This window comes from Garra rufa, chromosome 11, assembly GCF_049309525.1.
Source record: "Garra rufa chromosome 11, GarRuf1.0, whole genome shotgun sequence".
NCBI classification, from domain to species: Eukaryota; Metazoa; Chordata; class Actinopteri; order Cypriniformes; family Cyprinidae; genus Garra; species Garra rufa.
The window spans coordinates 34,820,356-34,964,534 of record NC_133371.1 but is presented as its reverse complement, the minus strand read 5'-3'; the positions used below and the strand labels follow the sequence as shown (position 1 = coordinate 34,964,534).

Sequence of the window (144,179 nt, the reverse complement as noted above, 5' to 3'; positions counted from 1 at the left end):
CCCCTGGAGGAGGGGGTAATGTCAGAGTTCTACCCCTACAAGATGCACCAGCCACGCCCCCTGAAGACACACACACACGTTCACTATCACCTGACTACTAATTACTCACCTGATTCCCATCAGCTCCCTATTTATACCCGGACTGTTTCATTCCTCGTTGTCTGATCTACCGATCACACCCCGGCTTTCTCTCCCGTTGGACTCTATGTTTTCCTGGTTCCAGATTGGGAATTACTTCCGTGCTCAGTGGACATTCCAGATAAGATATACATATCCTCTCTACCTGTTAATAAACTTACCTTTTTATCTTATACTCTCACCTCCGTCTCTGTCTCCCTCTGTGCTGTGACAATATGAGTCCCTCAGCTGTCATCAGTGTGAAAAGATGGATCTCAAAATCTTACAGTCATTGTTGGGAAGGGTTCAAATACACAGAAATGCTGAAAAACCAAATAATTTGTCAGACCTGAAGGATTTTTCTGTTTGTACAGTTTGTACTTGCAACTTTTTTTATTCAATAAATAATTTTTATTGTACAACAGTATAAACACATATGTAAGATATTTCATTGTCCTATTATATATATATTCCTCCTTTTTTGGCTGGTAAATATTATGCTTAAAGGGATAGTTCACCCAAAAAAGAAAATTCTGTCATTAATTACTCAACCTCATGTCGTTCCAAACCTGTAAGACCTTCATTCATCTTCAGAACAAAAATTAAGATATTTTTGATAAAATACAAAAGCTTTCTGACCCTGCATAGACAGCAACACAGCTGAAACATTCAAGGCCCAGAAAGGTATTAAGGACATCATTAAAATAGTCCATGTGACATCAGTAATGTAATGAAGCTATAAGAATACTTGCGCAAAAAAAGACAACAATAATGACTTTATGCAATCATTTTTTCTCTTTCGTGTCTCTGAAATTAAACTTTCAAGTTTGGAACGACGTGAGGGTGAGTAATTAATGACAGGATTTCATTTTTGAGTGAACCGTCCCTTCAGGTTCTGGAAAAGTGTCAATATCAATAAAAAAATAGTCAAACTAAGTAATGTTCTCTACTAAAACAATGTCTTGAGGTAAATACATTATGTATTGTGCTACACACAAAGTCCATCATCAATTATTCCTTACATTTGTTCTCTGAGGCTGTTTCATAGATCTTCTACTGTTCTAAATATTTCCTGAGATGTAATCTTTTTTCTTTGACTGTTCACATTTGTGTTAATAAATTATACATACCTGCTTCATTGTGAACAGTTAGCTGACCTTAAAGTACCTGTGAGAAAGCATGTACAGAAACAATACCATCACATTTTACCAGCATATGTGCATAACAACATCAAAACAATTACATCTGCAAGGGTCTCCAAGTAACTGCATATTGAACAGCTAATTTGCTAACATGGCATGACTGTGATACATTCCCTCGAGCTTTGCTTGAACGAATGCATCTCACCAAATATTAATTAAATCTGCTATCTCAGCATCTTTCCGCTGATTCTGCTTGCTCCTTCTTCGGTTTTTAAGATGTTAGCAAGGAGCTTACTAGAACTGAATGATAACAACATGACAAAATGGTGTGATGATACTGTATGCACATGTTAAAGGGATAGTTTGCCCCAAAATAAAAATTATAGCAGTAATTACTCACCCTCATGTCGTTCCAAACCTGTAAGAACTTTGTTCATCTTCGGAAAACAAATTACGATATTTTTGATGAAATCCGAGAGCTTTCTGATCCTGCATGGACAGCAATGCAACTGACACATTCAAGGCCCTGAAAGGTAGTAAGGACATAATTAATCCTCTAGTATTGTTTGGTCATTTTAGACCAAAAAAAAATATATATATATATATAATTTTTAAAAATCGCTACTTCATGGGAATGTACGAAACTCTTTTATGGCATACACTATGTGATCACAAAAAAAAAATGTGGAGTTGATTAGAAAAAACTAAATTGTCGTAAAAAATAGTCACACTTGTCTTATTCGTGGTCAAAAATGACTGCCATTGGAAATTAATGGGAAATACGCAAAAATAATAAAATATAGAGAATTTTTTGTTTACAATCTACAAATTATTGACAATGCAGAAAAAAGGTGCACAGCAATGATGGGAAAACACTCTACAATATCGAGAGTGCTCCGCTCCAAAATTCAGTAATAACACAGACACCAAGGAAGAGGTTACACACTAAAACATCAAGAGTACAAAACCGACACACACACTCAAACACACAACACACTATTATACACACATACATGAACTGGAGTGGCTGTAACATTATGGCAAAATTGAGCCAGAAGACTCAATTAAGAGGCTGAAATCAGATTGATTAACCTCTGATAAATTCCTGTTCATTTTGTTATATTTTTGTTGAATTTTGATGTTATGCGTAACAAAATGTCTTTCTTAGTGTTCAGGTTTGACTGTAGTAGCATTGATGAAAAACCAAAAAATCTAAACTTCTACAAAAAAAATTCTTTGAGAATGTCTAAATATATATCCAAATCCACAACCCAATAAAAATAAGTCTGTATGTCTTTACATAAGGTGTTACAAGTACAAGGTGATACAAGTCTTTACATTTCAGGTGTTTTGTCACTTTTGACCATGAACAACACAAGTGTGACTCCCAAATTAACAATACCAGAGGGTTAATAGTCCATCTCTGGTTCATCTATTCAAAAAAAATGATCGTATTTTTGTTTTCTTTGCACACAAAATGTATTTTTGTAGCTTCATAAAATTATGGTTGAACCACTGACTATTTAATTGATGTCTATAGAGGGTTCATCAATTACTACCTTTCTGAGCCTTGAAAGTTGCATTGCTGTCTATGCAGGGTTAGAAAGCACTTTAGATTTAAACAAAAATAGCTTAATTTGTGTTTCGAAGATGAACAAAGGTTTTACAGGTTTGGAACAACATGTAATGAGGGTGAGTAATTAAAACCAAAATGTTCATTTTTGGGTGACCTATGCTATTAACAGAATGTGTTATTTCAGACCCAGCTGCATCAGATATGTGTCGTTTCAAGGATCACATCTAGAGTCATGTCACATGAAGGGAAAATCAAATGTGGGTCACTTCCAGCATGTTGCCTGAATAGAAATGGTTTAATTCAGACATTTCAAGGTCAAAGTGGTCTGGTTTGTCTTCTCTGTAAGCCTTCCTTCTCCCACCGCCTCAATTTGACCTCTGACTCTGGCTAATTAACTGATACAGCTTGACTTATCGGTAGTGTGACTTGAATACTAAAAGTAAACATTGAGTTTTTTTCTATAAATTGTAGCGGCTGTCTGCGCTCTCCTTATCTTATTTATATCCCTTCCCCCCTTTTTTGTATTACTGACCAGCCTTTACTCTCTATTTTAAACCTCCCTCCCACAAACATTTTTCTACTCTAACTTCTAATATGTTAAGCCTATTCATTGATTTTAAATTTAGATGCAAAGCATTTTACTGAAAATAACTGAATTGAGAATTAAATTAGTTTTCACTCTCTCTTTCTCTCTCTCTCTCCGCAGGGTGTGTGCTCCCAGAAATGCCAGCACATGTTCATCGTCGAGACGGTTTGTGTGGCCTGGTTCTCCTTGGAGTTTCTGCTCCGGTTCGTGCAAGCACGCAGCAAGCTGGTGTTCCTCCGCGGACCCTTGAACATCATCGATGCCATGGCCATCCTGCCCTACTACGTGTCTCTGATAGTGGACGAGAACCCCACCAGCGAACATGAGCGACCTTCTGGAGGTAAGGGCTACCTGGACAAGCTTGGGTTGGTACTGCGGATCCTACGTGCCCTTCGGATCCTGTACGTGATGCGGCTGGCCCGCCATTCTCTGGGCTTGCAGACGCTGGGGTTGACGGTGCGGCGAAGCACACGCGAATTCGGCCTGCTGCTGCTCTTTCTCTGCGTAGCCGTGACGCTCTTTTCGCCTCTGGTGCACCTGGCGGAAAGCGAGCTGACCGGAGTGCAGGATTTCAGTAGCATTCCTGCCTCTTATTGGTGGGCGATCATCTCTATGACTACTGTGGGTTATGGAGATATGGTACCTAGGAGCATACCTGGTCAGGTGGTGGCACTCAGCAGCATCCTGAGTGGGATCCTAATCATGGCCTTCCCGGCCACTTCCATCTTCCACATGTTTTCCCGCTCCTACCAGGAGTTGAAACAGGAGCACGACAGGCTGTTTAAAGAAGAGTGTGCGGCAGCCGCAGCTGCAACCACAGGACCCGAGGACGAGCAGGATGTAGGATGGGTGGCCTTTCCTCCTCCCAGACTAGTTCTTACTCCAGACACAGAGGCGCCGGGTTCTTTTGAAGACGTTTCTCTTCTCGGGAATGGCGGAGAGACTTCTGGGAATAACAAGCACCTGTTACCAGCGGGAGCCTTTTAAGTGATGCACATGCATTGTACTCTTCTTGTTCTTCCAAGCCCTCAAACTGAACCCTCTTGGGCGAATTTTCATAGACGGCTCTGTCTAAAGAGTTAAAGGGCCTTGAATCTATTTTGTCTTCCATCAGCTAAGCTGATCATGTCTCATTAAAGTACTGTTTCCTTCATATTCACACTGTGGACTTAGCACTCCATGAAAATCCATGCAATAGAAGTAAAAAATTAAGCTAGATAGTTTAACTTTAAAGCCTTGTTAGACACAAAGCAGAGAAATTTAGGTTCCTCAAATGTGACCCTGGACCACAAAACCAGTCATAAGGGTCAATTTTTTGAAATTGAGATTTATACATCTTCGGAAAGCTGAATAAATAGGGCAATAGGACAATATTTGGCTGAGATACAACTATTTGAAAATCTGAAATCTGAGGGTGCAAAAAAATCAAAATACTGAGAAAATCACCTTTAAAGTCGTCCAAATGAAGTTCTTAGCAATGCATATTACTAATCAAAAGTTTTGATTTATTTACAGTAGGAAATTTACAAAAAATCTTCATGGAACATGATCTTAATATCCTTATGATTTTTGGCATAAAAGAAAAATTGATCATTTTGACCCACACAATGTATTTTTGACTATTGCTACAAATATACCCATGCTACTTAAGAAAGGTTTTGTGGTCCAGGGTCACAAATTGACTAGTTTTTTAAATAAATCCAAAGATGTGCTTTTTTGTTGACTGTTTCAGGTTCAAGAATTGCTCTTCCAGAAAACGTGCACATAAAATTTCCCATCGCCGGTTTGGGCCAGACGTGCTCTTGTACAGCTCCAAATAAAACAGCAGTAATCTCAATGTCCTGTCCTTTTTTTAGGGTTCACAGAAGGATTTTCTAATCCTCTTCTTTGAAACGCTCAATCATTAGACAGTCACCCTGTTCTCTAGATTTTACGAAACAGCACATATGTGCCCCTACCATCTGCCAGCTCTGGCATGCAGCAGTTACAGAGTGATGAGTCTATGATTGTTTTAGTGCTTATTGCTAGAGTTGAGATTCAGCCATGTTGTGACCTCAACAAGGTCAACCTAGTTTTCATCATCTTCATTTTTTCTTGCTGATTTCCCCTTAGGAGAGTCTGTTGCCCCCAGGTGAAGGTCAAAAAATTGTCCCACTGCCCAATGCTTGCAGCTGGTTGAGGGGAAGAATCTCGATGAGGCTGAGGATTAAACATGCAATAAATTCATAGAGATAAAAAAAGTCCTTCCAGAGTCAGACTCTGTGACGGACTTTGCTTAGTCAACAAATCACAAATTTGCACCTCTAATCCAATTATTCAGTCATGTTGCATCAGATATTCCATGAACGGCCTTGCTGCCGCGCCAAAAGTCTCAGAAGAGTCATGGATTGAAAAAGGTACAGAGAAAACCGAGAGGCTTTGCTGGACCAATCAAATTACATGTGTAGCCTTTCGCAGGATTAACCAGCTGGTTGAATCATTAAATGGACATCAGTTTGTTCTTGATGTAAAGGTTAAACCTGTTTATCACTTGTTTTTCTTTCATGATAGATACAAGCAAAGGCAGGTTCAGGTCTCAGATGATCCAGAGGTGTTTCAGTCCACTAGTAAGTACTAAGGTAGTCAACAATTTCTGTCAGAATCAATGTTAAACTGGAAATGTCATCTTCATTCTCATAAAAAACTGCTACAGTGCAGCTAAACAAATGTCAACAAATGATAAATTGTAAACCTAGACCACAAAACCTGTCATAAGGGTCAATTTTTTTAAACAGAGATCTATACATCATCTTGAAATTGTACAATAAATACGCTTTCCATTGGTGTATGATTTGTTAGGATAGGACAACATTTGACCTGAGATACAACTATTTGAAAATCTGGATTCTGAGGGTGCAAAAATTTTAAATATTGTGAAAATTGCCTTTAAAGTTGTCCAAATGAAGTTCTTAGCAATGCATATTACTAATCAAAAAATAAATGTTGATATATTTACAGTTGGAAATTTACAAAATATCTTCATGAAACATGATCTTCACTTAATATCCTAATGATTTCTGGCATAAAAGAAAAATCAATTATTTTGACCTATACAGTGTATTTTTGGCTATTGTTACAAATATACCTGGGCTACTTAAGACTGGTTTTGTGGTTCCAATTGTGTTGCAAGTCATTGGCGTCCCAGTGTTTAATGCTTAAATTCAAGTTCACATTACACTGATCCTAAACTGTTATGTAACATAACCAGGAAGAGAAAAACTTATTTTTAACCATTTTGATCGAACGTTTTCTATTGCGGTGACAATTCATATAAACTTAATAACCATCTGCACCATTTAACAGCATTAAACGGGGGGAAGCTTGGTGAGATATGCCATCAGCTCGGCTGTAAAGATGCTTTTAGCCACAGCACTTATTGAGAAGTCTTGTTGAAGGATGGCTTGAATGATGTATCATATGCCATTATTTATCAAGGAAGGCCATATCTAGATGGCAAGTGTCTTCTACTGGCATCAGTGATTGATGTAGAAAGCATCGAGAAGGGTTTAAGAGGCAATCTATCAGATCTTCTTGATGGTAAGATTAATTCTCATTCAGTGGGTAAGCTGCTTTTTAGATTTCAAAGTGTAGTAAACCTAAGATTTAGTTTTGCGCTTCAAGTCAAGCCATTTATGGTGCATTCCAAGCAATAGGTCAATGATACATGTGTATGTCTGTGTTTTAACGTTTCAGAGTGTATAGTAGTGGTTGAATCTCATGGTTGTGTGTTTGTATAAAGTATAAAGCAGTCCATGGATGGATGTATGGATAGACGTTCAAGCTCTCATTCTCCCATGACTTTTGATGCTGGTCATGGTCTTCAATTCATCATCCAGGACTCAGAAGGCAAACAATATCTATTTTATTTATTTATTTATGCATGCATGCACCAAAAAGAGTCATAATTTCGTTTTTATTACCATTTCCCAGGCTTTTTTTTTTTTTTTGCTACTGTTCCTAAGAAATATATTTTACCAAAATAAGTGGGATCGTAAAAAATACATGGTATTTTTTATTTAGTACTGACTTGAATAAGATATTTCACATAAAAGATGTTTACAAATAGTCCAGAGAAAATAATAGTTAAATTTATAAAAATGACCCCGTTCAAAAGTTTACATACACTTGATTCTTAATACTGTGTTGTTACCTGAATGATCCACAGCTGTGTGTGTTTTTTTTTTTTTGGTCCTGAACAGTTAAACTGTCTGCTGTTCTTCAGAAAAATCCTTCAGGTCCCACAAAATGTTTGATTATCAGCATTTTTGTGAATTTGAACCCTTTCCAACAACGACTGTATGATTTTGGGATCCATTTTTTCACACTGAGGAGAACTGAGGGACTCATATGCAACTATCACAGAAGGTTCAAATGCTCACTGATGCTTCAGATGAAAACACGATGCATTAAGAGCCAGGGGTGATTACTTTTGGAATTTGAAGATCAGGGTAAATTTAACTTGTTTTGTCTTCTAGGAAACATAGAATTATCTTCTGTAACTTCTGAAGAGCGGTACTAAATGAGAAAATATGACATTTAGGCAAAATAAGAGAAATGTACACATCTTCATTCTGTTCAAAAGTTTTCACCCCTGGCTCTTAATGCATCGTTTTTCTTTCTAGAGCATCAGTGAGCATTTGAACCTTCTGTAATAGTTGCATATGAGTCCCTCAGTTGTCCTCAGTGTGAAAAAATGAATCTCAAAATCATACAGTCATTGTTGGAAAGGGTTCGAAATACGCAAAAATGCTGAAAATCCGAAGAATTTGTGGGACCTGAAGGATTTTTCTGAAGAACAGCAGACAGTTTAACTGTTTTTAAAATTTCAACTATTATTTTCTCTTGTGGACTATGTATAAACATCTTTTATGTGAAATATCTAATTCAGGTCAGTGCTAAATAAAAAAATAACATGCATTTTGTATGATCCCTCTTTTTGGTAAAGTACTTCACATTTTGCAGATTCTGCAAGGTGTATGTAAACTTTTGACCTCAACTGTATATGCCCTTTTCACATGTGAAATCCGTAACAGCAGTTTTTTATGTGCTTACACTCATCTTTCAATAACAGCCACTTGGCAAAGTCTGCTTTACATTCTGACATTTCAAAAAATGTTCACCCACGCGGAAATATAGCGCATAAACTGTGAAGGTCATGCTAGAATGATCAAAAACTGTTCTTGTTTCTAAGTCTGGAATGGCACAATATGTGTCTAACTTTTATTTTTACTGATATCATTAGTTCTAATGGTGTTTAGAAAGTTATTTTGTGTTTCTTACTTTCTCCTCAATACTTGACTGTGACTGAGCATCCCAGTTTCTGAATGCTGAATAGACGTTATTGATGTGTAAATGTGTGTTCTGTCAGACATCAAGATGGTTTCGCAGCATAGTTTCTTTAAATGGCACTTTTTGCTAAAAGATCAAGTAAACTGTATTTCCTATTACTGTACATGAATCCTTCAGCTGTTCATGATTGGCATGAGTTCTGCAAAACTGACTGGATGCTTCTATTAGCATACTTATGATGTTGTCCGACTCAAATGTGACTTTTTATCACAGCATTAAACTGAATCACTGTGTTTAGCTTGCTCTTGGCAGAGATGCTAGAAGTGAACAGATGTTTGAGTTCTCCATATTCAGATCTGATAAAGTCAGTTTGTCAGTCGGTCTGTCCGGCTTGTTTGTTTATAAATGGATTTGAAATTGTGAACTTTGGCTGACATTGTAGTGATCTAGATATGCAGCATACATTGAATTACCCAGAATGCACTGCCTAATCTCATTTGAAGGAGTTTTTAGCATGAGCTTTGCTTTTTTAGTCATTTAACTCCTAGACAGGCATGACGAGATTATGTGAAATCAAAAAAAATCCTGCTGTATATCAAGTATCAAATATGTTTTATTTGACTTGTCACATCCTGCAGCTTTTTTGCTTTCACTGTGGACAGACAAATAGCGTGATGTTGTAACTGTATTGCATTGCTCCTAGCTACACACAGTGTCATTCTTTCTTTCCTCTGTCTGTCATGATGGTAAGAGCCTCAGTGGGCAGCTAGCTTCCCATTAATCTTAGCTGACAGCTCGACCATAGATGTGCCGCAGCGTGGCGAAGAAATTCTGGAAAAGGTCTCGCTTGGAAAGTTAAAGTATTCCTCTACTGCAGTAGTTCTAGTCTAGGTGGAGGTTTTATCGAACATTAGAGACCTCTGTGTCTTTGACAGACAGTTGTGATTGCAGCCATTCCTAGTACTTCTTTAAAGGCAAAGTTTTAAAAATGAATCAAAGGCTCTAGGAGTAGGCGTTTTTAGCATTTTTTCCAGGCTTACTTCACAGTGAGAATCCATGTATTATTTATACACCACACAAAACTGTGCAAAAGAGTAGGAGGGACCGTTCGAGCACTCATTCATATGCAGAATTAGTCCAGTTCATTTAGGAAGTGCCATATGATGTGCTATGGGCTAATAAACTCGCTGGATTTGATGATGTGATGTCATTTCGTCCGTTCATTTGCAACATCTGGCTCATAAACATACCTCTTTCCTAGCATAAGTCTCATTCTCGCTTCAAAAAGAGATAAGTACTTTTTGTTGGAACATCGTTCGTAATTCTAATAACCTACAACAAGGTGAAGTGAAGCTATGAATATTTAAGTATTAGATCACTCTTGAATTAAAATTTCCTGATAGTTAACTCACCCCTATGTCGTTCAAGATGTTCATGTCTTTCTTTCTTCAGTCGTAAAGAATTAAGGTTTTTGAGGAAAACATTCCAAGATAGTGGACTTCAATGCGGGTTAAAGGTCCAAATTGCAGTTTCAAAGGGCTCTACACAATCCCTGCCAAGGAATAAGGGTCTTATGTACAGTGCCTTGCAAAAGTATTCATACCCCTTCATTTTTTTCGTTTTGTTGTGTTGCAGCATTATGTTAAACTGCTTTAAATTAGTTTGTCCCCACATCAATTTACACTCCATACACCATAATAATGACAAAGCAAAAACCAGATTTGCAAATTTTACAAATTTATTAAAAATAAAACACTGAAATAAGTACATTGCATAAGTATTCATACCCTTAACTCAGTACATAGTTGAAGCACCTTTACAGCCTCAAGTCTTTTTGGGTATGATGCGACAAGCTTTGCACATCTGCATTTGGCAATTATCTGCCATTCTTTGCCTCACCTTTTCACCTCTCAAGCTCTGTCAGCTTGGATGGGGGCTGGCAGACATTTTCTAGAGTCCTGGTTGTTCCAATCATCTTCCATTATGGATAATGGAGGCTACATGCTTCTGTGAACCTTCAATGCAGCAGATTTTTTTCTGAACTCTTCCCTAGATCATTGCCTTAACGCAAGTCTGTCACTGAGCTCTACAGGCAGTTATCTTGACCTCAGGACTTGGTTTTTGCTCTGATATGCATTTTCAGCTGTTAGACCTTTTCTGAGAGGTGTGTGCCTTTCTAAATCACAGTTTAACTCCACTCGACGTGTAGTAACATCTAGAAGCAATATGAATGCTCCTGAGCTAAATTTCGAGTGTCCCAGAAAAGGGTATGAATACTTATGCAACGGGATCTTTTCAGTTTTTTTATTTCTAATAAATTTGCAAAGTTGTTACAAACTTGTTTTGTGCTTTGAGATGTAGATTGATGTGGGAAAAAAGTAATTTAAAGCAGTTTAACATAATGCTGCAACAAAACAAAGGGGTATGAATACTTTTGCAAGGCACTGTAGGAAAACGAGCTGTCATTTTCTTTAAAAAATAAAAATGTATCTACTTACCTTAAAGGAGAAGTTTACTTCCAGAACAGAAATTTACAGATAATTTATTCACCCCCTTGTCATCCAACTTGTTCATGTCTTTCTTTCTTCAGTCGTAAAGAAATTATGTTTTTGAGGAAAGAAATGCAAGAATGTTCTCTATATAGTGGACTTCTATGGTGCCCACCAGTTTGAACTTCCAAAATACAGTTTAAATGCAGCTTCAAAGGGCTCTAAACGATCCCAGCTGAGGAAAAAGGGTCTTATCTAGCAAAACAATCTGTTTTTTTTTCTAAAAAAAAAAAAAAATTACAGTGTATATACTTTTTAACCTCAAATGCTCATCTTGTCTAGCTCTGCGTCAGCTCTGTGCATTCCAGTTCAAAACAGTTAGGGTATGTTGAAAAAATCCCATCTCATTTTCCTCTCCAACTTCAAAATCGCCGTTTTACCTCATTTACATCACTGTTTTACCTTTTTTTGTAAAGGGTTTTTGACCCTCCTTGTGTGTTACTTTGTAAACACTGGGTCAGTACTTCTGCAGTGATGTAGGACGATCTTGAAGTTGGAAACGACACTGAGTTTTTTCGACATACCCTAACTTTATTGAACTGGAATGCACAGAGCTCACTCAGAGCTAGACAAGATGAGCATTTGAGGTTAAAAAGTATAGAAATTGTAATTTTATTTACAGATCGTTTTACTAGATAAGACCTTTCCTCTTCAGCTGGGATCAATTAGAGCCCTTTGAGGCTGCATTCAAACTGCATTTTGGAAGGCACCATAGAAGTCCACTATATGGAGAAAAATCCTGAAATGTTTGCCTCAAAAAACATAATTTCTTTACGACTGAAGAATGAAAGACATGAACATCTTGAATGAGGGTGAGTAAATTATAAGGAAATTTCACTTCTGGAGTGATCTAATCTTTTAAATGATGATTTGATTACTATAGAATATAAATTCTACTCATCCATGTTTACAGTAATGCACTTTTTTAAATGGAAGTCAATAGGCCTTCTACTTTTCACTGTATACAAATAAAGGGCCTATACCTGCAATGCACTGTTTATATATTTACTATTTATATAGAGGCTGATGATGCTATTTACATTTTTGTTCTTATTCAGGATTCTCAGACTCTTAAGCAGGTGTTTGTGCATGATGGCTCTTATTCCTGCTGTCAAATGAGCCATTTGTGTAGCGGGTGTTCTGCTGATGTCTACGTGATGTTCTTCTCAGGTACAAAGTGTCTTTTTGTGTCCCTCTAAAACCAACAACAAACTATGTCAAAGTCCAAACTGTAACAAGCCTTAAATCTCATAGACACACTTGACGTTTTTAGTATTTTGTGGTGCGTTGTCTCCTAAACTGTAATGAAAATGATTGCTTATACAGATGATATGTCTGCAGTTAGGTAATAGCAACCAACGTCTGCTCTTCTGAATTACTTTTTTACAGGAAAGTGGTTTAGTTTGACATTTGAGACTGAAGTAGATTAAGAGAGGCAATGAATAATGCTAGTAAATGAAACTAAGAGTGAATAGTGACTTCATAAGTACTGCAAAGTCATAATTTCACTGCATTGCAACATCATTAGCAAGCTTTGTATTTCATCTCTGGTGCTTGAAAAGCCTAAACTGGGTTTTTTATGAGATTGAATTTCTGTAAATCATTCCAGGCTAAGTTCAGAGTGAAATAATACTTGCTGCATACTGTGCAATACATACTCAAACCTTTTTATATATATTCAGCACTGAATTAAATTGTGACAACAATTTTCAGGTTTAATTCAGGTACTGGACTTCTCAAAATCAAACATGGTTATTTTGCAGTTTTTAATCAAAAATGTAAATGTAACTTTGTCACATCCAATCAAGTAATAAGAAAGACATGTTAAATATCATATTTAGTAGCTACATAGTCAAACGTTTTTGAACAGTACGATTATTTATGTTTTTAAAGAAGTCTCTTCTGCTCACCAAGCCTGCATTTATTTGATCCAAAGTACAGCAATAAACAATTACATTTTGAAATATTTTTACTATTTAAAATAACTGTTTCCTATTTGAATATATTTTAAAATGTAATTTATTCCTGTGATTTCAAAGCTGAATTTTATCATCATTACTCCAGTCACATGATCTTTTACAAACCATTCTAATATTCTAATTTGCTGCTTAATAATATTTGTTATTACTATTATTATTATTATGTTGTTGAAAACAGCTGAGCAGAATTTCTTTAGGTTTTTTTAATGAATAGAAAGCTCAGAAGAACTAAAAATGTAATAAATTGCATTTTAAAATATTTCAAATATTTCAAAATTTTAGCGTTTTAGCTGTACTTCAAATAAATGCATTCTTGGTGAGCAGAAGAGACTTCTTTAAAAAAAACTTTTTCAAAAGTCAAAAACCTTTGACTGGTAGTGTATATTTCTTGCAGTGTGTTCCTTCTGTTGTAAACTGCACATTTCAGCAAAAGTATACATACATACGTACATTTATTCATTTATTCACTTCCTACAGATTTGTTCTATATGCAAACTGCAGAAATGTTAAGTGTCATAAATTATGCCATTAGTAGCTGTTCTGGTAGTTGGAAGTGCTGTAATTGCTGTAATGATACAAACTTGTTCTGATGTTCTACAGAAGCTGATAAAGCTGAAATCATACATGACAAGAGAGATCAGAGAGACAGGTGGAGGGCCGAGATGAAGCAGGTATCTAGAGATAAGAAGGTAGATACAAGACAGTGACGATTACTGTATTAAAGGGCAGCGTTAATCATCTCATCACCGTGGGTAATTAGTTCCAACTTCTAACATCCTAGAACCAATTGATCAAAGCCCACTCTAAATAGCCCACAGACAGGATGGAGCTATTCTAGAGGCCATGGTGACCAGAGTGATGTAATGTCAAGGAAAGTAGAAATGTCCCTGAATCAGTTATGCGACTATAGCTGTAATGTATTAATGAGCTTCATCAGACCTCACGGTGGATGGTGGTGAATCCATAAAATGTCCACAGACAAATGGACTGATGATTTCATTTATGATTTATCATCACCTTTCCCCAGGTCTGGGTTCTTACACTCTGCACAAATTCTCAGACTACCTTTTTATTTTCAGCAGGTACAGTGAAACAGAAGAAAAGTCAACCACACGTAGAAAAATTATGGGGAAAAACCCTAATATGCTAGATGGCTGCTATAACTACATATGTCTGTGTGTGTGTGTGTGTGTGTGTGTGTGTGTGTGTGTGTGTGTATATATATATATATATATATATTAGTGGTGGGCCGTTATCGGCGTTAACGTGCTGCGTTAACGTGAGACTTTTATCGGGCGATAAAAAAAATATCGCCGTTAATCTATTCTCAAAATTGGGTTGGGAGCTGGGACTAAACTACGCAAGCTATGATGACTTTCACCTTGATAGTTTAACGCGGATGTATACTAAAGACTAATAGAATATGGTCGCGCGTTTATGTCTCCTCCGCCAAAACACAGACGGGATCACGTTGTCCTCCATTCATAAAAACCGAATCTACTATAGCGAAATGGCACGTAAATTCGTCGTTTTTGGATTCATAAATCAAATATGGTCTGTCACTTAATTCAAATCGCGATATGGACTAGTGTCTGTGAAAACTGAAATGCAAAAAGACCGTTTTAATATGAATTCGGTATGTTCCGTTTGCCTAGCTGTATGTATGAAATTCATACTATGAATGGTGGAGACGCGCTTTTACTACACGCATACTGAAACACACGTGACGCTCCCGGTAATTTTTGGCATTTGCATCTCACATGAACAGATAAACTCAATCTCCAAAACTGCTGTGAGTGTCACTTATACCGTTTCATTTGAGAAAACTAGCATCATGTCATACTGTATACACAGAAACTTCACGGCAACCTGTCAAAATAAAAGTACGGTGTAACATGTTTAGTCATTATTTGGGTAGCACACATATTCTGAATGCCTTCAGCAGAATTCAAATTAGCCATTTTAATCTAGATTAATCTAGATTAATTCCAAAATTTAATCTAGATTAATCTAGATTAAAAAAATTAATCTATGCCCACCCCTAATATATATATATATATAGGAGATATATATTGGAGATCACATAAAATCTCTTGATGAAAACATGCTCAGGACAGATTTCACCCATATATATATATATATATATACGTGTACATACACCTTGCAGAATCTGCAAAATGTTAATTATTTTTTCTAAAATAGGAGGGATCATACAACATGCATGTTATGTTTTATTTAGTACATATAGTCCACAAGAGAAAATTATAGTTGAATTTATAAAAATGTCCCAATTCAAAAGTTTACATACGCTTGATTCTTAATACTCTGTTGTTACCTGAATGAGCCGCAGCTGTTTTTTTTTTTTTTGTTTTTTTTGTGATAGTTGTTCATGAGTCCATTGTTTGTCCTAAACAGTTAAATTGTCTGCTGTTTTTTAGAAAAATCCTTCAGATTCCACAAATTCTTTGGTTTTTCTGCATTTTTGTATATTTGAACCCTTTGCAGCAAAGACTTTATGATTTTGAGATCCATATTTTCACACTGAGGACAACTGAGGGACTCGTATGCAACTATTACAGAAGATTCAAACACTTAGTGATGCTCCAGAAGGAAACACGATGCCTTAAGAGCCGGGGGTGAAAACTTTTGAACAGAATGAAAATGTATACATTTTTCTTATTTTGCTTAAAAATCATATTTTTTTTTTTTTTCATTTATTACTGCCCTTCAGAAGCTATAGATGATACTTACATGTTTCCCAGAAGACAAAATAAGTTAAATGTCAAATGTTTTCACCCCCTCCCCATCAGTTGTCCTCAGTGTGAAAAGATGGATCTCAAAATCATACATTGTTGGAAAGGGTTCAAATACACAAAAATGCTGAAAAACCAAAGAATTTGTTAGACCTGAAGGATTTTTCTGAAGAACAGCAGGCAGTTTACGTGTTCAGGACAAAAAGGGACTTGTGAACTACTATCACAAAGCAATAGCTGTGGATCACTGTTAACATGTTAACATTTTAGCAATTTTTGGTCTTTCTATATTCAAAATTTCTATGCTGTATGTCAGACATTTTTGAGTTATATCTTCATAACGTCTCTGAACTGTCTGTACGACACTTGAACAAACTACAATACATAATAGGACAAAAATGTCTTACGGTTATCTTGTCATTCCATTCCATTTTATTCACTAGTCTGATATCATACTTGTATAACTGGGTTTCATTTCCTTTCTCTCATCTCTCCTGCACAGCTCCAGCAGAGATATCATCACTATATCATCAACCTCACTCTGGACCACTGCCAGATGTTCGCTTGCCTAAAATCCAGAAATCGAACGCCACAAAAACATTCAAAAAAACTTGTCCACAGGGATATCCATATGCCACAGAATCAATCGAGCAACCAATTTGACTGCCCCATTTATCTTCAAACATAACGATGGTTGGAGAAAAGAAAGTAGTCCAGCTGGATTGAAATTGCACCCCCCTCCTCCCTCTTTCCTATATTAGATATACACTGTAATTTGTGATCAATCCAGAGCTAGGGAAAAGCGTTAGTAGAAGACTTTGCGTCCTCTCAACTGTGGCAGGGCTGGATTGAGTCTTAATCATCCAACTATCAGCACAGACTGTGAATAAGCCCCTGATGGGCCCTTCATTTCGCTCGGTTGGAAATGCGGAGAAAACCATCATCTTGCGTTAGTTTCCCACTGCATGCATATATGCATGTGTGTGCGCACACGTCAACGCTCTGACATTTTGATTGGCTGTATAGTACATTTTTTGTTGACTAAATCTCTCTGTGGTCGTGTAAATTAGAACGCCTTGGGCTTTGAATGCTATCCGTGACGCTCGGCAGATGGTGAGGTTGAACTCCAGAGTGATGAATCAAGCGTTCAAAATATAGATCAGTGCAACACACTGCGGGAGCTGTGGTGAAAAGAGCACCCTTAAAATAACCTCTAGACTGGTGCTCCAACAAATATAAAATTCACATTTAAAATATCAACCATTTATGACCTATTTACACTACTTTTTAGTGTTTTTTAAAGAAGTCTCTTCTGCTCACCAAGCCTGCATTTATTTGATCCAAAGTACAGCAAAAACAGTTAATTTTTAAAATATTTTTACTATTTAAAATAACTGTTTTCTATTTGAATATATTTTAAAATGTAATTTATTCCTCTGATTTCAAAGCTGAATTATCAGCATCATTACTCCAGTCTTCAGTGTCACATGCTACACATTGCTGCTAAAAAACAACAACATTATTATTATGTAGCAAACAGCTGAGTAGAATTTTTTCAGGTTTCTTTGATGAATAGGAAGTTCAGAAGAACAGCATTTATCTGAAATAGAAATCATTTGTAACATTATAAATGTCTTGCTCATCACGTTTGATCGATTTAAAGCATCATTGCTAAGTAAAAGTATTAATGTCTATCATTTCTTTCCAAAAAAAAGATAAACAGTACCATGAAAATGCTCAATTACACTACTTAAATTGGATGAAACATAAGCAACACACATGCAAAACAAATTTACATCACTCAGTATTCTGTATATACAGCTGTAGTAACCCTCATATACAGTAACCCTTCTGTTTTGTCTCTCATTTACATAAGTCCCACCTTTTCCTCATCATCTCGCTTAACCTGTGGGGTTTTGACATCATCACAGCAGACCAGAGGCTTAGTGCTACAACACACCTGATGGCTACAGGTAAGACTTTTTGCTTCCTCTACTGCACATATCACATTAGCACAGATATTTGCTGTCTTTAAGTCTATTATTGTTCCATCAGTGTGTGATGCTAAGCTGCAGTGTAAAGATAAGGGGGGAAGGGATGTTTTTGGTGCTGTGACACCAAATCCTCTTGAGGAGCACAGATGGTCACCATAGACACCAAAACATAACCATGATGATAACAGGGGGCACCTGTGGTGTCACACCTTATATAGATGAAAACAACACAATGGAATCGGTGTTAGAGGCAATATGCAGCAATTATTAGCAAATACTCAACAGTCTTCAGATCGCTTTTCAATTTAATCAATTTGTACCTTAAATGAAAAGTTCACTTCCAGAACAAAAAATTACAGATAATTTACTCACCCCTGGGTCATCCAAGATGTTCATGTCTTTCTTTCTTCAGTCATAAAGAAATGATGTTTTTCGAGAAGAACATTTCAGGATTTCTCTCCATATAGTGGACTTCTATGGTGCCCCCGAGTTTGAACTTCCAAAATGCAGTTTAAAAGCAGTTTCAAAGGGATCTAAATGATCTCAGCCAAGGAAGAACGATCTTATCTAGTGAAACGATTGGTTAAAAAAATGTATAATTTATATACTTTTTAACCACGAATGCTCGTCTTGTCTAGCTCTGAGTGTACTCTTTGTATTCCGGTTCATGACAGTTGGGGTATGTTAAAAAACTCCTATCTCATTTTCTCCTCTGCCTTCAAAATCGTCCTACATTGCTGTTTTACCTTTTTTTGTAAAGGGCGTTTGACCTATTTTGTACGTTCACTTGGTAAACACTGGGTCGGTACTTCTGCAGCAATGTAGGATGATTTTGATGTTGGAGGAGTAAATGAGATGGAAGTTTTTTGACATACCGTCACTGTCTTGAACCAGAACACACAGAGTTGACACAGAGCTAGACAAGATGAGCATTTGAGGCATTTGATTTTTTTTAGAAAATAACCGATCGTTTCACTAGATAAGACCCCTCTTCCTCAGCTGGGATCATTTAGAGCCCTTTAAAGCTGCTTTTAAACTGCATTTTGGAAGTTCAAACTCGAGCACCATAGAAGTCCACTATATGGACAGAAATCCTGAAATGTTTTCCTCAAAAAACATAATTTCATTATGACTGACAAAAGAAAGACGTGAACATTTAGGATGACAAGGGGGTGAGTACATTATTTGTAAAAAAAAAATTCTGGAAGTGAACCTCTTTAAAGGCACAGTTCACTCACAAATGAAAGTTTGTGTCATTAATGTCATTAATTACTCACTCTCATGTCATTCCAAACCCGTAAGACCTTCGTTCATCTTCAAAACACAAATTAAGATATTTTTGTTGAAATCTGAGGGCTTTCTGACACTGCATAGACAGCAATGCAACTGACACATTCAAGGCCCAGAAAGGTAGTAAGGGCATCATTAAAATAGTCCATGTAACATCAGTGATTCAAAAAAAAATATATATATCATTTTCATAAAATTATGGTTGAACCACTGATATCACATGGACTTTTTTAAGGATGTCCTTACTACCTTTCTGGGCCTTGAACATGTCAGTTGCATTGCTGGCTATGCAGGGTCAGAAATATCTTGAATTTGTGTTCTGAAGATGAACGAAGTTCTTACGGGTTTGGAACGACATGAGGGTAAGTAATTAATGACAGAATTGTCATTTTTGGGTGAACTACCCCTTTAAATTTAAGAACTACCTCCTTTATAATTCATGTGAATTGAACTGGCAACATGCTCTTCAGAGAGACGAATGACGAGAAAGTCGTTTACTATACTGCTTTCGGTTTGTTACTTCTGTTTACATTCAGTTTGAATTAGGAACTGAATTAAAGGGATAGTTCACCCAAAAATGAAAATGTGATGTTTATCTACTTACCCTCAGGGCATCCAAGATGTAGGTGACTTTTTGTTTCTTCAGCGGAACACAAACGAAGATTTTTAACGAAAACCAGTGCAGTCTGTCAGTCAAATAATGGGAGTGGATTGGCACCAGATCTTTAAAAGTAAAAAAAAAAACATGCACAGACAAATCCAAATTACAGTATACTACGCCAGAGCGCGTTCACGTGTAACGAGCTGGATGAAAAGCTCGTGCTCATGACAGATGGACGTGGCTGTGTATCAAAGGTAAAAATGATATAAATACTGTTCAGTTTCTCACAAAAAACAATCGTTTCGTGTCTTAGGACATCAGTGTATCGTCACGAGCCGCAGGGTGTAATTTGGATTTGTCTGTGCATGTTTTTTTTTTACTTTTAAAGATCTGGTGCCCATCCACTTCCATTATTTGGCTGGCAGACTGTACCGGTTTTCGTTAAAAATCTTTGTTTGTTTTCTGCTGAAGAAACAAAGTCACCTACATCTTGGATGCCCTGTGGGTAAGCAGATAAACATCACATTTTCATTTTTGGGTGACCTATTCCTTTAAAGTCATTCTCAATTCATTTTGAAAGCACACAAACCTGACTTCAGTGTTCATATAAAATTGCTTTAAAAGATGCCAAAATATGATTTAAATTCAGAATAAAGAGAGTCCATGTCTAATAAACCAGTTTACCTCTATTATAAATCAGCATTTTTATACTGGCCCAAGTCTTTCAAGCCTCAAATCTTATTTTATAATAAGCTCGTCCCTCTCTAGTAGGACAACTAATCCAAAAACAAAAAGAAATGTATTCCTTGAAAGAACAACACCTCATTTTCATTACATTGATTTATCTCAAAAATTGCCCAGCAGCTTTGTATCCGTGAAAAAATGAATGTACATTCTGTCTTTGATCTGGAAGAATATGCTTTGTAACAGAAGCTAACAGAGCAATTTCGGTGGAATTGTGATTTACATGATCTTTATGTTCCAAAGAGATCTTGTCTGGCTAGCTTCTCATCTTTTTGTGATACCCAGGTTTTGTAATCAACAGCAAAGCCATCTGGGTAAGTGCAGAGACACCTGTGCTTTTTGGGTGAAAGCCACTGAAGTGGATGCACTGCCAGAAGTGAATGCCCTTCTAGCAATGACAATGTAAAAACATACAGTTGAACGTCACAACATGTTATTCCACCACCACACTATGCATCTTATATTGCTCTGAACCATTTGGAGGATTAATACTTAACCTGTCCATGTCATCTAATTAGATTCATGTTGTGCGTCTTTTTACATTTTCATCCTATCTGAGAGATTGTTTAAGAATGTAAAACCTTAATATGATGAATGATGCTCACCTCAGCTAAAGCTAACCTTCTGTTTAACATTTGCGGGTCACAGCACCCAAACAGAGATTAATCTCAAAGTTATATCATCCCAGCAGTGATATAGTAACTTGAAAATCATACTGTTTAAGCTACTGTCAATTTTTACTTTATGAGACGTGTCGAAATTCATGCCTGGAAGATGAAATCATTAAACAAGACGTCAAGGTCTGTTGACCAAGGGTGCTCTGATGCATGTCCAGGGAGTAAAAGATCACAGATAATCAGGCACTGCACAATATTCGATAACTAACTAGCTGACAGCTGGTTGGTTATTAAAGTTCTTTTTAATTGGATTTCATCCAAGGCTGGACCAGCAATTAGTCAGAAAACATCCAACCTATGAAGCTTTAAACAGGACATGCTACATTTAGCTTTACAGCTGATCATGTGAGCATAATGTAAGCTATTTTAACCTTTCAGCGCTGTTTAAACAAAATGACCAGTTTCTCTAGTAACAGTTATCCTTCAGTACGGAGCCCCTTACGTCACCTGTAGAAGAAAAATAATTAATCCGTGGGGACGGTTTTGCAATTCGTTCCCTCAGTTTATAAACCGTTCTCACGAATTCTTAAACTGTTCCCTCAGTTTAACAATTCGTGCCCACGAATTTCCAATCCGTGCGCTCAGATTTTGTAAACCGTACCCTCGGATTTTGAATCCGTACCCACAAATTCATAATCCGTGCGCACGCTTTCGCAATCCGTTCCCACAGTTTGTAAACTGCTCTCACGGATTTGTGGCCCCGCCCCCAAATTCAACCAGGACACCTGTTTATATGCTGGATGCATTGTTTAGCATTTATTTTTTAGCTTTATTTTATATTAATCACCAATAGATTAGCTGCCAAAACATCATGGCCCGGTTTCCCAGACAGGGCTTAGACTAAGCCAGGATTAGGCCATAGTTCAATTAGGACATTTAATTAATTTTTATAAACATGCTAAGAAAAAAACATTACTGGTGTGCATCTTGAGACAAAATAAAGGCACTGATATATTTTAAAATCAATCAGTGCAATTTTATTTCAGTTAAAACAACTCAGACTTACATTTTAGTCTAGGACTAGGCTTAAGCCTTGTCTGCGAAACCGGGCCCATGTGTTTTAACCTATTGGTTATTAATGTAAAATAAACGATAAAAAGAAGCCTGTTTTGTAAGTGCGGTCATGGTACCAAAATAAAATAATAAGTGAAGAGCGCTGTTCAAACGGCTTTGTTTTATATAATATTTTTCAAAATATAAAATTACCTGAATTAAAAAAAAAAAAAAAAGAGTTTTGGAGAGGAGAAGGTAAAAAGCAATACAAAACAAATAATGTACAGGTTATGTTGCCATTCCTTTGCTCTCAAACTAAATGCAATGTAATAATAAGCCTTATTTAATAATAACATTAATAGTGCAGCATGTATCTAACTCTGGGTGAAAATCTTATCATAATCACAAATCCGTGAGAGCAGTTTACAAACTGTGGGAACGGATTGCGAAAGCGTGCGCACGGATTATGATTTTGTGGGTACGGATTCAAAATCCGAGGGTACGGTTTACAAAATCTGAGCGCACGGATTGGAAATTCGTGGGCACGGTTTGTTAATCCGTGGGCATGAATTGTTAAACCGAGGGAACAGTTTAAGAATTCGTGAGTACGGTTTATAAACTGAGGGAACGAATTGCAAAACCGTCCCCACGGATTAATTATTTTTCTTCTACAGGTGACGTAAGGGGCTCCGTACTTCTGCAATTATATTCAAGAAATGTCATATAAAAGTTTGGGGTCAGTAAGATTTTTTAATTACATTAAATTGATCAAAAGTGAGAGATTTCTGCTTTAAATGCTGTTTTATGAACTTTCTATGTATAAAATGGCCCTAAAACATGTGGTTTCCATTGAAATATTAAGCTGTTTTTAACATTAAAAATAATAATGAATGTTTCTTAAGCATAAAATCAACATATTTGATTTATATCTGAAGAATCATGTGACACTGAAGACTGAAGTAATCATGCTGAAATTCAGCTTTGCCTATAGGAATAAATGTTTTTATATATTTTTTTAAAAAAAAAGAAAATTATTTTAAATTGTAAAAATATTTCATTTTTAATCAAGTAATTGCAGATTTGGTGAGCATAAAATGCTATTTAAAAAAAAAAAAGCATAAAATACGACTGAAAATTAAACGGTAGTGTATATTTTTTGCACTTATAGGATTTTTTATTTAGAGAAAGTGACTGCTTACAGTTAAGATTAAATGTTAGCATATCTCTTGCAGAACTGCCTGCTGTTCTTCAGAAAAAACCTTCAGGTCCCACAAATTATTTGGTTTTTCAGCATTTTTGTGTATTTTAACCCTTTCCAACAATGACTGTATGATTTTGAGGTCCATATTTTCACACTGAGGACAACTGAGAGACTCATATGCAACTATTACAGAAGATTCAAAACACTCACTGATGCTTCAGAAGGAAACACAATGCATTAAGAGCCAGGGGGTGAAACGTTCTGAATTTGAAGATCAGGGTAAATTTAACTTATTTTGTTTTCTGGGAAACATGTCAGTATCCTCTGTAGCTTCTGAAGAGCAGTACTAAATGAAAAAAATATGATATCAAGGCAAAAAAAGAAAAATGTACACATCTTCATTCTGTTCAAAAGTTTTCACCCCTGGCTCTTAATGCATGGTTTTTCCTTCTGGAGCATCAGTGAGTGTTTGAACCTTCTGTAATTGTTGCATATGAGTCCCACCACAAAACCAGTCACTGACTTCTCATCTTTTCATCCAATGTGCTGCCACAGTAAACCAGGATCTTATATACGTGTATTATCATAAACAGTACGTGTCACGTATTTAACATGCATGTCGAGTAGCCAGTGTTCCTCTCTTTGGAGGCTGAACGTGCCTGCTCTAGTTTTTACTATCCACTTCTCTTTTTTGTGCAAACTTTATTTTAGTGTCTCTGTAATATAACTCACCATCTATTTCATAATGAATAGAGTTTAAGTGCCTGTCCAAAAGCCAAAAATTACTGCTGAATGAATCTGAAGCTGGCATTTTTTATGCACATTTGACAGTTTAACCTTCCTTTTAGGAAACACTTCCCACTTTACATGCATAAAGAGGGAGAGCGAGAACATCAATGAAACAAGTTTTTTATTGGCCCCCAAGCTTATTTAATTTTCCTTCCTTTTAATTTGTTTTTCAAACTCTTTGGTTTTTCGCTCTGAGCAGCGAAGATCAAACATCAGAGGAGGCTTAAATGACCTCCACTAATCAATAAACTCAGAGCAGTGGCTGAGAAAGGATCACTGTAAAAAAAAATAAAAATCGTAAAAAAACGGTCAAATGACTGGCAGCTTCGGCTGCCAAACAAAAACGGTAATATTACAGTAAAATATCTTAATTGAAATAAAGTGCAAAAACAATTTTTATTAAAGGTTTTATAGAAACAACTTTATTTTACAGATTTTGTCTTGTTGAATATGAAAAAAATGCATATGAAAATTTCGGACTTAAATTCCGCGTTAAGGAAAAAGATGAATACGATGACCTTGGATGATGTGATTTGAAACACAATTAAGCAGGACAACATTACTGAGTATGGAACTTACTAACAGCCTATCAAATTCTTTGGAGGTCAAAGGTTTACCCAAAAACCCTTCATCTCATCTTCAAAATGTTATTTTTATATACTAGGCACTTTGTGAGCTACTGGCTGAGAATAAAAAAAACGAAAAGGAATTATGTACCATATTGGAGTCTATCATAAAAGCTGATGTCTGTAGATTCTTGGTCAGTTACTGTGCCGTTTTTGCATAAACCAGATATAATTTCGATTATATCTGATCTTTAGAAAGTATTTTCATTGGTGTTGGCTAATGTATTCAGCTTTATTCAGTTATAAATTACATGTTTGACTTGAATGAAAGCAGTTAATTTAGATGCTATCACATGATGCACAGCTTATCTAACAAAACATGTTTTAAAGTGCTGAATGCACCAGAAAGCTCATCAGTTTTATCATAAGGAAAGTTTTAAATTATATAGAAAGCTGTTCATAGTGTTTGCTTTCATTGGTGATATGTTTTATAAGATAGGCTACGTTCAACACAGCAGGGTAAGAGATAAAGGTGATTTAGCTTATAATTAATTGTTCATTTCAACACATCTTGTTATTATGCTCTGCTATGCACATTACTGTGAACAGTAATTCATTTACAAAACAGCTTATATATGGTCAGGTCCAGAGATCATTCAAGCATTGGATCAGTGAGGTTTGGTCAGATTAGTTGTGCAACTCCTGCAGCATAACCAGATAAACACTCTTCATGTGCTCTAATACAGAGGACTATCAGGAAACAATAATGGACTGCCGTTATTTTGTAAGTATGAAAATCAATGATGCAACGAGCCAATCCAGCCATGAAATGATATTGTATTATTTTTAAAATAGAAGCAAAGTGAAGTTTATTATGCTATTTTTAATAATTCATGTACCGGAGTCAATTATTCCACTTATACTACTGTTACCACAGATATATATATGTATCGAAACATTCCTCAAGATTTTGTCTATAAAAAGCTCTTGTGAGTAGAATTAATTTCTTACACATATCATCCAACGCCATTTTAGACCTAGTAATGAAAACGCCTTTAAAGTTGTCCGAATGAAGTTCTTAGCAATGCATATTAATAAGCAAAAATGAAGTTTTGATACATTTACAGTAGGAAATTTACAAAATATCTTCATGGAACTTGATCCTTACTTAATATCCTAATGATTTTTGGCATGAAAAAAAAAATCAATAATTTTGACCTATACAGTGTATTTTTGGCTATTGCTACAAATATACCTGGGCTACTTAAGACTGCTTTTGTGCAAATTATTATTATTATTATTATTATTATTATACACTTTCTTCTTTCTTTTCCCAAATCTCTCCCTCTTAATTGAAATAGTTTGCAGCCAAGCAGGTTACATCCCACTACCTACTTGTTCGCAGTTTTGACCTTTGTATTTCTGTGTACAGTAGTATGGATATGCAGTGTCACTGAAGATGAGCCAGGCAGAGCATGGAAATGGGAATGAGGAGTCTTTTCAGCCGTCAGTCATCATGAAAGGTAAGATAATGTTTGTAATGCAAATATAAAGACCCTGCAATCCCTTCAGCTGTGATTAAATTCAGAATATAGAGGCTTTTGTATTTTAAATGGTTTCTACTAGATACAAAGTATTATGTGTTCCAATGGGTCAATGGCCAAATACTAAAGTATTGTGAATCTATACCAGTTATCACCCTGATGAAATAATCATACATATGATGTTATGTGTGAGGGGTGATATGGTCATCATGTGTTCAGCTGTCATAACTGATAACTACCATCCTGCATGACATGCTAATAGCTGTTCACACCTATACATAAACACATGAGCTATAAAACACACACACAGGAAACACCCCTATGTGCAAAATAAAGGAGACCACCATGTTTAACTGACTGACTGTTAACAATTGCTTCTGGCTGTGAAAAAAGGAACTAGTTTTCTCGCTGCTTAGGGGATAGGTTATGCATTCATTTCCTCATAGAAAAACACATGTGCACACAGCATAAGTTCAGTGTTATACAATATGTGATTACAGCTTGTAGTAGTTAATCATTCTACAGCTGTTTTGACACTTAGAGATAATAATTGATGAACTGTATCACTTTCGTCTCATGTGTTACTTGCTTCGGAGAACATGTGCTGACTAGGCAGTGTTTATTTATGCATTCCATTGATATAAAAATGGTCTGATGTATGCTGGATCTCTTTTTTAGATTGCAGATGATGCTTTGAATTTCTCTCCTGAGCTTCCAATGGAGCTACAAAGGAAGAGCCGGATAGTTCAGCCGGACGTTCCCTTGGATGGAGGCTATGGCTGGTTCATTGTGCTCTCCACCTTCCTTGTCTTCGGGCTGACGTTCGGTGTGATCAAGTCCTTTGGTGTGTTCTTTGTAGAAATTCACAACTACTTCGCAAGTACAGCAACTGCAAGCTCATGGATCACATCTATCGCTTTGGCAACTATACATTTTGGGGGTATGTGTGAATTTAAAGTTTTTAGCCAGCAGGGGGCTCCCTCTACTTACAATGTCAATACACACATTTGACTCACCTCAGTCATGGTATTGAGGGTGGAGAGTGCTGGTTATTCACTCCCCCCACCGGCAATCCCTGCCGGACCTGAGACTCGAACCCGCAACCTTTGGGTTACAACTCTCTAACCATTAGGCCATGGCTGCCCCACAATGTGGGGCATTCATTAATGTCATAAATGGACATTCATTGACTGAAATTTATTTGTTCGTAAATGTAAAAATGAAAATGTGACTTGGTATACTTATAAAATGTTTTTTAGTAAGAGAAAAAAATTAACATACGTGACCCTGGACCACAAAACCAGTCATAAGGTTAAATTTGACAAAACTGAGATGTATACATCATATGAAAGCTCAATAGATAAGCTTTCTATTGATGTATGGTTTGTTAGAATAGGACGATATTTGGCCGAGATACATCTATTAGAAAATCTGGAATCTGAGGGTGCAAAAAAATCAAAATATTGAGAAAATCACCTATAAAGTTGTTCAAATGAAGTTCTTAACAATGCATATTACAAATCAAAAATTACATTTTGATATATTTACAGTAGGAATTTGACAAAAAATCTTCATGGAACATGATCTTTACTTAATTTCCTAATGATTTTTGGCATAAAAGAAAATAATTTTGACCCATACAATGTATTTTTGGCTATTGCTACAAACATACCCCAGCGACTTAAGACTGGTTTTGTGGTCCAGGGCCACATATATTTGTTATAATTAAAAATTTATTTACATTTAAATAAATACGTAAATAATACTTAATACATATTTAAATTATTAAATAATATTAAATATAATATATTATAATAATTAAAATCAATATAATCAATATGTTAATATTATAATTTTATTTAACATTTTTTTAAATTAACAATAACAAGTTTTAAGTATTATGTAAGTTTTTATATTATAAATGTAAGTATTATTTGCACTATAAGAACTCTTATTTATTATTAAGATGCATATTGATACAAAGCAAATTATACATAACATATTATTATTATATTTGTTTATATACAGTTTTTAAAAATAATTATAGTATTTTATATTTTATATATATATATATATATATATATATATATATATATATATATGTTTTATTATTATTTGTCACCGTTGCCAGATCTTATTTATTAATACACATACTAACACACAATTATTGTCATCTTTTAATATTTGTTAGAGGCATACTCATATTGTAGTATATTTATTTTTGTTTAATCACTTTTTCTAAAATATTGAAGTATTATTTGTTAATATCCCCTTTTAATACATTAATAAATTTAAAATATTATAATTTAAACAATTTATAAATTATATTTATATACATTTATTATTATTTGTTGTTATTGCCTGATATTATTTATTAATAAGACGCATATTGACATGATCATTGTAATCTTTTCATATTTGTCAATATGCATAAATTTATTTTCTTGTTTATTAATAATTTTTGAAATATTTAAATATTACTTGTTAATATCTTTTTTAATCTACAATAAAATATAATAAAATTCATAAATATAATATGTTTAAAATAATAAATATAATACATTTTATACATTTAAAAGATTACATTTTATAAATTATAACATTTATGTGATATATTTTTTTCTCTCTCCATATATAAATGTATTATTATTCGCCTTCATTGCCTGATATTATTTATTTATTACATCTGTTCTTGTATAATTATTTTCTTATTTATTAATCATTTTCTTTTTTTAATCTATTTGCACTAATGTTATTTTGCACAATTTTAATACAAAATCTAAGCTGTAAACACTTTAGCTATAAATGAAGGTCTGGTAAAAATGATTATCACATTTGATGTGAGGAATATTTCTTAGTTTATATTAATCGTTTAACCTAATATTATTTTCCACAATTTTCACACAAAATCTAAGCTGCAAACAAGATGTGATTTGCGAAAAACTTGTTGTTGCACTTGAAAACTCTATGTCACACTTGATCTTCTGTTGTCTGATCTTATTTGTGATTAAGATGCATGCCAACACACAATCTCGCCTTAATCTTGTAATATTTGTTAGAGACACGCTCATGTTCTCTGGCACCATCAGACTTTTAAACATTATGCGGCTAAAATAAATCTAACAGAGCAGGGGACTGAGAGTTTTGTTCTACCATTTCTCTGTTTCTCAGTACGATAGCATTACTGGGTCTGACAGAGCACTTGGTTCCTGGGGGTACAGTATGTCATGACTATGTGCTTTGTGTTTGTCTGTGATTCAGCCCCCATAGGCTCTGTATTAAGCGCGTACTTCGGCCATCGGCCAGTGGTCATGGCAGGAGGTCTGCTGAGCAGCATTGGGATGGTGGCTGGGTCATATGCCCAGGATCTGCTACAGCTGTACATCACTGTGGGGTTTCTTACAGGTAAGAGCGCAGCCAGCAGAGGTGCATATGGCTGTGCTTGCGTGCTCATGCACACACATTCACGCTTACAGTGTTTCAATGTGGATTCACAACTTGAAAAGGTCATTAGCCATTTATAGAAATCTTATTCATGAACCACTCAAATTTAGGAACACAGCAGCGAATATGATGAAACAGGAAAATGGTAGGGAGAAAAAGAAAGAAAGACATTTTACCCAATTTATTTAGTTCATTATAACTATTGGTGCATTTAGTCAAACTATTCATTTTTTACTATATTACTTGTTAGTTACTTAAAGGATTAGTTCACTTATTGAACAAAAATTGACAGATAATGTACTCACTCCCTTGTCATCCAAAATGTTCATGTCTTTCTTTCTTCAGTCGTAATGAAATTATGTTTTTTGAGGAAAACATTCCAGGAATGTTCTCCATATAGTGGACTTCTATGGTGCCTGCGAGTTTGACCTTCCAAAATGCAGTTTAAATGCAGCTTTAAAGGGCTCTAAACTAGATATGAATGGTCTTATCTAGCAAAACCATCTGTTATTTTCTGGAAAAAAAAGTATTATTAACTATTATCTGTTAGTTTTACTTTTTGAATCTTTTTGCACTGATGTTATTTTCCATCAAATCTAAGCAAACACTAAACACTAAAAATGTACTGATTTTGTCTGACCAATAAAGAATACTAATGAAAATAAAGAAAGAAAAAAGGAGGAAAGAAAGAAAGGGAAAATTTACCTAATTTATTTTGTTCATTATAACTATTGGCACATTTAATTAAATTATTCATTTTTACTATATCCTTCTTAATTACTTGTTATTTAGCAAGTAATTCATGTAGTTTCATGTAGTCTTAGTATTTATAATACTTAGTATTATTTTAAATTATTTTACTAATTAGTTATTTTTCTTTATTTTTGTTTTGCAATTTTATTTTATATTTCTATTATATTTTTTATTTTTAAAAAGCATTTTATTTGTATTATTTATTTTCATATTTTTATATCTATATATTATTTTATCTGTTCATTTTACCTCTTAATCTTAGTCTTGACTTATTTTTTAATTTATTTTACTATTTCGTTATTTTGCTTAATTTTTGTTTTGCAATTTTATTTTATATTCAAGAATTTTTATTTTATTTGTAATATTTATTTTTGTATTTATTTATCTATATACTATTGTTTTACTATTATCTGTTACTTCTTTAATCTTTTTGCGCTGATGTTATTTTGCACGAGATCTAAGCCACAAATCTTAAAAATTCACAGATTTTGTCAGACCAATAAAGCACACTAAAGAAAGAAAGAAAGAAGGAAAGAAAGATATTACACAGCACAACTTTAAACATCTTTTTCAACATTGAAAATGTTTTTTGAGCGCCAAATCAGCATATCAGAATGATTTCTGAAGGATCATGTGACACTGAAGACTAGAGTAATGCCTTCTGAAAATTCAGCTTTGCATCACAGGAATAAATTACATTTTAAAATATAATCAAATATATAACAGTTATTTTAGATTGTAATAATATTTCACAATATTGCTGTTTTTACCATATTTTTGATCAAATAAATGCAGCCTTGGTGAGAATAAGAGACGTCTTTTAAAAACAAAAAATCATACCAACCTGAAACTTTTGAATCATGGTTACAGCAGCAGCACAAGTTACAGGTTAAGTTCAATGACAGCAGTTTTGCATGGCTTGAGCATTGCTAATGAGGGGAAAGGGGGACTAAATACAAGAGGCCCAGAGGCATTGCGGGACCCTTAACGATCTGGCCTACAAGGGCCCACTCGATTTCTACATAAGGGAAAACCTTGTGAAGCTACTGGCAATCCAGTGTTTTGCAATTAAAGTGTATTCGGACATTCAGCGTTACTAGACGGTCTACTAGCAATACTGTTGTCCATTTAACCAGTGGCATTTTTACCCTTGAAAGATTAATGACTTGTCAGAGGAACAAATGCTTGCTCAGTGTATATCCACCTGCTTTGCTCTCTGAATGTCCTTTTTGTTTCGTCCTCTGCAGGATTTGGCTACGCCCTGACCTGGACCCCTACTGTCACCATGCTGGGCTGCTACTTTGACAAGCGAAGGCCAGTGGCCAACGCTCTGTCCAGCACAGGAGAGTGCATCCTCACCTTCATCCTCACCCCATCCTTCCAGTTCATGGTGAATCAGTATTCCTGGAGGGGAGCCATGCTGATCTTGGGAGCACTGCAGCTCAACTTATGTTTGTGCGGAGCTCTTCTGAGACCCCTCAATACACAAGTACCTCCTAAAGCACTTGTAGAGGAGAAAGAGCACGAGCTGGAGCTGTTATCTCAACCTCACATAGAGTCTAGAAGTTCAGAAAGGTCAGACTTGAAAAAACTAGATCCACTGAAAGTCAAAATCATTCGTTATGTAGACTACACGCTTATCACTAATGCTCGCTTCATGGTCTACTCGATGTTTGGTATCTTCACTTCTCTCGGTTTCTTCGCTCCAGCTCTCTTTCTGGTACCGTACGCCCGCAGTCAAGGAGTGGAGGAGTACCAGGCGGCTGCTCTTATGTCCATCTCTGCAGTGCTGGATTTGTTAAGCCGGGTGTTTTTCGGATGGGTTGCTAATTTGCGGCTGGTAAAGACTGTCCATCAGCTGATTGTCTCAGTGCTTTTGCTGGGCGTTGTTCTGCTGTTCTGCCCACTAGCGACCACATTCACCCAGCTAGCCCTGTTCAGTGCGGCTTTTGGACTGGTGTACGGAGCGACCGTGGCCATTCATATCACGGTGCTTGCGGAAGTGGTGGGCGTGGAGAGGCTGGGGAGTGCTTTGGGCTTCTTCATGCTCATCCGCTGCAGCAGTGGCCTCCTTGGACCACCTTTGGCAGGTGAGATGTTTAAAAGAAATTTGGTCAATAGACTGTCCTAAGCAGCGGCATCAAAATTATTATATTTGTGATTTATTTATTTTTCTGTGTATTTGTATATTAATTTATTGTGTGTAATTTAATTACAAATATAATATAGTATTCAATTAGAATTCATTTAATATATTATATCTGTGCATAATTACACACTCAACAAATAAATGTGTTTTTGATCCAGTATAAAAAAAAAACAAGTTAGTTATTTTATATATACAGCTGCAATCAAAATTATTCAACCCCTTTGACCTGCAAGACATTTTCCTGCAAAGAACAACATTTTGCGAAAACAATTCAACAAAGGCATCAGTAAACTATTAAAGAAAGTCTATTAATACACATTTGAGTAGTTCTGAGAACGTAAGTGAATGAATAATGAAAAAAAATTGAATTGGCTCTAAACATTTATGTTCAAAATTATTCAACCCCTGAAAGTAAATTAGGTGTAGAATCTTTTATTCTTTAAAACCACCAATAAACACTGCCTGGAAGTGCTTAGATGCTTCTGTCACCTTTCTGCTGCAATCTTGGGCCATTCCTCCCCTGAAAAAGCTTTCAGATCACTGATAATCTTTGGTTTTTACTTTGCCACTGCTTGCTTCAAATTCAACCATGTATTTTCAATGAGAATTACATCTGGAAACTAAACAGGCCACTTAAAAACATTCTATGACTGATTCCTGAACCAAGCGTAAGTAGATTTGAATGTTATACTTTGGGATGATTGTCCTGCAGGAAAGTCCATTGATTATTAGCTTCAGACTTTGCACAAAAGGCATCACAATGTTTGCCAAAATGATCTGATACTTTAATAAATTAGTTGATCTGATCAAACATTTTATGATATTGTGCTTTTTTGTTCAACAGCCTCAAAGATTTTCTGGTTCAACACACTTTAATCTAAGGAATACGACTGCCAGCTGTGTCTTTAGGAACATGTAATGTCTTAGAAATCTTCATGTAGTTTTAGACTTTCTAATATAGCAAACTATTTCTTCTCTATTGATTTTGCGTGAGCTCTGTTGACCATATTTGCTACTCATCTTCAGCACATGCATGGGCTAAGAGTATACTATGTGTAACACCCCAAGCTAATTCCATTTTTAATAAGTTTGTAAAGGCTTAAGACAATTTCCTTACCATAAAAATAACTGTCTTAAAACAGCAATGTTGAATAGGGGTTGAATAATTCTGACATAGCTGTGTTATTAAAAAATCCTATAACTCAAAAACATTACATTATTGACATTATTACTTTTAATTTGCCAGAAAACTGTTCAGAAAGAACAAAAATCATTTGTAAAGTACTGCAGTCTCTGGGGGGGTTGAATAATTTTGATTGCTACTGTATATATATATATATATATATATATATATATATATAATTATTATATTTTTTACGCATAATTGCGCACTCAACAAATAAATATGTTTTTGATTCAGTGTAAAAATTTATATTATTTTATATTTGTGATTTATTTATTTTGTATATTTGTTGAGTGTGTAATTTAAATAAATCACTAATATATCATATAACTTTTATAATGAAATTTATAAATGTAAAAGATTACAATTTATAAATTCTTACATATATATACACATAAAATACTTTTTAATTAAATAATTTGTCTATTTTAATTATAATATACATTTCTAATTTATTATATTATATTAATTATTATTTGTGTGTAATTACACTCAATAAATACATTTTGCTCCAGTATAAAAACAAGAAATATTTAATATTAGTTATATTATTTTATATTTGTTATTTATTTGTTGAGTATGCCGTTTAAATAAATCACTATTATAATATAATGTAATAATTTTTAAAAACTTATTTGCATATTATATTATATTTGTTATATATATCTATATATATATATATATATATGTGTGTGTGTGTGTGTGTGTGTGTGTGTGTGTGTGTGTGTGTGTGTGTGTGTGTGTGTAAAATATTTAATTATTTATTTACTTGTGTGTAATTTAATCACAAATGTAATTTATAAATTAAGATTTATATAAATTAAAATGTATTATATTTAATAATATTATATAATATTTATTGCTCCATTCTATAAAACAGTAAATAATTTATATTAGTTATATCATAGTATTTTACATTCGTGAGTTATTTGTTCATTTATTTTTTGTTTGTGTGTAATTATGAAGTTTACCACCAGGGCCTGCATAGTTCAATATGCAATATTATTACAAATAGCTTGCTGAAGCTACTTTATAGTCTGACATTGTACAGAAACAAGATGTCCTGTTTCATTGCTCTTTATCAGTCATCCTAATGCATACCCTTTCCTCGTCATATTTCTTTGATGAGGTTTCTCATTAATGTCCGACAGGACTTAATTTACAGTAATACTATGTTATCTTCCCATAACGCATTGCCTATCAGAGAAATGCACCCGGCTATTGTGTTAATTTCATGGATTATTGGTCACTGCATAAATGGCTTTTCCTGTTTCGATAGCAGGCCACGCTTTAACTGCCCTCGCCAAATTTAAACCATTTATTTGAGTTCAATGGCTGTAATTTTTCTGTGGCCGCTGCTCAGTACAAAGAACACATCACAAACGGTAGTGTGATAATACATCAGCGGAGCTCTACAAAACTAGCCAATAAATCAACAAACAAACAACCGGCCAAGAACAATAATGTATATAATAGCTGTAATTGATTGCTAAACAATAAGCTCTGAAAGGAAACTTCAAATAGATAGTTCTATAATGTTAAAATAATGCCATTTTGCTCTTACCTGAAAGTTTTTATCCCAAGAACATCTGCCAAAACATGGCACAAGTTGGAAGAGTTCTCACCCCAAGCAGCCAAAAACCTCTTCCACGCCAGCAACACTAAATCATCCAGAAAAACGTCATCTGTCCATTTAAAGGCATTGACTGCCAAAACTATGTTCATATCTGTATTAGCAAGACTGATGTCCTTAATATGAATCTCCTGGGTTTTTAGGCCATTAAATAGAGCACAGATTGATGTTTGGGAGGAGAGCAGAGCCTTTATTTTAGGCACTGCAGGTTAAGAGTGTAGTCTGCTGGGCTCCATAAGTGCCGGTGTAATTACACCATAAATTAGCTCTGCAGCAGTTTTTCTCACTGAGTTTTAATCGGGTTGGAAAACTCCTTCACTGTGGCATTATAAAAAACGACTCAAATAATCACTGCGTCACTGACTTCACAGGCGCTCTGTTCCTTGGTGCTTTAATTGATTGATCATTTAAAATAAATGTACGGAGAAATGTGCATTCAGAAAGCAGCTTGGACAGAAAACGTGAGGTGGGAAGATGCACGAACAACTGCGGGCTAATTAGTGGTGCTTGGGCAAGCGTCACTGTTATGCACAAGCAAGCATCCAGAACATCCCATTGCATCCGCATACAAATGCCCTTGCAACCACCAACAAAACACTCTACATAGAAACTCTACATAGTCCACAAGATAAAATAATAGTTGCATTTATAAAAATGACCCTGTTCAAAAGATTCTTAATACTGTGTTGTTACCTGAATGATCCACAGCTGTTTTTTTTTTTATTAGTAATAGTTGTTCATGAGTCCTTTGTTTGTCCTGAACAGTTAAACTGCCTGCTGTCACTGTTAAAAAAATAATTTAAGTCCCACAAATCCTTTTGTTTTTCAGCATTTTTGCGTATTTGAACCTTTTCCAACAATGACTGTATGATTTTGAGATCAATCTTTTCACACTCAGGACAACTGAGGGACTCATGCAACTATTACAAAAGGTTCAAACAGAAGGAAACTCAATGCATTAAGAGACAGGGGTGAAAACTTTTTGAATTTGAAGATCAGGGTAAATTGAACTTATTTTGTCTTCTGGGAAACATAAGTATCTTCTGTAGCTTCTGAAGGGCAGTACTAAATTAAAAAACTACGGCAATTTAGGCAAAAGAAGAAAAATGTACACATTTTAATTCTGTTCAAAAGTTTTCACCCCCAGTCTCTTAATGCATGTTTTTCCTTCTGGAGCATTAGTGAGCATTTGAACCTTCAGTAATAGTTGTATATGAGTCCCTCAGTTGTCCTCAGTGTGAAAAGATGGATCTCAAAATCATACAGTCATTGTTGGAAAGGGTTCAAATCCACAAAAATGCTGAAAAACCAAAGAATTTGTGGGACCTTAAGGATTTTTCTGAAGAACAGCAGGCAGTTTAACTGTTCAGGACAAACAAGGGGACTCATGAACAACTATCACTAAATAAACAACAACAAAAAAGCTGTGGATCATTCAGGTAACAACACAGTATTAAGAATCAAGTGTATGTAAACTTTTGAACGGGGTCATTTTTATAAATTCAACTATTATTTTCTCTTGTGGACTCTTTTTTATGTGAAATATCTTATTCAGTAGGGATGGGACGATAAATCGATTCGTGGATCGATTCTGAGATCTTCTGAATGCATCGCGTTTCTCTTTGGAATCGATTCTGAGTTTGATTTTAACAGCAGATGGAGTTCTAATCTATTTTTTGTCCACACTTTAAAACGCTCACGAAGAGGAGTGCTGAAGAGCACAAAGTCCCTTTAAGGTATTCTATAGTCTTTGAGAGCACTTGACAGTGCCATCTGCTGTTCAAAACCAAGATCAGAATCAATTTAAGATAGAATCGCGATGTGTTCGGAAATCTCAGAATCGAAGCTGGATCATTTCCTGATTCGCGTTGCAATGATTTATCATCCGATATCCGATATCATCCGAATTATTCAGGTCAGAACTAAATAAAAAATAACATGCATTTGGTATGATCCCTCTTATTTTGCTAAAATAATTAACACACCTTGCAGAATCTGCAAAATATGTAAACTTATGACCTCAGCTGTACATCTTGGATGGCCTGACGGGAAGTAAATATTCAGGAAAAAGGTAAAAATTTAACTTGAAGCTTAACTGACAAGTAATATTTTCTACTCTTTCTACAGGAATCTTCATAGACAAAATGAGTGACTACGGCGCTGGTTTTCTGATGGCAGGCGTGGCTTTTCTCATCTCCGCCCTGTTTTTGCTTGTGTTACAGCAGATGGACAAAAATGGGACAGAAAAGGAAAAAGACTTGGAGAATGGGAAAGGATGTGAAGATCTGAATCACAGAAATTCCAGTGACAGAAAAAGTTAGTAAGAGGAGGCTATAGCATAAAGTGTCATTTTTCACCGCATAATTAGACATGATATAGGTGTTGACAACATGGCCTCATGCTGCTGACATGCACTGCCTGTCCATTCCTGAAGGAAACACTCTGTCTTAATGACGCTGAGTGAACAGACATTTCCCACCTAAATGAAGCATTTGATGGATTCTGGGAAGTCTTCTTAGCCTTGTAATGATGGCACTGCAAGCAATATTTCATTAGATCTATTGCTCTGGAAAATGGGCACTGCCTTAATGGACTAATGGAAGCTGACTCAGTTTAGCTACAGCCAAAGATGATCACATGCAGTCAAGAACAATACTGCCATATCTTGTGTTTGAGAATAAGTAGTCTAATGTGTAATCTAAAATTACACAAATTGAAATTTGGGTTCAAAACATGATTTTATTCAAAGCTCAAAGGTCTGGATGTCAAATAAGTCTCACGGTTTTAGAAAACATTTAATTTATCGCCCTCTAACGGTGAGAAAATGCAAATGCAGGACGGATGGCAACAGTGAAACCATTCTATTTTACATGGAGCAACTGTCACATCAATCAGTGCAACAAAAAAAGTTACTGAGTGCGCATTTAAGCATGAAAAAGTCATCAAAGTGCATTTTGTTTTGCAAAAAAACATCTTTATCTTGGATCTGTGGGAGATGAATGTCTTTCCGAAGGCACAGACTAAAAACACAGGCACATCCTGCTCAAGAAAACCACACGATAGATAGTAGTGTCTATTTCTTTCCTGTTTATGCTGTGTGATGAAACGGTAACCGTTCAAAGCCAAACTGTCTTTATAAGATATCAAAGCATATTTCTCATCACTCGTCTCTTCACAATAATCTGTTCCCAACATCTGCACTTTGATGTGTTTTATGCATGCTGGTCTGTGTGGATCACAGATAAATGGCTTTCCGAACAGATAACAGAAATAAAATTCAATATGCTTGTTACTTCCCATGAATCTGAGAAAGCAAACATTGTGCTAGACAATAAGATACTGTAATAATAAAGCTTTCAATGGCATACAACTGGAAAATTCTTCACATTTTAGCCTATTCACATGCATAGTTTTGACTTTGCCTTATATTATATTAGTTTGTCATCTTTTAACTTGTTTTCCTTTACTTAAATAAGTACTGAGTCTGACAGAAACTAAGCACAAATGCTTACAAATACAAGGAAACAGGCCATCACTGTATTGAGATTTATAAACTACTATTTTAAATGAGCTTTTATTTGTATATTTAGTCATTTTATAATATCTTAATATCATTAAGATATTAAGTAAAGATCAAGTTTCATGAAGACATTTAGTAAATTTCCTACCATAAATATATCAAAACGTAACTTTTGATTAGTAATAAAGCATTGCTAAGAACTTCATTTGGACATCTTTAAAGGTAATTTTCTCAATATTTAGATTTTTTTTGCACCCTCAGATTCCAGATTTTCAAATAGTTGTATCTCAGCCAAACCATACATCAATGGAAAGCTTATTTATTCAGCTTTGAGATGATGTATAAATCTAAAAAAAAAAAAAAGACCCTTATGACTGGTTTTGTGGTCCAGGGTCACATTTTACTGTAAAAAGGAGTTATCACTTTAAGCAGAAACTCAACATAGGCCATTATATATTGTTTTTGACGCTTGAACCCATCAGTAAATCCCAAAGAGAAGAAGAAATAATGCTGTAATGAGAGAAAATAGGACTCACGCTGTCTTCCTGTGACCTGAGCCATCCTTTCTTTTAAACACGGTTGAGGCGATGAGTCCTTTGAAGTCTGTAATTGGAAACAGTTGATGGAGTTAAGTGGAATAACGGATCCCAGATCCGTTTCTCCAGCCGTATCTCCCTCCACCCGTAAAACCGGGCCTCTTAACTTTGACCTTGGTGTAGTCCAGGTTAGGCAGTAAGCCCAGAAACAGACAGCTGGGATGATGCATGATGGTAACATTCAGTGAAGCCTCAGGATGAGATAAAAACTGATTTAGACTCAATCTAATAATAAAGACAAAAGGAAAACTACCTAAGAAATTGGACAGCAATGACAACAAATTGGAAATCTGCTTGTCCCTGAAGAGAAAATTCAAAGTGGCAGAACACCTGATTAATGTGGCAGCTCTTTGAAAAGTAAGAGACGATAATAGGCACAGACTCAGCAAACATAACCTTTCAATAGAGACAAGCAAACACAGACAGGCTTGTATTTCTTCAGAAAAATGTTTCCCAAAAGCACCATATACCAATCTACTTAGTCTTACAATACTTTAAGAAAATGCACCCCTTGGTAGGCTAATACATACTGCACCAAAAAGTACAGACTGTGCTCTTTCTACACAAACAATGAGATAAAATTAGAATAACGTTGTAACAAAAGTGGCATCTACAAACAAATTAAGCCAAGGTTCCAAGATTTTTAGCAGATTTTGGGCTGGGTTAAAAAATATATATATTGATTTTTCGATTTTAATCGATTCTCATTTTTATGAAACGATATCGATTTTTAAATCCCCAGAAGAATCGATTAGTTTAGCCTGTTCTCAGTTAAGGAGGAACATTTTATCGCACCTCCATTCAATAAATCGCGATTAGGTTTGTGTTTGTTACTTTTGATATGAAACAAAGTCTTAGATTTCAAATTCTGTTTATTTTATTACATTATTCGAAGAATAAATACGTTACCGTTTTGGCGCCGTTTCTAACGTGGAGTGACCGATCGCTGTAGCGCCTCAAGAGAAGCGGCAGACGACAATTGATAATGTCATCCACCGTATTACCAGTTTCTGCACAAAGTAAACATGGATAAACATCCGAAGGTATGTTAAAAGAAGTAGTAAAACTTACCGAAATCTGTATTCTGGCTCGTGTAATTTCTTATTCAGTTTTTTAACCGCAGAAAGACGTAAATAGTTTGTAAACAATGTCACGTAACGTCACATTTACCTCAGAGAAAACATATTCTGTGATCATAAACGTTAACCACCTAGAAAAATCAACATTTTCCTAAATATATGCACCATATAACATATTCATTATAAATTTTACTGTGCTTGAATATTAAATTTGAATAAATCTCTTAAGTTTTTATGACAGCCACCATTTATGACAAAACCAGCCATAAGGGTCACTTTTTTTCTTGAAATTAAGATTTATACATTACATGAAAGCTGCATAAATAAACTTTCCATTGACGTTCGTCTTAGAATAGGACAATATTTGGTCGAGACACAGCTATTTAACAATCTGAGGGTGCAAAAAAAATCTAAATACTGAGAAAATCACCTTTAAAGCTGTCCAAATGGAGTTTTTAGCAATGCATATTACTAATCAAAACTAAAAAAATTATATATTTACAGTAGGACATTTACAAAATATCTTTATGGAACACAGTCTTTACTTAATATCCTAATGATTTTTGGCATAAAAGAAAAATCTGTAATTTTGACCCATACAATGTATTGTTGGCTATTGCTACAAATATACATGTGCTACTAACGACTGGTTTTGTGGTCCAGGGTCACAAATATCTAATTTAAAGTTAAAGTAAACTTGTAGTTTAGTGTAGTATTATAATTATATATTATAGTAATGTTTTAACAACTGACTCTCATATATATTTTACAGCATTAGTTGAGAGATAGAGAGAAAATTTGCCATGTGCATGATATATCCAAAATAATCTATATTAAGTCAAACCAAAATCAGAATTGATTTGAATCGTGAGATTTGTGTCAAAATCCAGCACTTATATTCTCACTAAGTGGGTTACTTTTTTCTGTGAAACACAAAAGATATTTTGTGAAAGGTTTTGGTGACCATTGGATTCCATTACAGAGATAAAAGAAACATACATTTTATGTTCGACAGAAGAAATAAATTCATGTTAATAAATTCAAGTTTTCATTTTTGGGTGAACTGTCTCTTTAAGTGTGGCTTTTGAGGCCATGTACATGGATTATCATGCCATTTAACCTTCTCCGTTTGAAGTTTCATAAAAAGTTCTGTCAGTGGGATATGTATTATGAATGAAAAAGATGCAGTATGCAGTGAGGCCAGACAAAGGAGACATACTGCTTACAGAGAGAGTGAACTTCAAAGCAGCGAGGAATCAAAGTTGGAGAAGAAAAATCTGGAAAGCTGGAGGGATTATACTGGATAATACCCAAGAGGTGTAGTTCTTCTCCTTTACCTCTCTTTTACTCTCTCTTTCTCTCATTTTCTCCCCTGTTTTGGGTGGGCCTAATGGGGTCAAAAGAGAGGGGCTGTCCTAAACAGGAGTGAAAGGAACAGCTGTGGAAAAGTTGGAATGAACCTATGTGAACCGATACAGCTTTAATATGGAGTTATCCAAAGGAAATTCATTTTTTTGCAGGTAAATATTTAAAGGAGGATAATTCTGCTAGCACTGGTTGAAAGTTTCATACAATTGTGTAACATTCAAGTGCCTGACAACACACACACACAAGCCTGCATCACCTACATGCACCTACATGCAAGAATCAAAGGTATTTGTTTCAAAGGAAGAGACATAAAACGGGAGAACAGAACTTGCACACATCATAGCATTTTTTCTTGCAGATTTATTGTCTTTCTTTCTGGAGCACGGTGAGGTCAGGCCCCTATTTTCTTTTATCCACATATAAATCATGAAAGCTTATTTCCACAATACACCAATCATGCTGTACAGAAAATAAAAGGACAAGCAACATTACAGCACAGAAACATGCTCAGGTTTTTCTCACACATCAGATTGAATTTTATGGTCATGTGGTTCATGTTTACTCAACAGATGCTGAGATCTGTATGATCACTATAAAAGTTTTCATTTCATTGTGAGGCTGTGTTCATGGTCTGATCTTTGCAGATTATAGCTTGAGCAGGTATGAGACTGACAGAGCTTCACAAAAATTGCAGATCAAAGGAATCAGAGCAGCTGTACGTCAGATGACACATGTGCATTGACTTCATTTATTGCAGTCCTGCCATACAGGTGTTTTTATGCAGATTTTTTCATTAGACATTCTTTCTTACATTTGTTATTAATTTATTCTTTAAGTTTTATGCATTTGAGTGAAAAAAAAAACAGAACTGTGTACTTTTGTGTGTAATTGCGATTTAAATATTTCTGACACGGAATAGAAGAAATAGCTGAATAAAGTCTTTGGGAACAAAAAGTACTCTTGTAGCTTCATAACATTACCGTTGCACCACTGATGTCACATGGACTATTTTAATGATGTCCTTAATGCCTTTCTAGCCTTGAACATGTCAGTTGAGTTGCTGTCTATGAAGGGTCAGAAAGCTTTCAGATTTCATCAAAAATATCTTAAATTGTGTTTTGAAGATGAACGAAGGTCTTACGGGTTTGGAACGACATGAGGGTGAGTAATAATGACAGAATTTACATTTTTGGGTTACCTATCACTTTAACTAAATTCATTTGAAAGAATTAGTAAATAGGGCCAAAAACACGTTATAAACCATGGGTTAAAGAAAATCTGGACTATCTTGTTTCAAAGTTTCAGGCTGCACATTCCTATTTGCATATTTGCTGTGTTGCAGGTTGGTCTGGTTTTATTTTCGTAGTAGACAAGCGTGATATATTTTTTTTTTAAACTACTCAAAGAAAACATTCCAGGTTGGTATTTTTACAACTTTTCTAAAACGTTTTATTTTGGTTACATTATGTTTTTTTTTTTTTAAGAAACGTTTTAAAAACGTTTTTAAAACGTTGTACTACAACCTAATTGCAACCAAAATACAATGTTGTAAAAACGTTTTGTGTTTGCTGGGTCAATGATTGGACGAATGGTGCAGGTGTTTACATAACGGCTCTACCGTTGCACATCCAAACTGTAGCCTAACTTACTATCAAGTTTTTCCCTGAATGCAATTTTCGGTGGACTATTAAGGTAAGAATAACAATCCATTCTTTACGCCAGGGGCCCGTTTCAGAAAGGAGGTTAAGTGAAAACTCTGAGTATGTTAACCCTGAAATGAGGGAAACTCTGGGTTTTCGGTTTCAGAATGGGAGGTATGTTAAACCTGAGAAAGCAGAGTAAGTCAAGCCCGTTTCTGAAAGAGAGGTAACTTATACTCAGAGTCAATTACCATGGCAACTTACTCTGTGAACCTAACCTGGTCGGGAGCAGGTTTTCTTCGGTAAACCCAGAGTTTCTTTCGGTCTCCTCCCCCTTTTTAAAGCGCAAGTGATGTTTAAATACATCATTCATTCATTTATGCTTCAAAAATGCTTTTCTTAATGAGTGTTTTGGAATGTAAATTTAGTGCATTTTACTTAAAACATGAAAAATAATCTTAATGCAACTGGAAACAAGATTATTTTTCTTACCCAATTGACAGATAATATTCAAAATAAGAAAAATACACTTAAAAGATTAAATAAACACCTTACACTGTACACTGTAAAAAAAAATATATAAAAAATGAAATAAAGTGCAAAAACAATAATTTTACAGAGAGAAGTTTTTACAGAAAAAAGTTATTTTACAGATTTTTCGTTGTTTCAATTATGATATTTAACTTTAATTTTAAATTTTTTGTTTGGCAGACACAGCTTCCAGTCATTTGACCGTTTTTTTACGGGACCTTTTTTACAGTATAAAACCTTTATTTTACAAAATTTCCCTTGTTTCAGTTACAATATTTCACTTAACTTTGTGGTTTTTGTTTGGCAGCTGTATCTGCCAGTGGTTTGACTGTTTTTTTACAGTGTAAAACCCTTATTTGACAGATTTTACCTAGATTACTACAATAAAAGCACTAAATGTTCTACAGAGAAACACTGTTATTTTACAAATCATTAAAATAAAAAAAACCTTCAATAAAGTTTCAAAGCATGCTCAAGGTGGAAAATGGACAGTTTTATTTAAAAGACAAAATACAAAGTCTTTACAAATGCCATATAAAATGTACATTTTAAATTTTTAGCTTTTTTTTTTAAAGAAATACAGCACAATTACATTTAAAATACTGTGCTGATGAAGAACATGGAACAGTTTCATCAGAATGTTTAATTAAATATATATTCAACTTAAGACAACTTCACTTGCAGAGAAAATATGTCCTGATAATTTACTCACCCCCATGTAATCCAAGATGTTCATGTCTTTCTTTCTTCAAATAAAAAAAAAAAGTAAAGTTTTTGAGGAAAATATTCCAGGATTTTTGCATATAGTGGACTACAATGGGTTGAAGTTGAAGTTTCCAGTGACCCTTATTCCTTGGCTGGGATCATGTAGAGCCCTCTGAAGGTGCATTGAAACTGAAATTTGGACCTTCAACCTGTTGGCTCCCATCGAAAATTGGAGAAAAATCCTGGAATGTTTTTTTCAAAAACCTTTTTGACAGAAAAAAGAAAGACATTTTGATTTAAGAATCTTTAGATTTTTTTTTTTTTTAATTGGAAACAACAAGACAATACTAAGTAAGAAAAGCATTTTTAGGTGCATTAATTTATTGCACATATTTTCATCATGCAGACACTGTCAAAGTGACAAAAATGGCATGTCCTTTCATAAATACGATTATTATTTATCATATAGTATAGGATTATTTTGATTAGACATGTGTATTTATTTGACCTGTGTCATTTTTAAATGGTAGTCAGAGCACATTAGTACAGACACTGTATGCAGAGCGGTAAAGAAAGTGTGCCTTGCTCTAATGCTCTTTCTGAGAATTTTAGTGTCATTGCCTACTGAGCACAAAGCCATCAAATATGAAGCTGATTGCTGTATGGAATGGAAGAATGGCAGATGAAAATGTATAATATATATATATATATATATATATATATATATATATATATATATATATATATAACCACCACCACAGCTGTTAAATTTACTAGGTCATCTTTTTTTCCTATGAATGCACAAATGCAACTTTTATTCTTTTTTTTTCATGTTGGATTTTAATATTCTTCCAATACTTCCATCTCCTCTTCATCTGTTCTTCATCATTTTGCGAGCCTTCATGCTGTTGGCTTCATTTCATTACTCTAATTAAGAAATGCAACCGTTTGGATTAGAGAACATTTCATTTTGTGAAAGAGCATTAGACTATGTGGAAAAAGCTGCTGCAAAGTGAAATTAGACACATAATTGTTTTTTTATATGACATATTTTAATGTCAAATATTTGTAAAATCATGTAGCCTACACTCATGAACCCTTTATGCTTAAAGCTTTACCTGGTTGAATTATGTTTACTTCCATGTTTAGCTGTTTTCTTCTTCTAATTATTATTTTTTATTTTATTTTATTTTATTTTTTTTGCCTGTTTGATACCATGAAAATTAATAGTTCAGTAACTTACCGTTCTGCCAGTTTTTACCTTTGATATTCTAATTATTAATAATTAAATAATTATATTCTTAATAATTATTAAGAATTAAAGTTAAGCATTGGCTCGAAATATGCAGAGGTCTTTTTGGCGGGAGCTGTTGCCATGGTGAATCATAATTTCAGAGCTCCATTGATCAGGGCTTTTCATAGTCAAGCTGCAAGCACTAAACTCAGAGTCAACCTACTCAGAGTGGATTGAACTAACTCATTTCAGCTGTTCTGTAACCGAAAACTCAGAGTTTCCCATCTCAGGGTAAGTCAACTCAGAGTTCAAGTTTTAACTCAGAGTTGGTTGAACCTCCTTATTGAAACAGGCCCCAGTTCACACGTTTTCTGTTTATGGAAGGCCAAATGGTTCAAAAACACGTGAATTTTAACGCGTCAAAAACATGTAAAATATGCGTATTTAACGTGTATTTAAGTGTTATTTAATGCCACTATTTTTTACGTGTAAACAACACATGAAATACGCATATAATACACGTTAAATACACATATTTTACCTGTTGCTGACTTGTTAAAATTAATGTGTTGTTCCATATCCGTCTCCATTTGACATTTTCACCTCAAACACTGGAAGGACTGCTTGAACAATGTGCGGTGTTTCCGTGATTTTCCAAAGGACCTAAATGAGACCCTGGAATACAAACCAGTCATAAGGGTCTTTTTTTTTAGATTTATACATCATCTGAAAGCTGAATAAATAAGTTTTCCATTGATTTATTTATGTAATATATGTATATGTAAATTTTGAAAAGTTTGTCAGGATAGGAGAATATTTGGCCGAGATAAACTATTGGAATCTGAAGGTGCAAAAAAATAAAAATGCTGAGAAATCATCTTTAAAGTTGTCCAAATGAAGTTCTTAGCAATGTATGTTATTTATCAAAAATTAAGCTTTGATATATTTGTGGTAGGAATTGCACAAAATATCTTCATGGAACATGATCTTTACCTAATATCCTAATGATTTGTGGCATAAAAGAAAAATCTATAATTTTGACCCATACAATGTTTTGTTGGCTATTGCTACAAATATACCAGTGCTACTTAAGTCCAGGGTCACAAATATGAGGCTTGTGATTGGTTGTCTGTTGCTAAGCATTTAGCAGCAAGGTTCTAAGACTGCAAACTTCAACATTGCAAAAATAGTCTGAATTGTGAGATAAAAGGCTGGACTTACCTCTTTTAACAAGCTTCCAGTAACTTACCTTTACCCGGGGTTAAATTTAAAATGACTATAACCCAGGCTTAAGTACTAAAACACCCTAAAGGCCCTAAACACTTTACATTTCTGTTGTTAAACCTTCCAGAACACATTGCCTTCCAACTTCCAATGCAAATGTGTACACACCAATTTTTGTTTGTTTTACAAGTCAAAATGACTGCTTTGTAACCAAAAGTACAGTCGTGGCCAAAAGTTTTGAGAATTACATAAATATTGGAAATTGGAAAAGTTGCTGCTTAAGTTTTTATAATAGCAATTTGCATATAGGCTACTCCAGAATGTTATGAAGAGTGATCAGATGAATTGCATAGTCCTTCTTTGCCATGATAATTAACTTAATCCCGAAAAAAACTTTCCACTGCATTTCATTGCTGTCATTAAAGGACCTGCTGAGATCATTTCAGTAATCGTCTTGTTAACTCAGGTGAGAATGTTGACGAGCACAAGGCTGGAGATCATTATGTCAGGCTGATTGGGTTAGAATGGTAGACTTGACATGTTAAAAGGAGGGTGATGCTTGAAATCATTGTTCTTCCATTGTTAACCATGGTGACCTGCAAAGAAATGTGTGCAGCCATCATTGCGTTGCATAAAAATGGCTTCACAGGCAAGGATATTGTGGCTACTAAGATTGCACCTAAATCAACAATTTATAGGATCATCAAGAACTTCAAGGAAAGAGATTCAATTCTTGTTAAGAAGGCTTCAGAGCATCCAAGAAAGTCCAGCAAGTGCCAGGATCGTCTCCTAAAGAGGATTCAGCTGCGGGATCAGAGTGCCACCAGTGCAGAGCTTGCTCAGGAATAGACCTTTTTCACAGAAACCGGAAATATGCAATCGCAGGGTATGCAGACTTCCTGTGTAATGTCAACACAGCAGAAAGCCGGGTAATTTAAAATGGAGAGAGTCTACACAACTTCCCTCGCTGGTTTGTCAAAAATAACTTTTGCAGACCCCATAAGAGTCGTGTAGAAAAACTCCGTCACAAAGAGGAACAAATTGGATAAAGGATATACGTTTTTCCACTAAGAGTTTATCCGCGTTTATACACGCTTAACGTACGTAAAAAATGACCAGAAAACCCCAAATTTCTGTCATACCTTACTTGGAACAAACACTAACTACTATCAAAAGAACGAGCCCTTATTCCACAGATAAAGTGCATAATATCACGTTAAGCGTTTTCTCCCCCATAGAAGCCCATTATAAGGAAACAGCTTGGTTTATTAACTTACCTTAACAGCGACCAGGGAAGACCAAACTTCTGTTAAATTTCACTTAAAATAAACACTTGCTGCTCTCAAAAGAACGAGCTCTCATTCAGCATATAAAGTGATCGCGCCCCATAGAAGTCCATTATACAAAAAAAAAAGCTTAACGTGGCTTAAAATTTTACTTATAATAAACACTTTCTGCTGTCAAAATAATTAGCTCTTATTGAGCATATAAAGTGAATAATATAAAGTGAATAATATCACGCTTTTCTCCCTATAGAACTCCATTAAGGAAAAAGCTTAACATTGTTTGTTATGGACTTCTATGGGGCGCGCACTTTATATGCTGAATAAGAGCTCATTCTTTTGACAGCAGCAAGTATTTATTATAAGTCAAATTTAACATACGTTTGGTTTTCCCTGGTCGCTGTTGAGGTACGTAAACCACGTTAAGCTGTTTCCTTATAATGGGCTTCTATGGGGGAGAAAACGCTTAACGTGATATTATTCACTTTATATGTGGAATAAGGGCTCGTTCTTTTGATAGTAGTTAATGTTTGTTCCACGTAAGGTCTGACAGAAACTTGCGGTTTCCTGGTCGTTTTTTACATACATTAAGCCACGTTAAGCGTTTTTCACGTTGTTTAACTGGTTACCGGCATACCGGGGCGGAAATGGGTTTACACAGCAATTACGTATTTCCGGCGCAAAATACAGAAGTTGTGAGAAAGGTCTATGGCAGCAGGCAGGTGTGAGCGCATCTGCACGCACAATGAGGCCAAGAATTTTGGAAGATGGACTGGTGTCAAGAAGGGCAGCAAAGAAGCCACTTCTCTCCAAAAAAAAAACATCAGGGACAGATTGATCTTCTGCAAAAAGTATGGCGAATGGACTGCTGAGGACTGGGGCAAAGTCATATTCTCTGAAGAAGCCTCTTTCTAATTGTTTGGGGCATCTGGAAAACGGCTTGTCTGGAGAAGAAAAGGTGAGCGCTACCATCAGTCCTGTGTCATGCCAACAGTAAAGCATCCTGAGACCATTCATGTGTGGGGTTGCTTCTCATCCAAGGGAGTGGGCTCACTCACAATTTAACCCAAAAACACTAGCCATGAATAAAGAATGGTACCAAAACACCCTCCAACAGCAACTTCTTCCAACAATCCATCAATCCAACAGTTTGGTGAAGAACAATGCATTTTCCAGCCCGATGGAGCACCGTGCCATAAGGCAAAAGTGATAACTAGGTGGCTCGGGGACCAAAACATTGAAATTTTTGGTCCATGGCCTGGAAACTCCCCAGATCTTAATCCCATTGAGAACTTGTGGTCAATCCTCAAGAGGCGGGTGGACAAACAAAAACCCACTAATTCTTACAAACTCCAAGAAGTGATTATGAAAGAATGGGTTGCTATCAGTCAGGATTTGGCCCAGAAGTTGATTGAGAGCATGCCCAGTCGAATTGCAGAGGTCCCGAAAAAGAAGGGCCAACACTGCAAATACTGACTCTTTTGATAAATGTCATGTAATTGCCAATAAAAGCCTTTGAAACGTATGAAGTGCTTGTAATTATATTTCAGTACATCACAGAAACAACTGAAACAAAGATCTAAAAGCAGTTTAGCAGCAAACTTTGTGAAAACTAATATCTGTGTCATTCTCAAAACTTTTGGCCACGACTGTACATTTTGTAAATTGCATAAATACCTAGCTACATTAATATCACTTCACATACAACTGTTGCATTCCTTTTAATTCAAAACAGAAATCTGAAATATGGGATAAACAGACTTGTGTTGTAATGCTAATCCTTTTTTTTAATCGACAGATATATTTACCTATTACCTGGGATATAATGAAATTTCTTGAATATTTTTTCCAGTAGGCTAAACATGTAGCCTATTTTTTTCTAAACCTTGAAATATTCACAGGTGTCTTTGTCCAGTAAAAGCAGAGTGGTGTTAAAGGTTAAAATGGACTTGGCATTCCTTCTGGGTTTTTTTCCCCAGCCCCTGCTGCAGGGGTACAGAAGGGTAAAGAGAGAGTGTGGGGCTGGAGGCGGGATGTCCTACTTTAGGAGGGAACGTGAATTTTCAAAGACTATTGGCCCCTTCCTCAGAATTCACCACATGCTTTCATTCTTTCTGCTTGCTCACCCAGTCTTATCCCATGAAAATGAGCATGCACACTCACAGATTGCAAGGAAACCTCAGTATAATGGTGCTAGGAATAACTTATTTCCTAAGACAACAGCAAATATGTGAAATATGAGATTTTAAACAGTTCTTTTTTTTTTTTTTTTTTTTTTGCTTTTACTTCACAGATGTATTTTCCAGTTTGTCATAAAATGACTTGATAAAGATGCCCAGCCAAAGAAAGAAAGAAATGTAAGAAAATTTCATTCCACAAACTTTGTCTTTTCGTCCTCCTCTTTCCCTCCCTCTTTTCTCATTCCCTCCCTCCCTCTCTCTCTCTCTCTCTCTCTCAGAGTAACCATGTGCTTTTCGTGTCAGTAGACACATTTAACCCTCTCCTCAGAATAACCGATGCATAGACAGCTGTCTCCTTTTCTTTTTCTCTTTCTTTTTCTTTAACTTCTCCTCCTCTCACTTCTTCTTTTGTACTGTTCTTAATGTGTTTTTCCCACAGCTTTTGTCTTTTTTATGGCTTTAGAAACTCTCCTGTAGAGGAATTTATGTAACTGCAACAGGACAGAGACACCTTAAGCATACGTATACATGCTGGAGGAAGCCACAACATAAGCACCTCCAACAGGACCAACTTCGGACGTCTGAGGATTACTAGGAGAGACGAAGAAGGACCATGCCAGGCTGTCAGATCCGGACTGGGTTTGTGCCAGTAATTCTGGCCTGTTACTTTCTGCTGTTGGCATCTGGTTCAAGGAATGCACGCATGATCAGAAAGAGAGGACTCAACCAGAAGGTAAGGATTCAGTGTGTGCGTGTGTGTGTGTGTGTGTGTGTGTGTGTGTGTGTGTGTGTGTGTGTGTGCGTGCGTGCGTGCGTGCGTGCGTGCGTGCGTGTGTGTGTGTGTGTGTGTGTGTGTGTGTTGGACACTAGAGGCCTCAGGCTCAGCAAGGCTTTTATTTGCAATGCTTATTGCATTTATGTGATCAAAAATACTTGAGTATCAAGAAACTTAGAAATTTGATGAAACCATGATATGCTTTTCTTTAGGATTCATCAATGAATAGAAAGTTCAAAATAACAGCTTTTATTTAAAACAGAAATCTTTTGTAACATCATAAATGCCTTTGCTGTCACTTTTGATCAGTTTAATGCATGTTTATTGAATAAAAGTATTAATTTTAGGGCTGTCACTAACGATTATTTTGGTAAAAGAATAATCTGACGATTATTTTTGACGATTAATTGAGTAATCGGATAATTATAAATATATTGTATGTAAAATATGTAATAACTGTTTGTGTGGAGCAGCATTTACTATGAACAGAGCTGCTCTGAGATGCACAAAACCTACACCCATATAGAGGGTTTGCACTAACGACACGATTTGGTCAGTTACCCGGATGTGTGGCCATATTGGCGATACTCGGATGTAAACAACAGCATGGATTGCAAGGTTAATGTACTACTGAATCCGTTGTTCTGCTAATTTATGCTGTCTAAACCGTGGAAAAACATGTGGAAGCTGATGAGCAAGCAGGAAAGGGTGCAATATTTTAACAAACTAAAGTTAATAGGTGGTAAAGATGCGTAGGAGCAGTATTAATTAAGATATTATCCTAATATTTCACCCTACCTGAATGGAAATGATAAGAACAAACACTAGTGTCGTCAAGATTCTTGCTCTGGAAATCCTGGTTCAGTTTGGCCAACCACAAACATGTCTTGTTCCTCAGTTTTTTGCACTCTTCGCCTTGATTTGTTATAACTTTTGGCCGTCTATAGTACTCCAAATGTTTTTCCCGGTCTGACCGATTAGTACAGCCCAAAACATGACAATAATTGACCATTTTCAGGAGCAATAATCATCAAAATATGCGCGTTTTGTTCCGTTCAGTGCCATTGTTTACTTTCAGTGCCTCCAATATGGCCGATTGATGACGTGCCGTGAAAACTCTATATTTTGATCATGGTACTTTTTTTGTTTGTTTTGTAACTAGATTTAAAAGATATCTCATGTACACTTGAGCAGGAAAATGAAAATACCAAGGCACTCTTTGGCCCTTTGTTGTTAGTGAATGCAGTGTTGGCAGAGACTGGCATCTGTGAGCCTTTAAGAGGGTTTTAGGTCCATTATACAGTGAAAAAAACGTAATGAATACACTGTGTCTCTGTGACTCCAATGGAGTTGCTGTGGTTACGGTTAAATACTCAGATGTATGTAGTGTGTAGTGTGTGTAGTGTGTGTGTGTGTGTGTGTGTGTGTGTGTGTGTGTGTGTGTGTGTGTGTGTGTGTGTGTGTGTGTGTGTGTGTGTGTGTGTGTGTGTGTGTGTCTGGTATTCATCACGTTGTGGGGACCAAATGTCCCCACAAGGATAGGAATACCAGTAGATTTTGACCTTGTGGGGACATTTCTCAGGTCCCCATGAGGAAACAGGCTTATAAATCATGCACAATGAGTTTTTTTGAGGAAGTAAAAGTGTGCACAATCTCCTGTGAGGGCTAGGTTTAGGTGTAGGGCGATAGAAAGTACGGTTTGTACAGTATAAAAACCATTACACCTATGGAATGTCCCCATAAAACATGTAAACCTGTGTGTGTGTGTGTGTGTGTGTGTGTGTGTGTGTGTGTGTGTAAGTAAGTAAGTAAAACAGAAGCTGAGGGATTTCAGGCGGGAAGTTTCTGGGCCTCTTCTCTTTAATCCTGATAAGCCTAGGTTTGATTGATAACAATTAACAAGGGATGGCGAGATGGAATTTGCACCGGATGAGTATCCCTTCCCAACTGACTGAATTCCAGCGTCATTCTGGATTGACAAGATTTACAAACGGATCCATTCGCATACCGCAGGAAATGAACTGTGCCCAAAGTAACCTCCCTTGATACATCATACATCTGATTTTGTCCTTAAAAGTCCTTTTTATACTCATTTTCGTTTGATTAATTTATCTTCCATTTGACATTTTGACAAGTAGCATCTGCTTCCTTCCCTAAAGCTGTCCTCTCGTTCTCACTCTCTCTTTTTTGCAGAGTCATTGGTGTGAACTGATGAAGCACGGACAGACACACAGTACAGTGCTGTTATAGCAATAAATCATAATTAGGTTCACATTGAGGGTAATTGAGATCATTTCACTGATGTGACCTCTCTCTAAGAAAAACAGCAATAACAGGGCTCAGAGAAGTAGCTCAGCCTCACTTTCAAGTTTCCAAACCTAGTATTGTTAAGGGAGAGAGAAAGTGAATTTGAGCCAGCATTCTGCTGAGCTGGATTTACTGGGTGGGCCTAAAGAGGTCCAAAAGCCATCCAAGTCCAACTGGCTCCCAGCTCACTCGTGACTGCGAACCATGAACTGTTTATTCTCGTGGCTGAGCATTTCAGGCTTTCCTGAATAACTCTAAATCTGATGTAATCAGTCCATGATTTTTTTTTTCAGGGTTTGCATTGCTAAAGGAAAACAGTATGGTATGAAGCTAAATATTTTGTATTGATCTAAAGATAGAATGTGGATAAAAAGTTGTAGTCTGGGTCTCTGCAGAACATGTAAAGGCATGTGAGGGGTCATCTCAGCTCAGCTCTACCGTCACAGCTCCATCAATCTCTGAGCACAGTGATGATTAACAGGCCAAGGGAGAACGCTTTAAAAGCTGACAGAGATGATGACAGATGTTTTAGAGCTACTTGTCAACAACCTCCTGAGGTGATGTGAAGTGTCTGTCATCCTCATTCAGGCTCTATTTGCTCGTGGTAGACTTTAAATCAAGAATGCAGTATCTGCTTTCATGGTTGTTTCAGTCTGGATGGAGCGTGTTACTGTTTTGAACCCTAAATAACTTTGTAAGATATTAAACATTAATTTTCAGCTTAAATGATTCCATTAACACCCTGGAACTTATGAGAAACTTCTCATCATCCAGTGTTAAAGAAGCCAGTTTGAAACTGTAGTTTACCAGGCTACAAGCTACTAACAAAAAAGCCATTTAGAGAGTCGATAACTTGTCGATAATCACACAATATGTTGCTAAGCATGTTATTGTGCTGGTATTTTGGCAGGTTTGGCAGACTCCCAAAGCTTTTAATATTCTTCATGTTCTGAATTTAACAGAAATGAACTTTTCCAATAAGTTGATTTTTACCTTTTATGGCCATTTTTACCTTTAAATGGCCAATTTATTCTATCCTAATTAAATGTATGCATCTTTTGTGTCAAATTTTTAAATTAGTAACCCTGAACCACAAAACCAGTCTTAAGTAGCACGTGTATATTTGTATTTGTAAAGATCATGTTCCATGAAGATATTTTGTAATTTTCTTACCGTAAATATATCCAAACTTAATTTTTGATTAGTAATATGCATTCCTAAGAACTTAATTTGGACAGCTTTAAAGGTGATTTTCTCAATATTTAGATTTTTTTGCACCCTCAGATTCCAGATTTTCGAATAGTTGTCGGACAAATATTTTCCTATACCAACAAACCATACATCAATGGAAGTCTCATTTATTCAGCTTTCATATGATGTATATGATGACCCTTATGACTGGTTTTGTAGTCCAGGGTCACATTTTATCAATAATATAAATAGCAAGACACTATAGTTAACAATCAAATGAAATCAGTATCTAGAATATTTGTGTTTGCAATGCAGAATCTGCATCTGAAGTGGCATTTTGATGCATTTACACAGTGTTTAATGTAGGACATGAATACAGTTAACCTGCAGTTACAAATGCATAAATATTGTTTTGATGTTTTGAAAACGTTTAATATTGATATTTGAAATGATATCTGGAAAAAAGGGACAATCTAATTTAAATATAAGCCTAAAAATCGCCAGTAGGTGTCGGCAAAACACTGAATGAGTGAGTCATTGAGTAATTCATTCAAACGATTTGTTCAAATGGCTGATTGATTCAGTAACAAAACACATTTGTTGCTCTTGATACGATTTCCATTGACGAAATAGAGCAAAAACAGGAACTTAAAATGTAAGTGAATTAATATTAACTTCTCGTTTATAGGACTGTTTTATAAAATAAATGTCACATTTGCAGATCTACATATGTGACCCTGGAACACAAAGACAACGCATATTACTAATCAAAAATTAAGTTTTGGTATATTTTCAGTAGGAAATTTACAAAATAACATTATGGAACATGATCTTTACTTAATATCCTACTGATTTTATGGCATAAAAGAAAAATCAATAATTTTAACACATACAATGTATTTTTAGCTATATTGCTACAAATATACCCGACAGGTTTTGTGGTCAAGGGTCACATATGGGCAGATGGGGAGAGTTCAGCTCAGCTGTAAAGCTTTGAGGACAATAAAATATGACCAAAATATAAATTCTTAGCAAAATTTAAAGTATACGCTCTTAAAGAAGCATTTGACTGTTGTGGTGTTTCAACTCATCTCAGCTAATATCCAGCATGAGTTCAGGCTAAAGCAGTTGAACAGCAGTCATGTGTTCTGTTGCAGACAGAGTAATCTCAGTCAGCTGAGGAGACCTTGTTTAACTCCACATAAACACTAGAAAAAGTTTCCTGTTGTGCTCATATTTGAAGGAAGGTATGTTTAGCTGTTATATATGTATGTATGCATGTTCAAAACCCATTGGCTTATCTGATCTCATACTCAGATGTAAACAGCAGCATGTATTGAATGGTTAATGTACTACTGAATACATTGTTCTGATCATTTATGCTGTCAAAAAAAAAACATGGAAAAAAAACAAAACCATGGAAAAAAACTTTGGAAGCTGCTATATTATATAGAGAAGACTTAGTAAGCAGAAAAGGGAACAATATTTTGTATTAAAATATTAGCCTGGTATTTCACCTACCTGACCGGAAATGATAAGAACAAACATGAATGTTGTCAAGATTCTTGCCCTGGAAATCCTGGTTCAGTTTGTCCAACCACAACCTTCTTTTGTTCCACAGTTTTTTCCACTCTTCCTCTTGATTTGTTATAACTTTTGGCAGTCTATAGTACTCCAAATGTTTTTCCCAGTCTGACCGATTAGTACAGCCTGAAACATGACAATAAGTGACCATTTTCAGCAGCAAAACTCAGCAAAATATGCAAGTTTCATTCGGTTCAGTGGCATTGTTTATGTTCAGTGCCGCCAATATGGCCGATTGATAACGCGTCGTGAAAACACTCTATTGGATTGACACTATAACGTGTTTTTGGCTTGCATTTCTAACAAGTATGGCAACTAATCTCATGGCATGTCAGTATTGGGGTAGTCCAAAACAGAGGGGCTGCTACATATCCTCAAAGAGTTTAGGGATTACCAGGGTTTATCAGAAAAAGAGGTGAAACACTGAAAAAAGTGACCTTCACCCTTCCCCTCATCAAGCTTTCTGTTCCCATCTTCAGATCTGCCAATCATCTACAGGTCCTGTCCTACTCACTCCACTCAGTTCAGACTGAGCCAAGTCACCGAAGCACCTAAGAAGCTGTAAAATACCCAGAACTCGGCAGGAAATGAACGTGCAGACGTCTAGACTTAAATCACAGCTCGCTGGTGGAACTTGGAGAGAGAGAGAGAGAGAGGAAAGGGGGCTATTTAGTTTTCCTCTGGTAATTATCTTAATGATTGCTTGGAAGACCACACTACAGAGTGCTAAGTATGTCAACATGTATTTAGTTCAAATCTTATTGTCCATACTAATAGGGGCCTCAAGTCAGTGAACCTGAAGGATGTAGAGCAGCAACAGGGTGGAGCATTTAAATGGCAAATGAAGGATATTTTGTGGCTCCTTGGAGGGTGAGGGAGTGTAATTTTGCTGTGCTTAACCCGGCATTGGTGATGGTAAAATAATAGGCTGCTCTTAGTTAACTGTGCAGACAACATGAAAGAAAAAATAGCAAAATCTAGTATATTTTGAGTCCACGCTCAATGACTGTCACTGTATAGATCTCTTTTACAATATGTTGTTTAAATTTGTGTTAAAACACTTTAAAAGCTATGCTGTTAACAGAAGTATCAGTATTGTTGTCTGATCGAATCAGAGGACTGGTACAAACTGTTATATAAGCTACTGATATCTTCTAAGCAGGAACTGAGGATCTGGAAGAGATAAGCAAAAAGACATATACAGCACATCATCAGGGGACATATTCCAGACAGGAAGAGCACACTACCGCTTCCTCTTTGCCCCATCCAGAGACACTTGGGAAAATATAATCTGTACGTTAAATAAGCAAAGGCAGACTGATCTTAACAGTCACTGATATTTTTATGGTCAGGGCTGGTAAAACAGCATGCTGAATTATTGTCATATTGATGCCAGTCATAAATTATAAAATATTGATGTGAACTTCATGGGTTTCAGACCCAAGTCTGACAGATCATTGTTGTTATGCAACTAATACATTCGCAAGACTTATATCATAAAAATGAATAACTAAATGCATTAATGTGAACGTAAGCACAACTTTTTTAACATTAAAAATAAAAAGAAACATTTCTTGAGCAGCAAATCATCATATTAGAATGATTTCTGAAGGATCATGTGACACTAAAGACTGGAGTAATGGATGCTAAAAATTAAGCTTTTCCATCACATTAATAAATTACATTTTAAAATATGTTAAAATAAAAAACAGTTCTGAATTGTAATAATATTTCACAATATTACTGTTTTTTTTTCTATATTTTTGCAAATAAATGCAGTCTTTGTAAGCATAAAAGACTTATTTCAGAAACATTAAAATCTTACTAACCTCACTTTTGAATGGATGTTTATATTTAAAATGATAACTATTTAATTTTTCTTGTATTCTGTAAAAAGATAATAAAATTGAATCTAACCTAATATAAACTCGAAATTGTGAGAAAGTCAAAATTGCGAGATACAAACTCTCAGTTCTAAAAAATAAAGTCAGAATTGCGAGATACAAACTCTCAATTGTGACTTTTTTCTGAGAATTGCGAGTTTATGTCTCACAATTGTGACTTTTTTCCTCAAAATTCTGAAAAAAAAAAGTCAGAATTGCAGGATATAAACTCCAAACTCCGAGACACAAACTTGCATTTGTGACAAATTGCACAATTGTGACTTTTTTTTCTCAGAATTGTGAGCTTATATCTCACAATTGTGACTTTTTTCTTCTGAGTTTTGAGAAAAATTCTGAGAAAAAAAGTCAGAATTGCAGGATATAAACTCGTAATTTTAAGAAAAAAGTTCAAACTGCGAGATACAAACTTGCATTTGTGAGAAATTGCACAACTGTGAGTTTATATCACGCAATTCTGACTTTTTTCTTGCGATTCCAAATTGATGTCTTGCATTTCTCATCTCAGTTAAAAGATGAAAATAAAAGACAAAGTTGCAATTACACCTTTTATATTTTTTATTCAGTGGCAGAAACAGGCTTCCGTTGAAAGTTAATTTAATTGAAATAGATTTTTTGTATAAATGTGCTTATTGTCACATGATAAATTTAACGCATTCCTTGCTGAATAAAATTGTTTTTGTTTTTTATCTTGATCTTACTAACCCAACTTTTGGTTACTTCTGAGTGCTAGTATATACATATAAAATGATAACTGTATTTAATTTTTTTTTTTGTACTCTCTAAAAAAACTAAATCTAACCTAATTGCAAAAACAACCACAATGGGCTCATGCCAGACGTTTGCTTTTATTTTAACAGTTTTTCGAAAGCAAAGCTCTAAAGTTGCCAAGTGAACATGCTGAGTTTTTAAGATGCATGCAGATCACAAACCTATAATTTAATTAGTAAACAAAATCACAGCCACATTTCAACTTGGGCCCTAATAAAAAGTTGAATAATGAAGCACTGAAAACCAGCTCATGCGTGTCTGCATTCTAAACAGTATATTCCTGGCCAGAGTAGTAAGAAAACTGATGAGCTTAAGTAGTGTTGAACTGTAAAAAGAAAAGCAAGAGCGAGAGAATGAAGGAGGACTCTAAGAACAGAGTGAACCCCTAAACAGTACCTCTGGTGCAAACTGAAACCTGGCTCGGGCAGATCTATGAGCCCACTGAAGAACCCATGGGAGGAAGAAAACTAGAGTAGAAAGGCCCAGGCTTGGATAAAAAGCCCAGCTTCTCTATGAGTCGTATTATGTTTCTGAACAGTGTAGCCGTTATATTAACAGTGCTAAATCAGAGAAAACTGTGTCACAGGCTATTATAGAAGCAAAATGTAATCCATGAAAACTGTGTATCAGACATCTTGATTAGGCCGATTGTTTTGTGCACTACAAGTTTTGTTTTTATTTTCTTAGTGGAAGCTTTTAAATAATATGCAAAACACACAAACCAGGAGACAAAAGTTTGGAATAATAAGGATTTTAAAATGTTTTCCATGCTCACAAATGCTGCAATTATTTGATGAAAAATACAGTAAAACAGTCATATTGTGAAATATTATTAATTGTTTTCTATTTGAATATATTTTAAAATGTAATTTATTCCAGTGATGGCAAAGTTACATTTTTAGCATCATTACTCCAGTTTTCAGTATCACATGATCCTTTGGAAATCATTCTCATATGCTGATTTGGTGCTTATTACTTATTATTTTTGCTAAAACAAAATTTCAGGATTCTTGAATAAATGAAAAGTTATGAAAGCCCATTTCTGCCACTTTTATCTCACAATTGCAAGTTTACATCTCACAATTCTGACTTTTTTCTCAGAATTATGAGATATAAACTCACAATTCTGACATTTTTTTTTCTCAAAATTATAAGATATAAACTCGCAGTTCTGACTTTTTTTAATCAAAATTATAATATACACTCGCAGTTCTGACATTTTTTTTCTCAGAATTATGAGATATAAACTCACAATTGTGACATTTTTTTTCTCAAAATTATAAGATATAAACTCGCAGTTCTGACTTTTTTTTTAAATCAAAATTATAATATAAACTCGCAGTTCTGACATTTTTTTTCTCTGAATTATGAGATATAAACTCGCAATTCTGACTTTTTTTTAAATTATTAGATAAACTCACAATTCTGACTTTTTTTCTCAGGATTATGAAATATAAACTCGCAGTTCTGACTTTTTTTAATCAAAATTATAATATAAACTTGCAGTTCTGACTTTTCTCAGTTATGATATAAAGTTGAAAATCATTTTTTTTTCTCTGAACTATGAGATATAAACTCAATTCTGATATTTTTCTCAGAATTATGAGATATAAACTCACAGTTCTGACTTTTTCTCAAAATTATGAGATGTAAACTCACAATTCTGACATTTTTTTTCTCAGAATTATGAGATATAAACTTGCAATTCTGACTTTTTTTTAATTATGAGATAAACTTGCAGTTCTGACATTTTTTCTCAGAATTATGAAATATAAACTCGCAGTTATTACTTTATCAAAGTTATGTTATAAACTTGCAATTCTAACATTTTTTTCTCAAAATTATGAGATATAAACTCGCAATTCTGACTTTTTTTTAAATTATCAGATAAACTCGCAATTCTGACTTTTTTTCTCAGGATTATGAAATATAAACTCGCAGTTCTGACTTTTTTTAATCAAAATTATAATATAAACTTGCAGTTCTGACTTTTCTCAGTTATGATATAAAGTTGAAAATCTATTTTTTTTCTCTGAATTATGAGATATAAACTCAGTTGTGATATTTTTTCTCAAAATTACGAGATGTAAACTCACAATTCTGACATTTTTTCCCAAAATTATAAGATATAAACTCGCAATTCTGACATTTTTTCTCAGAATTATGAGATATAAACTCGCAGTTCTGATTTTTTTCTTCAGAATTATGAGATATAAACTTGCAATTCTGACTTTTTTTTAATTATGAGATAAACTTGCAGTTCTGACATTTTTTCTCAGAATAATGAAATATAAACTCGCAGTTATTACTTTTTTATCAAAGTTTTTTAATCGTAGTATATCATGGATTTCATAAAAATATTAAGCAGCACAACTGTTTTCAAAATAGATAATGATAAAAAAAAATTCTTAAGCACCAAATCAGCATGTTAGAATGATTTCTGAAGGATCATGTGACACTGAAGACTGGAGTAATGATGCTGAAATTCAGCTTTGGCATCACAGGAATGATAATCATTTCATGTTCAGAAAGATAGTTAAAAATGATGATAATGTCCCTTACACATGTTGTCTTTCAATCTCCCAGGACTACGAGTACCCCAACCATCCTCAGACTGCTCAGCACCAGAAGAACGACCGCTGTCCTCCGCCACCGCAGATGTTACCCGAGCGAGCCTGTGAGGTACCGGGCTGCCGATCTGACTCTGAATGTGAGAGACACAAACGTTGCTGTTACAACGGCTGCATATACGCCTGTCTGGAGTCAGTGCAACCTCCACCCGGTAAGAAAACACACTATGATCTGCTCAGAAATCAGAATATCCGCTTTAGCATTACTACAAGGCATAATGCTGACGTGTATATGGTGAATCTTGAGTACATTTAGCCATACTGATATTGTGTATTGATTTCTTATTGGTCAGTGCTGGACTGGTTGGTGCAGCCCAAGCCGCGGTGGCTAGGAGGGAACGGCTGGCTTTTAGATGGACCAGAAGAGGTTCTGCAGGGTGGGTATCGATTTATTCAGGATCGAATGCACAAAGTGAAATAGCACTGACTTACCATCAAATGTAGTTTGAGGGAACTTCTTAAAAAAAATGTAATAGACCTTGTCACCATATTGAAGTTTCCACAAATGAAAACAAGGTTTGAGTGATAGACTCGCAGTCCTTAAAATTGGCATGTGCTGTACTGCCCTACAAAGCAAAAAGGCAGTAACTGCATTTTTGGTCAAAAATGAGTTATTATCATTTTCATGACATTCAAGGCATCCTTTGTTATGTGACAAAATATTTTATCTCAAATGTGTGTGATTTCGCGGCATCCTCACAGGACGGTTTTAACACTGGATAACAGGCTGGATGACAGGATAACTTTAAAGTCATTTTTCTCAGTTCTGCACTCGGCGTAGTTACTGCCTTTTTGCTTTGTAGGGCAGTGTAAAGGTCCTAAATCACTTTCAAAGCTGTTTTCTGGAGTTTTGTGCACTGAAAGTCTTTTGGAAAGAGAGCTGAACAATCAGTATGTTGTTGAACAACAGTACAGTCCATTGAACAGACTTTACTTTATCCCTCACAGTGTTCTTTTCATTAAATATTAAACATGGAGCTACAATACTATTCTGAGTTTTATTCTTATCCAAAAAGCAGTCTAAATTAGCACTGAGGATGTATATACTGTAGTAGGTAGCATTGGCACACTGACACCTCATGACAATGCTGATTGGCTGATGGCACCGCTAGGAACGTGTACAGTCCCAGGCACTTTTTTAGCAACTATCCTGCCAGGTTTGCCTAGTTAGAATGATCCTTTTGGCTCCTTCTAGTAGAAGTTGGAACTACACCCACATCTGGCAGCAAAATGCATCTTTCTTCATAGACAGCATGTTAAAAGTAGCCACATGTTCTAACAAATCACAAATATTTCATTATAATGTATCAAGATGTGCCAAACTGGGATTTGCAAGAGAACTACAGGACCAGTCAAAAGTTTTTCATGTTTTTTAAATCTTTTCTGCTCACCAATCCTGCATTTATTTGACCCAAAATACGCAAAAGCAGTAAGATTGGGAAATATTTATATACATTTAAATTTAGATATAAATTTCTCCCTGTGATCAAAGCAGAATTTTCAGGCATCATTACTCCAGTCTTCAGTGTCACATTATCCTTCAGAAATCATTCTGATATGCTGATTTGCTGTTCAAGAAACATTATTTTTATTATTATACATTATTTTATAACATTATTATTATTATTATTATCAATATTTAAAACAGCTGAGTAATTTTTTTTCAGGATTCTTTGAATAGAATAAAAAAATTATTTGATGAAATGACAAATATCCATAGATCAGCATTTATCTGAAATAAAAGCTTTTGTAACATTCAAAAGCTTGGAGTCAGTACAATTTTGGGGGGGAAAGAAATTATAGAAATGAATACTTTTATTTAGCAAGGATGCTTAAAATTGATCAAAAGTGATAATAAAGACATTTATAATGTTACAAAAGAGTTCTATTTCAGATAAATGCTGTTCTGCTGAACTTTCTATGCATTAAAGAAACCTGAAAAAATCTACTTGGTTGTTTTCAATGTAATAATTATAATAAATGTTTTTTAGCAGCAAATCAGAATATTAGAATAATTTCTGAAGGATCATGTGACTGGAGTAATGATGCAAAAAATTAGATGATGCTTTGAAATCACAGGAGTAAATAACATGTTAAAATATATTCAAATAGAAACAAGTTCTTTTAAATAGTAAAAATATTTAAACATTTTCTTGTTTTACTCTACTTTGGATGAAATAAATGCAGGCTTGGTGAGCAGAAGAGACTTCTTTAAAAAACATAAACAATCTTGTTCTGTTCCTACAGGAGGTTTCATGAAACGCAAATAATTACTTAAATCATAAAAATATAATGGTTCATAAAATAAAATAAAAATAAAAATAAAAAAAACAAATCTGAATCAAACTAAACATGTATATAATATAAATATAGTTTTTATCTAGATTAAATATTTAAATAAAGTATCTAGTATAAATAAGATATTTAAATATTTATTAAAATAATATTAAAATATACTATTGTATATATAAAATATACTATTTTAATATATAAATATTTGATTTGCTTTTCTACATGTTATGTGACCATTAGCCTCCATCAGAGAACTCTGAACTGCTCGTATCTGACTGTTGTTAATTATTTAAATATTGTTGTTAAATTATTGAAATGCTAATTTTAAATCTGAGGGGTGAAGAGGGTTAAGCTAACTCCTTGAGGACTTATATATATAAAATATATAAAACCTTGGCCCTCCACTATTGTTGATATATTATTAAAGCGATAGTTCACCCAAAAATGAAAATCATGTCATTATTACTCACCCTCATGTCGTTCCAAACCCGTAAAATCTTTGTTCATCTTCAGAAGACAAATTAAGATTTTTTTTTTATATAATCCAAGAGCTTTCTGACCCTCCATAGACAGTAACACAACTACCATGTTAAAGACTAACATGTGTCACATGTTTGTTCTGTTGTGTTCCTGTCTGAGTTAGTTCCTCATTTGTTCCCATGGTTTTTGATTAATTGCTACACACCTGTTTCAGTTCTCCCTAATTAACCTTCTAGTATTTAAGTCCTGCGTTATCCCCATTTCCTTTGTCTGCTATTAGATGTTCCCATGTGTGTGATTCTCCTTGCTCTCCTGTATTTTCGTTGTGGATTATATTAAAAGACTGCATTGGAATATTCTTGCTTCGTGCTCTTCCCTTAAGCCACACAACCCGTGACAGAATAGCAGACCAAACAACAGTTTATTTGCGGCGTTTTTTCTTCCTTTTGTTTTGGTTTGTTTCTTTTTTTTCTTCCCTCTCCCGGAATGGATCTGCCAGCAGTCCAACTCCTCTGCCTGAAGCAACAGGACCGTTCGCTGGAGGACCACACAAGGGACTTTTTAGATCTGGCGTGTCTTACACACTTCCCGGATCGCTCGCTCAGTGTTTTCTATCACGCCAGCCTGAGCGAGCCGTGTAAGGCACGCCTACCAGCGAACGGTCCAAGGGAGGATTTCGCCGCCTTCGTGGAGTGGGCGCTGGAGAGTAATGGACTGTATTTCTCCGTCTGTCCTGTTCAGGAAGACCTCTCCAGCCCCACTCCCGATCCAGAGCCCAGCCAGCTTTCATCACCCCGCAGCACGGAGCACAAGCCAGAGCCCACCGCAGCCGCACAGCCAAAGCCCGTAGCGATTAAAGCGCCACGATCTGCCGCAATTAAAGCGACAGAGGACATCATCGCCCCGGAGATTGAGCCTGATGACGCGACTGACCAGGTGTGTGAGCCGGCTACACTGTGCAACACCGTAGGAGTCCTTGTGGAGATCGAGGGCTTAGAGGGAGGTCCCGCCCACACTCCTAACACTGAGGGTGAGCTGCAGCTGAGCTATGGATATTATCATAAAGAACTTTTGGAAATATTTGAAGTGGATCTTATAGACTGGTTTGGGGAGATATTATCCAGCTCTCCTGTGTCTCCGCTGGTCCCGTCCAGCTCTCCTGTGTCTCCGCTGGTCCCGTCCAGCTCTCCTGTGTCTCCGCTGGTTCCGTCCAGCTCTCCTGTGTCTCCGCTGGTCCCGTCCAGCTCTCCTGTGTCTCCGCTGGTTCCGCCCAGCCGTCCTGAGTCCCCGCTGGTTCCGCCCAGCCGTCCAGAATCTCCGCCAGTCACATCCAGTCTTCCAGAGTTTCCGAAAGCTCCATCCAGCCGTCCAGAATCTCCGCCAGTCAAGTCCAGTCTTCCAGACCCTCCGCTGGTCCCGTCCAGCCGTCCAGAGTCTCTGAAGTTCCCACCCAGCCTCCCTCTCCCGCCTCCACTCAAACCAGCCAGTTCCTCAGCCCTGTCTCTGCTAGTGCCTGTCTGTCCCTCAGCTCACCCTCAGGCTGCGCCATCTAGGATTGTGGATCCATCTCGGGACTTCCAGGCTCCAGCTCCGCCTAGGCGGGTCGATCCCCAGTCTCTACCTCCAGCCTCCGAGTCCTGGACTCCACCTCGGTCCTCCGACCCTTCGGCTCCGCCTTGGCTCCTGGCTCCCTCATCTCCACCATGGCCCGTCATCCCACCAGCTCCACCGGGCTCCCTCGTCTCTCCGGCTCCGCCTTGGTCAGTCGTCGACCATCCGCCGCCTCGGGACTCCATTCCTCCGGCTTCGCCTTGTCACTCTGTCCCTCCGGCTCTGTCAGGCTCCTCCTTCCCTCCAGCTCCGCCTTTGTCCTCTGTCGCTCCGGCTCTGCTGCGGTCTTCCGGATCCACATCTCCGCCTCATTCGCCTGAGCCATCAGCTCCGCCTTGGCCCTCTGGACCCTCTGTGTCACCCTGGCTCTCCGTCTGCTCGGCTCCACCTGGGTCACCTCTGCCAGTAGCTCCGTCTCCATCGCTCGTCCCCAGGGTGTCATCTGCCATCTCTCCACCATGGCTCCTCCCTCCTTCGACTCCGCCCTGGGGCCTCGTCCTGGCTGGTCTCTGGACTACCATCTGGCTCCTCCTGCTTCTGGCTCCTCCCTGGCTCCTTCCTCCATCTACTCCACCCTGGCCTCCTGAACTTTACTCCTTTCCCATTGCCTGCCCTTCGCCTGCCCCACGCCCGCCTCCTGAACCCCCACCCTCCCTCCTCTGTTGGACTCTTTGTCGGCGCGAGGACGCGCCTTTCCGGGAGGGGGCGAAATGTCACATGTTTGTTCTGTTGTGTTCCTGTCTGAGTTAGTTCCTCATTTGTTCCCATGGTTTTTGATTAATTGCTACACACCTGTTTCAGTTCTCCCTAATTAACCTTCTAGTATTTAAGTCCTGCGTTATCCCCATTTCCTTTGTCTGCTATTAGATGTTCCCATGTGTGTGATTCTCCTTGCTCTCCTGTATTTTCGTTGTGGATTATATTAAAAGACTGCATTGGAATATTCTTGCTTCGTGCTCTTCCCTTAAGCCACACAACCCGTGACAACATGGAAGAGAAGAAATTGTTGAAATAAAGTCATTATTTTTGTTTTGTTTGTGCACAAGAAGTATTCTAATAGCTTCATAACATTATGGTTGAACCACTGATGTCACATTGACTATTTTAACAATGTCCTTACTACGTTTCTGGGCCTTGAATGTGTCAGTTGCATTGCTGTCTATACAGGGTCAGAAAGCTCTCAGATTTCATTAAAAAAATCTTAATTTGTTTTAACGAAGATGAATAAAGGTCTGTGAGTAATTAATGACAAAATGTTCATTTTTGGGTGAACTATCCCTTTAATGTTATTATAATACCTTTTCTAACTACAACACTGCCATCTATAGGTGTTGTACTATTATTACTAGATTAAGTATGATGAGCAAGGATTACATGAACACTTTCCCACAATAAAACATTCTGGTGCTCAAACCAATAAATGATATTATGTATCATTACACACTGATAACTTGCTCGACTGTCTTTATGTGTAGCTGAGGCCTGCAGCACCACAGAGGATGGAGATGAGCCTTTGCTCTGTCCCACTGGTTACGAGTGCCACATTATCAACCCGGGAAACCCTTCGGCTGGGATCCCAAATCGAGGCCAGTGCATCAAACAGCGTGGAAACTCAGGTCTGAAGAGACTCCTCCATCTAAACTTTCATTCAACGCCATCCACTCACACATTATGCATTGTTTAGGTTATATAGTATGGTGGTTATACACATCTAAGCAAGATTACATTCACACATTCAACAGTAGATTGTATATACATTTAAATACAATATTCAACACATTTAACTGTTCTCCCTCTAGATGGACGTAGCCTGAGACACAAGTCCTTCAAAGATTACAAGGATTATTTAGGTTAGTACGACCACCAGTTTATTTTGTGTTTCAGCCGTAGGGAAGGGAAGAATAAAAGCAGCCGTTATTAACAGAATGATGATGAATTTAATCTTTATTCTTTAGGAAGTAACTCCAACAATGCAGTGAGCTATGAGAAACAGCACAAGCATTTGGGCTAAGACAGGTGAGTTGAGTTCACTAAATCTTAATAATTTTTTGTGATTTAATGTATTAAAAGATGCACTTTTTCTCATTCAGGTTCTATTTTAGTGGACTGATGTAACCAGTAAACGCTGATCCTTATACCTGAACCCCAACCATCAAATCCAACAGAACTGCACAAGCCTTTCTCTTCAGCTTAATCCAGAGATCGGTTCATATCTGGTGCTCTTTTTCCTTAGGTGCTGACAAAAAAATGCAAAGATAATATTTCCTACCTCTCATACAAGCCAAAAACAGACCACAGAAAGTATCGAAGTACTTATACAATCAAATGTCTTATACATATGCCTAAGCAGAGTTAACTATATGTGAGTTGTGTTGAAAGATACATTGTGTGGTTTTTATGCTGCTGAGTGTTTTTTTTTTTCACTTTAAACACCAAAAACAACTAGTTAATGTATGTTAACTGCTCAATTGTGTCTGTGGATTTAACTTTTGCTACAGAAATGCTTAAAATCTATACCACACGATTGTTTCTCCTTCAAAGTTTTATATTTTTTTAAAAAATCATGTGTTTAGGTGCTTGCCTTAACTAGTTAAAGGAGTAGTTCACTTTCAGAACAAAAATTTACAGATAATGTACTCACCCCCTGGTCATCCAAGATGTTCATATCTTTCTTTCTTCAGTCGTAAAGAAATTTTTTTTTTTTTTTTTTTTTTTTTTTTTTTGAGGAAAACATTTCAGGATTTCTCTCCATATAATGGACTTCTATGGTGCCCCGAGTTTGAACTTCCAAAATGCAGTTTAAATGCAGCTTCAAAAAGCTCTAAATGATCCCAGCTGAGAAAGAGGGGGCCTTATCTAGCGAAACGACCGGTTAAGACCCTTCTTTCCTCTGCTGTGATCAGTTAGAGCCCTTTGAAGCTGCATTTTGGAAGTTCAAGCTCGGGGGCACCATAGAGGTCCCCTATATGGAGAGAAATCCTGAAATGTTTTTCTCAAAAAACATAATTTCCTTGTGACTGAAGAAAGAAAGACATGAACATCTTGGATGACCAGGGGGTGAGTACATTATCACATTAAAGGTGAACTACTCCTTTAAAAACCAAGCAATAGTTAAATTCCGGCTGTACTCTGTCACTGCAAGCTATTTGTTTTTTTTTAATATGGTGCTCCAATCAATAACTGTGGAAATTGTTGTTTACTCATTGTGTAGGTCTGTGTTTTACTCTACTGCTCTCTGATAAGCTATACGAGTCTGACAGGTGGAACAAACCACAGCTTTCAATAAAGCAAAACGTTTGAAACTGGTGCTGCATTACTGCCTTGTATTTCAAAATAAAACAGTTGACAAAATACATCTTTGTGTCAAGTTCATGTGTATATTAACATGTTTTAGACTGACTGTGGGTTTTGATCTCAGCTAAAGAAAGAAATCTTTCAATTCATTAACAGATTTTTATCTAGCAAAACATTGTTTGTAGATATTTACAAGGGTAAAAATATAAATGGAATCTTCTGTAATAACAAATTTACAATTACAATATTAATGTTCAAGACCTTTCTTGATTTTATGTGAAGTACACTACCAGTCAAAGTTTTTTGAACAGTAAGATTTTTAATGTTTTTAAAGAAGTCTCTTCGGCTCACCAAGCCTGCATTTATTTGATCCAAAATACTGAAATATTTTTGCTATTTGAAATAACTATTTTCCATTCGAATATATTTTAAAGTGTAATTTATTCCTGTGGTCAAAGCTGAATGCTGTTCTTCTGAACTTTCTGTTCATCAAAGAAACTTAGAAAAATTATACTCAGCTGTTTTTAACATTAATAATAATAATAATAAATGTCTTTAAGCAGCAAATCAGAATATTAGAATGATTTCTGAAGGATCATGTGACTGAAGTAATTATGCTAAAAATTCAGCTTTGAAATCACAGGAATAAATTACATTTTAAAATACATTCAAATAGAAAACAGTATTTTGAATAGTAAAAATATTTTAAAAATTGTCCGTTTTGCTGTACTTTGGATCAAATAAATGCTGGCTTAACATTAAACATTAAAAATCTTACAGTTGAAAAAAATTGACTGGTAGTGTACTTTCTATAAAAGCAAGAAAGGTCTTGAACACTAAAAAACTTTTAACTGGTAATGTACGTTTAAACTTCACTGATTGTCATGAAGAAGATGAAAAAGTTTTTAATCAATTTATTTATCTTTTTTTACAAAGTTTACATTCATAAATCCAAGTTTGTTAATAGACTGAATTTACGGTTTTGTTTTGTTTAGTTTAGTCAAAATCCCTTTAAAAGTCTTTTCTGAAGTAAGGCTGTACATGGGCAGACTTCTTTTAAAGCGAGCTATCAAAACCTTTAATGTAGAGCCGTATTTTCGTAGTAGATTTTTAATACACATAGTATTACAGTACGGCACGTTTTGTTGATCTATTTTATTTTTTGCACTTATTTTTTTTATTTTTTCACCTTATGTTTGCTGTTTTGTAATTGGTTTAAATGTTACGTTAGCGTTTCTATATTTTGACACATGTACCTTGATGTATTTACATTGTATCGACTTATAATTGTATTTTATGTTGGTTCGAGACCTTTATTTTGAAATTCATTTTTGTAGCGGGCTTCTGTTCCGGTTCAGGGGTAACCAACGTGGTGCATCTTGCGGCTCAACGTGTGCGCTTCTTCTGAGTGGTAAAACATCTGAAAGAGAGTAATAAGTAAGAGAAGCAGGTAAGAAGATATATTGTCATTTTGTACTTGTTCTTGAATCATACGGCATGAAGTATGTGCCACCAAAATCAGTAGTTAACGTACTTCAGGACACTTTGAGGGACAGACCAAAACATGATGCGCTTAGTCTAATTGTGAATAAATGAGCAAATGATGACATTTAAACAGTTACAATTGCAGTTTTATAAACTTTTAGGGCCATCATGTCGTTTAGAATCTCTGTAGTGACCAGTCCGCATTGATTTAACTGTTTGTTCAAATGAGCAGACTATTCATTGAAAAACAATGTTCTCCTGATGTCCACAGATCTAAAATAAGCGATGGGGGAATTTAAAGTTCACCGGGTTCGGTTCTTTGACTACATGCCGTCGGGAATCAGAGCCTTGGCTTTCAACCGGGATACTGAAAGGTTAGCAGTAGCGAGGATGGACGGCTCAGTGGAGATTTTCGACTGTGCAGACAGATATTATCAAGAAAAGGTAACATACGTTCAGTCATTTATCAAATTGATGCTCATAAGACACCTCTGTCTTGGGTTTGGAGACCAGAGCTATGTTAATAAAATGGCTTTTGAATAGCAAACTGTTTCTTAAAAATGTTTAATTATGTTTTCTATGTCCATAGTTCATTCCTGGCAAAGAGCAGTGTGGGATAGAAGGCCTGTCGTGGGTTGGAGATCGTCTGTTTGGTGTGGGACTGAATGGTGGAATAACTGAGTATGACCTGACAAACCAGAAAGTGAAATACACCATAGATGCATATGGAGGGCCAATCTGGGCCATTACAGGAAATCAGCAAGGAACACACTTAGCGGTAGGTTTGGTTCCAATAGGTGTACAGTAAGAAAAATCAGCCACGCTTATTGTATGAATGTCATTGCATTAGATAATTAAATCAATTAAAAAAAACAAGCAGCATTTATTGTCAAGTCAACAAATTGCAAGCAAACACTTGTGGAAAAAAAGTGTGCATAACTGTACTAAATAAGCACTTGTTTTTAAAAAAAAAAAAATATATATATATATATATATACATATATTAATAAAGCTTTACGTTGCATGATATATACACTACCAGTCAACATTTTTTGGACAGTAATATTTTTATTATATATTTTTTTTTTTCAAGAAGATTCATCTGCTCACCAAGCCTGCATTTATTTGATCCAAAATACAGCAAAAACAGAACAATTTTGGAATATTTTTAATATTTAAAATAACTGTTTTCTATTTGAATATATTTTAAAATGTAATTTATTCCTGTGATCAAAGCTACATTTTTAGCATCATTACTCCAGTCACATGATCCTTCAGAAATCATTCTAATATTCTGATTTTACAAAAAACATTTATTATTATTATTATTATTATGTTGAAAACAGCTGAGGAGTTTTTTTTTTCAGGTTCCCCCCCCCCAAAAAAAATATAGATACGGACTCCACGCTTTTGAATGGAATAGTGTGTAATGTTTCAAAAGCATTTTATTTCAGATAAATGCTGATCTTTCTTTTTATTAAAGAATCCTGGAAAAAAGATCTACTCAGCTGTTTTAAATATTGATAATAATAACAATAAAAAAATTCTTGTACAGCAAATCAGCATATTATAATGATTTCTGAAGGATCATGTGACACTAAAGACTGGATTCTGATTCTGAAATATAGCTTTGATCATCACAGAAATTAATTACATTTTATAATATATTCAAATAGAAAGCAGTTATTTTAAATAGTAACAAATATTTCAAAATTGTGAACAAAATTAGTGAGCAAAAGAGACTTCTTTTTTTTTAAACAAACAATCTTACTGTTCAAAAACTTTTGACTGATAGTGTAATACTAATGGTACTTAAAGAGAGTACACTTTAATTTTCTCGTTATTTTTTTGTGTTTTTAACATTTGTAGGTTGGCTGTGAAGATGGAACTGTGAAACTGTTTGAGGTGATTGAAGACACAATACAGTTTCAGAGAAATCTGGACAGGCAAAAAAGTAAGATTGTAGTCATATTTGAAATTTCAGATGAATGTGATGATTGGTTATTGTATTTGAAAAAAATCCATACGTTTAATGAAATCCCTATTCCACAGGCCGCATCATCTCTCTGTCCTGGCATCCATCAGGCTCTAAAATAGCAGCTGGAATGATGGATGTGATCCAGGTTTTTAATGTAGAGACAGGTAAATGGCGTCATTCTTCCAGAATGTATTCTTGTAGTCTATGATTTAGTGTTGTTATTAGCACATGAATTAGAATATATGAATGTAATCAAGTGTTTAATATGTTTTGTAGGCCACTCTTTACACAGGATGCTGGTTGACAGAGGGGTTGGGACGTCCCGCGGTAAGGAGTGCGTGGTGTGGAGTGTGGTCTACCTGTCGAATGGGACCATCATCAGTGGAGACTCTGTGGGAATGGTCAAATTGTGGGATGATCAAACTGGCACACTAATCAAAAGCCATATTGTCACAAAATGTGATGTGCTGGCATTATCAGTCTCTCAGGTGAGAAGATTAAATCTTTCTCTTAAAGGAAAAGTTCACTTCTGGAATAAAAATTAGGGATGCACCGATACCAATCGGTCGATAAAGCTTGCGCGTTTTGTCAGTAAAGCCGGTTCTGTAATCAGTGGTAAATGCCATCAGGTGCGTGATTTCACGTTGAGCCGTATATACTACACACAGCCGTTGTTTACCGACGAGCTGCACATAGCAATGTTCATTATCAGTGTGAATGTGCGCAGCTCGTCTGTAAACAACGGCTGTGTGTAGTATATACGGCTCAACGTGAAATCACGCACCTGATGGCATTTACCGCTGATTACAGAACCGGCTTTACTGACAAAACGCGCAAGTTATCGACCGATACATATCGTGCATCCCTAATAAAAATTCTTGTGATCCAAGATGTTTATGTCTGTCTTTCTTCAGTTGAAAAGAATTTAAGGTTTTTGAGAAACATTCCAGGATTTTTCTCCATATAGTGGACTTCAATGGTGGCCAATGGGCTGAAGGTCCAAATGGCAGTTTCAATGCAGCTTCAAAGGGCTCTACACGATCCCAGCCGAGGAATAACAACCTTATCTAACAAAACGATCGGCTGTTTTCTACAAAAATTAAAATTTATATACTTTTTAACCACGAATGCTCATCTTGCAGTAGCTGGACTTCACGCATTACGTAATCACATTGGAAAGATCATGTGTGGTTAGTCCTTCTGCTGTGTACTTTGGTTTAAAAAGGTATAGTAGGGCAAAAAACTCCATCTTATGTTCACTTCCATCTTTGTCTTTGCACATTTGCTTTGTAAAATCTGGGTTTTCGCCTATGCCACATGTGCCCTTTACAACATGTTTAGGTAACGTGTGAGGTTGGGCTTGTGCAAGATGAGCATTTGTGGTTAAAAGGTATATCAGTTTTAATTGTTCTATGAAAATGGCAGATTGTTTCGTTAGGTAAGACCCTTATTCCTTGTCTGGGATCGTGTAGAGCCCTTTGAAGCTGCATTGAAACTGCAATTTGGATCTTCAACCCATTGGCCACCATTAAAGTTTACTATATAGAGAAAAATCCCGGAGTGTTTTCCTCATTAACCTTAATTTCTTTGCGACTGAAGAAAGAAAAACATGAACATTTTGGAAGACATGGGGGTGAGTGAATTATCAGGAAATTTTTATTCTGGTAGTGAGCTTATGCTTCAATAGAAAACATGACGTACTATAAGAAAATAAGCAGGATAACATCTGTACCCTCTTGAACGACAGAATGAGGACAGCCTTGTTGCCGGAACGTCAGAAGGAACTGTGGTACAGTTCCAGTTTATCTCTTTGGTTTTGGGAAAGGATGACAAAGAATGGTTCAGAACAAGAACATTTAAGAACCACACTCATGACATCAGAGCTTTGGCGGAGATCACAACAGCTGTGGTTTCAGGAGGTGAGTTTATTCTTAGATGATTCAAACAGCTGCCTCCTTCACACAATTCATCATGACTGAAGTGTTTGTGTTTAAAATAGTTTAAAAGAGCATTCTTTTCTCAGGTATGGATGCACAGCTGGTTGTGAGACCTTTATTAGACAAAATTGAAGTGAGGTCAGTGGCCTCTGCTTTGAGGAAGTTTTACTTTCCACATGTGAGTATTGTACAATTTTGACTTGCACATAGACAGCGTATTTGTAATTGATTCTTAATGGGATTGCATTGCATTGCAGAGGAGACTTGTGTCCTGTGCAAAGAAGGCAGGCCTGATGCTTTTCCAGTACACTGGTTATCTGGAGCTATGGAGACTGGGAGAGAGTAAAGAAAAAGGTGAAGATGATATTCAGTTTGGTCCTTAAAAGTTTGGACACCTAATCAGTAGCATTTTTCACATTTTACGGTAATAGTAAATTCATCAAAAGCAATGAAACTGCATACAGTTGAGGTCAAATGTTTACATACACAGATGTTAATTATTTTAACAAAATAAGAGGGTTGATACCAAATGCATGTTTTTTTTTTTTTTTTAGTACCAACCTGATTAAGCGTTTCTGTGTATTTTACCCCTTTCCAACAATGACTGTGATTTTGAGATCCATCTTTTCACACTGAGGACAACTGAGGGACTCATATGCAACTATTACAGAAGATTCAAACACTTAGTGATGCTTCAGAAGGAAACTCAATGCATTAATAGGCCGGGGGTGTGAAAACCTTTTGAATTTGAAGATCAGTGTAAATTTAACTTATTTCGTCTTCTGGGAAACATGTAAAAAAAAAAAAATGTTCTGAAGCCATTGAAGGGGCACTACTAAATGAAAAATATATAATATTTAGGCATAATAAGAAAAATGTACACATCTTCATTATGTTCAAAAGTTTACACCCCTGGCTCTTAATGCGTTGTTTCCTTCTGAAGCATTTATTTTGAACATTTTTAAAAGAATCCTGAAATTGTATCAAAATTAAAAAAGTTAAAAAAAAATTTTTTTTACATTCATAATAATGATAATAAACGTTTCTTGAGCTCCAAATCAGTATATTAGACTGATTTCTGAAGAATCTTCTGGCACTGAAGACTGGAGTAATGATGCTAAAAATTCAGTTTTGTAATCGCAGGAATAAATGGCATTTTAAAATATATTAAAATACAAAATAATTAATTTAACAATATTTCACATTATTACTGTTTTACTGTAATTTTAACAAATAAATGCAGCCTTGGCTCATTTTTAGCTTTGTCCTTTTTTGTGCGTTCTGGGATGCTTTTATACAGTATTCCTGAACATTTTATTTCTGGTCAAACTCATGTTGGAATATTTTATAAAACTAATATCAAGCAGAAAATGTGTAATTTCTAGATAATTTCTTTGGCATGAAACAAACTATTGGTCTTCTGTTTTCAGGCACACCAGGAAGCAGTTTATTTATAAAAAGAAACCCAGAGAAGCTGCTTCATTTGAAAGTGAAGGTACAGTGCTTGTTTTGAAAATCAGTGTCTTTCTTTTTTTTTTTTTTAAGGTGACATATCATGAAAATCTGACACTTTCCAGGTTTAAGTGGTATAATCCTGTCCCCGGTGCATCTACCAACCCAGAAATGTGTGCACTTAGAAAACCATTTATCAGAAGTTTAAACTGATTTGATTTCAGTGCGATAGACATGATAATCAAAAACAAACAGATGTTTTTGGCAGAGTGTCTGAGTAAAGCTGTAAAGGCACAGCCCTATCTGTAAAAGGGGCCGGGGAGCAGCAGCTCATTTGCATTTAAAGAGCCATGCATGAAAACACACGTTTCTGCTTGCATTTAAAATAGGTGTTTTCAAAATGATATAATAAATGATCTGGAGTATTTTGAGCTGAAACTTCACAGACACATTCAAATAAAATTGATTGAAATATTATCACGAAATACCCATATGGAATAGTCAACTGTATAACTAAGCAGAATGTAGTGAGAGTTGTGACATCCATAGTGCTGCAGAAATAAATGAAGTGACTGAGCTTGTGATGTTTTTCTGCAGGGTGAGGATCACATCCGCTGCAGTGCCGTGTCTCCCTGTGGAGAATGGATTGTGTACTCCACAGCCAGCAGTCTACGGCTCTACCGACTACACTTCGACAATAACAACGTCAGCATCACCAAGGTGCAGTAGATTTCCACAGAGCTGCATGAAAACACATTACATGGTTTAAAGGCATGCTAAAGAGGCATAGATTCTCATAGAATTTTGAAGAAAACTGATTAAATAGTAGACCAACATTGATGTTTTTCTTCTTTCAGATATCCAAACTTCCAAAGGTACTCAGCTCAGCCAATCAGCTTTGCTTCTCCTCAGACTCCTCCTATTTGTTTTCCACCTCCACGCAGTCAGTGCACATAGTTTCTCTCAGCCAAGAAGGATGCAAGTTTGTGAGCACCCTTAAACCTAAGTCAGGTGAGAAATGTTATTAATTAAAGGAGTCCTATTATGCTCTTTTACAGAGTCTTTATTTTGATTTGGGTGTGCACTAGAACATGCTCTCATGCTTAATGGTTTGAAAAACGCATTATTTTTCACATAATTTACGATTATAATAGGTTAGCAGTCCCACTGCTTTGCGATTGGCGAACAGCTTAGACAGCATTTCAGTCCTGCGACACCCCTTCCCAAAGCAGCAAGTCCCGTGTACAACAGCGCAAGCTAGATTAAAGTTATTTTTACGTTTTAAATATGGATATTTTTCTTCCAAAAACACATTGGATTGCTAAAGGAGGCAAGTACGTTGTGACATGATAGCATCCGGTAAACAAACGCTGTAGTCTAAGGAGCTGTTCGTTGTAGTTTTTTTTTTTTTTTACTAAATATCCTCCTTTGGAGTGGACTTTGTAGCTTTGTAGATGTTTTTATGCCCAAACATACACGCCACACACTGGCTAAAATTCTAAAAGTGAAAAAGTTTAATAGGACCCCTTTAATACTTTAATTTCCAAGGATGCGTTAAGTTGATCAAAAATGACAGTAAATGCATTTATAATGTTACAAAAGATTTATATTTTAAGTAAATGCTGTCCTTTTGAACTTTTATTCATCCATGAATCTTGGGGAGGGGGGGGGGGGGGGGTCACAGTTTTCAAAAATAGTAAGCAGCACAACTATTTTCAAAATTGTAGTAACCTTTCACATCATTACTGTTTTACTGTATTCTGATCAAGTATTTTACAGATAATCACCGCCTTGTCGTCCAAGATGTTCATGTCTTTCTTTCTTCAGTCGTATAGAAATTTCCAGATTTCTGTTCATATAGTGGACTTCAACGGTGCCCATGAGTTTGAACTTACAAAATGCAGCTTCAAGTGGCTCTAAATGATCCCAGCCGAGGAAGAAGGGTCTTGTCTAGTGAAACAATCTTCATTTTCTTAAAATTGCCCTACATCGCTGTTTTACCATTTTTAGTAAAGGGAGTTTGATCATTGGACGCTCACTTTGTAAACACTTGATCGGTACTTCTGCAGCGATGTAAGCGATTTTAAAGTTTGAGGAGAAAATGTAATGGGAGTTTTTCCACCATACCCTAACTGTATTGAACCAGAGCATAAATGCGCATTTGTGGTTAATAAGTGTATAGATGTTAATTTTTTAAGAAAATGACAGATCGTTTCGCTAGATAAGACCCTTCTTTCTCGGCTGGTATCGTTTGGAGCCCTTTGATCCAGCATTTAAACTGCATTTTGTCAGTTAAAACTTGGGGGGCACCATAGAAGTCCACTATATGGAGAACATTCCTGAAATGTTTTTCTCAAAAAACATAATTTTTTCAACTGAAGAAAGAAAGATATGAACATCTTGGATTACAAGGGGCTGAGTAAATTATCTTTACATTTTTGTTCTGGAAGTGAACTAATCCTTTAAGTACAAAAAAAAAACGTACCGACCCCAAACGTATGTAGGTAACAAGTTTGTCCTCCTCCAGGTTCCAATCAGGCCATTCACTTGTTAGCAGCCAGCGAGGATGGCAAATGGTTGGCCTCGGCAAACAGTGACCACGAGGTTCACATCTACAACCTGCAGACACGGAAGGTTTGTTATATGTCCACAGTGTTTGTGTATCCTTATAGAAACATTTGACAGAAGATGGATGGTTAACAATGATCTATGTTTCAGGCTCATTGCACAGTTCCTATATACAGTTCTGCTGTCACCGCCATGGGCATTCACCCAGCAACAAACTGTCTGTTTATGATGCATGCGGATCAACAGGTAACTAGTGAGCTTATATGAAAGCCTCCATTGAATAGCATAAGTGTGACGTGAAGTAGATCTGATTCTGTCTCTTAGTCGCATGTTTTTTTGTTCTCCACAGATGTTTGAGTTTTCCATAGAGCTGAAACAGTACACAGATTGGAGCAGAACGGTGCAGAGGAAGGGCCTTCATCGCCTCTGGTTGGAGAGAGACACGCCGTGTCTTAATGTGATGTTCAATCCAAAAAATCCCTCCCATGTCATCCTGCATGATGCTTACATGTTCTGCATCATTGACCAAAGCCTGGTGAGACTCAGTCATATTCAGCAAGCATTTGCTATTCTGATTTAAGTTTGAATGTCTAAAAACAAATCTGTCTTTTCTAGCCACTGCCTGATGACCAAGATCTGTTCTACAATCAGCTGACTTTGAAGAGCCTCCCAGAAGACCAGAGGAAAACTCAGAGCCATGCTTTCAAAGTCTGTAAGACCTTCAAGGTGCGTGTGAGCCACATACATGTATTTTTTTTTTTCTCTGAAATTTTGGATATAACGTGTATTTTACTCTCTTTCTGTCTTTTAGGATATCCTGTGTGTTGAGTTGATGTCGGATCAGTCTCTGGTGGTGGTTGAGCGTCCTCTAGAGGACATCGCCACTCAGTTGCCTGCACCCATCAAACAAAAGAAATTTGCCACATAAGGGAAAACATCTCCATCTGTGTGTGTGTGGCCTCAGTGAGGAAGTGTTTTTTTTTTTTTTTTTTTTTATTGAGAGACTGCGAATTTTTCCCTGTTTCCCCCAATGTAAAAACTGCTAACACAGTATTAAAAAGACATATTTACTGTAACTGCTGTGTTGGTCTTTTTTTGTGTCGAAAAGTTACATTTAATATCTTCAGGTATGTTCTGATGTTGGTATTGTTAAAAATAAATTTAATTTAGAAATTAAAATGAAGCTGAAATGATATAAATATTATGTAGAGGAAAAAAGAAAAACATAATCTCTACTTAAAAATTATAGAAGTTGCCTTTGCAACTAACCTAATGTTTATAATTGAATATTTACATAAAAACATATACTGTATATCATTATAGTATTTATAAAAAAAATATATATTTTTTAAATCTAGATAACCTTAATGTTTAAGTAATTATTTAAAAAATAAAAACATTAAGGTTATATAGAAATAAATATTTAAACTATTGAAGCTGACAAAAGCACATAACAAAAATGAATAAACATTTAACTAAAATGCAAACATGAAATATAAGCATGTATTTATAAATACTATGATAATATACAGTACAAGTAATTACTTAAATAACAAAGGTTATAGAAATATTTTAAAAGCAATTGAAACTGACAAAAGCACATGGCAAAAATTCATAAAAATTAAACTAAAATGCAAATATGAAATATAAGCATGTATTTATAAATACTATAATGATATACAATATAATTACTTAAAGAACAACATTAAGGTTATATAGAAATGTTTTAAAAATGATTGAAACTGACAAAAAATAAAAAATAAAATGCAAATATGAAATAAAAGCATTTATTTATTAATACTATAATGATATACAGTCTAAGTAATTTATAAATATTAAGCATCAAGTTTATATAGAAATAAATATTTTAAAAAAACTCTTGAAACTGACAAAAGCACATGACAAAAATTAATAAAAACTTCAACTAAAATGAAAATATGAAATAAAAGCAAACATTTATAAATACTATAATGATATACAGTATAAGTGACAAAAAATAAACATTAAGATTAAATAGAATTTTTTAACTATTAAAAGTACCAAAAGCACATGACAAAAATGAATAAAACCTAAATGAAAATGAAAATACAAAATAAAAGCAAATGTTTATAAATATTAAAATGATATACAGTGTAAATAATACTAAACACACTAACACTGCATTTCATCATTTTGAAGAGAAAAGTAATAGTACTAAATTATTACCTTATACATATATTATTACATTTATTGCATTGTAACAACATAAAATATAAGGTATTTTAAAGATTAGCAGGGGAAAATAAATAAATAAAAAATAAATAGGTATAAGCAATATAAACCTTTTTATTTCTGTTGCAATTATGTATGTCAATATGGGCACATTTTATTAAAATGTGATTTTATTGTTCTTGTATTGTTTTTGATTGATAAGTAAGGTCTGGGTTGTTGTTGGTCACACAGTCGTACCTCAAGCGTCAGTTCAAACCAACGACTCCGAATATAGGCTGTATTTTCTTTGTTTATTTAAACATATGCCCATTAAAGTCTATGAGTACATCTCCTTTTATTTTGAAAAGGCTGTAATTACGTCACCAGAGGTTGTTGCGGGCTCGCTGACAGACTCACGCGATTGTTGTGGCAGGATGGCCGCTCCTGTCAGTGACAGCAGTCAGAGACCGCTGCAGAATGCCATGAGACTTGTAAAAGTGGCCATTCAGCTGGATACCGGCAACAGACACAAGGTACAGATGTTTAAATCTTTAAACCTGCGCTGTTAGGTCCAGATATGCTCATACTGAGCCAATAAATGCATGCGCGAGTGACGTCATTTATCAGCGTAAACATTGATCGAAGCCGACGATCAGGAGAACCCCAATGATTTTCCCCAAAAAACTGGCCGTCCAGTCGATCGCGTCCAAAATGTGAACTTTATTCAGTAAAAGTCCTGATAAAATCTTTGAGTGGAATCATATCAACGGTGATATGAAGTGTTCACCTTTTGATTTCAATTAAATTAATTACCTGTTTCCTAATCGTCTGAAAGTAGAGTTGGTTTTACAGACTTATCAGGGCTAGTTTTGAGTTCAGGTTGTGAAAACACACAATTTCAGAGGTGTTGTGGGTTTTTTCTAGCAAAGACTAACACAACTGTATGACACTGTGTTGCAGAACACATCCAATAAAATCTTCCTGCCTCCCACTATGATTATTTATTTACTTTTATAGGAGGCCTACTGTGAATACTTGAGAAGTATCAACTACATCTCTCATGCTCTGCTTGAAGATGCCACATCTAAACGTAAGTTAATCAGAGTACTCTAAATAGACATCCTTCAACCTTTCTATTCAAATGTGATGTGCTTTCTCAATGCATTTTCCTCTGCATTAGTCATTGTCATGTGGCGTAAACTGGCTTCCTATTTCAGGAGAGGAAGAGATTGTGTTAATGTGTCATAAATTTGTGTTTCATCATGACAACAGTTCATTTAATTGACAAGATACACAGGCTTCAGATCTTAACTGTAGATTTCATTAAATGATTCTTAAAGCTCTATTAAGATAAAGCTAGATCTCATCTTTGCTCATGATTAACTTTTCAGGCTTATGCAAAGTCTGTCTAGTTGATTAGGTTGGAGTAACTCCGCCATCAGGTCAGATTGTAACTTTAAAGTTTTGTTTTTATAGACTTGTATGACTCTTATGCACTTCTTCTTGCAGAGGGAGAGTTGGAGTCAGTGGAACTGGAGAAGATGGTGAAACTAGTTGAGCAATGTTTAGAGAGGGTTAAATCATGCATCATAAGAAAGCATGACTCCACAACACCTATCATCTCCTCCACTTCTCTGTCCGCTTCCCAACAGACCACCATTCCAGCTTTTAATGCAACAAATCATCCCAAAATGACAGGTGAGCCTTTGTTTTCTATATTCAGGGTTTTCAATCAGTGTGTCCATGAAGATACTACTGTATTAAACATTAGACATTTCTAATTTAGAATTTATAATCCTGTGGAACAGAAAGTCATGGCTGGACAATTTTATAATCCTAGCCACCTTGGGGTGCTAAAAAAATTGTAATATGAATGGGAATATACTTAAGAAATATTTTACTTAGACAAATTTCTAGGGGTGCCAATATTTGTGGCCAACGTGAACTAGAGAAAAACATTTATTTCGCAATGAGATTTCCCCCTCAGTTTCCATCGTTTTACTTAAAGGAAAGGTTCGAATTTTGTGAATTTTTCAAATTAAAGATCTAAAGGATAAACAATGTAGATTTCTTCTCACAGTCACCTTTGCTCTTATTTACCAAGGTTGCCAATATTAGTGGAGGGCACTGTAACTCCTAAACCATCGTTGGAATTCTTGGCTCGCACTAGACAAAATGCCTCGAATTCATCGTATTTGGGTATTTCACATTTTTTGAAGAACCTACTTTTGCGATCTAGTCCGAGGTTTTTGCCTAATCAAAACCAAATCAGTGCTACAATACAATTCTCTGGAGAGTGAATATCAATAATTATCAAAAAAAGTTCACTTTTGACTCTCCGTCGCCAACACGTTTGAAAGGGGCAGGGCCGCTTTTACTAAAACGGCTATAACTTTTGAACGAAATGGGTTAATCTTTGCCAAACTCACAATGCATATGTAAGAGCTGAATCTGAGGTCACATGAAAAAAGTTGTGGAGTTTGGCCAATTGGTGGTGCTATAAGAGGGAAAAAACATTAAAAATGGCCGTGACTACGCAACTGTTTGTCCTATCGACATGAAAATTGTTATGTGCTGTCTTGGTCCAAAGTGCCACAAGTTTCTATAAGGACATTTGCATATCTCAAAATCATGGCCGCCATTGGGCAATGAAGTTTGGGCACCATTTAGACATGGTTAACGGAGGCCGATCGGAACGAAACTTGGTGAGCATGTTTGACTTGTGGCCCAAAAAGGGGGTGATATCACATTTTTCAAAGGCGTAAACGATTGTATATTGCACGTTTTTTTCCACACATACGCACAATATTCGTATCATATGATAGACCTCCTCATTCCGAACAACTTTGCCTCTAGAACCACTGCTATCAAGCAAACTGTTTGCTAAATGATTGAGAATGTGTAAAAAAACTACTTTTGTGAACTAGTCCTAGGTTTTTAATCTGGAAATAAAACACTGCAGTGCAATTCTCTGGACACTCTAGGTCAATAATTATCAAAAAAAGGTTGAAATTTACCTTTTGGGAAGCTATAACTGGGTTGTATAGTTAAGGAATCTGTCCAAAAGCCTATAAAGCCTAAACAAAAACTCAAAACTTCATGAAACCTAGTGAGCACATGTGACAGGTGATTCTAAACAAGCCTGCAAAGATTTAAGGAGATCGGACCACAGCTGGCTCTATAACAGTCATAAATGTTAAAAAATATTATATTTATATGGTAAATTACTTGGATTTGCCAAAAATGCTTGTTTTGATAATTGATTTAGGTGGTTACAGGCTTGCTAAGTAATATGTAATGTCTTTTTTAATTTGTGCTTAAATGCTTTAAAGCGCTTGAACCCCAGTAATTGCTGCTTGTGGCTATATTTAATAATGGTTCTTCTTATGGTCAGTGTTGAAAACTGTTTTTATTGTCTAATATTTTTTGGAAACTATGATACATTTTTTTCAGGATTCTTTAATGAATAGCATTTATTTGAAATTGAAATCTTTTTAACATAAATGTCGTACTGTCAGTTTTGAACAATTTATTGCAACCTTGCAGAATAAAATAATTAATATATTTTTTTTTACCTTTACACCTTAACCTTTTGAATGGGTTTTGAATGTCAGTGTATCACCGTTTAGACAAAACTCCTCTTTCTGTAGAAACACCTAATGAAGCTGCAATGGTTTCTGAGACCCAAAGTAGACCACAGCCCACCAGACATCGCAGAGTCCTCTCTGAGGGAGGGGAGACAGACTCCCCCTTCCTGCCACCTGAGGTCTTCCAGAAGCTCCAATCAATGGAATTACAAGACAACCGAAAGTAAGTGAGCCATTGAGAGTTACATAACAGCAGAATGTGGGGGAACCATAATGATAGGTACAGAGTCCCAATATCCATTGATTGTTGAGTTCACATCTTGGTTCCAAAGTTAACAAACAAAAACAAGATTAAATAACACTGCCAAATATACATTATTATTCTACGTTTTGTATAAGATTTTTAATGTTTTTTTAAAGAAGTCTCTTCTGCTCACCAAGCCTGCATTTATTTGATCCAAAGTACAGCAAAAACAGTACAATTTTGAAATGTATTTACTATTTAAAATAGCTGTTTTGCATTTGAATATATTTTAAGATGTAATTTATTCCTGTGATTTCAAAGCTGAATTTTTAGCATCATTACTCCAGTCACATGATCCTTCAGAAATCGTTCTAATATTCTGATTTGCTGTTTAAAAAACATTTATTATTATTATTATTATGTTAAAAACAGCTGAGTAGAATTTTTTCATGTTTCTTTGATGAATAGAATGTTCAGAAGAACAGCATTTATCTAAAATAGAAATCTTTTGTAACATTACAAATTTCTTTATAATCACTTTTGACCAATTTAAAGCATCCGTGCTAAATAAAAGTATCAATTTCTATAATTTTTCACCCCCCCCCCATTAATATGATTGATAATAATAATTAAAAAAATATCAGCATATTAAATCAGCATATTAAAATTATTTCTGATGGATCATGTGACACTAAAGACTGTGATGATGCTGAAAAGACTGTGATGATGCATTCTCCATAATGAATGGTCTTGTTTTAATAAATTAGGTTCTCAAAGAACATTATCCTTGGTTTTACAAGAGACAGAATAGTCTTTGTCAAATACTGTATATGGTGGTTCATTTTTAATGGATGGCATTCAAATAAAGCTATTTAAGAAAGCAAAAAGCAATAATGTCAGTCTATTTGGTTAGCTGCTCTCCAGAACCTTAAATATTTGGTTTTTTATCACTGTCATTTAAAAAAAAAAAAGGTTCACATGGCGCCCCACGTTTCGCATAATTAGTTACATGCACTTCCACTGAACACTGACCCCAACAATTGATCTTTGATCTCCTAGAGAACAAATCTTTTCTGCATTCATGTGAAGGAAGCTAATAGGACATCACGTCCTTCTAGTCTCACTGTCTCTAATGCACAGAATGTACACAATAAGAAGTTTTGTATGTGTATGACAGGGAATTAACGCCTATTGAAGAAGCATCACGTCTCAACCAGAAACTTAAGGCCAATTATGAGGCTCGGCTGGCAAGACTTACTCCAAGTCAGGCCACACAAAAAACGTCATTGGTAAGTCTGAAAGAAATGTGAGATATATATTAAATTATTATTTATTACAGTTTTTTTTTTTTTTTTTTTTAGGTATTTATCTCAATAATATTTTATTTGTATTTTCATTTGTATTTTTCATCATACTTTTTTAATTTGTAAACAAATTATGAAGAAAACAATATAACAGGAAAATCATGAATGAATTAAATAGACCCAGAAAGGCAATAAAAATGTTTCAGCATATGGTTTTTTCCACCTCGTGGTTCAAAGCTTTCATAATATCTATAAAGCTGTATATACTGTATGTGTGGGAAACAATGAGCTTATTCTTTGACCCGATTTCAGATGTTTACGCACATGATCTGTAACGTTATTGCGCGCCTGCGTAGAACGCGTCTGACGCCACACCTGTTTTAAATGGCTTTGCGCGATTCACTCAGCTCACATGTCCATGTGGTGCGGCGCCTGCTGTGGTTTTGGATTCAGTCAGGGGATAGAGAGAGCAAAAGATTGGCCGCACGCAGACAAAGACAGTTCATGTTCAGTATTTGAAGTCGCTATCGCAATACTGTTGTAGTTTTAATGAGAAATATCGCATTTACTTACACAGTGAGTGCTTTTGTGTAAGTGTTGGTGGCGGGTCGAACTTATTGTCGTTCGGCGGGACACAAACAGTGTGTGCTGTCCAGTTCTCAAGAATGATCCGGAGACGCAGAGAAACACCAATGGATATCCGTTTATACTGGAAAAAAATCAAGTCATTCTGGAAGGTTCGTTTTGACATATACTGTTATATTATATTATATTATATTATATTATATTATATTACATTATATTATATTATATTATTTTTTGTGGAGACAAAGTAAGATAACTAATGGTTCACTTCTCAAACGATTAAGGGAAAAAAACGTATAATTTTAAATAAACTGAATATTAAGTATGCTAAAATGGTTTACAATGAATGTTTGACACATGAAAATCCAGTTTAAATATTGAAATATTTAAAGTTCGAATGTTGTCATGTCATGCTGTGACATAGCCCATCTAAAACTTTTTTTAATCTGTCTTTTAGTAATTCTGCATTATGTCCAGATTTTAAGACTTCAGTTCACATTCCCTTTGTTAAAGCAGCAGTATAGAGGGTTTGCACTTCGTGCACATCGTGATTTGGTCAGTTACCCGGATGCACGGCCATATTGGAGATACTCTGATGTAAACAACAGTATTGATTGCATAGTTAACGTACTACTGAATACGTTGTTCTGCTAATTTATGCTGTCTAAACCACAGTGAAAGCTGCTAAATCATATAGAGAAGGACTTTGTAAGCAGGAAATGGCGCAGTATTTTAATAAACCAAAGTTAATAGGTGGTAAACATGCGTACCAGCAATATTATTAATTATTATTTTAATGAATAATAATTAAATATTAGCCTAATATTTCAGCTACCTGACTGGAAATGATAAGAACAAACACAAATGTCAAGACTCTTGCTCTGGAAATCCTGATTCAGTTTTTTGCCAACCACAAATGCCTTTTGTTCCTCAGTTTTTTTTTTTTTTTTTGCACGCTTCTCCTTGATTTGTTATAACTTTTGGCAGTCTGTTGTACTCCAAATGTTTTTCCTGGTCTAACTGATTAGTACAGTCCAAAACATAACAATAATTGACCATTTTCAGCCGCAGTTACCAGCAAAATATGCAAGTTTCGTTCGGTTCAGTGGCATTGTTTATGTTCAGTGCTGCCAATTGATGACGTGTTGTGAAAACGCTTTTAGTCTTCCAGTAAGTAAATGTTAATAAAGTTGAAACTGAAATGATTGCTTTCATAACAATGGTCTTTTTCTGTTTCTTATTACAGACTCTCTCACTCCAGAGACAGATGATGGAGAATCTGATAATAGCCAAAGCCAGGCAAGATGCAGTATCCTTACCAGTTTCTAAATGTGGCTTTGGTTAAGATCTGGTTTTAGATTTTACACCTAATTACCATTCTGTTGTAAAATCAGCCTGCTTTTATTGGATTGTTCTTGCTATCGTATCTGTTACATCTTTTTTCTTTCCATCAATAATTTCTGTCAATTTCTTATGCTCTTGTAGAGCTTATTACATAAGATCATCAAAGGGTTTTTGATGTCTGTTTTTATCAAAAGCTTATCAGAGGGTTTTTGATGTCTGTTTTAAGTTCATCAATGTTTGACCTTTGAGAGGCATGTGTCACAAGTGTCTGGGAAGAAAAGTTTAAGGTTAGAAGGTCAACACCTCTGTGACCTGTTCAGACTTCATTAAATCATGCCATTTGTGGTTTATTAAAAAAAAAAAATTATCGTACACTACCAGTCAAAAGTTTTTGAACAGTACGATTTTTAATGTTTTTTTTAAAGAAGTCTCTTCTGCTCATCAAACCTGCAATTATTTGATCCAAAGCACAGCAAAAACAGTAAAATCTTGAAATATTTTTTATTATTTAAAATAACAGTTTGAATGTATTTAAAAATTAAATTTATTCCTGTGATCAAAGCAAAATTTTCAGCATTTTTTGTTTTTGCTGTATTTTGGATCAAATAAATGCAGGCTTGGTGAGCAGAAGAGATCAGTTTAAATGACAATAAAAATCTTACTATTCAAAAACTTTTGACTGGTAGTGTACAGGAGGTTTCATGAATGGCTTCTTTTCAAAATGTCTAATTTCAACAATTTACTAAAAGCTTAAAGCACTGCCTCATTGATAATATAATGTGGACATGTAAAGAACTAAAAAAAAAAAAAAACTTTAAGCTTGTTGGGCGAATGTTTAATCAATGTGCTTTGTGCAAGGTTTGCTTTCTACTGATATCTTTTTTTGAGTGTGGTAATTTTTCAAATGTTTGGGAGTTTTCCTGAGCTCTTGCAGCTTCAAAGAAAAATGGAGGAAAGGAGACTCAGGCTGCAGGAAGAAGCCAACAGGTGAGCCTTCTTGACCCATAGTACATATAAAGTTGTTTAGCTGGCTATTTATTTGTAAATGTAGTATTATGAATTTTGCTTCTTTTATATTTGGTGTTTGCGGTATTGTGCATGATGCCGTATAATAGCAAATGAATTATGTAAACACATTTGTACGTGAAATTGTGTTTTTGCAGGAGGTTTGCAACCTGTGGGACCATGACACCTGAGGAACGAGAACAGCGGGTTCTGTATGCGAGTGTGCTTGAATATGAACAAGATCATGTAAGTTTATGTATGTTATAGCTTTGTAAAAAATGTTAGGTGTATTTTTGCATCTGCAAGTTTAACTACCGTTCGCATTATACTACTGTTCAAAAGTTTAGGTTTAGTAAGATACATTTTTAAAAATGTTCTTGGGGGACAAAGAACAGCTCATGCTCAGCAAGGCTGCATTTGTTTGATAAATACAGTAAAAATACAGTAAGAAAATGTATTAGTAATATTGTAAAATAGTTTACAATAAAATAGACTCCAGACTTTAGTGTCACATGATCCTTCAGAAATCATTCTAATATGTTGATTTGGTTCTTAAGAAACATTTATTTTCATCATTGTAGTAAACAGTTTTTGTCACAATTCTGACTTCTTTTTCACAATTTATTCGCAATTCTAACTCTTTTTCTCATAATTGTATAATACAAATATAAACTCGCAATTGCAAGAAGTAAAGTCAGAATTCACAATTCTTTCTTACTTGAGTTTTGTGTTTTGCAATTCTGACTCTCTTCTCACAATTCAGACTTATTTTTTCGTAGAATTGAGATATAAACTCACAATTGTGAGTTATAAAGTCCAGTTCTGATCAGGGAAAAAAAGATTTTATCAGAATTGCAAGTTTATATCTCAAAATGTTGACTTGGCCCGCAATTGCATGTTATAAAGTCAGAACTCTCAGTTCTGAAAAAAAGTCAGAATTTTGTGATGTATCTCGCAATTCTGACTTTTTTTCTCAGAATTGTAACTTTATTTCTTAGAATTGTGAGTGTATATAATGCAATTCTGAGAAAAAAGTCAGAACTGTGAGTTTATATCTCACAATTCTGACTTTCTAACACTCAATTGTAAGTTTATATCTCCAAATTCAGAGAAATAAAGTCAGAATTGGGAGATGTAATCTCGAAATTGCTAGAAAAGTCAAAATTGGGAGATGAAAAAGGCCGCAATTTTTTTCTCTTTTTTTTCAGTGGTGCAAATGGGCTTCTATATAGAACAGAAATCGATTTGTAACACTATAAATATCTTTACTGTCACTTTTGATCAGTGTAATGCATCCTTGCTGAAAAAAAAGTGTTAATTTCTTAAAAAAAAAAAAAAAAAGTACTGATTTAAGATTAGTGTGTGTGTGTGTATATGTATATATATATATATATACTGTATATAAATATATATATATATATATATATATACTGTATATAAATATATATATATATATATATATATATATATATATATATATATATATATATATACTGTATATAAATATATATAATTATTTTATTGGTTTACTTATAGGAATGGCCCAAAACTTGGAAAGCTAATCTGAAAAAGAATCCGAATGATCCAGTGCTGGTTTCAGGTCTTATTTCATGTCTTCTCAGGTAGGTTCATGCTGTCAGATCATCTTCAAGCACAAAAGTGTTTCTTCCTTATCTTATTTCATGTTTCTTTTTCTATCCCAGCTACCCAGACCACCCAGTCATGAAGTTGCTGAAGAGACTACAGTATCGGGTGTACAACAGACTGTATCCTATAGTGAGCCAATACGCTTCTCTAAGCACAGCAACTGGTCGCTCACTACCCTTAAAGCCGTCCCGCAGCGCCCAAAGTCTGCTCCTGTCTGACAGTTCTATATCTCCGCAGCAGCATCAGAGCCCGCTCAAATCTGCAATGACACACAGTTTATCTGACGCTTCCATTTCTCTTTCCCCATCCCACGACCTCAACGCAAATGACACAAAGTCCGAGACCGACCCGGACGAGTCCTCAACTCTGATCTCCACAGATAGGGAGAACTCTTTTGAGGATCTAGAGAAGTTTCTAACTCAGCTGGACTGGGTTCCTTCTCAGAGTGGTGATGATACGGACTCGGACTTGACTTTTGACACAACACACGTGGATTTCGACTCTCAAATTCTTAATCTTGAGGAGCGTGCTTTGAAAGAACATTTGAAGGCCATCGTCAAAGACATCCACATTGCTATCGGTAAATAAATGTCTGTGTGTATATGAGACCTTACATATCTGCATAGTTTAGCGTTTTTAGAAATCCCCTGTTATAGCCAGTGGGATCTGTATGGTTGTATCATGTGTTTATACTGCGTCAGGGTGTAACCAATGCTCGAGTGTCATAATCCACCATAAACATGTTTGTAAAAAGGTCCTTTTATGAAATGCATTACTTGCCTGATTGTCTATGGTAAATGGATTTATCTTTGTGTGAAACAGATCGCCTGCTGTCTCTGTGTCTTCTGTCTTTTGAATGTCTCAACACTGCCAATTCTAAGGACCAATGCGTGGCGAGTATAGAGGAAGTCTTCTTCACCCCTATTTGGCGCCCTCTATTGGCACTCTTTAGGTAAGTGGCAAAATAAATGTTTTAAAAATTTACACCACAGTTCAAAAGTTTGAGGTTTATGAGGGCTTTTTTTTCTCACCAAATCTGATTTAACAGATTAAAAATAGTAATATTGTGATGTCTTATTACAATTTAAAATTACTTTTATATAAGTGTCACATGATCCTTCAGAAATATAATATGCTGATTTGCTGTTCAAGAAACATTTCTTTTTGTTTTAAGTGCTGCTTAAGATTTTTGTTGAAATCTTTTATGAATAGATAAATATCATTTATTTAAAATGGAATCTGTTGTAACATTATAATTATCTTTACTGTAATGTTTACATGTAACGTTTTAATCAATTGAATGCACCATTTTTTTAAATAAAAGTATAAATTTCCAACTTATTTAATGACTAGTATATAACAAGAATTAGATTTGCACAGATTTGAATTTAACAGATTTTTACTATGATTAATAAATGTCAATTTTCTAATTAACTAAGATTAATAAATGTAACCATGGACCACAAAACCAGTCACATTTTGAAATTGAGATTTAGACATCATCTGAAAGCTGATAAGTAAGCTTTCCGTTAATGCATGGTTTGTTAGGATAGGACAATATTTGGCTGAGATACAACTATTTGAAAATCTGGAATCTGAGAGTGCAAAAAAAATCTAATTATTGAGAAAATCGCCTTTAAAGTTGTCCAAATTAAGTTCTTAGCAATGCATATTACTAATTAAAAATTAAGTGTTGAGATATTTACAGTAGGAAATTTACAAATATCTTCATGAAACATGATCTTTACTTAATATCCTTATGATTTTTGCCATAAAAGCAAAATCGATCATTTTGACCCATACAATGTATTATTGGCTGTTGCTACATAAAACTGGTTTTGTGGTCTAGGGTCACAAATGCTGTAGAAGTATTGTTCATTCTTAGTTCATGTTAGCTAAAGTAGTTAACTAATGAAAGCTTATTGTAAAGTTTTACCCATTTTTATTTCTTTATTCAAAGTATTACTTTGAATGGCAGAGATTGTTGAGTCATTATATGAATTGTCTAGACACTGAGCAGTAGATGGCACCATTAATCTAAACTTCAGTAATCCCAGTATGGCTGAAAATAACCATCTTCCATTACAACTGCTCCCAAATAGCTTAGTCATCAAATCAGTTTTATAGATGCTGTAGGGTTTAGTTAATTGCATATAAATGACTTCTGTGTTCTTTGTGATGCGGTCATGTTTTAGGAAGGTGCATCGAGAACGGGAGCTGACTGTTGAGAGCAACATGCGTCTTCATCGTAATATTTCACCTAGTGATGTTGGTGTACCATCCAAACTGTTCCCCAGAGACCCAGCTGTGCTGCACGGTTCCTATCCATATGAGTCAGCGGTGCAGGAGCTAAGGCTTCTGTGTAGAGATTACTGTCCTCAGAAGAAACTGGAATGTATTGGTACGATCTTGAATTGAAACCACAAACCCTTTCATTGTGTCACTTGAGTGTCTTAACGGAATTGCAAAAATAATGTTTCAAACAGGTTTACCAAACACACTCACAATCTAGTCTGATAAACTGATAGTCATACCCTTTTTTTGTGAAATCAGCCTACAAATTGCTAACTTCTAGCAATCTTTGGATATTAAAGGGATAGTTCATCCAAAAATTAAAATTCTGTCATTAATTACTCACCCTGATGTTGTTCCAAACCTTTAAGACCTCTTTCAAACACAAAGATATTTTTGATGAAATCCGAGAGCTTTCTGATGTTGCATTGACAGCAACGCAACTACATTCAGTGCCCAGAAAGGTAGTAAGGACATTGTTAAAATAGTCCATGTGACATCAGTGGTTCACCGTAATGTTATAAAGCTACTATGATGTCTATGCAGGGTCAGAAAGCTCTTGGATTTTTCAAAAATGCTTAATTTGTGTTCAGAAGATGAACAAAGGTCTTACGGGTCTGGAAAGACATAAGGGTGAGTCATTAATGACAACTAACCCTTTAAGCTACGAAAGGAGAAATGGTAACGTTTATAAAATGATAATTATATTTATTAATTTAAAAGCCATAATTACTACTAGGAAGTCATACTTGAAGTTTCTGTAAAAGAAAAAAAACTGACGTACCGAATGCTAAAATAATTCTGACCTATATCTTAATTGAGATAAAAATTTAAAAAAGGCAAAATTATGACAGTGGAAACTGAGATTGGTAACTGGCAAATGCAAATTGAAATTAAAAACATAATTGAGACTTGTTAGTTCACATTTTCATCTTTATAATTATGACTTTTTATGCTATAATTATGAGAGCTGAAATTTATATGCTAAGAATGAGAAAGTTATGACTAACCATGACTTGATTTTATAATTTTGACTTATGTCATGATTATTACATCATAAAATCATGCTTTAGCAAATATGTTGTGTGTGTTTGTGTGGCAGAAATGCGGTTCTATACTTTTGCTATTAAGTTACAATTCATAAATTTAACCCTTTGCACATAGTTTAAAATTGTATTTCTTTTCTACCCCTAAAGGGTGCATATTAGTCTTTAGTGAATGTTAAACTTAGAAGTGCATATCATAATCTAATATGTGACCCTGGACCACAAAACGAGTCTTAAGTTGAACGGGTATATTGTAGCAATAGCCAAAAAGACATTGTATGGGTCAAAATTATCGATTTTTCTTTTATGCCAAAAATCATTAGGTTAAGTAAATATCATGTTCCATGAAGATAAATATATCAAATCAAAAATAAGTTTAGTAATATGCAATTTTGAAGGCGATTTTCTCAATATTTAGATTTTTATTTTGTTTTTTTCACCCTCAGATTCCAGATTTTCAAATAGTTGTATCTCAGCCAGATATTGTCATATTCTAATGAAACATATGTCAATGGAAAGCTTATTTGTTCAGATTTCAGATGATGTTGATACTTATGAACTGGTTTGTGGTCCACAGTCACATATTATACCCTTCACAGATTTTAAACCAAAAAGAAAATCTGACTGCGTTTGTTTTTCATTGCAGTGAGAACTCTACGAATCATCTGCGGCTGTGCTGAAGAGTACCGCCTCCTGCAGGAAAATGATCCTCCACCCAAATCAGCAGCAATGTGAGTGTACACAAGTCTTATAAAAACTGTTGCGTTCCTGTGAAGCTTCAAAAAAGTAGAACAAGTCATGAAAGAACTTTATGCTTGTCCGCTGGCCTTGTGTCAGACTTCATCAGACCTCACGGAGGCCAAAGCTCAGCAGGGGTGCCGTCTTGACCCTCTGGACCCCGCGGGGCGCTCGGAGCTGATTTCCTCTCTAAGTGGGTCGCCCTGTCTGGAGCAGACTTTGGCCTTGATGCACTTTGAGAGAGGGTCTGAGTGTAGAAGTGCTTAGCTCAAGTCAAACTGACCAAGTGATAACCAAAAGTGAGCCTTATCTATTGCAAATAGAGACTTGTGACTCTAGTTTATGAGATGTTCACACAGCTTCTGGCCAATGAATTTGTAAAACGCGGGTGTGAACGGGTGTGTTCCACCAGAGTAACATCTTCATGACACGCATTTTCTAAAAATGTGGGTTTATTTAGGTTTATCGGAATCAGTGTATTTGGCTCAGATTCCCTGTGGTTGTTCACAGACCTCAGCATCTGTTTTACTCTTTTGGAAAACATCCCACATTTCCTCCTGTCTCAGATACGTTAAAGTGAGTGCTCACGCTAGCATCTGCGCTTGGGATTTTATGTGGGCCTGTAACCTTGTGGCCCTGCCACACCCATCAAAACAAGCTGCCTGTTCATCCTTTTCTCTTGATTTCTTGCTTGATTCAAGGAAACAGGGGTACATTGAACACTTAAGTCATCTCTACATGTCTCTTTGCATCAGCAGAGCGGTGGCTCGCTGGTGACGCACATGCTCAGCGGTTTGGCGGCCCATGACAACGGCTGATGTAGATGCTTGTTTTTAGAGCACTGTCTTGCAACACTTATACAATGACTCACAATTGTTTTTTTTCTTAGGAATTAACATTTAGCTGATGTGAAATGTATCAACTGGTGCTGTTTGTTGTGCTATTTATAAGTATATCCGTGTTGATGTAATTTAAAAAGCAGGCTGTGTTGCAGACAGAAGCTTCCAGTGCAGACAGTCTTGTCACTAGTGTGACTTTCAATTAATCAAATATACACAACCAGTCAAAGGTTTGGACACACTTCCCCATTCTCTTTGATGGATAAGTGTGTCCAAACCTTTGACTGGTAGTGTATATGCCCAATTATGGCAAAAATCACATTTACATTTAGTGATTTAACAGTTGGTTATTAACAATAGAAGTAGTCAAAACATAAGTTGAAAGCTAAATAAATAAGCTCTCCATTGATGCATGGTTTGTTAGGATAGGATATTTGGCCTGAAAATCTGGAATCTGAGGGTACAAAAAAATCTAAATATTGAGAAGATCGCCTTTAAAGTTGTCCAAATGAAGTTCTTAGCAATGCATATTAATAAAAATTTAAAAATTATGTTGTTATTTATGGTAGGAAATTTACAAAATATCTTCATGGAACATGATCTTTACTTAATAAACTGATGATTTTTGGCATAGAAGAAAAATTAATAATTTTGCCCCATACAATGTATTTTTGGCTATTGCTACAAATATACCATGCTACTTAAGACTGGTTTTTGTAGTCCAAGGTCACAAATATGTAAATGTTAGTCTTAAGTTTTGGTTAGTCTAACGCAGTACACATAGCAAGTTTTGTTTGTTTGTTTTTATAATGAATAAAAAGAAAACAAGTAGATTGAATAGAAAAAGAATAGAAAACACTAGTATTAGGGTCATTTAAAAAAAAAAAAAAAATTAAAAGAAAATAAGTCGAAAGAATAGTGAGCGCTGGTATTAGAGGGTCATTTTTTTTAAAAATAAGTTTAAAAAAGTCGAAAGAATGGAAAAAGAATAGGGATCGCTAGTATTACTGGCTCTTTTTTTTATAATAAATAAAAAGAAAACAAGTAGAACATGGATTTGGCACTAATTTCATAGTTGCTGGTACCAATTTTATAATGTAAGAAAGTCCTCAAATGATTGAAGACGATAAGACCTACATTTTTACCCATTTAGCTGATTTGGACATTAAGGCTGCGAGCCTTGCATGGCTAATATCAGATTTCCAGTGTGAACTGATCAGAACTGACCCATATTTGCGAAAGAACAATATGAACAGGGTTGCCAGGTTTTCACGACAATCCGTGAATCCGCCTAAATGCTTCTCAAAACTACTCCAAAACTAACCCAATTGCGTTCCAGGATGTAAATATTGCATTAGTGGGGTTCGCTTCAACCTACGGAGTTGAAAAACAACCCGCGGCAACAGTGGAAAAAGTAGTCCAATTCTGCGGGAAAACTGTGGACTTGGCAACACTTGCACAGTGCGCTTTCATATGGAAGTAAACACTGAGGACATAAAGTAAGCAATTATGCTTGTGCTGTGGAAGTCAGCTCAGTAGAAGTTGCATTAATCAGATTTGAGAAAATCAGATTCCATCCGGTTTGTTCTGTTCACACTGTCATAATAAAAACAGATCCGAGTCGCATGTATGCAAAAAAATCGGATTTAGGCCACGTTTACCTGCAATGTGAATGTAAGTTTGAGCCTTTTAGGAGGGACAAAAGCACGCCACTTTAAAGGAAGATGTGCAAGCATGAACGCGACACAATCGTTTACCTCGTAATCTTGTTTTAATTGTTGGAAGCCAAAATTGAAAACCCGTAAATAAAAATCTATTAATTTTATAGCCCTACATTTTTGTATAAATATATTAAAATAATAATGGTAACAATATCTGTTGTTTAAAATGGCTTAATTTCTGCAGTTAAATAATTAAATTATCTTTGAACATCTATTTTATGTTTTATTCAATTTTTTTGTTAGTAAGTTAAATAATATACAGTTATTTATTGCATTTATATACAGTTATTTATATGGTCTAGTTGAAACTTATTAATTAATTATTATTATTTTTTTTTTTTTTGGAAAGCTGTATTGTTATATAATTATGATTTTGCCATTAGATGGTTTGGTCATACTGGCCATTCGTATGTTTATTAATTAATTCCAGAACAATGTCCTGTTGCTTTCCAACTCCAACGGTTTTGGTTTGTTTGCATTATTTGGGTGTTTTCGATTCCATGCCTAAACTTTGGTTTAAAAATGATTGTGCTATAAAGGCATCAGTGATCCGAAAGGAAATGTGTCATTGTGAGACTTGTCCTGATTTTGCCCTGGTAGCACAGCCAAGGCACATTCTGCCTTTGTTTTGCTTTTAAGTTTGTGTTTGGTTGTGAGGGAGAATGAATGTCCTCATGCATGCATGAACATGAACAATTTAGCCATTCTCACCCTTTTTTTTCGGTTGTTCTGTTCCATTGTCTCTCCTCTTTCTCTCTCGCTCACTTTCTTCTCCTTTCTGAAATATTGTTCACCCGCACTTAAATTCATATTGCTGTTTCCTTCTGCACAGCAGTCATTTCCTATGCCTGTCCATCTTTGTATTATTCTTTTGTCTATTCTCTAGAGGGGGCATATTGGTCTATAATGCGTCTTGTTTTTTTTTTTTGTTTTTTTTTTAAGTTCTCTTTTATTTTTATTTTTTTGCTGCAACAAATTTCATTACCATCATCACCCTTCAAGTTCAAAGTTGGCCTTCACTGAAAACAAAGCTGTACAAATATGCTCTGATTTTGTCATAATTTGACAAACAGGCTTGAACAGGCTAACTGCCGCGTCATCCCAGCACGCCTTTGCTGTGCATAAGCGTTATTTTGATAGCAAGAGAAATTGTGTTGGAACAGAGATGATGATGGTATGCAGAGCTATTCTCACCTGTATGAAACGTATCAGGTGTCCTGCAGTCCAGCAGGAAAGGGGACACCCAGCCATTTTCTCACGCAAGCGTCCCTCCAACGCACGAATCATAGGGTTCATCTGTTCTTCTTGAGAATAATTTATCCTCCAAATAAGTTTAATTAGATTTGTTTGTCTACATCTAATTTCTCTCATTTTGTCTCTCTCAGAGGTGCTGACGACCTGTTGCCCATCCTGGCGTTCGTGGCCTTACGTAGTGAAATGCCTCAGCTGGTGTCTGAATGTGCTGCGTTGGAAGAGTTCATTCATGAAGGGTGCGTCTTCAATATATTTTTTTTTTCTGCCGCTATGAACTAAAAATGACCTGAACTTGCTGTACCACAGGAATTTGTGTAGAATAGAGAGAGAAGGCCCAATTCTTCCCTACTATGTGCATGTGCCTCCCACCAGGCCATGTCTTTTGGTGTTCTTTTGTGTAGTCAATCTCTTCTTAGACATTATAAAGAATGAAGTGAAAAGCAGCATGTTATCAGTGGCAGGTAACCAAGGGGAAAATTCTTTATGCAATTAACTACCATCCTTTGTGGGTTTAAAATAAGTCTCTTATGCTCGTGGTGGCTGCAGTTATTTAATTAGTATTTTAAAATCTAAGTCTACATTTCAGCATTATTAATTCAGTCTTTAGTGTCACATGATACTACAATTCTAGAATGGTGATTTGCTCTTCAAGAAATATCAATGTTGAAAACTATCGTGCTGCTTGCTTTTTGTGAAAACCATTCTACTTTTGATAGGTAGTTATATCCAAGAAAATAGCTTTTTTACCAATCAAAAGTTTTTGAACGGTAAGCTTTTGTTTTTTCAAGAATTCTCTTCTGCTCACCAAGCCTGCATTTATTTGACCAAAAATACAGCAGTAACATTGAAATATTTGTACTATTTAAAATAACTGCTTTCTATTTGAACACATTTTAAAATTTAATTTATTCCTGTGATCAAAGCTACATTTTCAGCATCATTAGTCTAATCTTCCATGTCTCATGATCCTTTACAAATCATTGTAATATGCTGATTTGCTGTTCAAGAAAATGTTATTATCAATATTTAAAACCAGTACTTTATTTATTATTTATTTATTTTTTAAATAAAGATCCAAAGCTCAGCATTTATCTGAAACGAAAAAACTTTTGTACTATTATACACTACCATTTAAAAGCTTGGGAGACAGTATCATTTTTGGGGGGGAAAGAAAATTATAGAAATAAATACTTTTATTTAGCAAGGATGCTTTAAATGGATCAAAAGTGATGATAAATGCCTTTTATAATATTACAATAGATTTTTATTTCAGATAAATGCTGTTCTTTTCAACTTTATATTCATCAAAGAAACCTGAAAACTTCTACTTGGCTGTTTTCAACAATAATAAATGTTTTTTGAGCAGCAAATCAGAATATTAGAATGATTTCTGAAGGATCATGTGACAGGAGTAATGATGCTAAAACTTCAGCTTTGAAAGCACAGAAAATAATTACATTTTAAATTTATTCTAATAGAAAACCGTTATTTTAAATGGTACAAATATTTCAAAATGTTACTGTTTTTGCTCAGGGTTTCCGCGGGGTCTTAAAAAGTCTAAAATTTAAAAATCAAAATTTTAGGCCTTAAAAAGTCTTAAATTCGCTGTTCTAGGTCTTAAATAATTTTACACAGGTCTTATTTTTCCGATGTCCATGTGACGCTACCTCTAATGCTCATTTAAATTCTCTTTTTGTTGTTTCCGTGGTGTTGTAGTTCTTTATTTCACTATTCCAAATATAATTTGCTGTATTTAAACTACAAATGAGACCAGCATGTAATAGCCAATCAGCTTTCTGTTATTGCCGCGAGTCTCTCTCGGATTGTACCGCAGAAGTAAAATGGATTTAACTTTTTAGCTATGGGGAAGTGCAAGTTTAGCGATACTTAGCTTGAAAAAAACTGAATATAGGGCTTGGCTAAGGCCAGTTGCTAACAACTAGATTTTTTTCTCCCCCTGCGGAAGTTACTGACAGAATCGCAGTAGCAGAATACAGGTCAAACTACCTTTTTCTGTATATAATGTTATCAATAATAATAATAAATATAGGTCGAGCTAGCTGACCGCCAGCCTTCGAAATACTTTTAAAATGTTTTTTTTTTTACTTGCCCGACCGAACAAACCGCCTGATTAAAACTGAAGTGACAAAAACAACTAGTGAAGCATCCAAAGGCAAGAAAGATTCATATTTTAATACATTCAACACAAACAGAAATTGATAATGGATAGTGTATTTCTGGTCTATTTGTCACATACTTTAAAACAAATGAATGTAACTGCACTCTAAAGAAACACACTGAGGTAAAAATTTCAAATCTATAGTTTATTTATAACATGATATAGTTCAGTAATATACCAAGTGAGCTTTTTGCTAAAAATTCTCACAATTACAAATGTTACATTAATTTTAGCTCAATAAAAAAGTAGTTAGTCAAGTAGTTACTTACATATTAGACAATATGCAACATTAGCAGAAGCATTCTCCTAGCAACGTTTTGCTATGATTCAGCGTTTTGCTCGAATCAGTTGAAATAACTCGCTCATGAAGTGACTTACCGCCACCTGCTGGTAGTTTAGTGTGTTTAAAAGTATGCCTCCACACCCAACATTTCTAATTTATATATTTATAAATCAATAAATGTATTTAAAACATTAATCTCACTTTTAATTTTGCAGTGTAAATTATGTAATCTCACTGCTAACAGCCATTTAGAATTTATTGATAAATTCATTAAATAAATTTCAAAGGTAATGCATGCATTTCAAAAGTAAAAAAAAAAGGCCTTTATAAAGGTAAATCAAATATGCAGATTTAAGATGTCAAAGCTAATAGAGCACTGATGAAAATATTGCTTCAGAATTTTTTTTTACATCAGATATTTCTAGTGGTACTTTTATGGGGATATTTATGTGGAATAGTATCTGCTGATATGAAAAGTTCACTGTATATCGTAGTAATAAATTTAATTTATGACAGCCATGAAATTGCGTTTACTTTTTACATTAAACACATTAAATATTACATATATGCATGTAATATAATATCTATTTCCATTACAGGTTTCGGTCTTAAATTTCATATAAGGTGGTATTAAAAAGGTCTTAAGTCTTAAATTTCACTTGTTCATATCTGCAGAAACCCTGTTTGCTGTACTTAGGATCAAATAAATGCAGGCTTGGTGAGCAGAAGAAACTTCTTAAAAAAAAAAACTTAGTAGGGTAGACTGCTAGTGTAGCATGAAACTATCAAATAAATAGCAAACACAAAAATTGTAAAAGAGTAATGAACACAATACTTTCAAAAGATGATTTGCTCCGTTTTGATTGCTACCATAGACATCAGTGTTTATATCCAAACTTTTATCCTGGTAATTCTGTGATAATGAATGATTGTAAGACAGAAATAATACTGTGTGATTTGAAAAGACTGTGAAGCTGTTTTATATCTAAACATGATAAACTGCTCTTTCTGAATGTTTCGATATGACTTTGTTAGAGGTTTAATACACAGAAAATAAGATTGTACTGGTGTTTTGAATCGATTAGTCGATTGTTGATGCCTATATGGCTGTGAGTTAATTGTTACTGTTATAATGGGTTGAACTTTGCATTTACAACCTGACATTATGCAATAGAAAATGGCATATCTCAGCCTCTAAAACTCATTGACAGTCTGTCAAATTTTTGGCATCAGTTGTTGGTAATGGTGAGGTAGAAGATGCTGTTTGGAAATTTGGCTTGTCATATCTTTTTTTAAGTGCCAGTCTCGCTGTCATTTGGGCATGCATCAAGTATCGACAGAACACGACCTCACTTGTTATAAAAAATCGAAATCTCATCTATTGCACAGCCTCAGATTTTGTGCACAAGTATTTACCCTCCGGTCTAAACATGTTGGAATAAACCTGTAAAGCAAACATTACAGTTCATAATACGAGTTCAACTTTGATGCCATCTTTCATGTTTACATGTATTGTTTTGAGCAGAGGATATCACAACAGTGAGATCTCGGGTTGGTTTAGGTGACCGCTTGACCTGTTTCCTGAGCGGCGTTGTGGGTATTCATGTCACCCCTCCTGCGCTGTACTTTTGCGTGTCTACTCAGACCACAGCCCTAAGCTCTGTTTATCAGTATAAAACTGGACACTTTTACAGGCTGGTTAGATTGGCACTTAACATGGAATGTTGGGGATATTCTGGTTTGGGTTTTTCTCTCCCTATAAAAATACAAATAAAATCTCTTTAGATGTTTATGCTGCTCGGTGGCTTGGAACTGAGGGTGGAGCTCTGGAGCGTGTGAGGAAAGTTGTGATAGGAAGTGTTCTCATTCTCAAGCGCATTTGACAGGTTTTGTTTAATTAGGACTATATACATGCATCTTAGACTGTTTTAAAGGGATGGCTCACTAAACAATTTTGTCATCATTCGTGACATTCCAAATTTGCTGTTATTTTTGACATTAAACAAACAGGAAACATTTTTTTTCATCGACTGTTCATAGTCGCAGGATTCAAAAGTGTCATAAAGTAGTGTATATACTGCTTGTGAACTATAATCTAAAGTATAGTAAAATAATAGTCCATCTCTTAGGCCACAGAAATTTAGCATCGCGTCATTTGCTCACCAATGGATCCACTGCAGTGAATGGGTACCGTCAGAATGAGACTTCAAACAGCTGATGAAAACATCACAATAATCCACAAGTAATCCACACGACTCAAATCCATCAATGAATATCTTGTAAAGTGAAAATTAAATTCAAATTATTGCTTCCAGCTAAAATGAGTCCTTTCCAGTGGAAAAAGTAATCGTAATCAGAGGGGAAATAAGCAATATGCACAGATCAAGACTCTCATTCTGATTGCACCCATTCACTTCACTGGTGAGCACGTTATGTAATTCTAAATTTCTACAAATCTCATCTACATATTGGATGGCCTTAGTGTGAATTAATTTTCAGATAATTTGTATTTTTAGGTGAACTGTCACTTTAACTTATTTGAGAGATTTTGTTTTTTTACACAAACTTAAGCTGGATAATCTGCACCTCATGCAGGTCTCAAATTAAATATGACTTCATGGCACTGGTTTAAAATGACTTGAGGGTGCAAAATGATTGTGTAAACTTCTGTTAATTAACAATGATCTAATACGGTTTTTCTTTTCTCCCTTGCTTGCTTTTCTCTCATCATACTCCCCAACATGTTACACACTGGCTTTTGGCTTCAGCTTGATCTCGTGTCTTAGTCTCATTAGCAGATGGGTTCAGTCGAAGTTGACCCTCGGTGGAAGAGATCTTGTTGTCCCTTGTGAGCAGAAGCGCTAATGAAGTGTTTATTTATGTGTACAGGTATCTGATCGGAGAGGAAGGGTACTGCCTGACGTCAATGCAGAGCGCGCTGACCTACGTTGAGTCATTGCCCTTGGGTGGGGCTCCGCCCCCGGCTGCCAAACCCACCTGATGTAGGTAAAGCCAATCATATAATTTCAGGTTTATCCTCTGTAATACACACAGACTCACAACTACCTACATGTAGACTTCACATATTACTATCCCAATTCATTTATATGAAAATATCTTTCTTTCTTTCTCTCTTTCTTTCTTTCTTTTTTCTTTTTCTCTCTTTCTTTTTTTCTTTCTTTCTGTCTTTTTGTCTTGCTTTCTGTCTCTCTTTCTTTGTCTGTCTTTGTCTTCTCTTTCTTTCTTTCTTGCTTTCTGTCTTTTTGTCTCTTCTTTCTTTCTTTCTTTCTTTCTTTCTTTTTGTCTCGATCTTTCTGTCTTTTTGTCTCGGTCTTTCTGTCTCTCTTTCTTTGTCTGTCTTTGTCTTTCTTTTTGTCTCTTTCTTTCTGTCTTTTTGTCTCGTTCTTTCTGTCTTTTTTGTCTTGCTTTCTGTCTCTTTTTCTTTGTCTGTCTTTGTCTTTCTTTTGTCTCTTTCTTGCTTTCTGTCTTTTTGTCTCTTCTTTCTTTCTTTCTTTCTTTCTTTCTTTCTTTTTGTCTCGATCTTTCTGTCTTTTTGTCTCGGTCTTTCTGTCTCTCTTTCTTTGTCTGTCTTTGTCTTTCTTTTTGTCTCTTTCTTTCTGTCTTTTTGTCTCGTTCTTTCTGTCTTTTTTGTCTTGCTTTCTGTCTCTTTTTCTTTGTCTGTCTTTGTCTTTCTTTTGTCTCTTTCTTGCTTTCTGTCTTTTGTCTCCTTTCTTTCTTTCTTTTTGTCTTGGTCTTTCTTTCTTTCTTTCTTTTTGTCTTGCTTTCTGTCTTGTCTCTTCTTTCTTTCTTTCTTTCTTTCTTTCTTTCTTTCTTTCTTTCTTTGTCTCTTCTTTCTTTCTTTCTTTCTTTGTCTCTTCTTTCTTTCTTTCTTTCTTTCTTTCTTTGTCTCTTCTTTCTTTCTTTCTTTCTTTCTTTCTTTTTGTCTCGATCTTTTTGTCTCTGTCTTTCTGTCTCTCTTTCTTTGTCTGTCTTTGTCTTTTTGTCTTGCTTTCTGTCTATTTTTTTTGTCTCTTTCTTGCTTTCTGTCTTTCTTTTGTCTCTTTCTTTCTGTCTCTCTTTGTTTGTCTTTGTCTTTCTGTCTCTCTTTGTCTGTCTTTGTCTTTCTTTTTGTTTCTTTCTTGCTTTCTTTCTTTTTGTCTCGGTCTTTCTTGTCTTGCTTTCTGTCTCTCTTTATTTGTCTGTCTCTTTTCTTTCTTTCTCTGACTGTCTTTCTTTCTCTGACAGTCTGTCTTTCTTTCTTTCTTTTTTCTTTCTTTCTGTCTTTTTCTTTGTCTTTTTCTTTCTTTCTTTCTTTCTTTCTCTCTCTTCTTTCTTTCTTTCTTTCTCTCTCTTCTTTCTTTCTTTCTTTCTCTCTCTTTTTCTTGCTTTCTGTCTTTTTTATTCTGTCTGTCTGCCTGTCTTTCTGTCTCTGTCCGTCTTTTTCTTTGTCTTTTTCTGTCCATTTTCTTTCTGTCTTTTCTTTCTTTCTTTCTATCCATTTTCTTTCTGTCCTTTCTTTCTGTCTTTCTTTTTGAATATACTTTGTGAAATGTTTTATTCAGGTCACTGCTAAATTTGGCAAAATAATTAACTTTTCGCAGATTCTCCAAGGTGTATGTAAACTTTTGATTTCTACTGTACATGAAATAATAATGTTAATCATTAGGTAATGTTTGATAAGCTTATTGGTAAACATTAACAAGCACATTATCTGTTTTAGCTATTTGTATAGATATTAACTAATGATCCATTAAGCATCATATAAGTTTGTTAATGATTTATTAATGACGGTAATTATAAAATGTTACCGTTATCTTTCAGCTGAGTAAGGACTGAGTCATATGGTGGGTCAGAGAAAGATGAACTAAACCACTAACTCTGTCAGACAGCATTGTTCCGCCTCATTAGAACAGAAGTGACACAGTTATCCCATTTTATCCAAACATTTAACTTTGCAGAGCACAATGTCTGTACAGTTGTCACTTACATCTACAACGTCCCATGTTGAATTGTTGCATGTTGCATTCCTCTTTCGTCATCATCCATCACTGAACAGTTAGAATAAAACAAATACACAAGGAGTAGTTGGGCGGCACCCTTGGATCACAGCCAGATGTGTTGCTCTTACCTTGATAGATAAATTACATTGAACTTGCTGAACTTTGAACTTCTTAAAGTGAAAGACTGCTGTTTGTTTTTGCCCACGTAGGGAAGCTTCTATTTGAGGTCTTGTTACAGAAATAATGATAGTCTATGGTAGCTTAAGTTCTAATTCGATTACCCAATGAAGACTGTGAAACATGCCAAAATGTCAAACAAATGTATTGCCTCTGCCAAAGTGATGCAGAACACTTTTGTTTGGTTTTGCTTCTCTAACAGTCTCTGCTCTTAAAGTGATAGTTCACCCAAAAATGAACATTGTCATTAATTACTAACCCTCATGTTGTATCAGACCTGTAAGACTTTTGTTCATCTTGAACGTCTATGCAGGATCAGAAAGCTCTCAGATTTCATCAGAAACATTTTAATTTGTTCTGAAGATGAACAAAGCTCTTGGAACAACACAGAGTTGAGTAATTAATGACAGAATTCTTATTTTTGCATGAACTGTCCCTTTAAAACCTTTCTCATTCATCCTGTTTAATTAGAGCTGTTTTTGTTTTGGTTCTAGGTGCCTTAGCCAACGGAAAGATCTCATGTTTGACAGTCCTCAGGAGTTGGTGCATCTCCTCTGCTCAGCCTGTTTAGTCCCAAATCAGGCCAGACTTCAGTTCTGTTCAAATCTTCCCCATCTACTGCTTTGGAAAGGAACTGGAAAAGGTTATTGGCTGCGTTTGGACAGTACAAGGCAGGTTGGTCCGAATGTGGTTTGAAGTGAGATCAGTATCGTAGCCAAAGGAAAAAAAAATATTTATGAGAGACGAAATGAGCCAGATGTCAGAGAAGGCTATTCGGAAAGGATTGTGAAAAGGTTAGTTAAGATATCTATTTTTTTTTTTTTTTAATGTGTGTAAATAAATTCTAATCCCATTGACCTTCTAGTTTTATTTTCTTGTCCGAATATATTTCCAAGAGAATTTTACAATGTAACTGAAAGACTAAAGCACTACTAGCATTTGTCATCCTGTAACCCCCTATTTATTAAACAATCTCAAGAGACACTAATTCAGAGTTTTGTATTATTTTAGCTCGGAGTTTTATTCATTTTGAGCTTAATTGTCAAAACAAGTTCTCCGATGTATTTTTTTTTTTTTTTTTTTAAGTACTCCGAGCTGTGCATTTTGTTTGCAAGTAGTATAGCACTAAACAGAACAGGCATCATGTTGTTAAGCAGTTTAGGTTTTATCTGTTTTTTTTTTTTTAAAATATCTTAACTAGTTATTTAAATAAACTCTAATAGTCAAAGAAGCTAAATCAATGTAAAAAAAAAAAAAAAGTTGTGGATGTGCGAGAGAGTAATGCTGCTGAACTTTCTTAACTCTGATGTTACTGATGTTGAGGGATTTGAATAGAAAATAGGCATAATGTGTGCAAATGCGTAAATATAATATTTATATGTTTTGTTTGAGCTGAATGTTTGTAATGTAATGTTAATTGATGAATGTAGCCTGAATCTCAGCAGCCATGTATTTTCATACAAAACCTTCCCAAGGTCTTCATACCTGATCATTAAGATTGGATAATGCACATGGGCATGGTTTAAAAGTGCATGGCATGTGAATTTTCTAACAATAAAGACATGTAACCCTTTTTCTAGTTTAATTTCCTCATTCTTCCATGCTTTTGACCACCTTTTCATCAATAGGTGAAATTTAAAATCAAGGAAATCGCTGTGAGAAGCGATTGCTCAGAAGGGGGCCTGAGTCGCCTGATGGGCAGATGGCTGGATTGCTTCGAAAGTTTCCAGGCCGAAGGAGAAAACATGCCACTCTGAATCAGGAGGCTTAACCTCTGTCCTAGAATACCCTCTGTGTGGATGATGATTACTCTAATGGCTTCACTGTGTGACTTTGTCTACGGGCGGCCTTTTAAATCTCTTCCAGTCCACTTGTCTTGTCCCTCTACATAAATGCCCCAATTCCTGTCTGTGTTTTGGAGCTGGCACCCAAAATAACCTGTGACAAGCCTTGGGGGTTAAACACCAAAACACAGCGAGAGCAGTTAGAGAAAGTTTGCAAACGCTGATCTGTATGCGTTTAATTTGATCTATAGAGATGGATGACCAAAGATGTTTTTAACTGAAAAGTCACCAAAATGAAAATAGTCATTTGCTCACCCTCAAAATATCTGTTTGTGTTCCACTGAAGGAAAAAATATAACACTGGTTTGGAATCACATGAGGGTGAATAAATAATGACTTAGTTTTCATTTTGTGGTGAGCTATCCTTTCAAGTATGACTTTAGAGTGAAAATATTGATGAGAAGCAATGTCTTTTTGGCACTCGACGTGTGCCGTCTCACGAAAAGGGACATTATTGGTTGCTAGAGTGGATACTTTGTTTTCTGTTGTTTTAGATTTTTCAATTCCCAAACTATTTTTGAAATAAGAACTCCGAGCCAGATTTTAATGAAGTCCAGGCAGCTAAAGTCATATCACACACACCCTTTGGGTTTGCGGCTCATGTCACGTTGGTTACTACTTCAAAGAAACTAGGAGTCTGGGAGATTTTTCTTTTTTTTATTTTAATTTCCTTGGACACACAATATAAATGCACCCTTGAATTGATTTCACTCAGACAAATATTGAACCAAGTAACGGAGACTATGTTTTAGTGGTGTGAATGGAATGGCACACTTTTTGGTCTGAGAACTCATAACGTTTACTCACCCTCATGTGATTTCAAACCTACGCTACCCGTCAAACGTTTTTGAACAGTACGATTTTTTTAAATCTTTTTTTTTTTTTAGTGAAGTCTCTTCTGATTAAAAAGCCTGGATTAATTTCATTTAATTCAAAGTACAGCCATAAACAGTACAATTTTGAAATATTTTTACGGTTTAAAATAATATATTTTAAAATGATATTTATTCCTTTGATTTCAAAGCTGAATATTTATCATCATTAATCCAGTCTTCAGTGTCACATGATACTTCAGAAGTAATTCTAATATTCTGTTTTGCTCTTAAAAAAACTAGTAGGTTTTAGTAGTTTTTTTTTTTCAGGTTTATTTGATAAACAAAGTGCAGAAGAAGCATTTTTATATGTGCTATAAATGTTTTTGTAACATTACAAATGTCTTTATCATCACTTTTGGTCAATTTAAAGCGTCCTTGATAAATAAAAGTATTAAATTCTATAATTCCTTTCCTGAAAAAAAAATATACTGACTCCAAGTTTTTGAATGGTATAGCCTATGTCACAAAAGCTTTTTATTTTAGATAAATGCTGATCTTTGGATCTTTCTATTCATCAAAGAATCCTGAAAAAATTACTCCACTTTTAAATATTGATGATGATGATGATAATAATAATAATAAAAAATTCTTGAACAGCAAATCAGCAAATTTTAATGATTTTTGAAGGACCGTGTGACACTGAAGACTGAAGTAATGATACTAAAAGTACTTTGAAATGACAGGAATAAATGAAATTTTAAAATGTATTCAAATAGAAAACAGTTATTTTAAATGGTAAAAATATTTCAAATTTTATGTTTTAGCTGTACTTTGGATCAAATAAATGCAGGCTTGATGAGCAAAGGAGACTTCTTTATAAAAAAAATCATAAATTATTACTTTTCAAAAACTTTTGGTAGTGTGTTTTGTGAATATTTGTGAAGGATCATGTGACACTTAATACTGAAGTAACGATGCTGAAAATTTTACCACAGGAAAGATTACATTTTAAAATACATTCAAATAGAAAAGAGTTATTTTAAATAGAAAAAATGTTTCAATTTTACTGTTTTGCTGTATTTGATCAAATAAATGCAGGCTTGGTGAGCAGAAGAGATCTTACGGGTTCAAAAACTTTTGACTAATAGTGTATTTTGTGAATATCTGTGAAGGATCATGTGACACTAAGGCTAGAGTAATGATGCTGAAATTTTTGCTTTTGATCAGGAATAAATTGCATTCTAAAATATATTCAAATAGAAAACGGTTATTTTAAATAGTAAAAATATTTCAAATTTTTACTGTTTTTGCTGTATTTTGGATCAAATAAATGCAGTCTTGATGAGCTTGATAAATCTTACTGTTCCAAAACTTTTGACTGATCGTGTTTACCTTCTTAAAGAAACACATTTTTTTTTGTTCCATAGGAGAAAGTCACACAGGTTTGGAATGACATGAGGATGAAAAATCTTACGTTTTAACCACAACTGACAAAACCTTCTTTTATTAGACACTTCATTGAATCCAAATTCTTTTAATGGCAATTTTACATTCATATCGCTAAAGCGTTTATGCAAATATCACGATAACGGCAAACAAAGAAAAAATGTCCTCCAGTTTGGAGTCCAGCCATTTCTGAACCCCTTGCCCCCTCACACGCTTATTATGGGCCACACGGCTGGGAATAATTGGAGCCGTGGAAGCAACAGCCAGATAAGTTTGGAGTGAACAAGGGCAGGGAGTCACGCTATGGGGAAGCAAGTGTGCCAACAACCTGCCATGTTTTTTCTCATACCCAAACCGCAAAAAAGCTTGTTTTTACATCCCTTCTCACACGTGTCTCTCTTCTTCAATGTCAAGCTTGCATATCTGGGTCTGCGTTTACTCTCAGCTGCGCTTCAAAGCATCAGTACCGTTCCAATGGTTATTATATTGATTTGTTTTGAGCACAATGAGTATGACTGTATTATGATAAAGCTGGGGATTTTTGATACAGAAATGTTTTGTTGTCATGCAATAAAACAATACACGCATACTAACAGGATAAAATGGATGCAGAGGAAAATCTGACTGAGCTTGCTTACAGATGGCCCTCCAGGATAACAGTTTTTAGATCGGCAGGAGAGCTCACGGGGAAGACGGTGTGGGACGTGTTGCGGCGCTCTATCAGCGTAGCCACGGCCTCCCCTAAATCCAAGTGATTCAGGTACCCGGGGGCCATTCGTTCTGGGGCCGCCACACCCGTATTGATTTTCACCTGTTGGGAGATCATGGAGGAACAAATATGAGGAAATACTTTCATGACACTTAATTAAGCACGTCATCTACAGTGAGCGTACAAGTCATGGCCGGAATATAACCTCATGAGCTAATCGATGTGTTTGGGAGAGTTTGATGAGACACACCTGGTTGAGTTTGCATGGCACTTCTGGGTACTCCTCACGCAGAACCTGACAGAAAGCCAGAGAACTGGCTGCTCCTACAGTCAGGAACCCTGTGCCTGGCATGAGCACTTTCTCTCCAGCACCTCCTGTAAAACGCAGAATGCTTAAGGGTAAGCCTGGGAAATATTATGTTATATATATATTATGTTATATATTATATTATTATATATTCATGTTACGTAATGCACTAACTAATGTTAACAAGTGAGACCTTATTGTACAGTCTTACCTGTTATTACCTCACTCTGCCTGTATAAACACACTAAAAAGTAGATTCCAAAGGGTCATTTAATGTTTGATGGCCAGTTTTTCCTCTGTGACAACTATTACAAAGTCGGTAAGTGTATGACTCCTAGCATTTGTAAAATCTGTTCAGATTTTAAGTTGTGTAGTGTATTCCAAAGGTTAACCTAGTTTAACCTAACGGTTAGACTTTTTATCTCACAATTCTGACTTGTTTTCTCAGAATTCCGTGATATAAACTCACAATTGCAAGAAAAAAGTCAGAATGGCGAGATACAAACACAATTCTGAAGAAAATAATTGTGAATTTATATCCCGAAATTCTGACTTTATTTCTCTCAATTGTTGAGTTTATTTCTTGCAAATTTTGATTTTATTTCTAGCAATTGATTTAATGTCACAATTCTGACTATTTCACGCAATTGTGAGTTTATATCTTGCAGTTCTGACAATTTCTCGCAATTGTGTTTATTTCTCACAATTGACTATTTTTCGCAACTGTGAGTTTATATCTCGCAATTCTATTTCTCGCAATTCTAATTTTATTTCTCGTAATTTCGAGTTTATATCCCGCAATTCTGATTTAATATCTCACAATCGTGAGTTTATATGGTGCAATTCTGACTTTATTTCTGGCAATTTTAAGTTTAAATTCTGCAATTCTGAATTTTGTTTTTTAATTGTGAGTTTGTATCTTACAATTGGGACTTTATTTCTTGCAGTTGTGAGTTTACATCACACAATTCGGACTCTAGGCCTATATCTCGCCATTCTGACTTTTTAACTTTTTAACAATTCTGTGAGAAAAAAGTTAGAATTGTTAGATGAAAATGACCTTTCCTTACTTTTTATTCAGCTTCCATATTATAACCTGAAGAGAAATCTTTTTTGTAAATCTTCAAGGAGCCATATAAACACACTGCCGCTGATTTATTTCTAGCAATTGTGAGTTTATTCTCGCAATTCTTACCATTTCTCGCAATTATAACTTTATTTCTCACAATTGTGAGTTTATATCCCGTAATTCTGATTTTATTTCTTGAAGTGAGTTTATATCTCGCAATTCTGGCTATTTGTCGCAATTGTGTTTATATCTCGCAATTCTAACTTTATTTCTCGTAATAGTTTATATCCTGGGATTCTGACTTTATTTCTCACAATTGTGAGTTAATATCACACAATTCTGACTTTATTTTTTGCAATTGTGAGTTTATATCTAGCAATTATAAGTTTAATTCTCACAATTGTAAGTTTATATCTCGCAATTGTGAGTTAATATCACACAATTCTGACTTTATTTCTTGCAATTGTGAGTTTATATCTAGCAATTCTGATTTCATATCTCACAATCGTGAGTTTATATCCCGCAATTCTGACTTTATTTTTTGGCAATTTTGAGTTTAAATCCTGCAATTCTGACTTTTTCGTAATTGTGAGTTTGTATCTCATAATTCGGACTTTATTTCTTGCAGTTATGAGTTTACATCCCACAGTTCTGACTTTAGGCCTATATCTCACCATTCTGACTTTCTAACTCTTAATTGCTAGCTTATATCTCACAATTCTGAGAAGAAAAAGTCAGAATAGTGAGAAAAAAATGACGCAATTACCTTTCCTTACTTTTTATGCAGCTTCCATATTATAATCTGAAGAAAAATCTTGTTTGTAAATCTTTGTGCAACCATATAAACACACTGCTGCTCAAATAAAAAAAGTAGACTTTATCTGCTCATCGAGGCTGTGTTTATTTGATTAAAAATACAGAAAAAAATCTATGATATTGTGAAATGTTAATGCAATTTAAAATAGTGGTTTTCTATTTTAATATACTTCAAAATATCATTTATTCCTGTGATGCAAAGCTGAATTTTCAGCATCATTACTCCAGTATTCAGTGTCAGTTTTTTAGCAATAAACACCTTGTTCAAAGTTTGGGGTCAGTCATTTCTCTCTTTCTCTCTTTGAAAGAAATTAATACTTTTATTCAGCAAGGATGTGTTAAATTGATAAAAAGGCATAGTAAAGACTTATATTGTTAGACAATGCTGTTCTTTTTAACTTTTTATTCGTCATCATTCAAGAATCCCGAAAAAAGCATCACAGGTTCCAAAAAAATATTAAGCTAACGCAATGTTTCCAACATTGATAATAAAAGTAATAAATCAGTATATTAGAATGATTTCTGAAGGATCATGTGACACTGAAGACTGGAGTAATGGCTGATGAAAATTCAGCTTTGCATCACAGAAATAAATTACATTTTAAAGTATATTCAAATAAATCAAATGTTATTTTGAATTGCAATACTATTTTATAATATTACTTTTTCTGTGCTTTTAATCAAATAAATGGAACTTTGATGAGCATAAGAGACTTAAAAAAAAAAACATTAAAAATCTTACTGATTTTGAGTGGCAGTGTATGTTCGTCACACTTCTTTTTAGCGTGAAGAACAATTTAACAACATGACTAACCGTTTTCTACTATAAAGAACATGTTGGGCAATAAAATGTTTCAATGGATAGTAAAGGTTCTTTATGGAACCGTAAATGCTCAAAAAGAACCTTTATTTTTAAGAGTACATGCATTGTTGCAGTTGCTAAACAATGATTCTGTTTTATTGATTTGTGTTTTGAATTTGCTGAATATTTAAATGCTCATTTATGTACACTGTCTTATTAGTAAACTCACAATTATTTTCCACATATAACTAAATAACTTTACCTGAATACATGTTTTGCAGGACAAATTATGATGTACCTGTGATAAACGTGTAGGTGCAGTTAGGATCATCTCTCACCAGGGGAAAGAACGCTTTCCAAGACACAAAAGTGCTGAAAAGCAGATTCTCAATAACCTGTTGATCAGAGAGGAAAATGTGGATGGTGAAATGTCATTTGTGACCCTGGACCACAAAACCAGTCTTAAGCAGCATTGGTATATTTGTAGCAATAGCCAAAAATACATTGGGTCAAAATTATAGATTTTTCTTTTATGCCAAAAATCATTAGGATATTAGGTAAAGATTATGTTCCATTAATATATTTTGTAAATTTCCTACCGCAAATATATCAAAACGTAATTTCCGATTAGTACTATGCATTGCTAAGAACTTCATTTGGAAATCTTTAAAGGCAATTTTCTCAATATTTAGATTTTTTTACACCCTCATTCCAGATTTTCAAATAGTTGTATCTTGTCCAAATATTGTCCTATCCTAACACACTGTACATCAATGGAAAGCTTATTTATTCAGCTCCACGTTTAAGCATGCATAAAGAATCACTAAAAAGGATCATGTTTAATATTCTAGAGGGGTTGCAAGGGTAAATGCTTCTCTCTTACCCATTGCAGTTCTTTAACGGGTTGGGTGTGAGGTGGACCTCCCTGCCACCAGCTGAATCCCAGAGAGGTCACCACATCTGTAATCTTTCCCACAGACTTAAGCAAGGCCTGTTTCACCTCCTCTACTCCTTCTTCTGAACCTGATAGATTAGGAACGTATTTCATCAGCCACAAGCAATCCCAAATCAATGAGACCTCAAAATATCTAGAGTTGCAAAGATAGGAAAAAAATGCAAAAGATACTTACCAACATTCCCCACTAAAGTGGTCAGGTTATTTTTTGTGTTTGGTGAAACAAAACCCTTGAGTTTCTCCAACTTGCTGCTGTCTCTGGAGATCACAGCAACCTTGAAACCTAAATATGCATTTACAAAGTTACTAAACATGCAATAAAAACTTAAGAAAAAATAATAAATGTATGCAAAGAAATGTATTTTTATCATTTAAAGTAAAAGAAAAGAATTATTTAATTTAGAATTAAATAACAGAATCAGAATTGAGATCTGAATTTAACCTAAAACATCTAATAGAGCTGGATATATAATTGTTTTGCTAATCATAACTACACTGAATCTAATATAAAATGAAACCAATATGTTTAGAAAATCAGAGGGCGTTGTCTCATTTGCTTACTAATAATAATAATAATAGTTACTGTTATAACTTATATATATATAAGTGTAAATACTTAATATGCTCTTACCTTTGTCCAGGAGAGCTTTCACTATCCCGGAGCCGACAGTTCCTGCTCCTCCGAGCGCTAAAACCACCCTGTCCCCGTTTGACATCGCGCACACAACCGCTGAAGCAGTGCAGACGTCTGAGATTGATTATGGTTTATGGGGTTCATGTCTCCTGCTGCTCAAGATCTTTAAATCAAACCGCAGCACGAATGCCACGCCCCTTTCACAATGACACGCCCACCTAATTATGCATTCCTTTATCCTTTATCACGATTTAATTACAGTTTCAAATCAAATATTTTTCAAGAAAATTATAAATGTTGCGACTGAAAAAAAACTTACATCGCAGTAAATGAGAGTATTATCAACATGTCAGTAGGAATGGTTGATACAAGGGTCAGAACTGATTACAAAGACTATAGAATGGCTTAAAGGGGCTTTGACTGATTACCAACAATTTCTATCAGATATTATAGCGCCCTCTTGTGAACTATCACTGGTATATACACTTGTTGTATTAACTGCGAAAAAAAATGTATAAACTTAATCACTATTTTAGTCACGAAATGAGAGTAGCCTCTGTTTAGTAAACTTGGAAGAAGAAGAATGGATCTCAAGATTTATATACTATATACTTTTCATATACACTAGCAGTCCAAAGTTTTTGGACAGTTAGATTTTTTATGTTTTTCTGCTCACCAAGCCTGCATTTTTAAAGTAACTGTTTTCCATTTGAATATTTTTAAAAATTTAATTTATTCCTGTGATTTCAAAGCTGAATTTTCAGCATTGTTACTCCAGTCTTCAATGTCATCATCCTTCAGAAATCATTGTAATATTCTGATTTGCTGCTCAAAAAACATTTATTGTTATTATTATGTTGAAAACAGCTGAGTAGATTTTTGGCAGGTTTCTTTGATGAATAGAAAGTTCAGAAGAAGAGCATTTATCTGAAATAGAAATATTTTGTAACATTATAAGTGCCTTTATCATCACTTTAAAGCAATTTAAAGCATCCTTGATAAATAAAAATATTAATTTCTATAACCCCCCCCCCCCTTTCTATAATTAAAAATAAAGTTATACTGACTGAATGATTAATGCTCATCTTTGAATCTATTTATTCATCAAAGCATTCTGAAAAAAATACACGTAACAGTTTTAAATATTGATAATAATAATAATAATAATAATAATAAATGTGTTTTGAGCAGCAAATCAGCATATTAGAATGATTTCTGAAGGATCATGTGACACTGAAGACTGGAGTAATGAAAATATAACTTTGATCAAAGGAATAAATTAAATTTTAAAATATATTCAAATAGAAAGCATTTATTTTAAATAGTACAAATATTTCACAATACTACTGATTTTGCTGGACTTTAGATCAAATGCAAGCTTCATAAGCAAAAGAGACTTTTTTTAAAAACATTAAAATCTTACTGTCCAAAACCTTTGACTGGTATATTAGTGTATATAAAAATAAATCATTAAACTGTAAAAACTGCTAAAATTATACCGTTTTATTGCTTTTTGTTTTATTTCTTTTTATACACTTATATTTACTCATTTAATTTTTATTTACTTATTTAGTTAAGAACTTATTTAGTTTTGACTACACAGCAGCCCTAAAAATCTTCACGTGAGCCGAACACGGAAGTGATGTCAAAAAAAGTTTCTCCACAGTGGAACAGCGACGCTCTTCAAAGCTGTTTGTGTTGGACGTTGAACGATCAGGTAAGTTCACAAATCTAGATTATTTGATTCGTTACAGTTTAATATGAACGGCGTTAGTGTGTCAATAGCTTTGTTGATTTAAATTGAACAAATCAGTTGGGAAATAAACATCAGTTGCGGTGGTTTTGCTTTGAAAAGACAACGAGATACACAATCTTTAAACATTTGGCGTAGTTTGTTATTAATTGTTCAACAATGTGCTATACATTAAAAATACTTCTAAAAAACTCAATTTAATAACTAGAATTGTGTAAGACGGTGGTTTTAAGATAATCTGAAGGACTGTGCTTTCGATCTTTCTTCGAAGATCACTTTCGCTTTAGTCTGTTGATTTCTAGTATTACAGGTGGTTTCTAATAGTTTACATTTCCATATATATTCAGTTTTTGGTCAAATTCAATCGAATTAGATATGGATATAACATCTTTAGATGACATTATTTTTTAATGTTTGTCTTCACCCGACCCGAATACATATGGTATAAATGACGTCATCGTGCAGAATAGAAACTTGTGTTGTTTGTGTACACCTGTTGTAAGTGATTATTGTCTTGTTTAATTAAAAGTTTTTGAACAGTAAGATTTTTTATGTTTTTAAGTATCTTCTACCAAGCCTGCATTTATTTTAAAACTGCTTTCAATTTGAATATATTTGAAAATGTAATTTATAAACTATGCTTTATTATTGTTATCAATATTGTTATCAAGTTTTTTTCAGGATTCTTTGATGAATAGAAAGATCCAAAGATCAGCATTTATTATACACTATACCTTTCAAAAGAAATTATAGAAATTAATACTTTTATTTAATTATAAAGACATTTATAATGTAACAAAATATTTCTATTTCAGATAAACGCTGTTCTTCTGAACTTTCTATTCATCAAAGAAACCTGAAAAATCCTACTCTGTTTTTTAACATAATAAATATAAGAAATGTTTTTTAAAGAGCAAATCAGAATATTAGAATGATTTCTGAAGGATCAGGTGACACTGAAGACTGGAGTAATGATGCTAAAAATTCAGCTTTAAAATCACAGGAATAAATTAGATTATAAAATATATTCAAATAGAAAACAGTTATTTTAAATAGTAAAAATAATTCAAAATTTTACTGTTTTGCTGTACTTCAGATCAAATAAATCCAGGTTTGATGAGCAGAAGAGACTAAAACATTACAAATCTTACTGTTCAAAAACTTTTGACTGGTAGTGTAATTTGTTAAATAAAATAAAATAAAAACTTCCTATATTGTTTCTTACAGGATGAATTCTGCTCATAAAAAGTCAGAGGATGGTCTCATCAATAAGTACCAGTCTAACTTGGAGAAACGAATTGAGAAGGGGGATCGAAGTTTGGTATGCAAGGATGAGGAACTTTGTAAGGAAGTCGAGATCCTTCTTCGCAGTGGCGGTGCTCAGAAGATACACAATCAACATGGATTAGATTCACTGGCCGTGATGGAAAAATCCCTCTACGCGTTTCCCTTTAAAACTGGCCAAATGGGGCTTGAGAAACTTTCCAAGGCCTTTGAAGTGTTGGAGCTCGCTGCGTTGAACCTGTACATCTACCCTTGGAGAAGAGAGTACAGACTTGTGAAGGTATGTGGAAATACTGGTGTAGTCTCAATGACGTCTTGTTTGTTTCACTACTTACAAATAGTCTCTTCCAACAGATGTTTTCAGGTATGTTCACCCATTCGATCAAACCTGCACTGACACTTCGGCAAGCTAAAGAGCTGTTTGGTTTACTTGGATACCAAGCTTCAAGTCTTAAAGAGGAAGAAGAGTTGGCGCTGAATTCTAAACTGGTTCCTGCTGATTTTTTACTCAGCCTTGCATGTGGCTTCTTCACTGCTCGGATGGAGTGCAAGCTGCTCATTTCAGCCTTGGGATCTGTGGACAGAAGTGTGGAGTGGGCTCTACAGCTAGTTAAGGAGAGGCAGGCGGGCCACAGTGTTCTGGTGGCATTAGAGAACACCAAGAGACAGTCAGATGCTGCTAGTGTTTCAGATGCAGTCTTGGCAGGTGGCATGGATGCTGAGCTGGATTTGTACACAGAGCAGGCAGATGCCTCTCATGTGATGTCCACTACTGGGCTGCCGCTTGATTCTTCCTATATGCAACCAGAAGAGAAGCCTTTAAGCAAGCCTTTACAGAGAGAGCCCTCACTGTCAAACATGGGGAGTAATGAGGATGCAAGGCAAGGAAGGTCATTCAACAATCCAGGTCTAATGGAAAGCATATCTGGTGATCAATCTGAGAGTGATGCCCAGAAACAAGAAGCATCAAAAGTGCTGTGCAGCTGTATCATGTCAAATCCTTTATATATATACCACTGTGAGCAGTGCAAACACTTTCACAGTATGTTGTGTTCCCGGTATACAGAGTGTCAATTTAAAGGACATATTTTAGCACTATGCTCAGAGAAAGCTGAAGAGCTTTGTTCAACACAAAACCAGAACAGACTAGCCAAGGAAAAATCAAAAGATTCCCTGAAGACCCATTTTTGTATGGATGGCTCTAATTCTGATTCATTTTTGGTGTGCCATGACTGCCAGTTGATCCATGAACACAACTGTAATTTTATTAAAATATGCAATTTACAACACAACATTCAGCTATCGGGAAAATTACAACCCCCTCAAGGAGAAAAAGCGAATGCTCAAAAAAGGAACAAATGCCTTTCTGCTGCACATCATACGCAGTACTCCCAGGAAATGGGTGATTCCGAAACACCTTGTGCACCAATACCGTATCACGATTGCTGCTTGAAGGCGAATCAAACTTTGCCTGAAACTGCATGCCTCACTTGTGAAGTCTTTCATTTCTCTGGGTGTTCTGACCTTTGGATGTGCTCTCAAAAACATAACATACGAAATGTTCAAAAATACTGTGATACCTGCTACACTTCTGAATGTTGCACCTTGCAGGTATGCAGGTATTGTGTTGCTGTGTGTTGCACACTGTGTTGCTATAAAAATACCATGTTATGTAAGTGTGGAAAGTCTTTCATCAGACCTTCCTCTGTTTAAAAACAACTGCATGTCCGTGTTGACCATGTCTGTTTGAAGAGTTTTTAATCTGTAAATTAAGCCTGTTATTTCGATACTTGCACAATAAATCTGAAATACTAGGTGATAGAAACATAACAATGTTACACATTTGATTTTTGATATCAGCAGTGTCTTTATGTAATGATAAGAGCTATGTATGTATTACAGGAAAGTAACAAAGTTCACTGTAGAGTTGGCTTTCTCTTACTAATGTATATGTTATACAGTAGCACAGCTCATAACTGTCTGTTATGAGTGAGATTGTGTGATGGCCAGTCCAATATTTGATGCATTCAGTTATTGATGTGGTTTCAAAAATTATGGTTTTGGGTCTTAGCAACAACTCTAAACAATCACTGTGGTTTAAAGTGATATACTGCCATATAATTCCTAAATATAATGTACATATCTGTTATTGTGATTTGTAATATACAAATAAAGTATCTTAAAAAAAAGAACTATGTTTGTACTTAATAATAATTCAAATTCAATTCTAAATATTACTTTTACATTAGGTGACCATATGCACTACCAGTCAAAAGTTTTTTTTGTTTTTTTTTTTAAGGTATCTTCTGCTCAAAGCCTGCATTTATTTGATATAAGATACAGCAAAAGCAGTAATATTGTTTACTGTTTAAAATAACTGCTTTCTATTTGAATACATTTTAAAATGTAATTTATTCCTGTGATCAAAGCTAAATTCTGAACATTATTACTCCAGGTTTCAGTGTCACATGATCCTTCAGAATTCATTCTAATATGTTGATTTGCTGGTCAAAAACATTTTATTAGTAGTATTATCGGTATTTAAAACAGTTGAGTACTTTTTTTTTAGGATTCTTTGATGAATAGACAGATAAACCGTTTATCTGAAATAAAAAGCTTTTGTAACTTTATACCATTAAAAAACTTGTCAGTCAGTATATTGAAATGTTACGAAAGATTTCTATTTCAGATAAATGTTGTTCTTCTAAACTTTCTGTTCATAAAAAAACTGAAAAAATTCTACTCAGCTGTTACCAACATAATAATGTTTTTGAGCAGTAAATCAAATATTAGAATGATTTCTGAAGGATCATGTGTCTGGAATAATGATGCTAAAAATTCTGCTTTGAGATCACAGGAATAAATTACATTTGAAAAAATATTAAAATAGAAAACAGTTGTTTTAAATGGTAAAAATATTTCAAAATGTTACAGTTTTGCTGTACTTCGGCTTGGTGAACAGAAGAGACTTTAAGAAACATTAAAAATCTTACTGTTCAAAAACTTTTGACTGGTAGTGTATATACAGGATCCAGGATTTCTAAATTGCCTAAAATGTCCAGGTTTTGTTTTTGTTTTTCTATTGATATGCTCTCTAAACTACTTATACCCATACATAATGTACATGTATTTGCATTGCTTTGACTGTTCTCTGTAGATCCCACCTTCTTGCACGCCATGATTGGTTGATTATGTACAATGCCTGCACACTAATGGTCAAACTACTCTTCCGTCACAACCAATAGGAAAACAAAGCCAAAACCTGGACATTTAACCAAATTTAGAAACAGAATAGAAATAAGAGGAAATACATTCCCCCATCTACCTTTTTCTTTCTGTAAGAGTGGGCACAACCATTATTACATTTTATGGGTCTAGCTTCTGGTTTTATCTGCGTCCAGCTGTTTACCTGTACAAAACAGCTGGTTTTGCCGCTTGATATTGCAAATTGGTGTGTCTTATATTATTTGAATGTATTATCTTAATCATGAGTACACTGGTTTGTAGTGCAAACATTTTTACCATTTACTACACACTGTTATTCTTCTTATTATTTCCCTATAGCGGCTAATGAACTAGGAATCTCACCCATATGATTACTTCTGTGTTAAAGAAAAAGATGGATATTACAAAAAATGGCCTACTACTACAGATTAAACTGTTTTAATTTCCCTATGATATCCAGAAAGGCAAAGTCTAATCTTGTTTGTAAATGCTCAGTGTGAGAAATCATTTATAGGTGTGAAATGTGATAAAATGCTTGTTTCAGATAACACAGGAGAGATAAAAAAAAAACCCATAAATTTTCTCTGATGGTTCCAATGGTAAGTTGCAATAAAGTTCTCAAAGCTTTATTCATTATACTCTTCCCATTTTACATTGATGAAGGTTTTACTGTCCATGCGATCTATGTATAGCACTCCATTGAGGTGATCTATTTCATGCTGCAGTATTCTGGCCGGCCATCCACTCGCTTGCCAGCTGACAGGCTCCGCTTTCTCATTAAGACCTTTGGAAAGAAGACACAACCTCTGAGATTTGATACTTCAAAAAACATCAGAAATTAAATCTTTAGGTCTTAACATTGTATGGGTCAAAATTATCTTTATTTTTCTTTTATGCCAAAAATCATTAGGATGTTAAGTAAAGATCATGTTCCATTAAGATATTTTGTAAATTTCCTACCGTAAATATATCAAAGCCTAATTTTTGATTAGTAATATGCATTGCTAAGAACTTCATTTGGACAATTTTCAAGGCAATTTTTCTCAATATTTAGAATCCAGATTTTCAAAAGTTGAATCTCAGCTAAATATTGTCCTATCAAACCATACATCAATGCAAAGCTTATTTAGGGTCACATATATATGCATCACTTTTTTTTGTTTTTGACATTTTAGAGTACTGTTACCTGAGACTTCTACAGTGAGATAGCGTGGAACTGATGCTGAAAACCCACAGATGCTCTCACAGGCCTCTTGGAAGATAACAGTGCGTCCGTCTAGTACACGTAACTGTGGGTTTATAAAAATCATGAGAGGCACTGCCACCAGACCCCGAGCTTCAACAGATGCCCTTGAGCTGTCCTCCAGCATTTTCTTTGGATACTCCAAGGCTAATATTTGTAGAGGGACACCGATCTGGGGTGCGCTCATGCCAACACACTCAAGCTTCCTCATCACCTTGACCAGGCTCTTAATGACCTTCTGCACTTCTGGGCCCTGAATGTCTCTGGGGTCCACTGCCGCAGCCTGTGAGCGTAACACAGGGTCTCCAACCTGACACACATGATTGTATGGGGGAGTCGGTACACCTTTGACTTTCCTTTTCATGTACTGTAAATAGGAGCGCATCTTGATGTTGGTAGAATGAGAACATGTGAATGTAGACCAGGGCATAAGAATCCTAACTGGTTTTGAAAGTACATAATTTGTTTGACTTTTTAAGACGTAATGAGAGAATGTCCTGCAGTGCCTGAACATGATTAACTGAAAAGCTTCTCTCTTGCCACCTGGACAAAAAAAAAAAAAAAGCATGTCAAGTCAACAGATAGAAAGTGAATAAGTCAAGCTTTATTTTGGCTTATTAAGCACATTTAATTTTACATTCAGTCAAAAGTTTTTTTTCTGAATTTTTAGCATTTTAGCATCCAGTCACATGATCCTTCAGAAATTATTCTAATATTCAGATTTGCTGCTCAAAAATATTTATTATTATTATTATTATGTTAAAAACAGCTGAGTAGAATTTTTTCAGGTTTCTTTGATTAATAGAACATTCAGAAAAAAAGCATTTATCTGAAATAGAAATCTTTTGTGACACTGTAAATGTCTTTTTTTTTTTCAATTTAAAGCATCCCTGCAAAATAAAACTGACTCAAATGGTATAGTGTATAATGTTATAAAAACTGTTTATTTCAGATAAACGTTGATCTTTGGATCTTTCTATTCATCAAATAATCCTGAAACTGTTTTAAATAATAATAATAATAATAAATGTTTCTTAAACTGCAAATCAGCATATTAGAGTGATTTCCGAAGGATCATGTGACACTGAAGACTGGAGTAAGGATGCTAAAAATGTAGCTTTGATCACAGAAATAAATTACATTTTAAAATATATTCAAATAGAAAACAGTTATTTTAAATAGTAAAAAATATTTCAAAATTGTACTGTTTTTGCTGTACTTTGGATTAAAAATAAATGCAGGCTTGGTGAGCAGGAGACTTTAAAAAAAATCTTAGCAATAATACATTTAAAAAGTAGCTATATTAAATAAAAGGAGTAAATAAATTATCAAACGTTAGCTCTAACGTTATATATATATATATGAACATTTTTTCAATGACATGACAAAACAATGAATTTAACAGCAACAAAAAACGACTCAGTCACTTTTATGAGCAAGTGTCAGTACTCACCAGCACTGTAATAATTCCTTATATTAATAAATATTTAGAATTTCACGTGTAAATGTCTTTAAGCAGTAAGAAGCATTTCAATGTGAGGACAAACCATTCCGGAAAACGTTACACTGACAGCACCAACGCTCAATTTCAAAATAAAAGTATCTGGGTGAAAATAAAATTAAAGAGTTGTTTAAATAAACTGTGATTTATTATAAGCAGCTGAGATGAGACACATACATCATTCATATTTAAAAAAACACTGACACAAAATTAAACCGAAGTCTTTCAGTCTTTTACTTTGTTTAGATTTCCCTCGACGTTCACAACTTCCTGTTTCGTACGGTTTCAAAATGTTACGCAAAACGTGGGGATTGTTTACACGTACGTTAAAAGGACACTCCTTAGGTCAAACACGTCTTACCATAAACAGAACTATTCATGAATAATATTTGAAAAAAATAGATATATTTAGTTTTTCTTTATAAGTAATAACGTACTCATGTCGCATTACGACCATTTTATAGTCAGGAGCATCACAGACATTATCTTACCTGTACATAAGGTTAATTATTTTGTAGTCTATGTATAGTTTAAGAAACGATTTTTATCTTAACATTCGTATTTGTTATTCATAAATGAAAGTGAAAATAAATAGGCGAAGTGACCGATCACGTGTTTGCAGCGTTGTAGTAGGGGGAGAGAGAGAGAGAGAGAGAGAGATCCACAGTACGTACTACATCCGTGATTAGTTGAACATGGCGCAGGGCTAACAGGCCATCGGTGGATTGTAAACAAGAGGAAATTTTGGGATTGGATTGACATCGTACCATGCACGTGTGAAATGGTCTCAATCTCGATATACTGGACCGCTTGTTCTGCTTCATTTATGACTACGAGGCGACAGATTGAGTGCAACACATCCAATTGCATTCATAAACATTTCTATAGGACTTCAAACCCCTGAGCATTCAGTCTTTTGGATATTTCAACAAAAAAGCTTTGTTTTATTGTGGATGTCATCCTTGCACGATCAAATGGCTGCAACTGGGAAAGTCAAACGGAGTAAAGATATGCCCCAAGGCGTTGGGAGGTTGAAAGAGGAGCACAGAAAGGTCAGGAGTAATGTTTATTTCATATACCACCAATGCATTCCTGCAGCTATCCTAAAGCTTAATGTCTGTGCACCAGCATTTATTTATTGTTTATGTTTATGTTGTTTTCGCAGTATGGTCGCAGCATTACGCGTTTCGTTCTCTGGAAAGTTCTTTGTGTATCACGTGTTGCTGTTAGCTAGCTGATTGAAATTGTTATTTTCTTTTGGGGCATGAGTGTTTCTGATAGTTTGCAATTCAAAGCATGTGCATATTTGTATCTCAGTTATGTTAACAGTTAATTATTCATGTATAGTAGCTAGCAAATACATTCTTTGTTCCAGCACATGTGGTCCGCGTTGCCAAAATGCAAACAGCAAGCAATTTACAGTACTGGTACAGTAGGTAGTTTACATGCTGTGAAATGACTCCATATTAAGGTAAGGGTTAACTGACCTATTTATGTTTGCATGTTATTTTGAGTTGGTGAAAGTCAAACGGTGTTTTTAACCTATGTGTTGACATTGTTGGAGGAGAAAACTTGGCTGGCCATATATTTGAGCTGCTTCATTAACAGTCACCAAGAGTGGAGGATTTTTCTTTAAAAGATCTGGAAACCTCTGTGTTGCACTGCGCTCAGCAACATGTCTTTAGGAAGAGAGAATATAAGAAAAACAACACAGTGCATGTCTGTGCATGCTGTTAGAATGCTTTATATTGTTTTATTGGTGGGTGAATATCTTAAAGATGTAACTGGGTCATGTTGCACTTTAAAGCTATAATTAAAAAGTAAAAAAGTATTACCTTAATGTTTTGCGAATGGAAAATTAAGCCTGCTTTTAGCAGCATTAAGAAGATTTGAACTATGACCTTATTTTCATGACATTCAAGTACATTAAAGTTAATTCTCGTAATGCCAAAACATTATTATTACTTCAATTAAAAAAGTTAATGATATATGGGCCATTCTACAGAATTGGTGCAATCTGCTGGTCCACAACCAAAAAACCCATTTAAAAGGCATTTAAGTATTCAAATTTTAGATGTTACTAAGATTCTTCTATTATCTATTGAAACCCACAATAACATTTAAAAGACTAGTAAGCTTAATATATAAAAAATCCAATCCTTTCAATTTAGAGGTGCCTGTCGCAAACCCTAACCCTTAAACTTCAACTTGTGGAAATTATATTGAAATCATTTTTGTATTTATTTCCATTGTTGTTTTTAAAAGTTGTTTTGTCAAAAATAAAGTATACTGAATTATCAACTAAGATGTTATAATAGTTTTTGGTTCAATGTATATTCAAAGTAATGAATCCTCAACTTTGAAATCTGTATTTATTGACTTTTTGCCTTTGTACAAAGAAAAACTGGATTTAAAATACAACAAATCTTATAAATCACACTTGAAATATTGTTAAAATTGCAATTGTTATTGGTTTACCTCTGGAAACCTTTTAATAAAATAGAAAACAATACATTTACAAGAAAGATGTAAGCAAAATCTTAATAGGTCAATAACCCTTCTAATAAATTATTATTACTGTGTTTTTCAGTAGTGACAAATTTGGGGAGAGGACAAATATTCCAAAGCTTTATGAAAATACAATATGAGAATTAACTGCACACAGTTACTAGAAATGTGTACCTTGGATATTATAAAAAAATGTTTTGTTTTGTTTTTTCCCCCAAAGAAATTCCAACTCTGACTTTGGACCAATTCTCTATGGCCTATATACATAAACACAGGAGGCTTTTCATTACTCAGTTGCAGTAAAGAGACTATAACGAGATTAAAAAAAGAGTTCCAAAAATCCCTCAAAGGCATGCAAGTTGCGTTGAAGTAATGTGAAATAGAGGGTAAATATTATGAAATTCATGTCACAGTGCAAAAAAATCCTACTGCACTTGAAGTAGGCTTCATGTTGTGTAATAGTACTTCTTACTAATTGGTGTGTCTACAGACAATTATTTTAACGTTGACATTGACAAAAAACATGCCTTTTTTGTCTCAAAATCTCATGCGAAACTTTTAAGGATTACCATTCACTCTCTCCATATAATGGCCGATTCACATTACCAGAATAATACAAATAGTTTAGCAGAGATTGTCACTGGTTGTCATTGGCATTTTAGGAATCTCAATGTTTATGAAATGACAGATTGTTTCTGTTTCCACAACAGGTGGTGAAAGATTGCAGAAGTCAAATTGAGCACTGGTGAGTGTCCTCATGCAATTTAACAGCTTTCTCAGACATGTATAACATTAGTATCAATGTAATATTCATTGCTGTGTTTTAACTTGTCATTGGTTTTTTGTTGATTGTTGAACGTTTAAATTTGGAATTGAAATGCTATTTATACTGTGAATCACTATATAGATGTTGATGGCGATGACACATGTTTTGACAGGCTTTTGTTATGTTCCTTTTCAGTATTTTAAACAGATTGTCAGTAGGTAGGACAAAAATAGAACTTGAATGTCAACAAACTAACAATTTCCTTTTAAGTGATTAATTTTTTTCTCTGACTGTCAGGAAAAAAGTGGAAAATGACTATGAATCTCTTCAAGACCGCCTCAGGACTTTGCCTGACAAGTTGTCGTATGATATTATGGTAGGGAGTCACTTTTCTATTACTGATGCGCCCAAATTAATCTTCACATCTAGATACACAAATATTTTCAATGCCTGAGCAACAAAATATTCAATTATCTCAGAGTATAACTCACACTGTTTTAAAACCTGTTTACATCAAGGATGATAACTATAACCGTAAAGTTTTAATAATCATTGTTATTCTATGAGATTAGGAAATATTGGTCATATTGGAGATACTTGGGTTTAAACAACAACATGGATTGCACTGTTAACGTACTACTGAATACGTTTTTTTGTGAATTTATGCTATCTAAAAGTGTGTAAGCTGCTAAATCATATAGAGAAGGACTTAGTAAGCAGAAAAAGGGTGAAATATTTTGACAGAATAATTATATACAATATAATTAAGATATTGTCCTAATATTTCACCTACCTGACTGGAAATTATAAGAAAAAACACAAATGTTGTCAAGATTCTTGCCCTGGAAATCCTGGTTCAGTTTGGCCAAACACAAACGCCTTGTTCCTCAGGTTTTTACACTATTCTCTTAGATTTGTTATAACTTTTGGCAGTCTATAGTACTCCAAATGTTTTTTTTATGGTCTGACCAATTAGTACAGCCCAAACATGACAAAAATTGAACACTTTCAGCAGTAATGATCAGCAAAATTTGCGAGTTTCGTTCAGTTTAGTGGCATTGTTTAAGTTCAGTGCAACCAATATGGCAGATTGATGACATGTCAGGAAAACACTCTATAACAGAAAATTTAACAAATGTTGCTGTGGAACCTGTGTGACCTTTATTTTTCTCATTATTTGGGTGTTTTTTCTTTTTTTTTTTTCAACATGATAGGTACCATTTGGTCCCTTGGCTTTCATGCCGGGAAAGCTAGTTCACACTAATGAGTTAACAGTGCTCCTCGGGGATAACTGGTTTGCAAAGTGTTCTGCCAAACAAGCTGATGATCTTGTGGAACACAGAAAGAAACGTGAGTTCATTTCTATTCTATTAATATTTTCCATTGACCAATTAGGAATAATCCACACATCTTGACCTTGACCATTTTTTTTTTAGATGTCAAAAATGCACTAGATGACTTACAGAAAGTGATGAAGAACTTTCAAAACAAAGCTGACTTTACAGATGATCTTGAAAAATTGACTGGCGTAAGTGTCCTGACCTCATTGCTGTGGGAAACCTTATACTGATGCTTCCTTCTCTGGAGAAAAAAAACAGTCACGTCCACTCTTCTTTTTTTTTTTTTTTTTTTTTTTTTTTTTTTGTACAGGATACTGGAGATTTTGTAGACATTAGAGAAAAGGTTATAAATGAGGAAGACGTTACCAAAGGTAATTCTCGTTTTCAGGCTAGCTTTTGTGTTGTCAGGTTGTTGTTTTTATCTTCTGTTGATGATTTACCCCCTATTGTGCTTCCACAGGAAAACAACGTTTGGCCCACAAACCCAACTCTAAGCCTAAGCAGGAGTATTTGTTGGAGCTGGAGGACGACAAGGAGAAGAAAGAAGACGACGAAGAGAGAAAAACAGGGGTGCTGTCAGAGGAGGAGCTGTGGGCTCGACTTGATGAACTAGAACGTGAGGAGGAACTTCAGGATGAGAGATACCGGTAAAATATTGAATTTCCAACAAAATTCTGAAGCACCACAACTGTTTTCAACATGATGATAATAGAAATGTGTCTTGAGCACCAGATCAACCTATTAGTGATTTCTGAAGGATCATGTGACTTTCCTACTTTTCTACACGTTTTCCTACAAGTTGGACCTAAAGTATAGCAGTTTATATAAAGTGTATATATAAAGTATAGCATTAAAATGGAAATGAACCCCAGATATCCCAATTACATATTTTTATAAAAGAAATGCCCACTAATCTTATCCGGTAATCAAACACTTCATAGAAAGGTCATTGGAAATGCATTGATCTAAAAGTGTAGAAACCCTGTATATCATACCACATATGCTTCTGTATCTTTAGCTAAATACTGAAAAAGTAGCTGTTGCACAAACTTTTTAATAGTATGCTTATAGATTTGGTTTATTTTTTCCCACCTGTTATACTAGATTGGACAGCACAGACACTAATGGAGAAGACACCACTTCCTCCTCAGAGGAAGAGAAGGAAGCAGATGGTGGCAGCGATGTCCAGGTTAATGGCCATCAGAAGGAAAATGGCTGGGTACAGTCATCTATCACGAGTCAGATGAACGGCACTAATGGCTCGCACCCTGAGGATGAGGAAGATTGTGATGAGGAAACAGGCAATGGTCTTCCAACTATCTACTTTTCTCATACGGCGGAATTCAAAAAGGTTAGTCGAGTGCTGCATAAACCCTTTTTAGATAATGTTACAAAAGATGTCTGTTTTTGCGAGTTATAAAGTCAGTATTGTGTGATGTAAAGTCGCAGCTGTAAGAAAAAAGTCAGAATTCTGAGTTTGTATCTCGCTATTTTGACTTTCTCACAGTTAAAAATAAAATCGGAAATTTTAATAAAGTTGCAATTCTGAGAAATAAAGTCAGAATTTCAAGATATAAAATCATAATTCTGAGGAATAAAGTCGCAATGCTGAGAAATAAAGTCAGAATTGCAAGATATACTCATGATTTTGACTTTTTTTCCTCAGTGTTGTGTGATTATAAATTTACAGTTTTACAGTACAAAAGTCAGTATTGCGAAATATAAACTCGCAATTCTAAAAAACTGTTGCAATTGAGGGGGAAAAAAATCAGAATTGCAAGATATAAACTATTCTGACTTTATAATTCCCAATTGTGAATTAATCCAAGTGTTGCATGATATAATATAACTATATCACACAATTCTGATAAATAAAGTCAGAATTGCAAGATATAAATGCACAATTCTGACTTTTTTCCTCAGTATTGCGTTATAGGAATTCACAATTCTGAAAAATAAAGTCAGAATTGCAAGATATAAACTCACTATTCCAATGTTTTCATCAGAATTGCATGATATAAATGTGCAATTCTGAGAAATAAAGTCAGAATTGCGAGATGTAAACTTGCATTTGCGAGAGAAAAAGTCACTATTGCGAGTTTATATTCCGCAACTCTGACTTTATAATTTGCAATTGTGAGTTTATATCACACAATTCTGATAAAGTCAGAATTGCAAGATATAAATGTACAATTCTGACTTTTTTCCTCAGTATTTCGTTATATAAATTCGCAATTCTGAAAAATAAAGTCAGAATTGCAAGATATAAACTCACTGTTCCCACGTTATCCTCAGAATTGCATGATATAAATGTACAATTATGAGAAATAAAGTCGCAATTCTGAAAAATAAATTCAGAATTGCAAGATATAAACACCTTTCTGACTTCATTTCTCAGAATTGAGTTTGCATTACTCAATTCTGAGAAAAACTCTGAGAATATATATATATATATATATATGCATTTGCGAGAGAAAGTCACTATTGCGAGTTAATATTCTGCAACTCTGACCTTATAATTTGCAATTGTGAGTTTATATCACAAAATATAGTCGATAAATATAGCAATAAAGTCGCAATTCTGAAAAATAAAGTCAGAATTGCAAGATATAAACACACCTTTCTGACTTTTTTCCTCAGAATTGCGTGATATATATCAATGAATGTGAGTTTATATCATGCAATTCTGACTTCATTTCTTTTTTTTTTACAATATTACAGTTTTTGTTTTTAATTAAAAAGGCACCCTTTGTAAACATAAGAGTGAACGTAGTATAACTCCTGTCTTAAAAATTTGCATAATTCTTTCTTTTCGTCTTCCCTTTTCCCTATGAAGGTCAGAATCAATACAGGAAAGAACACCACTCTAAAATTTAGTCAAAGAACTGAACAAAAGGCGCAAGCCAAACGAAAAAAGAAAAGTGGCAAAACTAACGGCCATTCTCCTCACGAAAGTTACAAGTTCACAAGCCCGGCAGACATTTATAGGTAACAGCCTACTGTGAAACATCATTCATCTATTTTTATTGATGTGTTGTAGCGCTTGTTTGTTTTTATCGGTTCAGCTTTAACACAGTGCTTGTTTGTAGGGTGTTTGTGGACTTGGTGAATGGAGAGCCAATACCACGCAAGTCCATTTTGAAGTCCCGCAGCCGCGAGAACAGCGTGTGCAGTGACACCAGCGAGAGCAGCACAGCTGACTTTGAAGAGCGCCGTGCAGCTTTTGGACGCTCTTGGAGCCATGATGACACCACACACAGTGATACCAGTGATGGGATTACAGAGGAGGAAAGCCCCACTGGAACAAGCCCCCGCACTAATGGACGCTTTGAGGTACAGAAGACTTGTTACTATTGGTTTTGTCATTACTCACCTTCTTGTTATTCCAAACCTGTAAGACCTTGGTTCATCTTCAGAACACAAATAAGATATTTTTGATGAAATCTGAGAGCTTTCTGACCCTGCATAGACAGCAAAACAACTGACACGTTCAAGGCTCAAGAGGTAGTAAGAACATTGTTAAAATAGTCTGTGACTTCAGTGGTTCAACCTTAATTTTATGAAGCTACACAAATACTAATTTAAATTTGTTAGTTGCATTGCTGTCTATACAATCTCATTAAAATCTCATTAAATATTTAAATGTCTTGTTTGCATTTTAGGCTTTCACAGGCACAGTGATTGAAAAGGATCCCCTGCCTTGCTCAATCCCACACCTGACCATCGCCCCTCCTGCCTTACCCACAATCCCTGAGAGAAAGCTGGAGGAGGTGGGCTCCGAAACTCCTCAGGAGGCACCCAAGAGGATCTCCAAGTTTAAAGCTACGCGTTTGCATCAGAAATGAGATTTAGTCTTATCAGCACCCAACTTTTGAATTCAGATTTGTACAACAGTTACACTTCAAGTCTGACTTTCTCACTAGCTTTCCTCTTCCTCTGTCCTCCACAGTACTTCTATACTGTCATACTGTCATTTATTTGCTCAATAAGAGTAATTCATAGAGATGATAAATGCTTTCCCTACAGTTTGCTTTTTTAAAATGGCAGATGTTTGTTTAAAGGGATAGTTCACCAGAAAAGGAAGACTGTCATTTACTCACCTCATGTCTTTCCTCTATGACAATTTTTTTCTTCTGTGGAACAGAAAGAAAGTTAGTTTGAAGGATGTTGGATTTTGTTGTTGCACAGAAGAAAATCATACAGATTTAGATCATCATGAGGTTGCTTTTTTGTCTGAGCTATGCCAATAATTATAAACAAGCTGCACATTTTGGTACCTTTTGTGTGTATTAGTTTAGATAAATAATAGTTATAAATGGAATGGAAAAAAACAAAAATGCTGAAATGTTTTCAAAACAAACAAAATGGTGTTAGTGACATCACGACTATTGTCGTTTTGATGTAGTGTATGATGTGGATTTTTTTGGGGGGAGGGGTGGATGCTTTATCAGTAAGTTTATTCTCATTTTGGTAATTAGTGACATTTATGTGCAACTTTGATCTATGATGGTCATGAAATAGCTGCCAGTTTCTGTCAGTTTTAAAAAATGCCATTTTTATCCCTTCTGAACTTTCTCCAAATCTCCCTTATGTCGTTTTGTATTATGTTTTCGTATTGTTTACAGAGTTTTGGCTGTTTCTGACTGCCAGAAGAATGTTGATGTAACTGAAAAGGATAAAAATAAATGATTTTGACTGTACAAGTGTTTTAACCAGTCATTAAGACATTATACCTTTAGGTTAGGCTCTACACAAGAAGTAAATTGTGACTCTGGACCACAAAACCTAGATAGATCTTAAATAGCATGGGTATATTTGTAGCAATAGCCAACAATACATTGTATGGGTCAAAATTATCGTTTTTTTCTATGCATAAGTATTAATATGCATTGCTAAGTGCATCATTTGGACAACTTTAAAGGCAGTTTTCTCAATATTTAGATTTTTTGGCATCAATAAAAAGCTTACCCTGTTGAAAAAAAACAGCATATGCTGGTTAGGTGGGTTTTGATGCTGGTTTTAGCTGGTTTATGCTGGTCATTAGCTGGTTTATGCTGGTCTTTAGCTGGTCAAGGACCAGAATAAACCAGCAAAGGACCATCTTAAACCAGCATACCAGCATCAAAACCTATCTAACCAGCATATGGTGTTTTTTTTTTTTTTGTTTTTTTTTCAACAGGGTATTTGTTCATTAATTTAATTTAAAAAAATGGCTGGTTTTGTGGTCCAGGGTCACAATAAAAAAAACAAGTCATGATCCTAGTGAAGAAGCAACTCTTTTGTCATTGTGGCGAGTGACCATAGAGTAGACCCTAATAAGGTTAGACGCCATATTGAATTTTAACGCGGATGAAAATGAGGCTGTAGCAGATCAGGTAATTTTCACAACTCATCTTTTTTAAAAACCTAACCTTAAAATCTATTTACTCACCCTCATGACGTTTCAAGCCTGTATTTTTTTCCCCTATGTTTAACACATTGCTTCTCACAGGTCATTTTTAACAACCTTTGTTTACAATTCGCTGTACAAGTGTTTTAACTAGTTGGTTCGGTTCTACACAGGACGTAAATTTATGAAAACATGTCATGATTCTAGTGATAAAGCAACTCTTTTGTCGTGGTGTTGTTCGGTAAGAACCATTAGAGGGCGCTAACGCCTTTTTTATTCTTTAAAATCAAAGCCAAAACCAGGTCACAACAAGCTGCTGCCTATGAAAAACCAATAGACGTTTAGCAGCTGAATAGGGCTCCAAATGTGAAGTAACTGTTACAACAAAAATTGTTTATGCTTGTCAGATTTTGTAAAATTGTAATAAAATATGTTTATAAAATATTTAGAATTTAATCATTAAATCAATTATTTTGAATATAAATTTTGGGCTAACATTTATAGCAGGGTGTTTTCGTGTTAGTAAGTTAATAAAAGGCAACATAAGCCTGATAAAGTTAGATTTGTTAGATATATTTTTGTTGAATGATGCAATATGTCACAATAAATTAGTCACGGCCATATATAGTCATTTACAAGGCTCGCAATGTGCCTTTCAAGAAAAGTAGTTCATCCTTGGAAACAACCGTGTCAAATAATCCAAAAACAAGATGACTCAGAGTGCTCCATTATTACTTCTGGCATTTAAAGGCAAGGATTGAGTACTTCTGAGGACGACTGCCTCCATCAATGCCTTTGTTTGCACCGGTATCAGTCACTTGTGTTTGACTGCAGACTTATCCATCAAGACATTGACATTTGGATGTGGACAGGTTCTGAGTCAGCAGCTGGGCTGAACGCAGCTTAGTCCATTCAATTAATTTCTGTCTAGAACGACTGAATGATCAACTCAAATCAAATTTTTCCAAGCATGATCTTAATGCTTAAAATGGCTTGGAGTTGATTTTTGATGTCATTTAGCAGGGCTGTTGTGAAAGTCATGAGAGATATTTTATATCCATCTTATCCAATTCGTAAACGTGGAAGTAAGGCTATTGGCGCGACTTCCGGTTCATTAGCCGCGGAAATAACGAGAAGAATAACAAAGTGCGGTAAACGGAACTGTTTGCACTACAATCTAGTGTGCTTGTAATTAAGATAATACATTCAAATATTAATGGAAAGACACGCCAATTTGCAATATCAAGCAGCAAAATGAGTTTTGTACAGCTAAAATTAGCTGGATGCGGATGAGACTAGAAGCCAGATTCATAAAATTTACAAAATGGGCGCACTCTTACAGAAAAATAAGGTGGATAGAAACTTTTTAATGGATGTTAAAGAAATAGTACACTCAAAAGATAAAAATTCTCTCACCATAGACACTTAACACTTAAATGCATGAATATGTCGCCAATCATTATTACATATTCGGGTCTTTAGCGACCCGGGCCTATATCCAGCACGGATGGATCTCTAACTTCTGCAATAGCAAAAAAACTCTCTTGATATTTTAAGAACAATTACAGAAGAATAAAATAAAGCATATTTCATTACCTTTTGAAACTTAGAAGGGTTCATTTTGAGCAAATGATTTTATCTTCACCATCATCCTCAGAGCGCACTTCCACAGTACATTCAGCATCTGGCTCATATTTAGCAATCTAACCCCATTAGCAAAAGTATAGTTTTTAATTACTTCAAAGTCAATATTTTGATCGCTGGCAGCTTATTCACCACATCTAACATCAAATAACAGTGATATTTATATTTTATTGCATACAGGATTTGCTCTGCAATAAAGCCATTCAAACCAGTTACATTTTTACTGATGATATTCTTTTGTTTTATGCCTGCGATAATTATTAGTGAAACATCACGTCATTGTTGTCCATCAAACAGTGCCACCTCGAGGAATAAAGGTGAATTTCATGTATTGAGTCATTAGATATTTACATAATTTTGCACACTAAAAATATACTTAAACTATTACACGCCTCGAGTAGCGACCCTATACACTTTTTACAAAAAATAATCAGTAAATTAATATTTAATTTTTTTTCTTGTTATATTGTTTAGATTGAGAAATACTAAGAAAGTTGATGTCAAACTAAAAAATTAAGGAGGGAGAGGGTAGTGAATGAAGTCCTGGGTCGCTAAAGACCAGGGGTATGCATTTAAGGGTTAATCAAGTTAGACGCCATAAATGAGGCTGCAGAAGCAGAAGAACAGGTAATTTTCACAACTTAACTTTTTTTAAACCTTTAATCTATTTACTCACCCTCATGATGTTTCAAGCCTTTGTCATCGGTCATTTGTGACCTTGGACCACAAAACCAGTCATAAGGGTACATTTTTTGAAATTGAGATTTATAAATAAGCTTTCCATTGATCTATGGTTTGTTAGGATAGGACAAATATTTGGCAGAGATACAACTATCTGATTCAAAAATCTGTAATCTGAGGGTGAAAAAAAAATCTAAATATTGAGAAAATTACCTTTAAAGTTGTCCAAATGAAGTTCTTAGCAATGCATATTACTAATAAAAAAATTAATTTTGATATATTTACAGTAGGAAATTTACAAAATATCTTCATGGAACATGATCTTTACTTAATATCTTAATGATTTTTGGCATAAAAGAAAAATCGACAACTATACCTGTGCTACTTATGACTGGTTTCAAGGTCCAGGGTCACATTTTACAACCTCTGTTCAGCATTCACATCCATTTTACTGAAAAAAAGAAGCATGGACTTTCTACTAAACGCCTCATTTTGTGTTCCACAGAGACCGAGCAAATTTGGATGAACATTAGGGTGAGTAAATGATTGCAAAATGTTCATATTTGCTAAAACTATCACTTTAATTCTCATTCATGAGTCTGTGTTTTCCGATTATTTTGTGTGCCAGTAAATAATAAATGCAGAGGCGCTGTGGTGCCTTCTATTTTATGCCACTGTCTCAAGGGCTTGGGGCAGCTGTGTTACTGAAACTGTCAGTGATAAGGATCGCACTAATAATCGCTTCTGGGCCCACGAGTTCTATAATGTCCAGCTGGTCTCTCATGCTGATCCACCGTTTTAGGGGTCAGAGTCTCTCCCAAGTTCAGTCTGGATGTGTCATCATTAGACTCAACATATCAGCTATACTAAACCATAGTGCCTCAGAGTGGCCATTTCACCCCATAATTGAAACATCTGATACTCATCTCAAAGCAACAGTTATTAAAGGCAATTACACACCAATTAGTTGTGTAGTTAACACATCTAATAGAGCCAGATGGGGAGTATCAATTTAAACTCGAATGACAAACCTGCCCTGGATTTTGCTTGGGTGCAATTAGCAATATGAATGAAGCTGAAAAGAGTGCAATGCATCCTTGTTTCTTATATTACTATGCATGTTGTGCATCTTGGTCTTATTTTTTAAATCTCTGTGTTAAGCAATTACATTCATTTTGGAGCTCTGCAATGAAAGTGTTCCACTATGCATGTGTTTGACTGGTAAAACAATAGATCACCACGGGCAGCTGTGTTACCTCCCTTGTTTCCATGGCAATGCTGCTGATTGACAGTTGCCCTGACAACTCCATTCAGCCACCACCTGCTAGCTGTCAATCAGACCTGCCATCCTGGGGCTATTGACAGAGCTGTCAGCCTGTGTGAGATGTGCCTGTCAAAGCTTCCAAACACTTGTGGTGGCAGGGAAACATCTTTTTCCTCCATTCACATTGTCTTCTTTTGCTGCCGCCTTAAAAGTCAGATTTGGGCAGAGCCATATCCTCTTAGATTTACATTTACATTCACATTTATATGCCTGGCACATAGGTTTTTTGTTAACGTAGTGAGAAATGGTATTTAATGGAGAGCATTCAGACTCAATTATTTGGTATTGCTACCTGTATTTGCTTGTCATCGTTGTTTGAATGCTCATTTGATGTTAGAATGGAGCTGCAGGGGTTAAAAGCAGACTCAAAGACAAAATTATTAAAGTATTCTTGTAACTAAAGCTATTTTACATAGATTATAGTACATTTATGGTCATAAGCTATAACTGTAGAAATGTACTTTTACTGCTGTTCTCACTAAAGTAAGCAATGAATTTGAACTACTTCACAAAAAAGGTACGTCTGAAAGATTCATTCACGAATTGCACTGAATTATTCAGAGCGGTCGGAACAGAGAACCGTTGTATACAATATTATATTAAAATATGTATTGGATACTATATAAATTCAATTAGATATGATTTTTTTGACTTAAAGGCAATCCATTATGCCCCTTTTTACAAAATGTAATGTAAGTCTCAGGTTTCCCTAGAATGTGTCTGTGAAGTTTCAGCTCAAAATACCCCACAGATCATTTATTATATCATTTTGAAAGTGCCCATTTCTGGAAGGAGAAACAGGCTGTTTTCATGCATGACTCTTTAAATGCAAATGAGCTGCTGCTCCCCGCCCCCTTTTCCAAAATATGGCTGTGCCTTTACAGCTTAAAGCTCAAATACTCTGCTAAAAACATCTATTTGGTTTTGATTATCATGTCTATTGTGTTGAACTCGTGTCTTTTAAAGCCATTTTATTTTTTACTTTTGATATACAATTTTCTGAGCACACACAGAAAGCAGCTGTCACATGGAATGTGAGTATTAAACTAAGTTCTCTTTCATGTCTTATTGCACTTAAGCTGTCGAATGCACACGTTTATGTTAAAAACACAAAAACAGTCGGTTATGTCTGTGAAGGTTAACAGCTGGGTTGATATTACACATGTTTATATTAGATCTGTGTGGCAGCAGCGTAATATACAGTAAATAAATCAATAAATCCACTGCTCTCTCATCTCCTCTGAGACTACGATTCTAAATAGTGTTCTGTGCTCATCTGTGCAGCCAATGACAAATCAGTTAGCATGCTTTGCTTGAACATTTGCCATGGCGTTAGAACTGGTACACCGTTGGGTGGAAATGTGCAGATTAAGAGGCGGTAAGATTATAATCGGCGGGAAAATCTCCTTTCTACGTCACAGGGGGAGCGAAATCAGAGCCGTTTTTTTTTACAAGCTTACCAAAACAAAGTCTTTTTTAACATTTTCTGGGTTAGTAGATGCACCGATGACCCATTTATAGCACTTAAATATGGAAAAAGTCAGATTTTCATGATGTGTCAACTTTAAATGTATCACTAAAGTTGAGTTATTAAAGGAGAAAGGACTTTCAGAACAAGAATATACAGATAATGTACTCACCCCATCCAAGATGTTCATGTCTTTCTTTCTTCAGTCGTAAAGAAATGGTGTTTTTTGAGGAAAACATTTCAGGATTTCTCTCCATATAATGGACTTCTATGGTGCCCCCGAGTTTGAACTTCCAAAATGCAGTTTAAATGCAGCTTCAAAGGACTCTACATGATCACAGCCAAGGAAGAAGGGTCTTATCTAGTGAAATGATTGGTTATTTTCTAATAACATTTACAATTTATATACTTTTTAATCTCTAACGCTCGCCTTGCCGAGCTAGACAAGATGAGCATTTGAGGTTAAAAAGTATATAAATTGTAATATTATTTTTTAGAAAATAACCCATCATTTTGCTAAGACCCTTTTTTCCTCGGCTGTGATCGTTTAGAGCCCTTTGAAGCTGCATTTTGGAAGTTCAAACTCAGGGGCACCATAGAAGTCCATTATATGGAGAGAAATCCTGTAATGTTTTACTCAAAAAATTTCCTTACAACTGAAGAAAGAAAGACATGAACATCTTGGATGACAAGGGGTAAGTACATTATCTGTAAATTTTTGTTCTGAAAGTGAACTACTCCTTTAAGGCAATAATAATAAACGAATGATTCAGGGAATAATTTGGTAAATTGGGGACTAGTGACTGAGGGTACAGTATTTCTTTTTACAGTCTGTGGTATGGAGTTGATTTCAGTCACAACCCGTCTTTTACGGTCTTGTGTTTTGAACGAACCGATTTGGGAAAATGAAACGATTTTTCATCACTAATGTCGCAAAGTTAATCTAATCAATATTGACATTTTCAAGTAAAGCAAGAGTCTGAGCTCCTCCCCTTTTAGGGAATACTTTCAATTGACAGATTCATCAGCCAATTAAATGTTTAAAATTTTTACCCGGTGGGCGTTGTCTTTTCGGGGGGTTCATGCAGTCACGTATTCAATAATGTGTTTCATTACAAAGAAGACTGCAAAGAAATTAAAAGACTTCATTAAAAGTCATTTTTATTTATTTTTACTTCAAATACCAAATTGTAAGTGATTTCTTGTACTTGAATAATTTGTTGGTTGCTTACAGTGGGTTTACTTAAGTTATTATTTACTCACCCTTATGTTGTTCCAAACCGGTAATATCTTCATTACAAATCTTTTCTTCAATAGAAGAACTATTAAATAAAGTCTTTTTTTTTTTTTTTTGTGCACAAAAAGTATTCCCGTAGCTTTATAAAATTGCGGTTGAACCACTGATGTCACATGGACTGTTTTACCGATTCTGGTACTGCATTGCTGTCTCTGCAGGATCAGAAAGTTCTCAGATTTCAACAAATATATCGTAATTAGTGTTCCAAAGATGAACGAAGGTCTTATGGGTTTGGATTGACACGAGGGTGAGTAATTAATGACAAAACTTTAATTTTTAGGTGAACGATCCCTTTAAATGTATGATGTCCATACAGGACTAAACAGTTAAGGCATTATATGTGTTTTAAATCATTCCTTCTTTCTTCTGTCCATGTTCGTAAGTGTCATCAGCCCAGCAGAGCTTTGCTCACACCTGACAGATGACAAGCCCCAGCTCGGAGGCTGACGCTGCAATCAAAGTTCTGTCACACCTGTCAATATCCCGCTGTCATAGCAACACTTCTTGTGAATGATGATGCGAGAGGCGGTGGTGGTGAGTTGGGGGCTAGCTTTGCATAAACAGTCACCCCCACCTAAGGATGAAAGGTGGTGTATGTTCTCTAGGTTTCATAACTTTATAGCTGTCCATTAACAAACAATGTACTTTTTTTAAGACCTTTCTTCATTTAGAACTATCCAGGTAAATGTGCATTCTATCAGTGATAGAGTTTTTGTATGTATTCACTCTGTTCTGATAATGCAGAGGGTATTAAAGTGGTTATTTGTATTCGTACAGCACTAATGTTTTGTTTGTGTTTTTTAAAAGCTCAAAAATATACTCAACCTCAAAATTACAAGCTGATAGTTAATTCCTGTTCTAAATCTTTTGACAAAACGAAAAAAAAAAAAATGTTAAAGGGATAGTTCACCCAAAAATGAAAACTCTGTAAATAATCATTCACCCTAAAGTCGTTCCAAACACGTAAGGCTTTTGTTCATCTTCGGGACACAAATGAAGCTATTTTTGATGAAACCCTGTATAGACATCAATGCAACTGACACATTCAAGGCCTAGAAAGGTAGTTAAGGACTGACATGGAAGAGAAGAAATTGTTGAATAAATTCGTTATTTTTGGTTTTCTTTGCGCACAAAAAGTATTCTAGCTTTATAAAATTACAGTTGAACCACTGATGTCACATGGCCTATTTTATCAATGTCCTTACCACCTTTAATGGATGCCCATCTAATTTCTAAAATGTATGTCTACTTCATTAAATTGAGACATAAAGCTTCAATAATATTGCCTATACTGTTTTTTGAGGACCTTGACAGGAAAATAAGACGTTAATTTAAAATGTGCTTTTATTGTTTTCCCACTTGTTCTCCAAACATGACAACAATAAAGTTCATCTCAACCAAACATGCAGATTAAATCAAATAGCCTATTAAAGTATGCTCAGAAAATTGACATATGCAATTTAATGACTGTCTTGCGTTTTGTTATATATCACATTTGAAATCCCATGATTGGGTCAGTGCAGGGGAGGAAGGTTCTATTAAATCTGTCTGGATGAGGCATTCGCAGTTTTAAAGAGTTTACAATATCCTGGCCATATTTCAAAGCCTATCATCTCCTTCAGATTAAAGCTGACGCTGATGTCTGCCAGCTCACATTAATCAGAAGAGTGTCACAATGGGTTTTGCAACACTTAGAGTCAATGCTAATGATGTCTGCATTTCATGTTTCCTCTGCAGTGGATTATTAATCATGATCTATGATATTTGCTGTCGAATTCATTGTCTAATCATCCAAAGAGTTTGCGTTTACACTTTTTTTTTTTTTTTTCAAAATCTTTGGACATGTTTGACTAAAAAAAAAAAAGAAAAAGATTTGATTCCATGCCACACAAAGGTCCAGTGAATGGAAACTCATGTCTTCTGTGCATTTACATGACGTGAAATCGGAAGGGACAGGCTCGTCCTTGACAAGTACACCTGTCACAGGGTCAAGTCAGATCACATTGGCAGAGTCAAGCATGTTGCGCTTGCTGCTTGTGTTTGTTTATTTCAGGATACATTTGTTGTAGTAACTATCTGGCATGTAAAGCAACAACGAATGAAGTAAAATGTATTTTCAGATTGTTACACTATACCATATATTTAATAATAAACTGAAAATGGAAAGCAATGAGATGAATCCTATTATCTATATTCTTTTGCATAGCAACATTTAATTTTATTTCTATATGCACATGGCAATTTACACGAACAACTATAGTAAACAGAATTTTCTGCAATTATGTTGTCTTTTTAGTTTTTATTGCACCTTTTATTTCAGTCTACATTTTTTTTGTCACAAATTGAATTACAAATTATTACATTTATAAATATTGAAATGTACTAAATTGATTGTTTTAAGGTTTGTATTCTTAAAATAGATTATATACATTCTTTAAATAAACAAAATATACATTCTCTTTTAAGGCAAGTTCAAGTTGAAAAAAAAAGTCAGATTATGGTACCATAAAATGAGATTTTTCTTGTGCATTTTTATGAAAGGATACAAATTTCATGGATTTCCACATTCATGACCCTGGACCACAAAACAAGTTGTAAGTAGACACTCAAATGTAATCGATTTTTCTTTTAATGGCAAAAAAAGTCATTAGGATATTAAATAAAGATCATGTTCCATTAAGATATTTTTTAAATTTTCTACCGTAAATATATCAAAA

General features: G+C 35.0%; 9 protein-coding genes across 11 annotated transcripts in view; 7 read left to right on the top strand and 2 right to left on the bottom strand.

Annotated features, from left to right (window-relative positions):
• kcng4a (potassium voltage-gated channel, subfamily G, member 4a) overlaps positions 1-5,258 on the top strand; it is a 37,001-nt gene extending 31,743 nt beyond the window's left edge. Inside the window, exon 2 of the mRNA XM_073850496.1 lies at positions 3,542-5,258. Coding sequence (XP_073706597.1) covers positions 3,542-4,408 — 867 coding nt within the window. The 3' untranslated portion in view covers positions 4,409-5,258. The remainder of the gene's footprint in view (positions 1-3,541) is intronic.
• Positions 5,259-17,759: 12,501 nt separating this feature from the next.
• Positions 17,760-41,795, top strand: LOC141345706 (monocarboxylate transporter 2). Its single transcript, XM_073850599.1, has 6 exons — positions 17,760-18,003; positions 26,318-26,408; positions 27,108-27,369; positions 29,691-29,834; positions 31,874-32,716; positions 37,719-41,795. The coding sequence occupies exons 3-6, from the start codon at positions 27,147-27,149 to the stop codon at positions 37,910-37,912; spliced, it is 1,404 nt and encodes a 467-aa protein (XP_073706700.1). The 5' UTR covers positions 17,760-18,003; positions 26,318-26,408; positions 27,108-27,146; the 3' UTR covers positions 37,913-41,795.
• Positions 41,796-51,262: 9,467 nt separating this feature from the next.
• Positions 51,263-69,799, top strand: wfdc1 (WAP four-disulfide core domain 1). 2 transcript variants are annotated; one of them, XM_073850880.1, is made up of 7 exons: positions 51,263-51,684; positions 62,067-62,262; positions 62,404-62,487; positions 67,969-68,109; positions 68,293-68,343; positions 68,449-68,509; positions 68,584-69,799. In XM_073850880.1, the coding sequence occupies exons 1-6, from the start codon at positions 51,565-51,567 to the stop codon at positions 68,502-68,504; spliced, it is 648 nt and encodes a 215-aa protein (XP_073706981.1). In that variant the 5' UTR covers positions 51,263-51,564; the 3' UTR covers positions 68,505-68,509; positions 68,584-69,799. The 2 variants fall into 2 exon arrangements, with proteins under 2 accessions (XP_073706981.1, XP_073706982.1); XM_073850881.1 differs by lacking the exon at positions 68,293-68,343.
• Positions 69,800-71,144: 1,345 nt separating this feature from the next.
• utp4 (UTP4 small subunit processome component) lies at positions 71,145-80,262 on the top strand. The gene is made up of 17 exons (XM_073850827.1): positions 71,145-71,237; positions 71,544-71,716; positions 71,862-72,050; positions 73,142-73,226; positions 73,325-73,414; positions 73,527-73,738; positions 74,998-75,169; positions 75,274-75,365; positions 75,445-75,541; positions 76,618-76,682; positions 77,237-77,359; positions 77,497-77,650; positions 79,167-79,273; positions 79,358-79,453; positions 79,557-79,742; positions 79,823-79,933; positions 80,019-80,262. The coding sequence occupies exons 2-17, from the start codon at positions 71,558-71,560 to the stop codon at positions 80,133-80,135; spliced, it is 2,055 nt and encodes a 684-aa protein (XP_073706928.1). The 5' UTR covers positions 71,145-71,237; positions 71,544-71,557; the 3' UTR covers positions 80,136-80,262.
• Positions 80,263-81,819: 1,557 nt separating this feature from the next.
• On the top strand, positions 81,820-108,215 carry vps9d1 (VPS9 domain containing 1). 2 transcript variants are annotated; one of them, XM_073850967.1, is made up of 16 exons: positions 81,820-81,930; positions 82,415-82,487; positions 82,907-83,095; positions 85,048-85,207; positions 86,406-86,517; positions 88,364-88,426; positions 89,396-89,448; positions 89,625-89,712; positions 91,003-91,088; positions 91,170-91,693; positions 91,936-92,065; positions 93,309-93,514; positions 95,098-95,182; positions 99,135-99,239; positions 104,355-104,467; positions 107,137-108,215. In XM_073850967.1, exons 1-15 carry the CDS (start codon positions 81,832-81,834, stop codon positions 104,464-104,466), a joined length of 2,085 nt encoding a protein of 694 aa, XP_073707068.1. In that variant the 5' UTR covers positions 81,820-81,831; the 3' UTR covers position 104,467; positions 107,137-108,215. The 2 variants fall into 2 exon arrangements, with proteins under 2 accessions (XP_073707068.1, XP_073707069.1); XM_073850968.1 differs by having other exon boundaries at positions 104,355-104,471.
• A 914-nt stretch (positions 108,216-109,129) lies between these two features.
• On the bottom strand, positions 109,130-116,175 carry LOC141346127 (uncharacterized). Its single transcript, XM_073851041.1, has 6 exons — positions 116,037-116,175; positions 115,581-115,688; positions 115,334-115,473; positions 114,749-114,845; positions 111,707-111,831; positions 109,130-111,558 (listed from the first exon to the last, which is right to left on the bottom strand). Exons 1-6 carry the CDS (start codon positions 116,119-116,121, stop codon positions 111,382-111,384), a joined length of 732 nt encoding a protein of 243 aa, XP_073707142.1. The 5' UTR covers positions 116,122-116,175; the 3' UTR covers positions 109,130-111,381.
• Positions 116,176-117,649: 1,474 nt separating this feature from the next.
• On the top strand, positions 117,650-122,765 carry LOC141345685 (uncharacterized). The gene is made up of 3 exons (XM_073850573.1): positions 117,650-117,756; positions 119,020-119,356; positions 119,431-122,765. Exons 2-3 carry the CDS (start codon positions 119,021-119,023, stop codon positions 120,787-120,789), a joined length of 1,695 nt encoding a protein of 564 aa, XP_073706674.1. The 5' UTR covers positions 117,650-117,756; position 119,020; the 3' UTR covers positions 120,790-122,765.
• Positions 122,766-122,901: 136 nt separating this feature from the next.
• LOC141345686 (peptide deformylase, mitochondrial-like) lies at positions 122,902-125,104 on the bottom strand. The gene is made up of 3 exons (XM_073850574.1): positions 124,998-125,104; positions 123,488-124,087; positions 122,902-123,085 (listed from the first exon to the last, which is right to left on the bottom strand). Exons 2-3 carry the CDS (start codon positions 124,056-124,058, stop codon positions 122,928-122,930), a joined length of 729 nt encoding a protein of 242 aa, XP_073706675.1. The 5' UTR covers positions 124,059-124,087; positions 124,998-125,104; the 3' UTR covers positions 122,902-122,927.
• Positions 125,105-125,416: 312 nt separating this feature from the next.
• Positions 125,417-134,362, top strand: LOC141345469 (unconventional prefoldin RPB5 interactor-like). Its single transcript, XM_073850319.1, has 11 exons — positions 125,417-126,097; positions 128,264-128,298; positions 128,617-128,695; positions 129,534-129,669; positions 129,756-129,847; positions 129,970-130,030; positions 130,120-130,306; positions 130,764-131,010; positions 132,496-132,647; positions 132,749-132,992; positions 133,322-134,362. The coding sequence occupies exons 1-11, from the start codon at positions 125,999-126,001 to the stop codon at positions 133,502-133,504; spliced, it is 1,515 nt and encodes a 504-aa protein (XP_073706420.1). The 5' UTR covers positions 125,417-125,998; the 3' UTR covers positions 133,505-134,362.
• Positions 134,363-144,179: the final 9,817 nt, after the last annotated feature.

What these genes read in the sequence shown, in the direction of transcription:
- LOC141345686 (XM_073850574.1), bottom strand. Translation starts at nt 124,058, where the DNA reads ATGTTCAGGCACTGCAGGACATTCTCTCATTACGTCTTAAAAAGTCAA. An exon ending in TCTCACTGTAGAAGTCTCAG is followed by an intron (nt 123,086 to 123,487) that starts GTAACAGTACTC and finishes TTCTTTCCAAAG; the next exon opens with GTCTTAATGAGAAAGCGGAG.
- LOC141345685 (XM_073850573.1), top strand. Translation starts at nt 119,021, where the DNA reads ATGAATTCTGCTCATAAAAAGTCAGAGGATGGTCTCATCAATAAGTAC. An exon ending in GAGAGTACAGACTTGTGAAG is followed by an intron (nt 119,357 to 119,430) that starts GTATGTGGAAAT and finishes CTCTTCCAACAG; the next exon opens with ATGTTTTCAGGTATGTTCAC.
- LOC141345706 (XM_073850599.1), top strand. Translation starts at nt 27,147, where the DNA reads ATGGAGCTACAAAGGAAGAGCCGGATAGTTCAGCCGGACGTTCCCTTG. An exon ending in CACTGTGGGGTTTCTTACAG is followed by an intron (nt 29,835 to 31,873) that starts GTAAGAGCGCAG and finishes CGTCCTCTGCAG; the next exon opens with GATTTGGCTACGCCCTGACC. An exon ending in CCTTGGACCACCTTTGGCAG is followed by an intron (nt 32,717 to 37,718) that starts GTGAGATGTTTA and finishes CTCTTTCTACAG; the next exon opens with GAATCTTCATAGACAAAATG.
- vps9d1 (XM_073850967.1), top strand. Translation starts at nt 81,832, where the DNA reads ATGGCCGCTCCTGTCAGTGACAGCAGTCAGAGACCGCTGCAGAATGCC. An exon ending in CTGCAGGAAGAAGCCAACAG is followed by an intron (nt 89,449 to 89,624) that starts GTGAGCCTTCTT and finishes GTGTTTTTGCAG; the next exon opens with GAGGTTTGCAACCTGTGGGA. An exon ending in CCTCTATTGGCACTCTTTAG is followed by an intron (nt 92,066 to 93,308) that starts GTAAGTGGCAAA and finishes GTCATGTTTTAG; the next exon opens with GAAGGTGCATCGAGAACGGG.
- utp4 (XM_073850827.1), top strand. Translation starts at nt 71,558, where the DNA reads ATGGGGGAATTTAAAGTTCACCGGGTTCGGTTCTTTGACTACATGCCG. An exon ending in TGCTTCATTTGAAAGTGAAG is followed by an intron (nt 76,683 to 77,236) that starts GTACAGTGCTTG and finishes GTTTTTCTGCAG; the next exon opens with GGTGAGGATCACATCCGCTG. An exon ending in TGATGCATGCGGATCAACAG is followed by an intron (nt 79,454 to 79,556) that starts GTAACTAGTGAG and finishes TGTTCTCCACAG; the next exon opens with ATGTTTGAGTTTTCCATAGA.
- wfdc1 (XM_073850880.1), top strand. Translation starts at nt 51,565, where the DNA reads ATGCCAGGCTGTCAGATCCGGACTGGGTTTGTGCCAGTAATTCTGGCC. An exon ending in GTCAGTGCAACCTCCACCCG is followed by an intron (nt 62,263 to 62,403) that starts GTAAGAAAACAC and finishes CTTATTGGTCAG; the next exon opens with TGCTGGACTGGTTGGTGCAG. An exon ending in AGATTACAAGGATTATTTAG is followed by an intron (nt 68,344 to 68,448) that starts GTTAGTACGACC and finishes TTTATTCTTTAG; the next exon opens with GAAGTAACTCCAACAATGCA.
- LOC141345469 (XM_073850319.1), top strand. Translation starts at nt 125,999, where the DNA reads ATGTCATCCTTGCACGATCAAATGGCTGCAACTGGGAAAGTCAAACGG. An exon ending in ATCTTGAAAAATTGACTGGC is followed by an intron (nt 129,848 to 129,969) that starts GTAAGTGTCCTG and finishes TTTTTTGTACAG; the next exon opens with GATACTGGAGATTTTGTAGA. An exon ending in AGCCCGGCAGACATTTATAG is followed by an intron (nt 132,648 to 132,748) that starts GTAACAGCCTAC and finishes GCTTGTTTGTAG; the next exon opens with GGTGTTTGTGGACTTGGTGA.
- LOC141346127 (XM_073851041.1), bottom strand. Translation starts at nt 116,121, where the DNA reads ATGTCAAACGGGGACAGGGTGGTTTTAGCGCTCGGAGGAGCAGGAACT. An exon ending in CACTTTAGTGGGGAATGTTG is followed by an intron (nt 115,474 to 115,580) that starts GTAAGTATCTTT and finishes CTAATCTATCAG; the next exon opens with GTTCAGAAGAAGGAGTAGAG. An exon ending in TGCCATGCAAACTCAACCAG is followed by an intron (nt 111,559 to 111,706) that starts GTGTGTCTCATC and finishes ATCTCCCAACAG; the next exon opens with GTGAAAATCAATACGGGTGT.